This window comes from Idiotropiscis lumnitzeri, chromosome 7 (genome assembly GCF_059441095.1).
Source record: "Idiotropiscis lumnitzeri isolate Australia: NSW breed Sydney's pygmy pipehorse chromosome 7, RoL_Ilum_1.0, whole genome shotgun sequence".
NCBI lineage: Eukaryota > Metazoa > Chordata > Actinopteri > Syngnathiformes > Syngnathidae > Idiotropiscis > Idiotropiscis lumnitzeri.
In genome coordinates, this window is record NC_142397.1 from 9,608,463 (window position 1) to 9,721,565 (window position 113,103).

At 41.6% G+C, this 113,103-nt stretch overlaps 7 protein-coding genes across 16 annotated transcripts; 2 read left to right on the forward strand and 5 right to left on the reverse strand.

Annotated features, from left to right (window-relative positions):
- The first annotated feature begins 5,827 nt into the window (after positions 1–5,827).
- Positions 5,828–10,936, forward strand: ckmb (creatine kinase, muscle b). The gene is made up of 9 exons (XM_088300293.1): positions 5,828–5,921; positions 7,034–7,146; positions 7,558–7,654; positions 7,732–7,886; positions 8,309–8,441; positions 8,934–9,105; positions 10,027–10,150; positions 10,241–10,430; positions 10,521–10,936. Exons 2-9 carry the CDS (start codon positions 7,054–7,056, stop codon positions 10,697–10,699), a joined length of 1,143 nt encoding a protein of 380 aa, XP_088156419.1. The 5' UTR covers positions 5,828–5,921; positions 7,034–7,053; the 3' UTR covers positions 10,700–10,936.
- Positions 10,937–11,651: 715 nt separating this feature from the next.
- On the reverse strand, positions 11,652–44,189 carry mark4b (MAP/microtubule affinity-regulating kinase 4b). 7 transcript variants are annotated; one of them, XM_088300306.1, is made up of 19 exons: positions 44,032–44,189; positions 35,185–35,382; positions 34,558–34,611; positions 29,337–29,385; positions 29,193–29,258; positions 26,599–26,669; positions 26,280–26,336; positions 25,003–25,239; positions 24,806–24,925; positions 23,910–24,009; positions 23,728–23,837; positions 22,833–23,016; positions 22,533–22,753; positions 21,612–21,703; positions 19,284–19,553; positions 17,245–17,327; positions 15,539–15,583; positions 15,321–15,342; positions 11,652–14,501 (listed from the first exon to the last, which is right to left on the reverse strand). In XM_088300306.1, the coding sequence occupies exons 1-19, from the start codon at positions 44,071–44,073 to the stop codon at positions 14,168–14,170; spliced, it is 2,355 nt and encodes a 784-aa protein (XP_088156432.1). In that variant the 5' UTR covers positions 44,074–44,189; the 3' UTR covers positions 11,652–14,167. The 7 variants fall into 7 exon arrangements, with proteins under 7 accessions (XP_088156432.1, XP_088156431.1, XP_088156433.1 ...); XM_088300305.1 differs by lacking the exon at positions 44,032–44,189 and adding an exon at positions 41,372–42,371; XM_088300310.1 differs by lacking the exon at positions 44,032–44,189 and adding an exon at positions 41,372–42,369 and having other exon boundaries at positions 14,376–14,501; positions 15,539–15,575.
- A 2,044-nt stretch (positions 44,190–46,233) lies between these two features.
- On the reverse strand, positions 46,234–51,149 carry LOC148333478 (uncharacterized). The gene is made up of 8 exons (XM_088300386.1): positions 50,823–51,149; positions 49,788–49,889; positions 49,364–49,535; positions 49,169–49,218; positions 48,743–48,856; positions 48,095–48,302; positions 47,084–47,823; positions 46,234–46,883 (listed from the first exon to the last, which is right to left on the reverse strand). Exons 1-8 carry the CDS (start codon positions 50,970–50,972, stop codon positions 46,620–46,622), a joined length of 1,800 nt encoding a protein of 599 aa, XP_088156512.1. The 5' UTR covers positions 50,973–51,149; the 3' UTR covers positions 46,234–46,619.
- A 905-nt stretch (positions 51,150–52,054) lies between these two features.
- Positions 52,055–63,153, reverse strand: LOC148333479 (uncharacterized). Its single transcript, XM_088301059.1, has 15 exons — positions 62,964–63,153; positions 61,762–62,077; positions 61,630–61,689; positions 61,229–61,543; positions 60,517–60,862; positions 59,457–59,985; positions 58,026–58,199; positions 57,225–57,326; positions 56,788–56,953; positions 56,488–56,537; positions 56,072–56,179; positions 55,382–55,571; positions 54,318–55,063; positions 53,470–53,574; positions 52,055–52,893 (listed from the first exon to the last, which is right to left on the reverse strand). The coding sequence occupies exons 1-15, from the start codon at positions 63,072–63,074 to the stop codon at positions 52,636–52,638; spliced, it is 3,576 nt and encodes a 1,191-aa protein (XP_088157185.1). The 5' UTR covers positions 63,075–63,153; the 3' UTR covers positions 52,055–52,635.
- A 44-nt stretch (positions 63,154–63,197) lies between these two features.
- LOC148333480 (uncharacterized) lies at positions 63,198–68,312 on the reverse strand. The gene is made up of 5 exons (XM_088300383.1): positions 67,827–68,312; positions 67,015–67,352; positions 66,837–66,906; positions 65,723–66,153; positions 63,198–65,448 (listed from the first exon to the last, which is right to left on the reverse strand). The coding sequence occupies exons 1-5, from the start codon at positions 68,197–68,199 to the stop codon at positions 64,276–64,278; spliced, it is 2,385 nt and encodes a 794-aa protein (XP_088156509.1). The 5' UTR covers positions 68,200–68,312; the 3' UTR covers positions 63,198–64,275.
- Positions 68,313–69,001: 689 nt separating this feature from the next.
- Positions 69,002–107,584, reverse strand: sptbn4b (spectrin, beta, non-erythrocytic 4b). 4 transcript variants are annotated; one of them, XM_088300068.1, is made up of 44 exons: positions 107,384–107,584; positions 104,837–104,996; positions 104,244–104,395; positions 103,723–103,896; positions 102,038–102,129; positions 101,884–101,964; positions 101,256–101,371; positions 101,072–101,184; positions 100,816–101,003; positions 99,015–99,132; positions 98,789–98,947; positions 97,690–97,992; positions 96,747–96,897; positions 96,503–96,639; positions 96,288–96,437; positions 95,233–95,601; positions 94,728–94,942; positions 94,347–94,484; positions 93,848–94,088; positions 93,520–93,678; positions 92,586–92,716; positions 91,994–92,219; positions 91,648–91,850; positions 90,256–90,346; positions 87,528–87,674; positions 83,334–83,597; positions 82,978–83,202; positions 82,375–82,464; positions 81,621–81,899; positions 81,361–81,491; positions 80,765–80,969; positions 80,192–80,437; positions 79,668–79,802; positions 79,334–79,578; positions 78,302–78,440; positions 77,608–77,692; positions 76,961–77,157; positions 76,159–76,503; positions 75,139–75,644; positions 74,895–74,955; positions 73,797–74,053; positions 72,180–72,347; positions 71,756–71,798; positions 69,002–71,673 (listed from the first exon to the last, which is right to left on the reverse strand). In XM_088300068.1, the coding sequence occupies exons 2-44, from the start codon at positions 104,979–104,981 to the stop codon at positions 71,377–71,379; spliced, it is 7,917 nt and encodes a 2,638-aa protein (XP_088156194.1). In that variant the 5' UTR covers positions 104,982–104,996; positions 107,384–107,584; the 3' UTR covers positions 69,002–71,376. The 4 variants fall into 4 exon arrangements, with proteins under 4 accessions (XP_088156194.1, XP_088156193.1, XP_088156196.1 ...); XM_088300067.1 differs by having other exon boundaries at positions 72,180–72,350; XM_088300070.1 differs by lacking the exons at positions 69,002–71,673; positions 71,756–71,798 and adding an exon at positions 72,636–72,778 and having other exon boundaries at positions 72,216–72,347.
- A 1,087-nt stretch (positions 107,585–108,671) lies between these two features.
- Positions 108,672–112,347, forward strand: blvrb (biliverdin reductase B). The gene is made up of 5 exons (XM_088300567.1): positions 108,672–108,867; positions 110,257–110,418; positions 111,313–111,402; positions 111,480–111,611; positions 112,005–112,347. Exons 1-5 carry the CDS (start codon positions 108,783–108,785, stop codon positions 112,157–112,159), a joined length of 624 nt encoding a protein of 207 aa, XP_088156693.1. The 5' UTR covers positions 108,672–108,782; the 3' UTR covers positions 112,160–112,347.
- The last annotated feature ends 756 nt before the right edge of the window (positions 112,348–113,103 follow it).

Consider the following 113,103-nt stretch of genomic DNA (forward strand, 5'->3'; position numbering starts at 1 on the left):
TACTGTGATTCGAAAAAGAAAAAATACTTTGAAAACAGAACCTTAAAAAAAAGTCCGAAAAACAAAGCTCCTAAATAGATTACGCAGAAAAAAACAGCTTTTTTTTTTTTTTTTGCAATATGATTGCACACCCAGAATTCATGAAAAAGGAGGGTTGAAAGTGGTGTCTCTTAGTTTTCAAATTAAGTTTTTTTCAGGGAACGTAAGCATAGTCAGACATACAAATATTTAAATGTATAGTTTTAATGGTTTAAATTAAATAGTCAACAAAAGACAATTGAGAATGTGCTGGATTGTGTAACTGTGGGAATTACAACGGGTAATTCTCGAAACCTGATTGCAAGCTGCTTCTGTAGGAAAACAGGTTCTTGTCTTGATTTAATTCATGAAATTATGGTAGATATTGTAAGTATGAGCAAATTAATTACACGAAATGGATCTTAATTTGTGAATACTTCAGTGTACATTTGTTGAAAGCCCGAAAGGAAATGTGAATTTTATTGATGCAATACAATGTACAGCCTCTGGGTTTATTCCCTAGCATCCTACTGCCAACAAAAGCATAACCAGAAATAGTGCAAGAAGAGTTAATAATCTTATTAATGAATTAGAGACTAAAATTGTCAGTGGATTACGCTTAACTGTCACACAGTGAGTATTTGCAATTGTTTCCACATTTATTCCACTAAAATAATAATATAATCTAATATAATTTACTAAATTATTTTCAAGATATTTGTCTCACGGATAATTTATTAGATAATAATCACATTTAGGTTAAATCAGCCATTCTTGAAAGAAACAAAGAAAAACTTTGTGGTCAACAAGCACTCATCAGCGGTGTAAATGAATACAGGAAGCAAGTCCCCTTTTAGGCAGTTACACCTCACTCAATGATACACGTCCCCTCATGGCAATTTATTAAAAAAAAAGTCACATTTCAAGTAACATTTTGGTTAGAGACCTTCAAAGAAAGTTTTCTGTTAATTTTTTGTTTCATTAAAATGACCAGAAAGGGTTCCCTCTTGGTCAGTCTAGGCTGATATGGCACTGTTGATAAGGAAAGCGTGTATGTGTGTGTGTGTGTGGGTGTGTGTGTGGGGGGGGCGTGTGCGTGGGTGTGGGTGTGGGTGTGCGTGGGGGTGTGCGTGTGTGTGTGTGTGTGTGTGTGTGTGTAAGGGTCATGTCGGGGTGAACTGGTTCCAATGTCATGCGGCCGTTTTAAGAAAGTGGACAAAGTGTGAGCGATATCTTCAGCATGGTTCCTCACACTCCGCCTACAGGTCTGGGAGAATCGACATTATTGTGCAAAACACGGTGATACAAGGGTGCGTGTTTGTGGATGAAATCGGGTGGCACATCACATGCACGAAACGTGGATGTCAGAAATCACAAGTTTTCCACAGAACCACAATTGCGATCTACTAAAATATGTTGTTCCCATTAGGGTCAATGGCCACTGACAGATAATATGTTAAAAGTAAATTAACAAAACTTGGATTGAAAAGTGTATGCTTGTCAGTTACTGGAGGTGTTCTGTGGTCTAGGTTTTGCATGATTTTAGATTTTCTTTGTAGTTGACTAATCTGATGAAAGGCTAGTTGACTAGTCTCTGCCGATGTCACAGATTACTATTGTTATTTTTTTAGAATGGTATAATTAAAAAAAAACAACACAGGAGACAATTTAAATAATTGAAAGCAACAGACTCGTTTCATGCAATTCTGCCTCCTCCTCAGGCGAAAACATGTGATTAGCGACTTGTCAACATCAAACTTGAAACATTGTGGAGTAGTAAAGTCGACTAGTCAAATAGCCTGTAAAACCCCAAGCAGTTCAAGTGACCTTACTGGATATGGTCTACAGTCTACACCTTGCAGCTGAGCTGTTTGGTCACCCGGCTCATGTAACACACAAAGACGCGCACGCAAAAACACACGCACACGCACACACTACGCTTTGCTGTCCAACGTGACTTTTACGACAATCTGCTCACATTCTTCAGGGGCTTGAGTGTTTAAGCCTCTCACTAAATATGTCTAAGTAACTATAATACTTTCCTCAACCCGAACGAATTTCACTATGATTGAAAACACACGCACACACTCACGTAATGCGCCGACCCACGTACACACACGTGGCAGAGTGTACGTGCGTGATTTTGAGGGAGAGAGAGAGAGAGAGAGAGCGAGAGAGAGAGAGAGAGAGAGAGCAGGGGGTGTGGTAGGGTCATACCCAGGGACAGCTGAATCGACGCAATCCAATCGCGGGTCTGGCGGAGGAGGAAGGAGGCGCCACTAAAATAGAAGTCAGAGTGTAAAATGATCAGTTTGTTCAGTTCGGGTTTCATGAAAAGAAATCCATACAAAAAAAAAAATCAACAAGACAAATTTTATGATTAAAAAAACACAAGTGAAGATTAGGCCTGAACGTGGCGATGGCGATGATCTATGTATGGCGTTGTTGGTTACGTGACAAGGATATCCATAAAAATACCTTGGATGACCACACTGAGACCAATAAAAGATGACACCACAGGGGGCGCTGCGGGGCAGAGACAAGTGCGTCATGGATGAAATGCAGAAAATGTAGGCAAACACGCAAGCTGTTATATTTTCCATAACTGAATGCAAACACGTGTTATCAGTTATGTGTAAGTGTGAGAAAGGTAGACAAAGTAGCATAATTTTTTTTTCTACCATTTTCAACTGCTCATTTTATACAGCGCTCTTCAGAAATTTACAATGTTGAAGTGGACAAGAGTAGTAATGTGGTGATCAGTCAACACAATGTGACAAAGCAAGCAATATGACCTTGCTCGCATCCCTGCTGTGACGTAGACAGCTGAGACGGAAAAATAACAAGCCGAGCTCTTAAAGGTGGCTTGCCAATTTGCCGTATATCTCATCCCTAAAAGCCCTTAAATCACAACAGATTCTTTTAGAGGGATGACTTTTAGTTTTGGTGTCATTTTTACATGCATATTATATAAGTGACAGTGTGCAACCCATCCAAGTGTCCTTTTAATGTTGTGTGTTGAAGTTGTACAAGATGTTATGTACCATAATGTTGCATCATATTATTATTGTGTACCAAGTGATGTACAGATGAGTTGATAATTGATCACCATTGAGTTCTAAGTATTGATGTTGTGTACGAGCTCCATAATGTTCTTTGCAGTAATTTTATATAGTGTATCAATGCATACTGCAATGTTGAATAGTATGTTGCATACTTTCATATTATGCATCATGATGTTGTTTCGCATAATCTGTACAAAACATTGTACCCATTAATACTGTGTAGTGTAATACTGTATACATTCATGTTGTGTCGCAGTGCACTTGATGCATTAATTGTTTGTACGGTGATAGACTAATAATCATTACGTTGCCATAATGGGCTATACCATAAAGTTGTTTTCGGTAATGTTGTGCAGTAGAACGTATAATTAATGTTGTGAACCGCTATGGTTTGCATCATACTGTTGCATGCATCAGTTTTGTTTGCCATAACGTTGTTTGTCCTAATCTTGTGTGGATAATCTGAAACACTGATTGACACGGTGTTGCTGCTTATATAACTGCCCTTGCGCTCTGTCACTTTGGGCAGCTGTGGCACTGGGTGGGGGTGGGAGGAGAGGGGTAGTGTAGTCTGGTGTGTTCGGTGGGGGGTGTATGCGGATACAGTTTGCATCTAAAGTGGGAAACTGGATCAGTGCCACAGTAGCATATGAGCAAGAGAACACACACACACACACAGACACACACACATGCACGCACACACATATACATGAGACCTTTAGTCCTATTGATAGTGTTATAAAAGTCAGCGTGAAATAGTTGCTGTCACTACATACATAGGATATATTGAGTTATTAAGTTGCTTGTATGAGCCAATGCTCTGGGGTCGTCATGGCAACGAGGGCGTTTAATTTAGGAAGCCACACCAAGGCCTGGTTCGGAGAAACCCGAGCCCGAGGCAGGATTTAGAGCACGGAGCGTGACACCTGATGCTCATGTGCAACACAAACTGATGTCTTCTGCAGCGACACAGCCCATAGACTTTTCAAAAACGACTTTTTCACCAATTTAACATTTTATTTGTATATTTTAGTACAAGATCCCTCAGGGTGGCCTCCCTAAGGAATTGTCCAACATGTACGCATGATCTCAGTATGATTTATTAAGCTTCAAGCGAATGACTGAAGTTTATCAAATTAGCAGCCGGCGCTAACGCTAGAGCAAAGCTTCACAGTATGAAAGGGGCATTTTAGGAAGTTCACCCTGTGTACCCCACCCCAAAAAATCAGTCTTCAGTCAAGTGATCTGTTCCATGGCTGGTTTCAAGTCTCACTGAGAGATGATACCAAGCTAATAATGCCCAAGAATTACTTGACTTAGTGCCATAACATTAATCACAGTATTATATAAGGCACACAGATACATTGAAAATTAAACAAACTTGTAAAAAAAATTTATTATGGCAGGTGTCTCCCAACTCCCATTTAAGATGAGACATAAGAGGGTGTGCACAATTATGCAACCAAATTATCTCGGCTATAATTTGACTAATTCGCTCTCAAATATTTTTTTTTCACTTTAGTTGTGCAGGTTATGAGGGTTCTAAGTGACATTTGCGGTGGGAAAAGTTTTGAAAACTCATTTGAACAGGGGTGTGTAAACTTTTTATATTCACTGCAATAGTTGGTTCATCATATACTTGAACATGCTATAAATGAATCTACAGTATTTGAACTTAGTTGGTGCATCTTATAGTTAAATGTGGCGGAAAATTGTTTCCCAGCCTCGCAAATGGCAATTGGTATAAATCATGATGTGTGTGTAGTTGATTGTCGTATAATTCTTTTTTGCGTTTGAGGCAGCCAGATCACAATATTTCATCCAGGTGGCGCAGCAGCCATTGGACCTTATTTTCCTTAAGGGTTGTGAGGTCCACACATCCATCTCAAAGTTGCTTGCTGGTGGTAGTGGGAGCGACATGATATCAAATGCCGAGACCCAACCAGTTGCTCCACTCCAACCATCTGATTTAGGGGACGGTCATCAGATGATGCAGATGCCGTATGAGGTCTTATCTGCACCGCCTAGCTGGAGCGATGCCTGACAATACTGGCAGGAAGTCCGACCTCCAATGATTATCGTCATGGTATCGCTGAGAGCGGCGTCGACCAGGGGCGGAGCTACGTGGTGGCCCAGGGTGTCACTCTTTGGCCACCCTTGCATCTAAGGGAAGATTTTGATACCTGTGTCTTTTCTGCCTTTTTCACATCGATGCAGTATTCTTAGACCCTGTGATACTCTGCCACAAGTCATTTATAGTAATTGCATATTTGCTTATTTGATTTGAACGAATGAGCCATTAGTCACCCTATGCATAACAGCATTGGCCATCGATGATCACTCTGCTTGACAGTTAAATAGCAAATCAGCACACGGCCAATTAATTGTTGCACCCTTGAACATAGTCTAGTTGAACGTGATATCGGTGGACATGTTTAGACATCCACCGATTGTTAAGTTTCATATGGCAGAGTTGAACATACAGTCATTGAACATGGCGGAGAAAATGGCGTGTACAGGCTTGAAAATAGCCGAGAACATGCTTGCGAACACATCACGCACACGCCGGTCCTGCCGACTCCGGCGGGCCGCGAGGTGAAAGGTCTCGATGTTCCTCCTGCAGCTGTCGCCTCCACCACGTTTCCTCGTTGCCTTTTACAACAGCAGGCCCGCCCGCGTCCAATCACACCAGGGAGGGCAGAGTCCTCCCAGCCAGTCGGGGTGGAGGTGGCGCTATAAAAGTCATCGTCCAACACCTGGCACACTTGGGCAACCCCTACATTTGGTGGACAGGATCTGATCCCGGGATCTGTTACCTCTTTCTTTCCTCCTGAGCAGGTAATCATGTCACAATTTAGTCTTTGAAATAACCCAAATTGAATTTCTTGAATTGGATGATAAAGGCTAGATGGATGGATGTTGGTGGACATTTGCAGCAAAAATCACACTTGCGGGTCATGACGACCGCGTGTCAAGTGGTCAAGGGTCCTCAAGTGTGATTAGCTTTGAGGTTTTTCTAAATGCAAATGTGACCGAAAATGAGACAGATTCTTATTGGAGTTACATAAAATCAAATGCAAGGAAGTAGAAAACTAATATTCCAAAACAAACAAACAAAAAAAAATACAGATAATATAATAATTCTGATTATTTGAAGATAGTTGACCAAACTACATAAATGAAAGAAAAAAAAAAAAGAGGTAAAAATGTTAACATTATTTTTAATGTATTTAATTTTATATTAGTTTTTGTAATGCATGAAAGAAAAAAAAACATTGTAAAACAAAATTATTTAACTTTAAGTCCTAATTAAACTAATGCAAATGAGTGAAAATAGTTGACCAAACTACAAAAATAGAAGGCGGACAAAATCACGGCCAGTCTAAAAAGTTAGATTATGATTATCTTTTGTAAATTATCAATAATTGTGTCATATTGTAAAGCCATCATTCTCACAGTGGCAAATGTGATAAAACCTGTTCATATTTTTTAATTGTATTTTGGGCTGGCGCGTGGACCAAAAGTGATTTGTTGAGGTTGGACGAGATGCAACAGATGCACTAGTACACACCACCTTTCCTTTTTAGTGCCCCTGGCCCAAGGTGTTATGAAGGGGGCGGGGGTCTCCTAGACTATAAATAATACTTCCTGCTGGGGGTGAGGTCTGGTGGGGAGGGGAAAATGGCACAGCTGAGAAAGACATTGACAGAGTGACACCGAGACACAGATACCGTTGACTTTTAGCGAACACTTCATAGCTTCCACTTCGACCAATCAGAGACACAGAAAGAAAAAAGAGGGAGAAAAGTCAACAGATAATGACTAGGTGTCTCCTCTTCACCCAAAGAGTCATCAACACAGCCATTGAAGCACTCAGAGATACCACAGACAATGCCCAGGGTGCAATTTTTCATCACTAGGACATAATTTTTGAATATATGTTGTTACAGTCGGAGCAGGAATCGCAGCCATGGCCAAGAATTGTCACAACGACTACAAGATGAAGTTCTCAGCGGACGACGAGTACCCCGATCTGTCCCTGCACAACAACCATATGGCCAAGGTAGCGTGTGCACACACACACACAAATATAGTCTATGTCAGGGGTGGGCAAACTTTTTGATTGGCGGGCCACAATGGGTTCTAAAATTTGACAAAGGGGCCATACCAGTACCAGATGGATGGAGTGTTTTGGTAACCTCACCTCATCAGAGAAAAATAAAATACATTTATTGAACAAAATCATTACAACAATATACATGTCTTTGAAAAACCACAGTATTTTGAAAATAAAACATTAACAAGTTTTATTCTTTTAATTTTTTTTTAATTCGACGGGCCGGATTAAAACGTTTAACGGGCCGCATGTGACCCCCGGGCCATAGTTTGCCCACATCTGGTCTATGTATATACTCCACATAAATATATATATATACCTATAATTAATACAGAGCCATTGTCGCCCGTCACACAGGTTCTGACCAAGGACATCTACTCCAAGCTGAGGGGCAAGTCCACCCCCAGCGGCTGCACCTTGGATGACATCATCCAGACTGGCGTGGACAACCCCGGTAAGATGAGTTCCAAACACCTTGCAGTTTTGATGAAAAAAAAAAAGATGTTATCAACCGCGCATGTTCCTCTGCAGGCCACCCCTTCATCATGACCGTGGGCTGCGTGGCTGGTGATGAGGAGAGCTACGAGGTATTCAAGGACCTGCTGGACCCCGTCATCTCGGACCGTCACAACGGGTACGGACCCAACGACAAGCACAAGACCGACCTGAACTTCGAGAACCTGAAGGTGAGTTCTTCTTCCTAGATGGTACAGACAAAACAAGAAAAAAGTACACTATTAAAAAAAAATCTTGGTTGAACGCTAAATTTCAAGGCAATAATTTTCGGTAAAATGTTAAGTCAGTAATTGTAATTAAAAGTTTTGCCTTTGTGCAAATTGGCTTTACTGCTTTTTACAACAAAGAAATAAGAGTTTACAGCACAGAAACTTTATCAAAATTTTTTTTAAAAAGTAATGAAAAAATGCTAACGCATGTTTATTGCTCTTACGCCAAAATTGCCAGGTCAGAAGATATATCTTGGCAGACAGAATCAGCGTATTTTGCGTTGTTTTAAGATATCTCGTTATGGTCAATTTAAAAAAAATATTAAATTTTTCTTCAATGTAAATGACACTGTGGCTAAATGGTGTGCGTGTTGTTCTCGCAGGGTGGAGATGACCTGGATCCCAACTACGTTCTGTCCAGCCGCGTGCGTACCGGCCGCAGCATCAAGGGATTCACCCTGCCGCCACACAACAGCCGTGGAGAGCGCAGAGGAATCGAGAAGCTGTCCATTGAGGGTGATTAGCTGCACTTTTGTCAGAAATTTGCTTCATTTAAATGTATCTAATCATTTATAAAATAAACAAAAGGTGAAAAAACATAAAAATCTACAAAAAAAAAAACTTACATCGTCAGACATGATAACATGTGCCAGCACACACGCTAACACACAAGTGCTAACATAATTGGTATTTCAAGCACTAATTCAACTGCTAGCACAATCAACCACCACCAATTCTCACACAAATGCAACCACAACTGCTAACAGTAACATAAGTGAGAACAATAACGCTAGCTCTTACAAAAACACTAAAACAAGCGCTAACCCAAATGTAAATACTACTAGCGCTAAAAATGGTAATTCAAGTGCTAACATCGGCGTATAGAAATCAAGAATTGCATTTATGTACAGTATCTGTTTTTTTTAATCTATAAAGAACTTCTAATATGACTAATTTGCGCAAACACAAATGCTGAGACAAGCACTAACATTGTCCTGCCTCCCCTAGCCTTGGCCAGCCTGGAGGGCGAGTTCAAGGGCAAGTACTACCCCCTGGACGGCATGACCGACGCCGAGCAGGAGCAGCTGATCGCTGACCACTTCTTGTTTGACAAGCCCGTGTCCCCTCTGCTGACATGCGCCGGCATGGCCCGCGACTGGCCCGACGCCAGGGGTATCTGGTGAGACCAAAACACCTAGCGCGCTTTTTTTTCCAACATGTGAAATTGGTCCCAAAATCTGTATTTCTTGAGCGCAATTTGTCAGGCTTGGCCAGTGACATATAGTGACAGGCAGAACAATTAAATGATAAAAAAAAAAAAACATTACCCCCAAAATTGTACCTTTTCTTTGGAAAAATCCAAAAATCCAACTTGAAAAATAAAATCACATTTTTTTTCTCATAATATTACATTTTTAGAAAAGAAAAAAATATATATTCAGAATCAATCCTATTATCCAGATAATGTGAACTCAATAACCTTGCCATCCACACTGGCCATAATTTTTCATTAAAATAACAATTATTCTATTCACTCAAAAAACAAACAAACAAAAATCTCTTTAAAAAAATACCACCCTTTTCTGCCAGAGAAAAAAAAAAAGCATTATTTTTTTTTGTATTGAAAAATACAATTATCAGTGGGGAAAAAAATTCTCAAACTGTATTCTTGAAAAAAAATTCTCAAATAGCTGAGTTTTTTTTATCAGGATAAATTACAACATTTAAATGTCATTTTAAACCCCCCCCAAAAACAAAATCCTACTTTTTTCTTAACAAATGCACATTTCCCCCCCCAATATGATTATGTTTTAAAATTTGTATGCCTGACCATGATCTCCAGCATATGGAGGGTGGTCACGTTATGAACTAGCCTCTGGGTGCATTAAAAAATATATTTTTTTCCTGGAAAAAAATGTATGACTCACTACTCACTCACTACTTTATTTCCTTGAAAAATGACATATTTTAATGAAAAAAATATGTGCAAAAAAAAAAATGTAAAAATGTTTTTTTTTGTGTTATTTGGAAAAAACACTAAGCACTAAACCATGACTTCCCACAAGTACTATATCAGCTTTGTGTTGATTTGATTGTTCAGGCACAACGACAGCAAGACCTTCCTGGTGTGGGTGAACGAGGAGGATCACCTGCGTGTCATCTCCATGCAGAAGGGCGGCAACATGAAGGAGGTGTTCAGGCGCTTCTGCGTGGGTCTGAAGAAGGTGAGCAAAAAACAAATAAACAAAAAGACACCAAAAAAAACCCAAACCTAAACAACAAATGAATGCATTGACGGATGGGCTTTTCCTCAGATCGAGGATATCTTCAAGAAGCACAACCACGGCTTCATGTGGAACGAGCACCTGGGATACATCCTCACCTGCCCGTCCAACCTGGGCACCGGCCTGCGCGGCGGCGTCCACGTCAAGCTGCCCAAGCTCAGCACGCACCCCAAGTTCGAGGAGATCCTCACCAGACTGCGCCTGCAGAAGCGCGGCACAGGTACCACCACGCGCCACTTGCTTTGCTTTGCTGAAGAAAAAAGAATGAATAAAAATCTTGAACAAAACTGATCTTTCTTCCTGCCTCCAGGTGGCGTGGACACAGCCTCCGTGGGCGGCGTGTTCGACATCTCCAACGCTGACCGTCTGGGCTCCTCCGAGGTGTACCAGGTTCAGCTGGTGGTGGATGGCGTCAAGCTGATGGTGGAGATGGAGAAGAAGCTGGAGAAGGGCGAGTCCATCGACGGCATGATCCCCGCCCAGAAGTAAACGAAAAGAGCAACAACTACCACGGACTGTCTGTGTTGTTGCTGTTTCTTTTTTTTTTATATTCACAAAAACCGAAACAAAGCCTGGTTGTTCTTTGACAACATGAGTGCCCTCCTTTCCTTTCCTTGAATCTTCTCATCTGTCTGTAACATCCTGGGATCAATCCATCCTCTCACTATTTCTCTGGTTGTAAATTAATAACTGGACTAATAAACAAATGCCCCATTTTAAAACGAATAGCGTTGTGTCTTGATTTAATTTACACTAAATATTAGCCACACCCCTAAAATGGAGACTGGCCAATCAGATCATTTTAAGAAGGTAAGACACTTTCTTGGTGGCATGCCGTTGAACAACCTGCAACGATTTTTAAGTTTGGGATCATTTGTTTTTGTTTCCCTGAAGAATAAGCAATTTTACATTCTTCTTAAATTGGCTTCTGTACAAAAAAGATTTAATTTTGCTCTCCCAAAATACAACTAATTTCGCAAAAAATGTGACTACACTTAATCGCTGTCCCTCAAAATTGACTTTAAAACCTTTTTCTTAAAAAAAATGTTTCCTTAAAACAAATACAGCATTTTGTTGATAAAAGTATTCCAAATACAACAATCAAATATTTATTTTCCGCCTCAAAATTATTTTAACAATAAAAATGTAATTGCCACCTAAAAAGTATTTCTGAGACACCGTTTCTGAAAAAAAAAGACTTTTACGCCACATTACACCTCCAGCCGCCCCAAATGCTGTTTGTAGTCATTTAACAAAACTTACATTTTTATCAACCTTTGTCAGCTACAAGGTGAACAATGTAGATGGTTAAATGTTTTGCTCTTGTTAGCAGAAAAAAATACACATTTTAGTATCCAAAGTGCTTGCACTTATCTTAGGTTTGAGTATCCTCTTCCAGATAAAACGTAAAGCCTTGAGTAAAAAAGATGATCTGCGAATATCAAAATGATTTAAAGTCTTTATTTGTGTCACACGTGATGTTTTGACGACTGCAGCTTGCTCCATAAATTAAATCCAGTGACGGCTACAAAAGGTGCTAGAGGGTAGTCCTGGAGGCTCGAAAGGAAAAATAGAAAAAAAAAAAAAAGAACTAGCTTGCCGTCTTCAGTCATCAGATGAAGACCTGTCACAAAGAAACACTTGGAAGCATTTTATCTTTCCATTGGTTGACAGTCACACCCCTTTAACGCAGATTATTCTATATTTGGTGCACACACAGAACAATAAAAACGGCAATATGATTTTAACATGCCGCCATTGAGGTTGTGTTATAGCGTTGTGTTGCTAAGAACGGCCGCTATGCAATGCTGCATTCTTTTCACACTTTTAAGAGTTTCAGGTGTTGTAAAATGTATCGTACCGACTTTCATTTGTAGAATTAAAGTGTCCACTTCCTGAGAATGTTCACGTGAACGTTCAAATACCAAAATCCAACAAAACTATTATGAGGCAGGTTCATACATCACACGCTATCGTAGGACTTTCCAAATATCGGACAAATACACTCGAGTGCCTGCAATCGGATTGGACACTAACTAACGGCAGTAGAAGGACATCACATTGGATATTTTGTGTGTGTTTGTTTTTTTTTTTTTAAGCAATTGCGAGTTTCGGCTAATATTAAGTTGCTTCATGTCAAGATGTGTGTGAACAAACACTTCACAATTTATGGTATATCACGTCCAATGTTTTATATTGTTTTTTTTATGTTAAATAGCATTTGTGTGCTAATGCTAACATTGCAATGCTAGGCAGCAAAAGGCATGTTAGCAAAACACATCCCAGCAATCGGATTGGATATTTGTTAACTGCTTGGAGATAATGACGGACTATCGCGTCCATAATGTTGGATACTTTTTAACGTTTGACAGCATTATCGTGGTAATGCTAACATTGCGATGCTAGGTAGCCAAAGACGTGTCATCATTAACCAATAAATACACCACAGAAATTGGGAGTGGACACTTGCACTCTGCTTTAAGACAATGACAGGAAATGAATTTAATATTTCCAGTAGCTTTTCTAACGTTGAACAGCTTTTGTGTGACGAAGCGAACACTGTGATGCGTGTTAGTAAAAAGTGTGTGAGTATAAATCAAACACATTTGCAAAGTCCGATTGCAGGCTTGCATTCAGACAATGAGAGTGTCATTTTTATTGTAGAAAAAGTCAAATTTATCAATTGTTTTAATGCTACCTTAATGCTAACATCACAATGCTTGGTAGCCAAAAGTGTGTGAGTGTGAACCAACAAATTCATTCTGTCTCAGCATAAAAAAAAAAGCAAACAAAAAAAAAAAACTACTATACCAAGTAGTCGTTTCACTTCATGGATCCCTCTAGAGGCTGGGGGTCAAAATGCAGCATCGCTACTTGAGCACGTAACATCCACTACACACATTTTTTTGCTGTCTGTCAGTCCTTTTTATCAAAAGTTGATAAACGTGACGATAAATAGCAGCGCTTCAAAAAGGAATGATGATCTATTGGGGGAAAATCAACAGCTAATTATGAACGTGTATTAGGACCACACTGAAAAAAAAATTATACAACCAGAATTAAGTTGGAATCTTACAAAACAAGTCATATTTTTGGGGAGGAAATTTATCAGAATGTTATGAAAATAAAATTGCAATTTTTCAAGTAAAAAGTACTAATATTTTAAACTCAAAGTAGTAATTTAAGGAAGTCATACTTTAATCTTAATTCTTTTGGAGTATTTTCACTTCACTTCCTAAAACTCACGTATTAGAGGAAAATAAATTATTTTATTCCTGAAAAGGGAAACAAAATGACATTCTCACATGTTTGTCTCATTTTCTCTCAAATAATTTTTCTTACCCTAAAAAAAATAGCTTTTCTTTTGAAACAAATCAACGAATAGTAGTTTTGTCGCACAAAATAGTTTTTCTTCAAAGAGAAAAGATTTTCTTTTTCCGTGACAAACTTCTCAAAAATATTCCAATTTTTTGGAAAATCAGATTTTTTTTTCCAAGAAAAAAAATTAATTGTTCTGATCAAATTCTGACTTGTTAAAAAAAAAAGAAAGAAAAAACTTAAAGGGAACAATTTGCTTTTGATTGCGCTTTCTTAATATAGAAATATTTTTTTCTCTCTGAAAAATACAATATTTTTTTTTTCTTGAAACAAATTTGACAATTCGCATGAGAGTCCTTGAAAAATATGACTTTATTCTCTGAAGATCATTACTTTATTCTGGTGGTATTAATCATGAGCATTTTGTTGTTCCTTTGAATGTGGTCTTGACACCCGTGGATAGCTGATCATAATGAAATAACGTGTGTGAGTGTGTGATGTTCACTTTTCGCTTGTTTTCAGCAGTTCGAGATGGGACACAGGACGAGGGTCTTTGGCGGAGGCACGGCGAGGAGTTTGCACCCGCTTCTTCTATCCCGCCATCATTATTTCCCAACTTAGCCCCTTGCCCCTTAGCCCTCAGAGCTCCAGCTCCTTGGACACTTTGGTGGCAATGTCCCTGAAAGCGAGTGGAGCCCCCCAGAGGCGCTTGAAGCGCACGCCGCTGCTCTGCACCGGCCCGCCGGGCAGCTGGCACACTTCGGCCTCGAAGGCCACGCGAGCGCCGGCCGCTCCATGCGTACAGGAGAGCAAGAAGGGACCCGCCAGATGGACCTGGCAGCCGCAGCCCTGGGCCGCCTCCCGCAGAGCCAGGACCACCTCAGCCGGGTCACGGGGGCTGCGCACCCTCACATCCCAGCCGCATCGGGGGGTCCGGGGCTCGGCCGCTTTCTGATGCCCAGATATATGGCGACTGAATAAAATGGGTGGTGGTGAAAGGTTGAGAGGGGAGGAGGGGGTGAATGCAGGTTAGATGAGTTATGATGAGTTTGGCGGAGGGAAAGCAAGAGAAAAAAATTGATTAACATCACACGTTAGTTATAATGCAGTTCAACTAGCTAAAAGTATTTCCAAGGGCTTTTAGTTACTTAACTGCAGAGAACTATGCACTACACAACTTTTGTTTGTATAAAAAGTTTTAGTACATATATATTTATATATATATACACGGACACATGTTACCGTGTTGTATTGTACTTTTATTTTTATGCATATATATTTTATGCAATAAAAACTGTTGATTGTATAACAAAGAAAAACAATTGTTCATTTGTCATAATGTCATTTTTAATGATGAATAAAAACCTTGCTTCAGATCCCTGGGATTAACCTGTTAAAAAATGCTCTACAAAATTAGATAGTTGTTCTCACATGAAGACAGTCATTGACGCAACTGCTCCGCAAAGAAAAACAAATTGAGTCTTGATTATATTATATTTACTCAACCTATTTATCACTTTGAAGGACATATTTGAATCGTCTAGCAGCTTTTGTTTTAAGCGGCACGAAAGCCCAACAAATGCCACATCTGCTGACTCTCCTATTTGAGGAGATCGATTGCTCTCTGAAACATTTCTACACACAAGGACTATTTAACTATTCCAAATAACCACTTTCTACATCACATGTCGAAAGAGGGTGAAAAAGGAGGTCCTAGATGTGAAAATATTTTTTATTTTACGGAGGTGTCTAGCACTACCAAGCACAACATGGTTAACTAAGCTAAAGTTACCTGCTGCTGTTAAACTGAGAAACTGAGAGGAAACACACAACTTTTAGGAAACAAAAGCGCACTTGTTAATTATAGCTTTGCTAATGCGACATTCTTATTACAACATAAGAAAATATACTTGCCATCTTAAAAAAAAATGTAAAGCGGTTTTGTCTAAAACTTTTTTTTTTTGCAATTTTGTCAAATTACATGCAGTTAAAATCTTTTCGTGATCTCACCTTGTGACCGGAGATCTGCTGATTCTCTCAGGTTCGTCTGTGACCCTCAAGAGCAAGATAAAAAGTGTCCATTAGAAAACAACCAGATTAAAAAAGACACTTCCTGCTCAAATGTTACTTCAATGAGTCCACTAATTAAAACACAGAACATGGCTACTCAGCCATCACAATGATCAGTGGGCAGATGTAAACAGCACACATAATGAATATGAGGACAATCAAGTCTCAAACATGTGATCTGCAGCATCTGTGTCATTACTGATTTAATCTTTAACCCTGACTCACTTGTAGTGTGACGTGTTCATTAATGACAACAAAGTGAGGGTGATTAAATGTGGATAAGAGTACAGGTGCATGATGGGAGGACAGCGGAAGAAGAAAAAGAATGGCAGTAGCAGAACAAAACAAAAGCTGTGTAAATGTTGCTTCAACAGCAGCGTTAATCCGGATTAACGTCATTAATCTTGATGGAAAACAGCACACACACTTGCTCTGGATGACGTGTGAACAAGCTGTCACCCTCTTAAAGTGTGCACACATATGCACGTGCACGCACAATTCGATTCTTTGGCAACTACTCTTGAACTTTAAAAGTCACCTCCACTTCTTTATCATTACCAAACAAGCAAACATAGGAATGAGTATGATCAAAGCCATGTTGAAGAGGACAAAAAGAGATATAAAATCAAATTGATACAAGAAAATAGTTAGATTTTTGCCTGGTGAGCTGGCATTGGCTAGCGCGAGCAGCTGAGCTAACGCCTTGTAGAGTGGCGCGCCTAGCCTAGTATATGCATCAAATACGGAAATAGCACCCTCAACTGGTGTTGCACCCTTTGATGCAGCGCGTCTTATGGCCGTAAAAATACGGTAGACATTTTTGTCAAATGATTTGGGATACTATTAGAATGTACAGTAATTTTTTTGGGGAAAAATTTTTAATATTAGGAGAATACAGATGTGTTGTTGTGGAAAAAAAGTTGAAAAATGCAATAAAGCGTTTTCATAAGAAAAAGGATCATTAATTAAAAGCAGTAGCATTAGGGGGCGTAAAAAATGCGCGAAAAATGTCACAAGTCACATTTATGTAAAAAAAATAAATAAATAAATACAAGGGAAAAAAAGTCAGAACAAAAACGTAAATTAAAAAAATGTAGATTAAAAAATTGTTTTATCACAAAATTTCATATAAATAAGAAGTCATATTTCTGTTATGTTAAATTATATTCCGAGAATAAAGCTGTCATATTTTGATCAAGAACAGCATCATTTTACTAGAATCATGCAAGATATAAAAAAAATTACTCTTAATATGTGAATAAACTTAAAAAGTTTAAATGTTTATCATTAATATTGACAGTTACTCAATTATTATCCTTCGTTAACATTTTATTACACCTTTCCTCGCATGATTAGATATTTTTTTTCTTTCCCTTGAGGCCCCATTATATTGTTATCAATATTGTTATATTACACCTCTACAGAAAGCCTCAAACCCCCATAACCTGTTGTACCTTTTTCAACCCACAAGGGGCGGAACTGCAGCCCAAACTAAGCTCCCACACACACCCATCCCTCTCACGCTCTCCTCTTCCCCCCCTACCTCCGACCCTCCCTAACCAACGATTGATGACACAAGCATGGACACAAGATGGACATGTAGCGAGACACACAGCAGCCAGAAAAGATGGGAAAGGAAGACTTACTAACTGTTTTTGTGGCCTGCGGGAGGTTGCAGCCCGACATGGATTTGTTTGAACTCTGACGCTTAGAAGGGTCAAGAGTGACCCTGGAAGAAGAGGAAGAGGAGGTGTGGAATGACAACAAGAGCAGAGTGTCAAGGCAAAGAAAGAAAGAAAGAAAGTGGGAGAAGAGGGGAGGAAAACAACACGGGGTGAGAAGAAACAAAGCAGAAGATTGAAGAAGACAGGATGGCAGATCGGCAGGTGACTGGCGAAGGGAAGCAAACGTGGTTAGACAATCAAAGAAACACGGAAAAGCAACAACAAGCAGAACGCCACGCGTGGAAAAGAAAGTTGTCTGCCTCAGACAGACGCCATCACGAGCCACGAGGCGCAAACAAATATTTGGAATGGGTCACAAAAACTAGAGATTCACTTCAAAACAGGAAGTGATGTCATACACTGAGATGACGCCTCGCCGTGAGTGAACTAAGAGGTTTCTTTAATTAAAGCCTCGTTCCCATCAAGCCATACTGTTGTGTTCGGGTCAAAACACATCTTTAATCTGTAAAATACAATAAAGACCCTCACAGCACTGCAGCCAAGTGTCATGAGAACTTTTTTTGTATGCTTGGAACGCCTGCCTGACCAGCCACTAGAAGTAGTACCTCAAAGTACCTTAATGCTGAGAGACTCACTTCTTGCCATGTGACTTGTCACAATAAAGAGAAGAAAACAGAGAAAGCCGAGCGCGATAGCCACGCGCAAACTAGGGCTGAACGATCTAGAAAATGAATCTAATTTCCTCTCAATAAAACAGATTTATTATCCATAAATGTTTTGGTCTTATGAGTTGGGCTTCTACGAAAATAAGAGCACATGACCCATAAATTCATATGACTTAGTTAACTTGCTAAACACTTTCACATGCAATCTTTGAAGCGTTCGTTACAACAACTTCACAAAATGCTACCAAGCAAAACGTGACGTAAACATAAATCCGTAAATCATATCAGATTTAAAAAATAACGCATCTAATCACATCTGTGGCTTTACCACTTCCACTTTTCATGAACTGCACTTTTTAAACTTAACTTAACTAGGCACAAAATAAATGTAGATAAGCCCATTGAAAATAAAATTCAAGCAGTTTTTTTTTTGTGATTGGAAAAATTGCATTCTACTTCATTGCGATGTCGATTTGAACTAGATTCATTGTTCAGCCCTCGTGGGAACTGCAGAGCATATTATTGTAGATCCAAGGTACAGCATCTAGGTTAGCTAAAGTTAACACATATTTTGGTCGGTTCTAGTCATGTAGAGTCAAAAGTTTGCACACTTTAGAAAGATGATCTCACAACGTTTGCTTTTGCGAACAAGAAAGCATCCAAGGCCAACAGATGCGTGGTGAGTTGTTACCGCGCAGTGGTAAAGTAGCACGACGATTATAAACTATCGACATAGCTGACTAAGCTGTCTCCATCCCCGCAGTGAAAATAGAATCCTCGCTTAGGAATTACCGGAACCGTTTCAAACTGACCTGTAGTCCCAAGGGGAAACGAAGCTGTGACAGTTTTCACATGGATCATGGAGTTATCGTCATATCTCAGACTGGAAACAAAAACCTCATCAGTATTTGCCAAAATTGTACCGCAAAGTAATGAACCGCACAATACCACCTGGTGGAAACAAGATTTATGCGCTGTTACACAGCATGTGCAGCCATCGCCATTGTCACAGAAGCAGGATATTCCAAACCTAATTCGGATTTACCGAAACCGTATTGGACCGAATTGTAGTGCCTGGTGGAAACGAGGCTAAAGATGTGAACCTGAGGCGGACAACTCGTCAAGCTTCACTGAAAAAAGAATAAAGGCTGATATGTTAGTAGATGAGATCTTTATGTACTAGGAGAAGTCATTAACAACAGTCCACAGCACGGCATCATCCATCGCACTTAAAAAGTCCATTCTTAGCGTGCTAACCAATTAGCCACAACGCTAGTCCACAGTCAGCCGACGTGTCCTCTTCCCGCCATTTTCTCCCGCGGCTTCTCCGCTTACCTGCGGGTCAACTTGGAGGTGAGCTTGCTGAGCAAGTTGCTGGTGGTGCGAGGTGTCCTGGCACCAGGTAGGGTGCCGCCAGTGTCGTGCGACGGCGTGGGCGAGGCCGGTGCCACGTGTAAGGGCGGGCGGCGGTCTCGGATTTGCCCGCCGTGGAAGGTGCTCCTGGCCGTGGAGCCCCGGGAGAGCCGTGAGGAGGAGGACGAGGCTGACGCGCCGGCGATGCTGTGGGTGGAGGGAGAAGCGGGGGGCAGCCGGTGGGAAAGGGAACTGGGATGGGAGGCAAGGGAGGAAAATGTTTATTTGCTGAGTGTAATTCCAGGAGGAGATTTGTCTTCTCATGGAGCACTAATGCATGAACACACCTAACCTCCCAATATTGCCCTCAGGCTACTTGTCATTACGCTCTACATAGCAAACATGCACGCGCACGTGCACACGCACAGAGACGCGTGTTCATACGCACTGCAAATAAACCACGTACATAAGCTGACGAAAGTGGCATTGATGTCGCGGTAAACATCAACATTTACACAAGATAGACTGGAACACAAGCGGGAGCAACCCAAGCAAACAAAGCATTTAACAACACTCGCAGGCATCCATTGTTTTTGCTCTGCCAAAAACAACATCCTACTGCAGCTTAGTTCCAATCATCAGCTTCATGCTTCGTCAAAAGTATATCCATTATATTTCTGAATATATTAAATTTTATTAATGTAAATATTGTATCCTTTATAAAGCATTATACTGCAAAGTGCCATTTCTTTTTTTATTAAATAAAGAAAATGTGAAATAAACTGTTGGGTGTTTTTTTTTTTTTTTTTTTTTCAAATTTACAGGATTTTGATTCTTTTCTATACAGAACGTTGATTTGAAAGACGCGTGATTTGAGTTAAGAGTGGTCACGGAACAAATGAATTTCATCAGTCAAGTAGAAGAAGAGTAAATTCGCCAAAAAAAAAATAGATCACTAAAGTGTGTGTATGCGTGCGTTTGTGGACCTGCACGTGTTTACCCCATCAAGCACACGGGCATGGCATCACATTGACAAAGCCTTTGGGGCAAATGTACGATGAGTGGGGTGGTGATGTGGGCACTGTGCCAGTAGCCACTTTACCACCACAATGCTTCCTCCTACTTTATTATGCGCCCTCTTTGACTTTATAACTCCCGCTTCAATAAAAATATGATGAAAATTCTTTGCTTTTCTCGAATCAAAAAAGAGACGGAGCATGATCCACAGAACAGAAAATTGAACCATTGTCTGTGGTACCTCCATTAATTAAGGTGGCAGCTAAAATAAAGCCTATCCCACCTGACTTTGGGCAAGAGGTGGGCTACACTTTGGACTGTTCTGCAGTTAATGTACGGGCACATAAACATCAAATAAACAAACCGGCATTTATAGTATACTTGCATTTACAGCTATTGACAATTTAGCGTATATATACACAAACAGGCATCACACGCACAATTTTGAGTCTTCAATGTAGCTCATAAAAAGCATATTTTTGGACTGTCACCGGCAATTCCCATGTGAACACGGGTCCCAACATCCAAACTCCACAAAGAATGCCAAACTTCAAAACTGTGCGGCAGATGAGTTAACCGCACATTTAGTGTGCTGCAAGAAATTTAATTTACTCTGACTCATCTCACTTACTCAATCGCAAAGATTTCTTAATTTGATTTTCTTCCGGTTCGCTCTCCATTGCGTGACTATCAAGAGTCTTCAAAGGACAAGTAACATTACTTTATTTCAGTTTAATTTAACGCAATCATGTCAGTGGTTCACTCCTAAGTTAATGTTGTGTTATGTTCGTCTGATGACTGACCGATCACATGATACAAGCTCCTTCTAGAATAACAGCCCGTATCACTGATAGAAAAGATGTGGTCGTTGGCCGCAACAAGGAGACCAACTTAACGGAATCCAACAAAACTGAGCACTGCAGCAAAGTGGAGAATGTCGGCTACAATGTGGTAGTGAAGGCTAAGTAAGGACTGATAGGCGCTAACTCGGGTGAAAGATGTGGAAGGAACATCAAGAGGTGACTGTCTGACACACTCAGCAGCACAACGCCATCTGTCACAACAAAACAGAGCTCATACTGGCTGCATAAACAAATGCGTACACACACACACACATACATACTTGTGCACTTAGAACTCTTTATCCACTCCAAACATGTCAGACAAATCTCCAATGAAATTATATCTGCCCAAGTCATTTCAACCTTGTGTTTACATTATATTACTTGATACATTCGACTATTGGGAAAGAGGAGTCATCATCATATATTTACAATTGGAAATGCTTCTCACCTGTTTTCTTTGCCATTTTGCAACAACGAGTGTCTGTCTGTGCTGCACACATACGTATTCCTCCGCGTCATGCCACTGGCAGCGACATTATTCTGGGGGATAGAAAGAAATACAGAAGAGCAGCACAGGTGGGATTAAGTCACATACTGTCACAAATAAGTCTTAACTTCAAGTATGAACTAACAGTGGCAAGGCGAGTCTACTAAATTTCAAGTAAGTTGTCATGAGCCATTTAATTTTGTAAGATGACATGGTTTAAAAACTGAAAAACCTTTCCATCAGCAATATGAGCTGTTTTTATTTGATTTTTTTTGGAGCTGTAAGTGCATGCTAAGTGACATGATGTCTTTCGCTCCCGCAGTCGGTGTGTGCAGTCAGTCAGCCCGATGACTTTGTCTCATCTCAAAGTTTTGACAAAGTGCGTCAGATTTGGATATCCAGCTCGTTGACACGAGCATGTGTTAACTAAGTTGAGTCTTTCGTAATCGTAAGCCAATCAAGTTGCAACTCCTAAAAATGGCGTCTTAAGTCGTGATGTGCCTCGAATCTACCAAGGGAGAAAAAAAGAGGACTCACACACATTTAAATACTTTAAAAGAGTTCATCTACGGTTACTGGAGGGAATTGTATCATACCAGATCATACCACATGGTAATTGGAAAGATTTGAATTCATTGTAATGGGAGTGAATCAAATGCTATTCTCATCGGAGGGAATTGTCATTGCAATTGTAGTGATTTGTAGCATAACATAATTGAGAGTGAATTGTAACACTATTCGAGTGAAAAAAAGATTCTTGATGACCTTCTCTGTTTTTTAGTTGGGTGGAATCTGCCACATGCGAATCTCAACACATGGATGCATGGCCTGAATGTAATTCAGTGTAAAACATAAATGTTTCCAAGTGTTTTCCGACTGTACCGTGGTGGAATTGGCCTCCTTCCGTCTGTCGGGAATCTCAGCTTTGTTGGGATTGTGAGCAGAGCTGACCATTGGACTGGAGGGCGTCGGGATGCTCCGAGAACCGACGGTGTTGTTGCTGGGCTTGCGGACTGAGAGCCTTTCCTCCTTAAGGCCAGATCCTTCTGCCACGCCGCTCGGGCTGCGCTTGGGATGCGCCGACCCGGGAGCTGCCGGACCACCTACCAGACAACAGATGAACAGAAGAAACAGATGAAGACCACTTAGTAGCTACAGCTATGTGATGTCAAGATGTCATACAGAAGTCAGAGTGTCGTCTCTGGCGCTGATAGGTGGAGACACTGCGTTGTGGCTTGTGGGCTGAGGAGGAGGAAGTAGCACCAGAGGAGGAAGTAGAGTGTTTGTTGGTACCGTTGGCGATGGTGCCACCCCTGACACGAGCCAGGCTGAGACTGCTGCCTGATCGGGAGACGGTGCTTTCGGCCTGAGGCAGAGAGTGACGACAATGAAATTGTGTAGCAGTGTGGTATTGGGAGTGCAAACAGATCACTTGACAGAAGAAGCTGAGCTGAATTCACAATCTCATTATATCGGATCAGAATTTAAGTAAATGATATTGTTATATTATTCAGTATCATATTGTATTATACTGCACGGGAACATAGAGTGTGAATAATATTGTGACTGGAGTGAAGCACGTTGGTGTGATACATATTGTAATCAGAGTAAATCATAATTGCAGCAAATCAAATAATACCTTACAAACTTATAAATTAAGTGAAATGTATCGTAACGGATAACAGCTATAGTGAATTTGATTTTAATTAGGGTGAATCGTAGCAACTATACAATAATACATTATGAAATTAAGTGATGACTATTTTGATAATCGATTAATCATTTGGAGACCTTTTGCTTGGAATTTCAGCCTCTTAATAGTATGTAAATATTCTTAGATTTACATAAATATACATGAAAGCAGATTGATTAGCTTTACAGTATGTTGAATCAAAAGTAATCTGCAGTGAATCGAATTGTGTTTGCAGCAAATACCGCATAGTACTTGGAGTGAATAGAATCATAATTGTAATGAATTGCATCTCGATGAACTGGATCACATTGAAATTTGCGGAGTCGTACCAAACTGGAGTGTATCATACAGAAACAAGCTGAAACCCGTTTATGCCATACTTGCCTCGTTCTTGCGTGCCAGCAGCAAGTACGTGGCCGTCACCTCGTTGTATTTGTGACCGACCAGAGAATCTCGGATCTCCTCCCTGGTGAAACCCATCCCCACCATCACATCTGCAACACCAAGCGTCAAAGTCATGCAAGTTTCAATTCAGTGCTTGCATCGTTCTGAGTGTCTTCGCTCACCGATGCGGACGGTGTCGTTGAAGTCCTCCTCAGGCTCTTTGTGAGGTTTCAGCTCCTCTCCATCGTAGCTCACGTTCAACCACTTGTCTTTCATGATTTGCTATTAAAATGATGCCAGCAAAATAAGTCCTTTATGTATTTTTACATCTTGTCATGATTACTTGATAGTGCTGGGCTATTTAGCCTTAAAGATTCAGATTTGAATCTTTTTCCCCCTTCACTTTACAATTTTGACAGTAACGCTTTTTTGGAATTGCTTGATTTCTGTCCAAATAACAGATAAGATACGGATCAGCGTTTTTTGTACTTTTACCAGCGTCCTCCTAAATAATGAAAACTAAAGAGATGGGTTCTCTCGCTGAATCCATTATTAGATCATTCATTTAATTACCTAAAGGTTCCAAATTGCAGGTAGGCCCAGGTGACTTTGTAAAAGCAGCGCCACACCTCTTGCTGTAAGGCTTGTACAGGTGTGGCAAGATCACGTTGGCACAATATTTGTATGTTCAAAACAAAAAAGTTTCCAACATGGATAAATCACAGCTTGGACATTTCTTTATGGACATGATGTCGTTGGCAATGCTCAGCGCAACTGACTCTGTTCTAGTTATGATGATTCCTCATATATATATATATATATATATTTTTTTTTTGCAGGAGGTAGTGCCTAAACACATTTTTGAATAATAAATTTCAAAGGGGTCGTAAAAGTCACTAGAATAACGATCAAATCATTCAAGTGGTAACACCATATGTGGTTTTGTAAAGTAGCACCTCTCTGTTCGCAGAACATGTTAGTGCAAGCAGTGTGCATCAACATTTAAAGAAATAATAAATCGCACTGGCAAATAAACTCAAACGGATGGCCCAGTCCTACTACAAGTGTTCCCGCTCACCTCCAGCGAACAGCGCTTGGTCGGGTTGAGGACGAGGAAGCGACGGAGGATTCCCTCACAGTCTGTGGACATGTAGAAGGGCACACGGTATTTGCCTCTCAGGACACGCTCACGCAGCTCCTGAATGGAACACAAATTTCGATGCGTTTCTGGCACAGACACAATGATGCATGAGAGAACAACGCCGCTATGCCCACCTTCAGGTTTTGGCCGTCAAAGGGCAGCGAGCCGCTGACCAGCGTGTAGAGGATGACGCCCAGGCTCCAGATGTCCACCTCAGGGCCGTCGTACTTCTTGCCTTGGAAAAGTTCGGGTGCAGCGTAGGGCGGCGAGCCGCAGAAGGTGTCCAGCTTGCTGCCGGCCATGAATTCATTGCTGAAGCCAAAGTCAGCGATTTTGATGTTGGAGTTGGCATCCAGCAGCAGATTCTCCGCCTTAGATGGTGGAGTGCAACAGGGGATGTCATAGTGGCAAATGTTTATATTGAAATGACCTTCAAAAAAGTTTTTACATCTGAAGTCGCTAATAAATGTGCAAAGGCGAGGGTGGGGAAAGTGTGGCCACAGCATTCTTCAATCCAGCAAAATATTTACATACAATTTGTTGCAATTATGTTTTTAAAAAAAAAAAAGGTTTTTGCAGTGTATTTATTTATATAATGAAATAATTTGTTTGTGGATTTATTGCCAATAAAACAAAAACATTTACAGTTTTGACCATTTAATTAATTTTTTTAATTGTATTAAATAACTGATTACCGTATTTTCCAGACTATTAGCCGCTACTTTCTTACTAGTTTTTGAACCATGCGGCTAATACAGCGGTGCAGCTTTTCGGTGGATTTTTCTTTCACCGCTAGGGACACTCTATAATTCAGAAAATACGCTAAATGAATCTCTTTTTTTCTCTTGGGTCTGTTCTGTTTTAATCAGCAAAGTTGTTGCTGTGTTAAAAGGCACTGTGTTAACAATCAAACTGTTTATGTACCTTTATGTGCATGACCAGTACAAAATCGTTCTGTACATGCAGTAAACAACAATTTTTTTTCAACATAAAAAAACGCATCTTATAGTCTGGTGCGGCTTGTATATCGTTGTTTTTGTTTTGTTTTGTTTTTCCCCCACAAGAGAGAAAGCAAGGGATCATCAGGTTCCTTGATCAACAAAGGGCAAAAAATGTTTAAATCCTACATGAATTGTTTTTTTTTCTGTGTATTGAAAGGATGAGCGATGTCTTTTGTTGTTCTTTGTGAGCTTCTTTGTCTATGCCAATATTGTCATTTTGTGGAGTAAATAATTTTCACAGAGTAGCGAACTCCATTTTGACTCAAGTGCTTCCAGAAACATTTAATCCACAATCAATTCTGCACATATGAGACAATCTTTAAGGCTCAGTCCATCAATGAGTGAACCCGACAACTTTTCCAACATAAATTGCGTCTGTAAATTATTGTAACACTTCAGTGTGTGCTCACCTTCAAGTCTCTGTGAACAATGTTCTTCTGATGGCAATAGTGCACGGCTGACACGATCTGTGGAAAGACAATAAAACATGCTTCATGTACAGTGGACAATGTACAATTGAGAATTTTACTGCCACTGTTTATTTTATTTTGCAGTGCGCCGCAGTGGAAATGTCTGTGCTGATTTTGCGTCACACTCTGCTAAATTACAGCTCATCTTAACCGGCTCACGTGCCAACGCCACCAACTTTTTACGGAGTATGATGCAGCAAATGCGTCTTTTTTTTCCCTTATCTCTGACAAACACAAGTGGGTTGAAGTTGGAACCGACCTGTCGGAACTTGCCGCGGGCCTCTTTCTCCTTCATGCGGCCGTGGGCAACGAGGTAGTCAAACACTTCCCCTGCGAGTAATGACAAGATTGAATGTCAACATTTTTTTTGCAGTTTTCAACAACAGTAAAGTAATAATGCAGAATCAAAACAGCTTTTTTTTTTCTGAGAAACCACTAACAAGGATAAGGGTGGACAACTAGGGTGTCTTTTTTTTTTGTAAAGATGACTAGATGTATTTAAAGGGGAAGTCAACTAAAAAAATCTAAATGTTCTATGCAGCCCCACTAGTGGAAACATGGCATGCTGATTAATATTGCGTCTGTGGAATGTGAGTTAAGCAGTAAAACGCATCTGTTTTGGTACATCTCATTTTGCCACTGGCTGTCAACTGAAAATGACATCACAGCTGCACAGGGCTCAGTTAACGACCAGTCATGGCTCAGCTTCAAAAACAGGTGAGCCATCATTGGTCGTTAACTGAGCCCTGAGGACTGTGATGTAGATTTCGACATCGGTGTCGGGCCACTGAGATGGCTTAAACCGGGTGGATTTTATTGCTTAACTCATATTCTACAAATGTAATATGTATCAGACTACCATGTATAGACTACTGAAGGCCCATAGAACATACCATTGCAAATAATTTTTTGGGGTTGACATCCCTTTGAAGAATCGGAGCGAGTACCTTCAGCTAAGTCAGTGCTTCTCAATTATTTTCTGTTATGCCTCCTCCCGCATGAAGAAAACAATTCGCGCCCCCACCCACTCTACGCCAGAATTATAACTGACAGCATTTTCGTGTCAAAACAAACCTACACCGTAGAGTTAATACTCACTGTGCACAATGGACAATCAACAGTGCACAATGGACAATCAGAGCGCCACTGCCAACTACTGGAGTGGATGTGCAATTACACTTTATTGTAGTACGGCAGGAAAAAAAGCATGGTGCCGAGGGTCACACGCGGCCCCCTCAGCATAGCACCGCGCCACCCCAGTGGGGCCCGGCCCAATATTTGAGAAGCAATGAGCTAAGTGAAGATTGGGGAGTACATAATAAATAAAGAGCTGTTAACTAAGTTAACTGCATCCCCCTTCATGTAACGAAAAATTGCCTTTTGAAATTGGGCAGTATAGGTACTCGGCCCAAAGTCCGCTTGAATAGACTCCAGCTCAACAAATGGATAGGTGGACTTTTTTATTGCTCGTCACTTTTTTAGAATAGAGGCAAACAAGTAGCTACTCCTAGCTTCATGTCAAGTCGCCATGGTAATGAAAGCCATACTGGGGGTGTAAAAAGAAAAACAATTTGTGGGAATACTGCCCAATTTGTCTTTCTCAGTTTTGTCCTTACTTCAATAATACACTAAATCACACTTGATCTTTGCAAGCTCCAATGAGTCCAACAGCTGGGGTATATGTAAATATTCATCCATCGGGTGGAAAAAGGAAAGCCACAATCTTGTCTAAAATGTTGGCCAAACAACTGAAGGTGAGTCATCAACTTTTACACACACAGTACATTAATTCTTATAAAACAAAAAAAAAAAACAGGGAGTCATGAGTCCACTCCAGCTTGTGATGTGAACTTCTTTATCGTGTGAGTAGATTAAGACTGGCTGCTCTGTCAGTTCATGTGATGTTGAGTTTGTGTGTGTTTGCCTCCCATTTTGTGTGCGAGCTCCTTGTTAGGTATTGGAGGCAGGCAGGAGGGAGCAGCACAGAGATGAAAGAAGCAAGGTAAACACAATCATTAAAATTGGGAAGGATAGCTTTTCGCTTCATTGTGTAGTCATGCATGATGAGAAGGATAACATGGTTCCCAATCTGGAAAGCCCTAACACATAACAACAATCAGTCTGAATTTGAGCATTTTTAAGAGTTATTTTCTAAAAGATTACCTTGAACCATAACCCCGCGGTATGGAGTCCGTTAAGATCGATTATCGGATGATTATGTGTGTGTTAAGAGTGACTTTAAAGACTATCCGAAGCGATTGCGCTGTGGTGTATGAAGAGTAATTTTTCCTGCATCCATTGTCAAGTCCTCGAAAAATGGTGCAGTCATCGTAAATGTTAAACATTTTCCATATTTACGATTGAAAACCTTTAAGTGTGTGGTCAACACCAAGTTGGGCCAAAGCCTTCATAATTGAGCCAAAAGGGAAGCTCACTGCAGGTGGCGCTGTTGCCAGACACAATTAAAGGAACATTTGAGTTGTGCTGAGTGTTTGCATAACATGTCCCTCAAGTCATTTACCAAAAGAAATGACATCCTACACGACAAGATATTTTGTCCCCTCGCTTCTTTCTATTTCTTCTTCTTCTTCTGTGACTACTATTCATTCTTCAGTCTGGATGCCCTGAGGCACCGCTCTGCCTCTCACAGTTCAGTCTTCGTACTATGACATACAGGGTGTGCGCTGTGCTGCTCCTCTCCAACGCCACACACTCGAAAAGCAGTAAAAACACATACGGCCATTTTTTGGCCTCGTCACGCCAAGGCTCTCTCTCGCTTTAAAGATTTCGCAAAGATATTATAAATCAGTTCTGTATGTATGCACCTCACTTAAGTGCTTCGATGTCACTCACCTCCACTGGCGTACTCCATGATCAGATATAGAGTCTTCTCCGTCTCTATGACCTCAAAAAGCTGAACTGTAACACACAAACGAAAAGGTCACACTAAATAAAGCCTACTAATCCGACTAATGGACAAAGTCACGTGTAACTCACCAATGTTGGGATGGTTGAGGGTTTTCATAATGCGTACCTCACGAAAAAGCTGGAAAAAGGAGAGAATATAATCATCATCGTGATTCATATTCATATATATACATCGAACCAGCTTTGGTGCCCCACATGAGCGTGTGACAGAGGAGCAGCCTCACAGAAAGTAGACATTAAGTGCATGGATGGACAAATGAAAAGCATTTGTGACGTATTTATCGATCAATCGATTGACAAGTACGGCAATGTCAAACATGGCACCCTCCTTAGGTAGATGTATTATGTTTCACTCTTATTCCAGAAATGAAATGTGAAGAAGAATACCAAGTTTTTACTGTTATTTACACATACAGTGTATTCTTAAAAAATTCATTGGGGTTGACTTTGTCTTTAATAATATATTTTTTTTATGTATAGAAATGTGTAATTTATAATAATGTAAGTGTAATTAATAATTTCTATTTTAATACATAAAACATTTGTTGTCCATGCAAATTATTTTATTAAATGAATTGACTCATTTTATAAATTGTATTATTAATAATTACTATTAACTAACCAAACATTTATTAAAATAAACCTGTTTAAATTCAAATAGTTTATTCTACTAATATCGTTTAAAATATGTTATGCAGAAGAAATCATTCAACCAATTATTTAACGAGTTGAATAACTACATACGCTTGATTTAACCAATTTTATGGAGAGAAAAAAAACTGCTAAATCACAGCAGCATATTTTTGATACTGTAAATGCTCGGTAGGTCAGATCAAATATCATACATGTGTGACTTTTCACTCAATGATGTTCAACAATAACCAGCTGTCAAAACGGCCCTTCATCCTTTATCCCACCTCTGTTAGGGTTCCAATACAAAAACGGTTCAGAAAAATTCCTAGGTCAACTCCCCGATTACAATGGTGTTTGAGCAAAGTGGGGGAGAAAACAGCGGAAATATACAATTAATATGCCTGCAGCTGGTGAGAAAAAGTGAACACAAAGAAGCTTCACTTTCTTACTTCCTCATTGCATCATCGCACGTTTCTTCATTTGCGTATTTGAGAGGAGAAACTTGGCCTGGTGGAACAGGTCCAGTCTCCAGTTGTCAAGTGACGCATGAATCAAAAATATTCTCCAGCACTCCCTAAATGACGTCACAATAGGCAAATGGATTGTAAGGTGGTGCGAATTTACTGTAAATAGGATCCACAATACTGAGAAAGTGTTACCCCCAAAAAAACTCATCACGATTACAACGAGCAATATAATTACAGTGATTGGTATAATGACAACAGAATTATTTTGAAGACAGTATAAACAAATACTAAATTAGCAACGTTATGCAATTTTTGCACTTTGCTATTGTAAACGATAGCAACCAAAACGGATTTTGATGCACGCAAGCCCCAAAGCAAACAAAGTGTTTTCGACACCAACTACAAACTCACGCAGATTTGTTCCTGGTAGTTTTTAAAAAATTTGTTCCTGACACCGGATTCATCAATCAGCACTAACTAGTTGGACATCGTCTATCGTAACAAGATGCACAAAAAAAGTCTTAAGGACCAAAACCATTTAGGGGAAATTCTAAAGCTTGATTAAACCAAATGAGCCCCCATTGGAAACAACACAGATTGGCCATGATAAACTTTTATTTTTTACCCTACACCAGCTAATGTGCGTAGAGTGTTAAAATTAGTGTTAAAGTTTGATGAATTATAAGGGTTGTCGGCAAGATTATAAAAATGATCTCAACAACAACCAGTAGTTTCACTGACCAACACAAGAGACATATTCATAAAAGGATGGACATAAAAGTCTGAAAGACCCATGCCTGAAATTGAACAAATTTGCAATTTTGTTTTGAAGCAGCCATTTTGGGCTAATTCCAGGGCTCATATTTTAACTTCTGCTATGGAATTGACCCTAAAAAAGGTTTCTCAGAAGCAAAATATCAGACCCATATGGGTGAGGATTACTGTCTTTAAGATGTTTTCATTTTATTTTTGCCTATGCAATCTTATCTAGTGCAGACGGAGCATAGTGTTTGTTTCATGTTCATTTTGAGGCTTGTCAGCAAGTTCGAGAAAATGACGCCCTGACAGCCAGCACTTTCGCCTTATCCTAACAGTAGCCCCTCCAAAAAATCCTCAAGGAACCATTGAACAAAAAGATGACATTGCAAGCTAGCCTACGTCAGCTAATGTGGGTGGAGCATGGCATCAAAGTTTCAAGACCTTTTCAAGGATCCGCTTTCATAGGATTGGAAGTCCATCGTAAACCGAGGACCATAACACGTGTTCAAAACGTTGTCACATTTTATGGGTAAACCACAGCAAGTATGAGTGCAGCCAGCGTTGTGGCCCTCGGGGGGATTAATGCCGGCATTGTCACTGCAACCATGACGCGACTGGGCCGTTGTCATGGCAGCTGGCCAGTAAGTGAAAAAAGATCCAGACAGGGTTTCAACGAGCAAGGCAGGATGGAAAGGTTTGAGAGAAATCTTAACCTTATTCATCGCATGATTCTCAAGATGCGGAAAATGTAAACTAGAGGTGACAGGCTCATCCCCTTAATTCTTCTTAAAGTACTCAGATGCTCCACTTACTTAATTTGATTACACTCTCCTACAGACTGGTATGCAGTGTCATCCATTATGTCCATCCATTTTCAATAGCACTTGTCCTCATTAGGTTTATGTTAGGGGAAGATAGCAAGAGCATATGCCAGGTGATGTAGGGTGGGAGGTGCTGCACACGCTGGACTGCTTATCAGAACATCCCGTCACAAATAGACAAACCACCATGAACACTCTAATTTACACCTATGGACAGTCTAGAGGAGTGATTGTCTAATTGTGGTACAAGTAGCACTGGCTGTAAGCGGCCTCTCTACACTGGCATGCAAAAGAATCACTAAATTAACCACCAAAAAAAATCCAGATCCAGGAACTAGCAACTTTTGGGAGGATGACTGAGTGTTTGGACTGCAGGAATTATGGTCTACATTTTCACCTCAAGTTCCACAAACTTACTTATTATTTCTAGCCAGTATTCTCAGCGCTGCAGACACTACACTCAAGATTCCTGGAACTCTTTTGAAAGTAACCACCTCACTTACCAGGGTCTTCTTTATTGTGTTTGGATCGCGGGAACTATGGTCAACATTAAATGCACATACTTCACCAGAACTAGAATCTATTAGGCCTCAGATGTTGGTCAATTTGTCAGTTTTGTGTTCATGTGGCTTGTGAGAAAAGCAACATGTCTATCCCCTTGTCTACATATTCTCCATACATCACCACAACAAAGCACTCTGTGACAACAATATGACACAATCGCAATGCATATAATTGCATTACACATGCGGACAAAAGGTGCAAAGACAGACGGCCAAGTCCGCGTAGTCTGCCTTCTCTCTATCTTGTCTTTCTACTGTCCTGTGCCAAGGCCCCACAACTCCACACCCCTGCTTGCTGCCCTTTTGTGTGCTTGTCTGGAATTCAGCTCCGGGTTTTAGGGGGCCAGCCCAGGGGGACTAAAAGAAACAAAAAAAACACTTCCCAGCATTGCTGGATGACGGTTCAAACACAATCTCCAAACACTTTATCAATGTCACGACTGGGCCACTTAAGGGCACATTTACATAACAAAAATCTTTTGAAATGTTGCAACTGCAATTGTGGTTCCAGATAGAAAAGATATGCACAGATATGCATTGCCTGCATATGTGAAAATCAAAACCAACAACAGATGCTGGTGGATAATCGTCAGCAAGACAAACAGTTTAGCAATTTGGTTGAATGTTATAGGCTTGAACAATTAATTGAACTCAAATTGACATTGCATTGTACTGTGGGAGAATACAATTGGAGATGCTGCATGAAAAGTTGAAGGGATAAAGCCACAGATTATTTTTGCATTATTGTTGTAATTTGAATTCTGGTTTATTGACTTAAGTTTACGCTACACCTTTTGGTAGAATTTTGTTAAGTTTCTACATTAAGGTAAAAGGTATAAAAAAAAAAAAAAAAAAGAAAGAAAGCAAGCACCAAAATCCTGACATTTTTTGTTTCACGTGGTACTCAGTTACCTTTACGTGACAACAATCTGCTTTGCTCACCTTCGCACAGCAGAAACAGCATTCGAGCTTGATTTCTATCGAGACAGACGCCATCGATACTCGGGTGTTATCAACACTTGTTAGCTAACCAACAGACAACTCATTAATAGGCCAGCTCTGTGTGTATGTGAATATGTTTGTGTGTGCATGTGTATGCATGTGTGTGCAATGGTGTATGGATCGTTTTGTTGTTGGGACAGTGATGATAAAGTCAGCCGATAATCAGACAAAGGCTACGTTTGTTTCCCATACAAAGAGTGACTTGTACCAAGTGTGAGAAACTATAATCTAGGTTTTTAAACAATACAGACAGAGAAAAGCGCCAAAATCCTCATGTTTGATGTGGAGGGTAAAAAAAAATTGTACATGGAGATAACATGACGGGTACATTGGATCTTAAGATGAGAAAAAGATGGCTGCCGTTAGAATCCATACAGGAAATGCTGAATCAGAAATCAATAATGGACTGTGACTCTTAATTCTCAGGGAAAACGTGCTGAGACATGAAAAGCAGACAGTTAACACAATACAGTGCTTCTTATTATCTCCCTCAAGGAGGTTATTGTATGGTTTTGGTCCGGTTGGTACATCTACAAGCAGAGTAACATAAAAACTTATTGATCTGGACTAACAACGAAATTGCTGATATGAGCCGCTGCCTTGGTGGAGGTCTGCACTCGGAAACACTTCACAGGAATAAAACAGACAGACGCCTTGTTTGAGATAACGAGTCTACAGTGAACCGCTGCTATTCACGGGTGACAAAGAGACAAAGTCCTACTGCGAATGGTGAAAGGTAGACCATAATTGAAAGGCGACACCCACCCCAAAAAGGTTTAAGCAGTATTTGCAGACAAATGTCAGAAGATGCTGGCAAAGCACTTTTTTTTCTATTAGACATTATGGCCTATCTAAACAAAATGATACAGTATACAAATTAAATGATAAATATATAAAAATATTAACAAAAAAATTAAAGTACCTCCAAATTCTAAAGACCATAAATATGTGAGAAAATAAATACTAAAATGACAAAAATAAAATAAAACTGGAAATGAATTTTAAACCAGAGCAATATTCATTAAATAAAATAAAATCCACTCACCTTTTGTAGACTTGAAGGATTGAGTTGTGTTTTATCAATGATTTTTATTGCAACCTAAACAACAAAAAAAAGGAACAGAAGTCAATGACCATAAAAAAGCAGGAGGTTCCATGAAGATTGTCACAATTTGGAGAAAACAAACAAGCTACAGTTGTTTGACTGGGAAAAAAGACAAGAAGTGAATACCACAAACTAACAAGGATCAACAGTGACCTTGTCAAGCCAACAGAACAACACCACTCTGGAGGAGTCATGTGTGTGTGTGTGCGGCAGAACAACGCTCATATGACAGGATGTTTTCTTTTTCTTAATTTTTTTGAACAAGTTAAATTTGCAGAAATATTGATCAAAGCATCCGATGTTTCACGGCACACATCACAATCAGGCCCATTACTGATGTATAGACATTAAATACGATGTAATTATGCTGCATTAGAGGTCGAAAGACATTTCATACACCTTGAGTTGATGTTCTTTTTTTTGGTTTGTGGTTTCATTATTGCTAACTTGTTTTTGTGCACTTACTATTGTGTTCGTGTGTGTCACGTGAAATGTATGTGGACATAAAATGGGATGTAGCTTTTACTGTAAATCCACCCATGAACTGCCCTTCTTCCAAAAACACACCTCTCTACCCGTCAGGATGTGTCGCGCCAGTTTGACCTTGGCAAAGTTGCCCTTGCCGATGGTTTTGAGCAGCCGGTAGTTTCCGATGTGCGGCTGTTCATCTGAGCACAGTGCGATGGAGTTGCGGCATCGGGCACCCAGCGAGCGGCTGGACCAGCCCGAGCCCTTATCCGAGCGGCTGGTGGACAGCGAGGTGTGCTGAGGAGACAACAGAAGGACACTCAGTATCAGAAAAGACTCACTGGGCAGCAAACTTCAGCATATTATTCATAGCATCTGCAAAGTATATGCAGTGATTTCATTTTTTCCACATTTCAGTGTACTGGAGCTCTATTCTAAAGTGATTAAATTAATTTTCTCTTGTCAAAATTTTACACACAAGACCCCTTTATGAGAAGGAGAAATAAATTTGCATAAAAGTGGAAAAACAGTGGGGTGTGTAGATGAGGTATTAATCAATTATTTATGAATATAAAAACATGAATTATGTACACATCATTCATCATATACATACTTTTATCCTCTTTCACCTTCATTTCCTATCCCATCCCCCTATTATACCCCTCCCCCACACAAAGCAATTTGCCTCCCATCCGCTTCGTCTCTTTTGTCCCTTGGCACCATCTTTATTTTGGGTGACCTCACATCAATTTGAGCTTTCATCGCCCGCCGCCACACCCAATTGTCCCCCCACAAAACAGGCAACTCTTGTCCCTGCTGTCTTCAGGCAAGAGGCGTTCAACACCAACTCGCTATATAAATAAAGATGTATTGTAATGTAATGGCTGGTTAAAAGGAATTGTTTGGCATACGACAAGAAGGCAAGAGAAGGCAAGTCCAGGAGTTTTGGAGATAAAGGCCTTTGCGCAATTAACGATGCCTTCCACCAATAACATCTGACATACGATAAAAAAAAAAAAAAAGGAACAGTGACATTGGTACAAGGAAGTGTCTGGCTGTCACACAGTGTGTGTTTGCGTGAGTGTAACAGGAAACGCGTGGACTATAGGAAGTGTGACGTCATGACCCAGCTGAAGCAATAGCGTAACCTTGAGTTTTCCTCCCACACTTGCTGCATGAACACCAGCTTCCTTTTCCTCCCAGGTCGTTCACTCACTCACAATACAGTCCACAAATACCCTCTCTCACACACACGCACACACACCCCCACACACGCACACACACGCACACGCGTACAGAAAATCTCTATCGCTCACAAACATTAACTTTCGTATGCTCACACAAACAGCGAGCGTCTCTCGGCATGATGAAAATAGACGCGGGTGAGTCACCGCTTGACACAGGGTGTTATTTAACAAGTCACATCCATTTTGTTAATGAATTTGATTGATTGTCACGGCGTTGTGTTGCATCGTTGTTGTGACAACAACATACGTCAACTGTTGCCAGGCAATTGAGAGCCAAACCCAAAAGGTGTTAGTGTTGAGCAACTTCACATTTTCTTCCCTTTTCAGACGTACCAACACTTTTGTCTCGTCACTAATACGACTGAAGTCCTTATAGCAATGGAAAGAACCACAACATTTCTTTTGCATCACTTCCTGTCTGAGCGATGACAGCAAACGTGTCACATTTAAGCAGTGACAAAAGTTGAGACGGTAAAAAACACATGTGGGGATTAGTATTGCAATTTGATTTATGACTTAATGACTTGTATTTGCAAAGTTGTTCTAGTGAACACTTTAAAGACTGCAAATCAAAGTGTTTTGTAAGTCTAATTGAAGTACATAAATAAACTTCATATTCATATTAATTCATGGTTTGTGCGCCTTTATTTTAGTGTCAGCCTTACCTTCAGAAAAGAAAACAAAAAATAACCGTATATTAAATTGTAATGTCAATATGGAGGGGAAAAAAAAAATCACAATTATTATACGTTTTCCGTGCGCATGTACGAGAACCAAGTCAACATTTGACCCATTTATGTCACTAGCGTGACTCAGCATCAGACCAGTTTTACACTGTACGTACAGTCTGAGTAGTAGTTGCGTTGTCATTGCATTTTTCAGTAGCACGCATGACACTTGAAGCCGACGTAAGATCCCGAAAGGCATTGACATGCTCATTTGGAATGTCTTTTTGTATTATGTAAAGGTGAAAACACGCTTGCCGCTTTAAGCTTGACAGCACCGCTCAAACGTATCACACGTGCAAACTTGGCACACTAAAGTCATGTATCACTACAGAATGTGCGCTCATCTGTCACTCAACCTGAAACAGACTAGCAACAATGCAGTCAGTAGTCAGATTTGGAAACATGTTTGTCGAAGAAATAAACATAGAAATGTATTAATACTTATTAAGTGTAGAAAAAAAGTTTTGAGTCCCATAAAACTTGGACTACTGCGCTCACCAACATAGGCAAAGATTGACCAAATTGATGGCACTACTCTGCTTATGAAAGAAAAAAAAACAACAATGGTCACTGAAATAAATTGAAACGGATAAAAGCGGCAATAACGACATTGCTTTTGAATTATAGTTCAACAAAAAGACTTTAAAAAATGATAATAATAAAAAAGGCCATCATTCTTGATGGCAGCCCTAGAAAAGACTGAAAGTAATTTGACCATTGGGAAATGTTAAACTAAGGTGTGTCCTCTAATGAGTATCGTCAAACTTGTAATCAGTCAGTCTGCCTAGTTAAAGGGTGGCGTTTAGTCAATGTGCTATTTGGCTCATGGCGTGTACAAGGACTGAACAATTACGGAAAATAATCTAATTGCGATTATTTTCCTAAAAATTAAAAAAAAAATTTCAACATCCTTTTCTAAATTATTTTTCAACAATTAATCTTTATTACAACAATCAATACCCAATCTGTTATGAATCATAGAATACTGAGGTAAAGGCTAATGAGAAATTAATCAATACTCAAGACAGTTTAGCTATCACAATTGCACTAAATATTACTAAATATTTTGACATGGCGTTTGTTAAGAGTTCACCACGACAACATAATTCTGCCATACAGGTGTGTTGGATGGCACAAACTCAAATGCAGATTACAACAGTAATGTAAACAAATCAGTCGCTTTGCCACTTCCAACATATCACTTTGACGTGGACTGCACTTCTTAATCACACAATTTCTTACATAGACCGATAAATGAATAAAACATAAATCTCAAGTAAGTAACACCTTACGACAAAAAGATAATGCTTACATGCCGTAGTAATCAAGCGCTGGCGGCCATTACCACTCAGCGACGTCTCATGATTTAACATCTTTTCGTCAGTCTTTTGGTTTGAAAACATAAGGCCGAATTCATCCTCGTAATATTTGACCACTTGAGAAGTTTGCAAAGATGCATTTTTGTTTGAAGTGGCTCCAGCAGCATACAATCGTGTGTGGGCGTGGGTGTGCGTGCATGTGTGTGTGAGTGAGTGAGTGAGATCATACTTTGGAAACAGTTAAATCAAAGTCAAGCCATCAGACACTTCCTCACACATGCGCTCTAATTTACGAAGGCAGCCAAAAGATCAAGAAAATATTCAACACGCGTACACGGTGAGGGTTTTTTTCCGTACATAGTGCGGCAGTTAAGCGTTCTCTGGAGCCCCCCCTCTAACTACTACCTGCTCTGCGGTCAATAAAGTGATGACCATTTAAACCGCAGCCTTTGCGATTACAAAATTGCTCTCTCAAACCGTGATTATATTGCAAAGGCAATTAATCGTTCAGCTTTAACGTGCACTACACCGAAGAGACAACAAAAAGGAGCAACAGGACTAAATAAATAACATAATAATAAAAAATAACACTGTCAAAATGCTAAGTCTAGTTGGAATGGCCACATGAATCTAAGTGCAATGGTTTTGGTTGGTTTTGAGTATATTTGATCTGCTACTTGGGTAACCCCTTCTATGCTTGAGTGAAAAGTTTCAGTAAAAAATATCCAGTCCACCAGACAGACAATTCCAAACAGCATGATGTTGCCGTTTACGAACAGAAAACAGAACTTGAAAAATGCCACAGCTGCCAAATGTGATGTGAAAAAATGTCACAATCACAAGGAACTACACTTCCAAGGAGAGAGCTTTGTCATATAAATTTCTGGAAGTGTATCAGCACTCCTAAACACTCATAGCTGCATTGTGTCTCGACTTTCAGGTGGCGATCTTGGTAGGAGACGCTAAGAGCAAACAGATGGCACCTCAATCACCTCAGAGAGTGCAAGCTTTAAGACGGAAATGCTGCAACGACTGTCCCACTTCTCTGACCTTACCGTGCAGTCCGGGTGAAAAACAAAACTGCAAAATATAGGTCACCGCATATCAAAGTTTATAGGCGTCATACATGGCTGGCTGGGCCTCAGCGGGGCACATGATGGGCCTGAGGTGCGGCACTAGCGCAGGCTAACAAATTGTGACAGCAAGTCTGTGACTTTAATATGTGAGTCCAGGAAACATAAAAGGGAAATTAAAGCAGCTGGTTGGGAGGTGCGCCAGACTTGTTTGGAGGGTATCGGAAAAAATATCAAGGATGAGTTCATCTTTAAAGGGCTCCTAATAATGTTTCTCTGCAGAACCCAAATGGCAGACTTCCTTTGTTGATCCAGGCAACTCATGACTGACATACTTAACCATGCTAGTGATTGATACTGTTAAGTGAAACTGGCTTCAGGGACTGAAATTTTAAAACATTTCAGAAGGCGTTAACAAGAGTCATCATAAATCTAAACAGGCTGCTTTGAACCAAATTGGCATACTTCCTCGGTCCTTTCGAGCAGACTTCTTTTGGGGTCGACTTATGATCGGCATGACAACCAAATATGTGGCCATGCGCGACTGGCATTTTATGAGGGGGGGTATTTGGAGAATTGGAATGTCCTCAATTTGTCTATTTACTCGATTAACAATGAAATGAAAACAACATGGTCTCACAGAGTGGATTTTGTAGAGGAAACACAACAAAGCCATGCATGTGCACACAGGCATTAAGCCACGCCCACTTTGGGGCTTCCTTTACACACGCAGATCAAATCTCACGACTCGCCTTGAGCAAAATATTTCAGTCCCGCAGTAACAACTGTAAAGATAAACCTGTCATCATATGGAAAGGTCACGCTATTGAAGCTATGACTAAGAAAGAATAAACGACTTTCTGTATGATTGAAATGCGTTTGACGGTCACACTTTAACCGTGGAATAATTATTTCTAATAATTAAGCAGAATTAGATGAGCTTGTGAATGGTCATGAAAACTGACAAGGAACATGAAAATGGCTGGAAAGGAATACGGTGAGGACCTTAAGCACCACAGCTGTTACCATTGTAAGGTTGCTCACTACCATGGCTTGTGACTTTGCCCCCGTTCACGAGAATCATATCTTTAAACCTGTTTTTAGAAAAGTGATCTGCCAAGAGGGATAAGTCTAATTAGAAAATATTACTCGTCACTCTTAAAATGAGTCCAAATATGATTTTTCATTTCCCAGGGCTGTATAAGGCACTGTACCATTACCCAAGATAGCAGCTAAAATAAATAATTTTATATCTTCTAGTCTGTGAATCAGTGATGTCACCAACATTATTGTGAAAATACAGAAAATTGGCTTTTACCATCCATGTGCAAGGCAATGTCAAATAATCAACTAGTCAAACTGTAAAAGTCAAATTGTATGTCTACAGACCTACAGTGCCATATTTCACTTTTTAGTTGCCTCGGATGGTAAATAAACTCTAGAAAATTAGAACTCTACTTCAAACATGTTACGGAAAATGTCAGTGTGAAGCAACTCAACTCAATTTAGTGGGATCTCTGTAAGCATCCAGGGGAAAAATAAATAAATCATACCACTTGTTTCTGTTCACAATTTCAAATGTGTAAATGGTTAAAAAACGTCAGTGTTATTTGTGTACTTTTAGTGCATGTATTGTGTACTTTTTCACAATATCCAGACTACACTTACACGGCAATATTTCTGGTCATACGGTTTACTCTGCGCGTGCTTCAGAGACAAATGATTTTTTAGGGATAATGGGGGACTGAGTGGGTTAGTTCAGGGTGGTCTTGCATCAAGTGGATTAAATATTGATTGGCTTTTGGGCATGGTTGGTAGTGGGGGTGCGTCATAGCTCAGAATGGACAGGATGGGACACATGACTTTCTAAACGTTTCATCCCCTGTGTGTGTGTGTTTGTGTGTATGATGTGCACTTACATGATCCGGGTTCCGCTCGTTTCCGGGCAGTGCGGCCCGTAATAAAGACATTTTCGTCCCTGAGAGCGATTCCGGTCAGGAGAAGGGAAATGAGCAGACTGTTGTGTGTAGTGTACACACGGGGCCAGACAAGTCACCCTCTGGCTGTCAATAACAGCAGACGCAGCGTATTTGAGGGAGGAAAAAAGGGGGGTCTCTCATACAATCTTCATGGTGACGGTCCATGAAGGCAGCACGGTAAAGAGTCCAGTGAGCTCCACGCAGCTCCACCAACTCAGCATCATCGAGAAAAACAAGAAATACTGCACACAGGGGCCCGACTTTTGCCCCTCCACTTAATGAGGACTCCCAGCCCTCCAGCTCTATCGCCGCATTCCGTTGGACAGACGGCGTCGCTAACAAGATGATCTCGGAGGTTAAGAAGCAAATGTCCTCAGTAACACCGAGAGATACGGGAGCGAACCCGCAGCGGGCTAAGAGGCTAGCTGGCTAACGGGCAAGCCGCTTTAGTTCCAGGCTTTACAAAGGCGTCGAATAAGATTTGGAATTGTCACGGCAACAAACCTAGAGTCCACTTTTCCATTAATGTACGGGGGGGGGGCTGCTTCTCATGAAGAACGCCTCTTGAAGCTTCTGGATGCGGCGAATGGAAAGTAGCCGGTGTCTGGCGGTCGTGCGGCTTCAAAGCAAAAGGCTAATATCTCCCCCGCAGCGTATTTTCGACACTTAACAGAGTCCTTCGTTACCGGGCCGTTAGTTTAAGACCATAGAATGAGGCCGACGGACGTCCACTGTGATGACGGTAAAAGGGGAAGACAGGCTGACTCTCCCTCTTCTCCTCCCTCCTCTGACAATGGCCGCGATGTGTTCAGTGACGCCTCGTAATTGGCATGCATTAGTCTCCCACCTTGTCGATGCGTTCAAATTCACCTCGTAATCGAAAATGTTCACATGGCTCTCAAAAACCGCGTGGTTATTTGGCCATCCATCCATCGTCCAATCTGTTTATCCTCAAAAGAGGTGCGGGCGCGTAGGGGCCTATCCCAGCTGTCTTTGAGCAAAATAATTATTTAAAGGGGGAAGTCAAGTAAAAAAGGCGCTCATAATAATATGTCCAATAGTCTAAACATGGCATTCTGATTAATATTGTGTTTGTGGAAAATGTATTAAGTAGAAAAACCCACCTGTTTTTATGCATCACAGAGGTGGGGCCAGTTTGCGACTTGTCAACTGAAAATGACATCACAGTGCCTAAGGCTGTCATTTTCAGCCAACCATTGAGATGGATAAATATGGGTGGCTTTTGCTGCTTAGTTCATATTTCACTAATGCAATAATAATAAGCAGAATATTGTGTTTAGACTCGTGAGGGGCCATTGAAAATATTTACGATAAAGAACATTTTTGACCTAACTCCCCCTTAAAGAGAGTGAATAAGACGGACGGGTATAAACGGAAGGGAGGACAGATCAAAGGTTGGAATGAAAAGAAAGATGCCTAGGAAAGGTAGGAAGGTTGGCTGGATGGAAGGTTGGATAAAGTATAGTATATAAGAAAGGGAGTTATCACGGTAGGATACATTAAAGGAAGGAAGGAAGGGTGCGAAACATTAAAGAAGGAAGTACAAAAGGATGGAGGAATGGTTGGCTGAAAGATATTGTGAAAGAAAGAGGGAGGAAGGAGAAAGTTTGGGTCAAGAATACATCGTATGAAAAGAAGGTAGAAAACGAAGGATGATGTTTGAAATGTGGGAATAGTATGAAAGGAAAAAGGTTTGGTCAAGGATTATATGAAAGGAATGAAGAAAAGGGAGTAAGGTTTGAGAAGAAAGAAAAAAGGATGGTAGGGCAGGAGGAAACTAGGATGGAAGCGAGAAAAGGATAGAAGGAAAGAGCGACAAGGGAATACGGTAAAGGAATTTACTAATTTAATTTTTGCCACTTTTAGGGTCTCCACCAGATCTGCGCACACACACAAAAAAAAAATCTATCCATTGCTTAAAACCCCACTTTGACTTTTGTGAGGTTAATCTGGTTAATAAAAGTAATTGTAATGATAAATTAAAATGTAATAAAATTGAAACAATTTTAAAAACTACACTGTGCCTTAGTTTTGGCACCCCTCGCGTACATACCTACTGTATTGCATTTTCTTTTTTCCCTTTGTAACACATTAAAAAGTCATCCATTTAAGCCCTCGGTTTACGAGACGTACATTCGGAATGGTGTTTACGCCATTTTTCATTTGGTTGTTTTATATCCATCCATTATCCGAGCCGCTTCTCCTCACGAGGCTCGCGGACGTGCTTGATCCTATCCCAGCTGTCCTCGGGCAGTAGGCGGGGTACACCCTGGACTGGTTGCCAGCCAACCACAGGGCATGGTTGTTTTATATGCATGTTTTTATTGTAACAAGCGTTTTTTCCTAAAAAGGTTTACTGTAATTATGACTTGACTATGTTGGTGTGCCCACTAAATAATTAAAAAAAAAACAAGATGAATGACTGGCCCCACTTTTGGTTACCGCACACATTGGATACAGCCTAGAACTTTTATCTGGACTAGCTAAAATCCAAAAAAATATTCCTGCCTTTGAATGCATTTAAATGTGTATGTGTGAACACTATTGAGAATCTAATCAGATTTTATATGGTGTCTTACCTGGACCGATCTGGATCTTATGGACCTGACCCAAGGCCTCATCCTTCACTCGTCGCCTCTTGGTTATGACTCTTGAACCTAAAAAGTAATTGCAAGTCAAATAAACGAGTCCAAAGCACCGCTGTGTTCTGTCAGAGAAGCTTACAAAGTGGACAGCAGAGAGCTCGCCGCTCTGACAGTGGGGATCGATGCTGGAAAGGAAAGAACATCCATATTTCCATGTAACAGCAGAAACGTCCGGTCAGCTGTGGATAAAGCAATTAGAGGGCAAAAAAAAAAAATAGTCGATGCGGAATCATCAATACATCCAGCAGGCTATGAGAGGCATGTGGTCAGCTCGGACAGAGGGCATGAAAATAATGTCATCAAAATCTTTTGATGTTTTAACAACAACATAACATTGCTGTTGTTTTTTAAAATAACGAAATTGACATTTAAGACAAATATCACACTTTTTACATGCTCAGATCACAGATATTGCATCTACAAGCAAATATCAATGGGGTTCCACAAGGCTGTGTGCTAAGACAACCATCATTCCTCAAACACATTTCCATGAAGCAAAACAGTTTCTTTTAACACTGAAAGGCTTATGTAGCAGGAAAAGGCAAGAGCTGCATGTAAAACCTTTATTTTATAACAGTAGTTTTAAAACACAAAGTAGTCGAACATACAGCATTTTGTAATCATCTCATTTCCTGTAAAACCTGCCTGAAAATTTATACATTCCAGTAAAACATACATAGACGAACGCTTTGTACCACATATGTCATCCTAATTGTTTATATAACAATGTAAAGAATACAGAAAACAATATGCAAAATGGCACTTTCTGGCTGTTTTTATTTGGCTGCTATGGCTTACACCAGACAAACACTTGCGGCCCAATTTCACTTGATTGGCCCAAAAAATAATATCTATTAGCTACAAATAATGCATCTGCTCACCTATGTATGCCAGTGACACATAGTGGCAGCAATTAAACGCTCTTCTATTGGATGGCAGAAGGTACAAAATGTGTATACACCTGTTGCCGTTCATACATCAGAATAAATAATGGCCCTCGCCGAGAGTATTTGATATGAAATACCGTACCGTACGTGCCTGGGCTGTGCTTTATCCAGTCTGGGAAACACTGGAACGGCACTGCATTTGTTGCACACTACTGCCATCTTCAGTTCCATTGAAGATGGTGCCGTTGTCATGAAAATTGAAGAGACTGCATTTTTGGCCAATGTTCTCAAAACATCACTCCAAAGGCCACCATATAGTATTAACCTAAATTAAACATAACTACCACGTTTAATCATAAATTGAATGATTCAAGGACATTTATTGTCACAGTGCGGAAAGGTTCACGAGTGGTGAGGCACTATTCTCGTCGGAAATAAAAATATGAACCCAGAATAAAATTTTAGTCTACATATCAATATAGACCTTTATTCAATGCTTCAATAAAATTATATCTAAAAAAAAAAACCAAGAATGTTTCATGTAAGTTTCAAGTTTGTTTTTTCCAGATCTGTCTTGTAAAATGAAAAAAAAACATTTGGTCGACACTTTACCTTAATTTAACGTTATAAAAGGCCAGGTTTTAAAATGACTTGCTTGTCAGGTGTCATAACTGCATGTCTAATGTTTCTAACAAAGCAATCCGTATAAAAACCAGTTACCTTTGAGGAACTCGCCGAGGACTCCCGGTTCAAGATGGCGGCTATGCCTGCGTCCACAACCAGCCGACGTTTCCACTAAGTGCAGGGGTCACCAACTCCGATCCTCGAGGGCCCCAATCCACAAATTTCACAAGTTAATATATTTTTTCAACTTTTAGTCTTCACATACAAAGAAGAGTCAGCATGAGGCGGCACTGCCCAACTTGCCTACCGCATGTCTTTGCTTTACTGTCCTTTGAAGAGTCTAATTTGTGCGACTCCAGTGCCGCATCGTGATTCTGGTGATGAGGACATTCTTACCACATATCGACGCTCCTGCATGTCGTAGCCTCCAGAGAAAAGAAACATTTTCGGGTTTGCTTTCCTTTTTATTGTAGAAAATACGCATTCACCCGCTGAAATACAATACTACATTATTTTAATAATATGCCTATTTTGCACTTATTTATATGAGAAAAGACTTTTACAAATTACAGAGGAGACCTGCAAGCTCGGTCTCACTTGTAACCAAGACAACATTATTATAGTCAACGAAAAACGAAAATTGAACAAAATATTTTAGTGAAATAAAATAAAAATGCTTTAAAAAATATCTATCTAAAATAAATCTTACGTTTATAAAACTAACAATAATCATACCGAAAATGTCATTTTCATTTTATCAAAGAATACAGTATGTGAGCTTTTCAGGTTTATTTTAATTCTTTTTAGTTTGGTATTACTGTAGATCAGAAGGAAGTTCATTTTTTTGAGAATTGCAATTGATTGGGCTTTTCCAGTAGTACAAGGGAGAATCACAAGGCCTGTGCAGTATTTTGCTATATTACTTTAAAGCAACAAGCAAGAATGCATCCCTTCGGTGCAAGCCGCCATTCAACCGTCAAGTTAAGTTCAACCATTCAGGCAGTTATTAAATTAATAAGGACATTTGTGGTGCTTGAGGTTCCTCCTGTAGCTGAAGCTCTTGCCACAACGGTCGCATATGAACCTATTGTGGCCCGTGTGGACCTGCTGGTGGGCCTTCAGGCTGTTACTCTGGTTGAATCTGCGGCCACACACGTCGCAGATGTACGGCTTCTCGCCCGTGTGGACGCGGCGGTGGCGGGTTAGGTTGCCCATGTTGCTGAAGCGCTTGTCACACGTGTTGCAGGCGAACGGCTTCTCACCTGTGTGTAACGCCTGGAAAGCACATGAAAACGGCTCAGATGTACCCGACAGGTATTTCGTTTGTTATGAATTGTATTTTGAGATCAAGAAGATGAAGAGGCAGAGAAGGTGATCTACAGTATAAATCACATAATTTTTGCAGAGATAATATATTCAGTACACACATGATAAAAATATATATAATATATATGAAAAAATAACAAAAAGGGTACCTTGTGCGTCTTCAGGCTGCTTTTCTGTGAGAAGGTGCGAAGGCAGATGTCGCAGGAGAACGGCTTGATTCCGATGTGTACCTTGAAATGGATCTTCATGTAGCTTGCTGACTTGAATGTCTTCCCGCAAATGGTGCAGCCGTGCTCACCGCCCGCCATATGGTGGCGCTGCTGGTGCGGACGCAACTCCGCCGCCGTGGTCAGCCGCTGGCCGCACAACATGCAGGCACATGGCAAGGCATCGGCGTGCGTTTGCAAGTGGCCGCGCAGCGCCTCCACGCAGTTCGCCGTGGTGCCGCAAACCACGCACACCAGCGAGGAGGCGTCGGTGTGCGTTTCCAAGGTGCTCTTCTGGATGAAGGTTTTGCCGCAGCTTATGCAGCCAAATGGCCGCTCCCCCGTGTGGATCCTCTGGTGGCTCTTGAGCGTGTCGGCCTGGTTGAAGCTCTTCCCGCATGTGTCGCAGCTGAAGGGCTTCTCGCCTGTGTGGATGCGCAGGTGGCGCCGCAAGTTGCCGATGACACTGAAGGTCTTCTTGCAAAAGTGGCAGCGGTTGATGCGTTCACGGCGGACGACGTGCAAGCGCTGGTGCAACTTCAGGCCGTGCGCTTGGTAGAAGCTCTTGTCGCACTGCGTGCACTTAAAGGGTCGCTCGTCATTGTGCATTCGTAGGTGGTCCAACAAGGTCTGCTTGAGTGTGAAGCCCTTACCACACACGTCGCACATGTGAGCACGCTTGCCTGGAAAAACAGGAAAATAAAATTACAGAAAATTACACGGGTGTTTAACTAAAGCAACCACACATAACTCCACCACCTGAATGCTAAATATTGTGTTGTCTTACGTTTCCCCAACTCAAGTATAATGCACGCGTTTGATTTCACTTCAGGGCTGCTTTTAATCAAAGTTAAGAATTTTTACAGTCATTTTTTAAAGATTTTTTTAGGACTTTTTTCAGACCGTTTTTAATCAGACGGAAGACATGTAGAACGCAATAATGTGAGCACTGACCCGAGTGCTGCCGCATGTGCACGTTGAGGCTACGTCGCAAGGCGAAGTCAGATCCGCATATTGAACATGAGAAGTTCTTCTGCTGGCTGTGCGCTCCCTGGCGGGCTTTCGGGTTCCGGATGCTCAACTTCCTGACGCTCGGTTTGCCGGCTTGGAGACCATGTTTGGTGCCGTCCGTGTGGCCGCCGTCATTGGCGTCTTCTTGCTCCTGCCCCATGAAAGAAAGGACAAAATGTAGTTTACTTGTTCTTTATTCCCTTTTTTCCCCTCCTCATTACTGTTTATTAACCGATTATTGTTGATTATTTAGGCAATAGCACCCGAGTTTGAGATTGTACTCACCAACATGAAACTGATTCAATTACAGGTTTTGTGATTGTTTTCCAAGGTAAACGCAGATGTTTACAAATGTCTTATTTTGAATAGCCACAAAAGACAATCGGTCTGCTTTGTGCAGAAACACAGAAATCAGAGAATAATTACTTTTACCGATTATTAATAGGAATAGTAATTAAGTTCAATTGTATAATTTCAAGCAGCACAACAGCTGGGAATGTATTTGCTAATTGATTAGATACTGATATGTTGAATACAAATAAGAGTATAATAAATATTATGATTTATGTGATATGAGTCATGCGTCCTGACCTGATGCTCTGGATCATCGTGATCGTTGAGTTCCGAGTTGCCTCCCTGCTGAGCGGACGCACACAACGTCTGGTCAACAAAGGTGCCCTGCGTCAGTGCCGGTTGTACGTTGTCCTATTTTAGGATGTTATTAAGATCGGTATTAGTTTTTTTTTTTTTTATTCAGATTAAATTGAACTTTTTATGGAACTTTTTGAGACCATAGAAACAATTCAAGACTTTTTCATAACATTTTATTGTCATTCTTATCAAATGTAAGACTTTAAGACTCTTTTGTACCTTGGTGGAGGTAAATTCCAGATTTCTAACATTTTAAAGGCACACTTATTAAGATGAAGGGTTGCTGCTAAATTGAAACTTCTGTGTGGTGTTGGGAAAGTAATTGAGTGCAGAAAATAGGAGATGAAGTCAACATGATCTAGATACCTTGTAAGTTAGGTAAATGATGGCCGAGTCCTTGATGTCCCCACACACAGCTGCAAACACAAATTACGTCAATGAGTCAGTAACAAGACAGTTAATGATTTGCAGCCATTTTGTACCCCACCTCTACTGGAAGAAAAGCATGAACAACACATCACCATATTCACTGATGAAAATGGATTACCATGAAGAGGTCACCTGAGCTATGCGTGTCTCCTTCCGACGGGCCGACTTCTTCATCTACTTCCTTCTCTTGCACCTTCACTTTCTCTACCCGGGTGTCAGTGCTTGTCAGCACCATACCCAGTGCTGTTTCAGCCACTTCAAGCTTCTTCTTCAGGTCCTCCAACTGCGCCTCCCCTTGCATCACCTACACACAGGCCGAAATCTTAATCAAGGGCACTCTAATTAGTCATATTTGTGATTTGTGAGACACAAAATGGCATCTTAGGGGAATCAGAAGATGAGAGGGAAAGAGAGCCATCAAGCACAATACAGTCTAATTCTCACTAATTATCAGCCCTCTCCTTGTAGGGCTGAGCAATTAATTGAATTTTGGCTTCTCACAAGAATAAAAATATAACTGAAAAAAAAACAAATATAATTGCATTTTGTGACTTACTTGCAAGTGCAGCAGTGATGAACATTCTTGGAAAAGTTGGCAGATGTTGTTGGCTGCCTCTTGTGCCAGCGACGTCATGAAGGTGTTGGCATGATGGACCACCTGAGATAATTGGTATTTTAAATACATGATGGGCCAAAAGTAGGTATACACTTAAAAAGAAAATGTTTCATTTAATTGCATTTGTTTTTCCCCTTCTGATTTCTTTCCTCCATACCACTTTCCTTACTGTCTTTCTTTGTTCCAATCATTCCCCCTGGAAACTTTTAAGATCACTAACCTAATTTAAGACTTTTTAGAACTTTTTAAGACTGTTTATCTTCAAATGCTAACCAATCTAGAATCGTTTAAAGCCCCCGTTGTTGAAATAGAAGATGGTTTTGATCAAAATTATACTTATATATTCCTTTTTAATATCACTTTCATAAACATTTTAGTAACGTTTTATACAAATTCATGACTTTTGAAAAACATTTTAAAGACAATTTTCATGAAAACCACATTGTATATTTTAAACTCTGTTTTCTAACACCTAATTGTGGACAGGAGATGTGGATCAATTCATAGGGACCACAATAAACTTGAGACTGGTTGTTTCAAAAAGGCGATTAAAATGCATTTGTGTATTCAGTACAAGATTAAAGGTGGGGATTGTATAATAGAAGAATAGCTGAATAAGAAACTTGTTGGCAGTGATGTCACCCGGTTTCAACAATCGGTCGCTAACATGTGGCCGACGTACTTGTAGACGTACAACAAATAGATTAATCCGTGCTTGCCCCGACATAAAACGGCGACCGAAAATGTTTCTAAACAGGGTTGAAGTGGCGTTTCAACAAATGAGTCAATATATTTTAAGTCGTGTCAGCTTTGAATTTCTTTGTAATGCGTCTATTCGTGAGTTAAACGCGGATGCTACACCAGCTAGCTATTCTATTTCTATGATCACCCAGGAAGGAGGGGCAGGGGGAACCAGACAAATGTAAACAATAGCAATAATTAAGTTCATTAATAAAAATAAGTAATGAATTGTACTTTATCTGTCGATACTGGAGTGCTGTCGTTCTCGCCCAGCGACATTTCTTGCGTCGTGTTGCGGTCAACAACAACTTTGCTCATTTCCATCACAGCCCTATTCGCCATTTTCTCCAAAATGGAAGTGGCTCGCGTCTCAAAGTCACCCATTGAACGTCTAGAAGTGACCTATGTAAGACGTACAGAACATACAATTTGACAGAAACAGATTACCGAAACCTTAAGAACGTTAATTTTTACGCGCAAGGAAACGCGCTTTACAAACACGGAAGTCGCATTCTCCTTACTGTTTGTTTCAAAATACAAGCTTTTATTCATTATTGATTTATTTATCAATTTGAAACGTTTTAGGAATTCACCGACTCTCGCAAAGGAAGTATTTGAATATCACAAATCATATATGTGTTATATAATTTACAGTGAAAGAAGTTCATCGGGATTTTAATGTAATTTTGTCACTTCCGGTCTAAAGCTATCTGTTCATAAGAATGTGACGTTATTCCAATTTCCGTTTCAAAATAAGAGTGAACGTTTTCAGTTTAAAATCCCATTACTGTGTACTCTGAGCAAGAAACTTTTAATTGCATAAAATCTTTGAATTGTTTTAAATATTCAAAACTATATTGCTGTTTTTCTCCTGTTTCCCTATAGTATTTTTTGGTCTTTTTTCCAGCATTTTCTGATGTGTGCAGAGCCCACTAATGCATAAGTAACGACCAATCACTGCTCACCTGTTTTCTGGGTTTAGTCATGTGATATTCACATACTGAATTAATTAGGCACTGTGATGTTATTTTCAGACACAAGTGACCAAATGAGAAATTGAGATTAAAAACAGGTGGATTTTACAGTTGAATTCCCGTAGGGCCACATAGAACATACAATTGTCAAGAAACGGTTTGACTGGACTTCCCCTTTAGACATGGTAAGAATTTCTGCATGGGTGAATTGAAAGGGCAGCAATCTGTTTTATCAATTGAATATTATGTATCATAAATCGAGATGCTAATTGGATGACGTCATTAAAGAGGTATACATGCACAAATAGTGTTCCTCTACTGAAATCTACACCAGCCACCACTAATACACCAGTAAAACTGCACCACTGTGGATTGATCAGGTGTGATGTGGGTAATAGATCGATTTCTATTAGTCTGATAATTAATTTAAAAAAAAACGTGTTTGCGCATCGGTCTGCTCCAGCAACTATTAGTGACAGGCAAAACAGTCTCTCTCATTCAATCATTTTATTAAACCAACTGTAACAAAATAGAGTAATTAAAAGAACATTCGTAGCTGACAGCATCATTGTACACCACAGTGGCTAATGCTTTCGTCAAGAAATAGCTTGCCAGTAGTATGTATGTAGTATATTTGGTTCACTATCACATCAGTCAGATGAGCAGACCCGCCTTATAAAGGAATATAAATGATAAGATGAAGAATGTGTGATTGCAACACCAAATGGACAAAAACAACACCCGCACCTGACACGTACTGCATTGCTTGTTGGTGTAGTAAATGTGCTAATTTCTTGGTCGCTACTTCACATTTCTCGTCTATTGTGTGGCAGACTGAGATGTAACCCCAACATTGAAACTTGAAGAACAAGCGATTGAAGCAATTTTGGCCTGTGTTCATTCAATGAAGCATCAGAATTAGGTCTCAACTCAGTGAACTTCTCCAGTAATGCCACGGAGCATTACAAAGATTGTGGAACATTTCAGAACGTTAGCTTCATAAATTAACTTTCATTCCGTGCAAGAAGCCATTTACTCAGCGAGTTAAATTTGAATCATTTATGCACACAGCATTAGAGGCACTTGTGGTTCTTGAGATTCCTCTTGTCACTGTAGGTTTTTCCACAGCGGTCGCACATGAGCTTCTGGCCGGTGTGGACAAGCTGGTGGGCTTTGAGGCTGTTGCTCTGGCTGAAGCGGCGGCCGCACACGTCGCAGATAAACGGCTTTTCACCCGTGTGGATGCGGCGGTGGCGGGTCAGGTTGGCATTGTGGTTGAAGCGTTTGTCACACATGTCGCACGCATATTCCTTCTCACCCGTGTACTCTCCCTGAAGATGAAAACGAAAGGTAGTTCACAAATCCATCCATCTTTCACTTATCCAGGGTGAGCTGACTGAGCAGGGAAGACCAGACTTTATTGGGAGCTCAGTTTATGCTGTCCACGACTTGGCCACTTATTGAGATTATTGACTGAGATACACCCTTGTACGTTAGTGGTTTGGGAATATTCTCATTCATCCATTTCGTTTCTTTCTCAGAGCATTGGATTGATCTGGACTGCTCTGTTTGTCTTAGAACAGTGGTCTCAAAGCACCGGGCCGTGGAAAAAAAAAAAAAACAACTTGCCGTAGTTCCAATTTATTTATTATTCCAGGCTGAAAAATATTTTATTTTGAAAAGTGACCGACTCCTCTCCGTTCCATCCATCTATGACCGATTTTTGACACGTCAAGATGCTAATTGTCTCGGTCGCATTATGCTAATATAAAAAACCCAAAGCTAGCAAAATGAGTAAAAAAATGACCACAAACAAAGCCTGTTCTGCACAATATGCAGGGAAGAATGGAAGAAAGACCTTTTAACAACCTTTTTACCAATATATATATATATATTTTTTTTTTTACCTTCTCAACTGCGTGAATGCGTTGGTGGCGGGTCAACATACTCAAGTTGCTGAAAAACTTGCCACAAATGTCACAACAGAACTGTTTGTCACCAATGTGAACTTCCTGGAGAAAGAGAAAAAAATGGTTTGTTATGCACTAGACATGTATCGTGGTGGACATACTTATCGCCAAGATTTAGTTTTTACCCTTCATGGCCACTTTGGTCAAACTTAACATTTAATCAAATGTAAGATGGAACATTTTATGACCACTTGTTGACCTTTGATCATATTAAAGATTTTGGGGCCTTTTTTCTTAACTTACATCTTTGTTGAAATTATTGGCAACATAAAACCAATTGTGGCTGAAGAGGAAAAAGCTTTTCAAGTAAATCAAAATAACCAATATGAACAGTGTTTATATTTGAAACTAAGCAGAAGCAGATGGGAAATCAAAATTCTTCACAGAAGAAAAAGTCAATTTAACAATCAACAGTAGCATCAGTCGTGTCATCTTCAATTTCGCTTATCCTGTGCAGGGTCTTGTCTGATATTTTTAATACACAATCCGGATCTTCTACCACGTCTCCTAATTTGTGGTGTCACTGTTTTTTCTTTCATATCGAACCCATTTTATTGATTCAAACGTAAATTTTGTGACCTTTCAATGACCAGACTAATGTAAAACTTTCCAGGAGCTTTTCAATTTCCTATTTGAAATCTGTCTGACATTTGATCATTCATGGAGTCTAATTGCTGAACCCTTAAAAAAAAAAAATCACATTGTCAAAAGGAACACTCTTTAGCTGCCCCATTTTTAACCTACTGTATGAAGAGAAAAAAAATAAATTGAAAAAAAAAGCGTACCTGGTGCAACTTGAGCCTGCAGTGCAGTGGGAAGCTCCGGTGGCATATGTCGCAAGAGAAGGGCTTGTCTCCGCTGTGCAACTGGGTATGTATCTTCAGGTAGCTGGCAGATTTAAATCTTTTGTTGCACAAGGAGCAGACGTGTGCACGGGTGGCTGTGTTGTGGTGGTGCTGGTGCGAACACAACTCCGCCAGCGTGGCCAGCGTGTCGCTGCACAGGATGCAGAGGCACGGCATGGCATTGGCATGCGTTTGCAGGTGGTTGCGCATTCCGTCCGCACAGGCAGCCGTCGCACCGCACACCACGCACGCCACGGAGGCGGCGTCCGTGTGCAACTTCAGGGCTGACTTCTGGATGAAGGTCTTCCCGCAGGTGTCGCATTTAAATGGCCGCTCGCCTGTGTGGATCCTCTGGTGGATCTTGAGCGAGTCGGCCTGGTTGAAACTCTTCCCGCACATTTCGCAGCAGAAAGGCTTCTCCCCTGTGTGGATGCGCAGGTGGCGCCGCAGGTTGCACTGGAGGCTGAAGATCTTGTTGCAGAACTGACAGCGGTGCTCGCCTGTGCGCACGTGGCGGGAAACATGCAAGCGCTTGTGCATCTTCAGGCCGTTTGCTCGGTAGAAGCTCTTGGGGCACTGCGTGCACTTGAAGGGTCGCTCATCATTGTGCCTTCGTTGGTGGCTCAGCAGGATCTGCTTGAGAGTGAAGCCCTTACCACACTTGTCGCATGTGTGAGCATGTTTACCTGGGGAAAGAACAACAGGAAGTAGTCCCTAGTGTTAGACAAACCAGGGCAGTGATCTTTTTCATGGACCCCCCAGCTTCTTTCAGCAAGACAATGCCAAACTCTGTGTAACAAAAATTAAAAATCTTGTTTTTGTGGAGTATTTAATTAAATATATGTCGAACGTGATTTGCAAGTCATTGTATTCTGTTTTTATTTATGTTCAACACAAAGTCTCAACGTCATTGGATTTCGTTTCGTAAGATTTACTCAGATTTTTTTCAGACCAGCTTGATAAAATGCAAGAGTTCAGTAAAACCTGTGTACAACAATACTGACCCGTGAGGTGACCAGTGTGCTTCCGCATGTGTGAGTTGAGGCTGCGTTTGAGGGGGAAGCTGGACCCGCACAGTGAGCACACAAATTTTTTGTCCCGATGGTGCGCTGCCTGAGGCACTCCGAGCTTGTCAGATGGGACTCTGCCTGTGGTTTGGACCTTGTGGTTGGCGTTGAGGTCGTCCTCTTCTGGCTTCAGTCCAGAGAAAGAAGGGTCACAAAGATTCAAGAATTTCTTATAGTCAATACACCATTTCATCCTGTTTCTAAACAACAGGCACTATAATACAGTGGACTGTGAACAGCAGGGGGCACTGTGCTTCTGGGTGGCAGAAAAGAGACTAACTCGCACTGACCTGATCTGAAATTAAATTTTTGTTGTATTGTACCAGAGCGGGGAGCTCTCTAATCTCGTTGCACACTAAGGACAATGACAATAAAGGGCATTCCCATTCTTATTCTGATTCTGAAAAGTTTCTAGACAAGAAAGTAGTTTGGGAGCTGGTTCGACTGCTTCAGGGTCCTCGGATTAATCTGCACAAAATTACTGCACAAAATTAGAAAGTTGCTCCTAAAATTAAGTCATTGACTAGCAAAACTGCTCCGCAAAGAAACAGTTTAGTTTGAGCCTTTTATGTTCATGATAAACAAGAGTAAAGTAAATTAAATGTTTAATCTGATATGAGTCCCAACCTGGTAGTCTAGATCAGTGAGGTCATCGGGCTCTATGTTATTTTCCTGCTGGCCGGATTCACATGTTTGGTCAACAATGATGTCCTGCGTCATTGCTGCAAGCACGTTCTGCCAGAAAAACATACAAATTAATGTGGTCCAAAATGTATCTAATGCATTGTAATGGTCACTTTTGAATGACCCTAATTACTAATTTAGTATACAAAATTGTAAATTGTAGTTGTATAACGTTTCTGCTCTTTAAGATAATCAAAATGGGGCTTGGAGCCCACTGGTGTGCTCCTGGAGGTCTGCGCTCCACTCAGTGTCATTCCAGTTATCCTTGTAAAGACGCAATTATGAAGCCGAGAGGTTGCTATTAATATGAAACTGAAATTTTGGAAAACATGCCAGAGGTGTCATGGAGTCTGAAGTACCTCAGAAGTTATGTCAATGAAGGACGATTTTTCAACCTCACCGGACACAGCTGTAAACGCAAATCATGCCAAGAAGTCAGTAACAAACTGGTGAGTGCTTTGGACTACATTTTGTACAGGACCTATTACACTGTAATACCACTGGAAGAAAATCAATCACTGTAAACCCTCATTTATTGTGTGTGTGTGTGTGTGTGTGTTTATCTTCTATTCCCACCCCAAAATGAATGAAAATCCATGATTAAAACATGGTATCAAAACACATTTTACACACGATATTGACATTGAGCTGCTGCACACCTGAGCTCTGTGTCTCTTCTTCCGATGGCTCCAGTCCTCCGACGTGTTCTTGCACCTGCTGTTCCATTACCACGGTGTAAGCGCTTTGCAACATCCTACTCAACGATGTCTGCGCCACGTCCAGCCTCGTCCTCAGGTCCTCCAGCTGTGCCTCTCCCTGTGTCACCTGCACACCGGACAGGAGTCCTATTCATATTCATTCAAATTATTCATATTCAAGATCACTCTCGCGCAAAATGGCTACTAGGAAGGAATGACAAGATCCGATGGAATGAAGAACTAAATGACAATAATGCTGTCATGTGTAAATGCAGTCTTTCGTTATAGTTTTGAAGCCACAACATCTTGATCAGGAGGTGGAGCGGGTCATTCGGTAACCGGAGGGGAGGCAGTTCGAATCCCGCTCTTTCTGATTTGGAAATACGAAAGGAACGTACTTGCACCCGTAGCAGAGCAGAACATTCGTGGAAAAGTTGGCAGATGTTGTTGACCGCCTCTTGAGCCAGCAATGTCATGAAGGTGTTGGCAAGCTGGATCACCTGACGGGGGACAAGAGATATTTGATTTGATTTAGATTTTATTTATGGAACATATAAACACATTACAAGATAAAAATGTAATTAATTAAAAGAAAGAAAAATAAGTAACGAAAACCAACTGTAGATGTCCTTGATCAACTCAGTTTACATAAACAAATAGAGTAGGGGAAAAGTACAATACTTATCTTGTCCTACCCCTCAGTTCACATGTCAAATTGTTATACTGGTAGGATAGTTAGTCATATGCAGAGAGGGATCCCAAAGTAGAATAATACGCAGAGAAAATGCACACACGCACGGGTACTTGAACCCAAACCTCAGAACTGTGAGGCTTGCGCAGTCTGTCTGAATTTACCAGACGTAACGTTTTTAATTTCCGGCTGACGTCATACATTTACATCACAGTAGCAGAGAAGAAGCCCAAAACATAATTAGAATCATTTGTCCATTTACTCGCGTCATATTCGTCAGAATTACTAAAGTTGTCATGGTAGCTTTGATTACATTATTGGCACGACTTAATGTAGAGACTTCGATAACTTGTCTGACATGCTTGTTGACAAATGTAAACATACAACTACCTAACGCACCCATTCGTTGGTCAAACTCGGATGCTACAGTTGCTAGCAAGCTAGCTATTCTATTTCTATGATCAGGCGGGAAGGTGCAACAAGAAAGCAAGGAAAGGAATAAACATACATTATCCTGATATGAAATTAGAGCGTTGTCTTCCTCGCTCCAAAACAATTCTTGCGTCGTGTCGGAAGAAAAGACAACTTTGCACATTTCCATCACAGCCTTGTTGGCCATATCCTCCAAAATGGATGTAGCTCGCGCCTCAAAGTCCCCCATTTGACACGATCTTGAAAAGGACTAAAGACGGCGTGCAGCAAGGACTACGTTCACAATCGAGAAACTAAAACTCGCAGAACCATGCCAAACGTGTCCGCTACTCATAACCGGAAGTGACATTCTTCTTACGTGGTTGATGGCTGTTGGCAAGAAACTGTTGGGCGCTTTAGCGCCACCTACTGATAAGGCGCTGACGATTTTTAAATTGATTCGTATTAACTCGTTACATTTTAGGAACGAAAGAAATCACTTTAATGCATGCGGTTTTTCCTCACTGGTGTCAAATCCACTTCATATTATTAATCGTAGGGTAAAAGTGAATAATACGCATTTCATAATTAATAATTTGTAACTGCCACTATCACTTGGTTCATAAAAGCGGAATTAATTCCCGATTACTTTTCAAAATAAGAGCATTCGTTTCGGTGATGCCTTCAAATGAATAAGTTGCGCCGGAACCACACACTCAAATACACGGATCTCTACTCATCTTTCCTCAATGAAATGAACGGAAATACAATTAATCATTTCCAGACCCGTTTTCGTCTAATATTTGTCCAAATTTGTTGCATTTTTTTTCCTAAAATTAATGTATTTTTTGTAATAATTAAAAAACAATTTCCCCTATTTATAATTCTCAAATGTTTACTTTTGTTTTTCCAATATCAATGTATTGTTCGTCTAACACTGTATAGTTATAGTAATTTCTACTATTTTGGTATTTTTATCTACGCAGTGTATTTTTGTCAATTTGTACAGAAATGAAATCACAAGTTCAGTCAACATTTTTATGAAAAACACTTGTATCACAACAACAATAAAACAATTTGATAGGGAATAACACCCATCTCATTACGATGAACACTTAAGCCTACTATGCTACCCAATTTTAAAGTTTGTAATAATGGTAGCACAAGAGCTAAGTATTTTTGCTTGGTACATATGTACAACGATTGTACTGAACTTACATGGCTGGTTTGTAAAATATTTTTTCTCCCTCTGATACTGCAGGTTGGTGTGCTTGAATATTTGATCAGCTGTCTGTCACCAGCTGTCCTTTGCTTTTCATGACGCGTTCAAGTGCAGCTCGGAAAAGCACGCCAAGACGTTAAAGGGAGTTTTAAGTACTTTAATGGCTGTAAAAGTACATGGGTATGATGTGGGGGTCGAGGGAACAGAGAGGGGCTTGACTGTTAAGTGTGTTCTGAGAAATGCTCCAAATTCACTTATTTGGGAGAAAAAGTGTCAAGGCATCCTTGAGAGTCAAGGTGTTATCAAAGTGTTCCCTTGTTCTTTCCCAGCACACGTGTGTCTCTTCATCTGCCGTGAGTCAGAAAATCCGAGTCCGCAGGCGGAGCAGGAGTACGGCCGCTCCCCGGTGTGCACCTGCATGTGGAACTTGACATGTCCCAGTTGGCGGAATCTGACGCCGCACACCTCGCATTCGTATGGCTTCTCGCCCGTGTGGATCCTGAGATGTCTCCGATAGTTGGTGTACACCCGGAAGGCTTTGCCACACTGCTCGCAGACGTGTGGCTTCTCGCCCGTGTGGCGCAGCCGGTGCGACTTGAGCGCGTGTTGGATGATGAAGGTCTTGCCGCACACGTCGCAGGCGTATGGCCGCTCGCCCGAGTGCGTGCGAAGGTGGTAATCGAAGGTGGTCTTGTAGAGGAAGGCCTTGCCGCACACGTCGCAGGCGTACGGGGTGCCGCCCGTGTGGAGCAGCTCGTGTTTCTTGAGCGCCCCCTCCGAGTCGAAACCACGTTGGCACGTCTTGCAGGCGAAGGCTGCCAACTCTATGGTAGTCCTGTCGTTCAAGTTCAAGTTAATTACTAACTTCTCATATGCAGAAAAATAAAAGGATCATTTGGGGCTGTAATTGTAGCAAAACTACTTCAAAATGTGCATTTCACTCAAAAACCATGTAACAGATAAAGAACAAATAATTCGTCAAGAAATGTTGAAAAATTTTCCACGAAAAACGAGGGGTAATGGGGCAAAAATCTTTTTTGGAATCTGGGGGAAAGAAATCTGAGAATTAATGGATGCCAAACTGCAAATATGCATCAATCGTAGTTTTATGTTGTAATATTGTTGTTATTTGCTTCAAACTCTTTGTTGATGGGTTAGGATAGCGGATCCTTTATATACGGATTGAGAAATGCATTATGAAAAATGAAACATTTTAAGAGCATGAGTCGCTTATAATACTGTGTTTTTAGCACATGTGGCTTGCCACTAAATAATGGATGGCAGGCCATACTTTGGAGACCCTACATATGATTTACTGAAGCAAATGCACAGAAATCAATCTATGATGATAAGACTTTTCCATCACCTGTCGCGTTTGAAGATGACGGTGCGATTTTCCCGTGCCCGGACCTTCCGCTGCCTTGCATGCGTGCCCGCCTGCGTGCCCTCCTGGTGCGCCACTTTCTGGTGCTTCTTTAGCTGCCAGTTGTACAGGAAGGTCTTGCCGCACAAGTCGCACATGAAAGACTTGGTGGCGCCGTGGAGCAACATGTGAGCCTTCAGCTTGTCCTGGACAAAGCTGGCGCCGCACACGTGGCACTTGAATGGTCGCTCGCCCGTGTGGATGCGGGCATGCCGCTTGAGGTTCTGCTGCAGAGTGAAGCCGGCGCCGCACGTTTCGCAGGTGAACGCCTTACCCTGTGAAACTTGATCTTTCAAGACAAAAAAAAAAGGAAAATAAAAAATAATTACAAGAGGACTATATTACTATTTTAAGTCTTAAGAGAATTTTGGGACCAATTTGGACACACATGCACACACGCACGCGTTCGGCTTTTAGGTGAATTTCAGAATGAACCTAAAATGACCCACAGCTTTGAAAGATTAACTTATTTTGACTTTTGCAAAAATTTTTTTTTTTTTTTAATTCTCTCCATAGCACATTTTATTTTACATATTGTGGCTTAAACGTAGTTAATTTTAGTTTGATCCATAAATTCCACTCGTCTACTTTAAGGTGTTTTGGTTTTAGTTTTTGCAGTGCAGTGTATTGCAGGCAAAAGGCTGAGCGTGATCACCGTGCACCGGTTCGTGTGACTTGAGCAGTTTTTTGTTCTTGAAGGTCTTGTCGCAGATCGGACACGTGAAGGACTGAAGTGTCTTTTCCTTGTGACGCAGTAGGTGGCGCTCAAGCGCAGCACTGCGGCGAAAACTCCGCCGACACTGATGGCAACTCAGAGGCTCCTTGTGGATGTCCAAGTGTTTCTTGAGGTGGAGCTGACGGCTGAAGCTCTTATGGCACACGTCGCATTCAAACACCTTCTTGTTGACTTCAGTTTGCAAAGGATTCTGGGAGTCTGGCGACCGATTCGCATTGTCATCCTCAGCGATATCTGCAGAATACAGTTGAAAGAATCAGTTTTTGACACACTGGCTATCTTAGCCAAATTTTCCTGCATTGTTTGAGCCCTGAACTTACCTTGTCTATCGGCTAATGATGACTCAGCATCACAATTCACCTCCACCAACGCAGACTCTTCTAAAAGGATCATTTTACATTTTAAGTGGTTAACTCTCAGACAGTAACATCACAATGCATTAATAAATATACCTTTGAGGGCTGATAAGGACTCAGCATCGTCCTTCGTTAACTCATCCGATTTCACCAACACCCCAAAAGGCTTCAGGGTGAAGACCCATCCCGTCTGCTCGTCGAGGACGGGGCTTCCACTCAACACGTTCTCCTTCCATATTCTGACGATGTCAAAGTCTTTCATCCCCACCTTGAGCTGGTGGTCCAGGTCGGTTACTTTGTCCTGAAGCATCAGCCTTTCCTTATTGGTGGTGTCATACAGCTGCAGGAAAACGCCGGTGATCTTTCTGCTTGCCTCCCGAGCCAGGAGTTCCACCATTTTGTCAAATTCTGCCTGTTCAGAGCAGAAACAAACATAATAACATGCATTTTTCTGAATGTAAAACTTTAAGGCAGGTAGCGTCACCTAATTTCAGGCCACTTCAATCCCTTTAAGCTCTGATCAAAACTGTCATCTGGCCATCTTTAAATTGATTGTCATTGTGATCTACGATTGTATTAATTCGCAGTGATTTAATGTTTTTCTTGTTAACTGCATAATGTATTGTTCATATCAGACTTTAATCAACTCCTCCAAGCTCAATAGTGATTGAACTCTAGGTTGGATGACTCTTATCTTGTAGGGTCATACTTTTGTCCATCCAGCATTGAGAATGTTTACAAGGTGTTTCGATTATTCTCAAATAAAAGCATGGAAAACATACTTTTATGTGCGATATTCGTTTAAGAAGACTGTTTTTGTCGACTGTTGTCGCTAGGCTGATGACCAGATCATATTTTATAACAAATTAATGTATAAATCCCAATGCTGCGATGCTTGCGTGTCGTCCTCCGAGTCTCTAGATGGCGCTACTGCTAACTTGTAAACGTGGCCATCTCGGACTCTCCATGGCGCTTCAACTCTTGTCAAGTCGCAACAAAAAGCTAACAATTAGCCTAGGTTTAACAGTCATATAAATCGTACGGTCGGATTCGAGAGACACAAGTTAAACCATTTAAACAATTATCACCACCACCACTAGACAAGAAAGTAACGAGACCATATTTAAGTGAGATCAAGTCTCTGCGTAAAGTTTTAGCTTGTCAAGCTACGCGACGTGGCGCCATCTTAGTTTTGTTTCTTTTTGCAATCAAACGTAACATCTCTGGAAAACCAGAAGTGTCCTAATTGTCAATACTTAACGCAAAAGGTCAAATAAACACAGCATTAAAAAGTTTACCTCTGCAGAATAGTCATTTCGGGAATGTGCGGCTGTTAAATCCAACGCACACCTAATGACGGTCTGCAAAATAGCGTTAGTTTGGGAATAAAACACCAAACTTTCAGACATTTTTGGGATTGACTGCAGACTCTCTCACGAACAAGATCTTCAGTATATCCGTAGCCCCTTTTTACAAACACACCGCACAATGAAAGCCGCGCCACCTTGGGATTTCAAAATAAAACTCCACACTTTCAAAATTAAATATTTTATTTTGTACATTCTCCCAAACACTCAACTAATGCAATGTTATCATGCAAAAATCATATCACACTCTTGTATTGTATTAAAATATTTTAAACGGTAGTGTTGGTTATGAAAATAGCCTAAGAAAATAGGAGATGTCATTTACTTTTGGATTAATGCTGCAAATCTGACCTTGCAGTGTCCTTGTTCTTGAGCTGGAACCCGTGAATCCAGACGATGATAGTGTCGAAAATGGATGGATCGCTGTTTATCAATATATATTGTAGCTTGGATTTACTGGCAAGGGAAACCAGGCAATCTCGCCAGAAATTTGTATATTGTGGTCACTTATTAGCATTTTGTGCACTGTTTGCATACGTAGACAAGAGCATGCACATCTTGCATTTACAGAGGGAATGACACAGCTTCTTCAGCATTATTTTTCCTGAAAAGAAAAAAGGTATACATTTTTAATTGAGATTTCATCACTAGATCTGATTAAGTTAAGTGCAAAATAATAAATACCATAATTCTATTTGTGTAGCTACATCAATTGTGCCCAGGTTAAAGTCGGGGCTCATTTGCAGCCCCCTATCGATTATCAATTTTTAGCAGCCCATTGTAAGGGATGTTGGGGCTTTTCTGCTTTAAAAATCTAGCCACATGATCCGACCGTGGCTAGGCGGAAGAAAGTCTATCAATGGATGGAGTGATGCATATAATTGCTAGATGCATGTTCAACTAATTAAAGGCAAAGAATGCTCAAGTGGCACATCATCCTTCGATTTTTCCATGTGCTGCCCTCAGAGGAAAAGGGGATGTACAAATACACTACATGAACAATGAAGACGGGGAGGTGGGAGGTTTTGAGGCTATCTTTGTTGTATTGTTTTTAGAAGTCAGATTTTCCTGTCGTATTTGCAGATAATTTATTATTTTTATGACAATTTTTTTTAAAAAGTTTCTTTGATCCAGTTTTTGCAGCTTGCGCCTCAGTAGATTTGTTTTTCATGGAAAAAAAGCACCAGTTGCTGTGCACAGTGCTTGGGACATTCTTTTCCGATATTGCCAGATGATAAAGCGTTTATGTCAACAACACCGGGACAACTGTTCCTTCGCAGCTGTGCTTCTTGAGCTGCCTTGAGTCAGAGAATCCTCGTCCGCAGGTCTGGCACGAGTAGAGCTTCTGGCCCGTGTGCACCTGCAAGTGTGACTTGAGCTGGTTGGATTGGTGGAACTTGCGGTGGCAGAAGGCGCACTCAAAGGGTTTCTCTCCCGTGTGGATGCGCAGATGACGGTAGAAGTTTCCATCGGTGCGAAAGGCCTTGCCGCACTGCTCGCACTTGTATGGTTTCTCGCCCGTGTGGATGCGCTCGTGCTGCTTGAGGCTCCCAGCGTGGATAAAGCCCTTGCCGCACACGTCACACACAAAGGGCTTCTCGCCTGAGTGCGAGCGCTGGTGCGAACGGAACGAGTACTTATTATGGAAGGCCTTGCCGCACAACGCGCAGGAGAACTCCTTGTGCTCGCTGTGGCCCTTCTCGTGGAGCTTAAGTGAGCAGGCCGCACTGAAGCTGGCCAGGCAGATTTTGCAGCTGTACGGTTTCACCAGAAGCTTGTTCCTCTGCCTCGGAGGGAACACCTTGGGCTTCTCATCCTCCTTGGCATGCACATATTTCTGGTGGATCTGAAGGCGGCAGTTGAAGAGGAAGGTCTTTCCGCACAGGTCGCACATGAATGGTTTCCGGGCTCCATGCTCAAGCATGTGCGACTTGAGCTTGTTGTTATCCGAGAAGCTTTTTCCGCAATCCTTGCAGGTGAAAGGCTTCTCGCCGGTGTGGATGCGCAGATGTCGTTTCAAATTGTTGTTGAGGCTGAAGCGGGCGCCGCATATGTGGCAGGTGAAGGGTTTCTCGCCCGTGTGCACCACGCTGTGCCGTTTGAGCGCCGTACCGGTGCGGTACGAGCGTCCGCAAACCCCGCACACAAACGGCGTGATGCCGGTATGTTTACGCTTGTGCACGGTCAGCGAGTGGGCGTACTTGAAGGTCTCGTCGCACACGTTGCACTTGTACTTCTTGGCGTTGGTGTGAACCATTTGGTGGAAACGCAGCGTGTCCTTGCTTTTGAACTCCTTGCCACACGTGGCACAGCTGAAGGGGCGCTCGTCCGAGTGCACCACCATGTGGCCGCGCAGCTGCACCGGCGTCTTGCAGGTCTTGTTGCACAGAGGACACTGGAGCGGCTCCTTCCACTTCTGAGCGGAATACAATTGAAAAGAAAGGACTTTAGCCGTGCTTGGTGATAGGGCAAAAAGAAAAAAAAAAAGATCACAATATATTTGTTCACATCATCCAATCTATAGTATTGTCAGGATTATTTTATACTCATACTGCCAATTATAAAGCTTCAATTAAAAAAAATAAAAATAAAAAAATAAATCAAAAACTAAAGCGTTCTTCAAAACTTTCTTAAGTAGTTAAGTAGTAGCAAATAAGTAGTTGTGAGTTTAGTGCAATGGGTGTCTTCACCTTGTGGCGCAGCAGGTGGTTCTCCAGAGAGCGCTCCACACGAAAGGTCTTGCCGCACTGCTCGCAGGCGAAAGGCTTGGGCTGGGCGAGTGGCTGATGGCGCTTCAGGTGGTTCTGTAGAGACTCCTCCTTGCGGTACGAGCGCTTGCAGTGCGGGCACGGGAACGGCAATGGTGCCTTGGACGCTGCCTTGTGGCTCAGCAGGTGGTCCTCAAGAGACTTCTTCTCCGGGAAGCTCTCGTCGCACTGCTGACATGGGAAGGGCCGCTTGTGGAGCGCCGCGTGCTTGTTCAGGTCGGCTTTCCAGTAGAAGGCGGCGTCGCATTCATCGCAGGAGAAGCGTTTCACGTTCCGCCACGCCTTCTTTCTCGGGGTTTCTTCTTCTTCGCCGGAATCCATCTCGTCGCTTATGTTGGTGGATGCTGAGAGAGCTAGAAAGAGATGGAAGCTTTATTTAAAAGAAACTCCCCTCCAAATGATTCAAATGCAGCTCAACTTCATAAATCCAACACTTTGGTTTGTTTAGTTTTAGAGAAAGAATTCTCATTGGAAATAATCTGCTCCACGTAAAACACGGTCATCGTTAAAAGACAAACAATTAAATAATCAACCTTAACTTTGATGGGTGCATACTGCTATTACTTTCATATTCTAAGTATTACATTTCAAATATTTTACTTTGTGTATCATTATTTGTACCTAACATTTGTGTATTCTGTCTACTAACTTAATACATTGTGTCATATTTTTGGTTGGGAATGTTTTTGTCATTTGTTATGTAATTTTACATAATTAATTTTTTAAAATCATATTTGTTTTGATGTTTTTTCACATTTTCCTATTTTGTACTATTTTTTTAATTTTATTTTTTAAATTTTTTGTCTAATACTTTGTATAATTTTTTAGTACTGTTGTCGTATTTGTTAAAAAAAAAATTGTCCAAGATAGTATTTTTCAGTATACTTTACAGTATACTTTCATATATATTCCAAACATTTAGGTAGTTTAGTAATAGTGACTTATAGGCCAATTTTCCACCAAGCCTGGTGGAATTTCAAATTATGCAACTTCATAGTTTCAAACGCAACACAACCTGCCGTCAGATCTTAGTTACCCATTTCGACTTTGAAGCTTGGCTTCCTTGTTCTCCTTGGTCTTCCTGATGAAGATTTTTCTACTGAGCCCTGTTACACAAAGCAAAAATGTAAATATTTTTTTAATCATTATGTTGCCCTATAAACACAGATGAACAAACATTGCGGGGTGAAAAGCAAATGCTGAAGATACCAAACCTGTTTCTGTGCTTGTTCCTGAGCCGGCCCCTTATTGCTAAGGGAGCAGGAATCAGGACTTGGAGCATCTTGAGGCGAGGACGCAGGTTGAAGGACAAGTTGCGTCACGAGCGCTGTCTCGGTTGTCTCCTGTGTAACAGACTCTCCATCTTCCACAATGAACATGGCGGGGACGCCGCCGAGCCCACTGGCGTTGACAATCATCACAGGGGCGGCTGTCGACTGGTTGTCCATTTTCGGACTGAGGGCTGCCTCGTCATTACCGACTTCTGAGACACTTGGACTGAATTCTGTGTTAGCAGCTGTCTGGTCGGCGGAGACTGAAAGCAGTGAGACTTCTGTGTTCATTCGCAGAGAGAAATAATGGCATATTAATGATTGGCTCACGTTTCTAAATAAGCATTATTAAATTTAGGCAGTTGTTATTTTTGCCATGAACAGCTCTGATTGGTTAATTGCCCAATCTAGATATTCTTGGCCTGCCACCAATAGGTTATTTTAGCGTGATGTGTAGGCTGCCATGTTCAGGTTCAACTGGTTTCCACATTGACTCTCGATTCCAGCTGTGGCCATGCGGGCAACGTCAGTCCAGTAACTTTGTGTTTCCTAATCATAGCCTTACGTTAACCTTTTTTGCGTTTTTCTTAAACTCTTGAATTTTTCTTTATTCAAAACCCAAACTTTTTTTTTAGATTAATTGACTTATTTTTATTATGAACCTACTCCTTAAAATTACCCCAACCTCAAGTAATCGCAATTAGATTATTAATTCTAGTGTGTAGTGGGGTTTTTAGTTCTGAAGGGAGTCTTGCCTCCTGCCGCAGCTCCTCCATCGCTGATGCTCTTCAGCTCCTTCTCCAGCAGCTCCATATCCCTGCCTAGCTGTCCTACCCGAACGTGCAGCTCCTGTTCCAGTTGTCCGGCTTTCCTCTGCATCACGTCCTCCAGCTGCTCCACTTTGGTCTTCAGTGCTTCGTTTTCGTCGCACAACTCGACCAACACCCGCTGGAGCTGAGCCAGCATACGGCGCTCGATCTCCTGCAGATCGCCAACGAGGCCGTGCGTCGCCTCTTCCCACGCCGAGTTTGGCGCTTGTTTCTCCCACACGCCCCTGAAAAGCAACACGGTGGCTCGGAAGGCAAGCTCGACAATCGACGCCAACTCATCGTCTAACTTCGCCGCCATGTTTGCGTCAATTATACGACGATTGAAACACTCAAATACCACCGTGTTGTGATCAATTCCAGCTCATGTTACTTGACTATTGACTATGGCGGACTGTGCGTCTCGATAAAACTTCCGCGTTTGATTTCCGCTTCCGGTTTCCTTTTCTTTTTCGTCTCCTTTTACGCCTTTAGCTATTACGTACTTTTGAAGTCCTTAACTATTTCATTACCATTCCAAATGATAAAACACACCTAACACAAAAAATATATTCAATTAATAGATGAATGAATGGATGAATAATTATTTTTTCAGGGGCAGGTTTTGTTCCCATATAGGTGGTGTGCAAACTTTGGCCCGCGGGCCTGTTCTTTCATATGACCACCAAGTAGTCCTGTAATTTTTTGAGTAGTTTTAATTTATTTAATAGTAAAATAGTTACTTTCCATGACTTATTAGTCATTTAACCCATTAAATAATGGGTTGATTAATTTATTATAAATTATATTATTATTGCAAAATTATGTGTAATATTTTTCTAATCTAACTTTGTCAATGTTTATAATGTTTTTGAGTTTTCTTTAATATTGGTCACGTCTGCGTAGGCACTGTGGGTTTAAAGTAGGATTTTTTTTGTCTAATACTTTGCATTATAATGTATTATATATGTTGATATTTATTTTTTTGCTCCTCTAGTACAGAGTGCATCATGAAATGTTTTTCTCTTTATAGAAACACACGGGGGCCCTTCAGTAGGTACATGATCCAATGTATCCATGTACAGTATTTCAGTTGTCACAATTAGACACAGTGAATGTTCTCCTTAATAGACCAAAATGTATTTTATTCATCATTCCATTTCAACTGCCACACTGAAGTGGACTTACATACATACTATTATAGCTCATGTGGCTGCCATCTGCGTGACAAACTACATAATTTTGTGCAGCCTGCAAATTCAGAGTTCATGTTCAGGTTGTCGGCAACCAAACTAGACATCGCTTCATTCGCGTTTTGTCTGGATTTGCTAGTTGTGTCCGACATGCACGGAAAGACTGCATTGATCTGCCTTTCACACATCATGTATAAGAAACATAAGAAAAAAAATGAAATGCACGTTGCAGTGACATCAATTGATTACCATGTGGCTACTTTTTTCATTAGGTTGGGGAACCTTGCCAAAATGTATCATGTAGCCTAGTGAAAATGGATGTATTTTAGGGGTCTTGAATATGATTGCCCCGAAACACACTCAGTAGCACCTCCTGGAAAGCTAGAAAAAAAAGCAGCCCTGGACAGCAGTTCAACAAGAAATTGGGAGGAAATGTATATCATAAAAGGACACACCAAGAAGTCTAAAAGACCCATTCCTTAAATTGAACAGTAATTTGGCTATTTTGGTTTGAAGCAGCCATCTGGGACAAATTCCATACTTCCTTGGACTTAACTGACAAATTCCTATTATGGAATTCGCCCAAATGAGACAAGATGGTCAGTTGAGTGATGGATCGGATTGGTGATGGTAAATTAAGCTGTTTTGTCGATGCCATCCAATGTGGGGAAATCATGTCGTCAAAGTTTGATGCTCATTTTGAGAATGATCCGAAAGTCAGAACAATTAGCCTCCAATACCAGCTTCTCTGAGAGAAATGAAGTTTGGTGGACATGTCTTTCATAACAACTTAACAAGTCTCAGGGACCCCAGTCTGAAATAGAACACAAACTTGGCCATTTTACCTTAAAGCAGCCATTTGAGGCAAATTCCTGGGCTTTGACACGCTTCCAGGAAATGTAACCAAAATAGCCTCGATCAGGGTCCAATTGTGCTCAAGACAGTCAAAGAGTAGGACATCATGAAAAACTAAGCAGCCAATCAGAGGAGGAATTTCCTTTGAATATAAGTCTAAAGGCATGAAACAAATGATTGTTTTGTTTTTATTTTTTTCTAGACGTGATTTCACGCCAAATCAGACATGCAAAGTCATTAGGTGTGACAGCTGAAGCGGTTCCGGTCTGCCATCCATTCATTCATCCATCCATTCATTCAGTCATTCATCCAACACTCCTTGTTTACACTCTGCTGACGTTTCCGTTAATTTGGAACCACACATCTGGAAGACATTTAAACAAGCCAAGCGCACGCTTACAACATTGTAAGAAACCTGAGAGCCATGGACAGACGTACACATCAACCAGATTCCCTTTTGATGGAAACAAACAAAAAAAAAACAAGAAATGGGATGTGGGATGATGAATGAGATCAGTTTGGCATAGTGGGGGTTCCTCCACTAAAAGACGTACACAGCTGTGTTCGATATAATAGCAGTGTCTTTAAAAAAGTGTTACGCATATACACTACAATTCACAACCGCCAGATGTTAGTTCACTCTTTTTAAACACACTTAAAGAGTCTTTAGAGATTTTATGAATCAACTACGATGGGTTTGAACAACTGAAGCGCCCTTACAGACATTTGGGACTAATTTGAGAATTTTTAGACATAAACCAATTGTAGCGTGCTTGACATCTGCATAGCTTTACAGCACAGGTGTCAAACTCAAGGCCCGGGGGCCAGATGTGGCCCATGACCGCATTTTATGTGGTCATAACGGCCCTCTGAGGGAAACCGTAACTACGATGTGGCCCGTCCACAAAAATGATTTTGACACCCCTGCTTTACAGGAAAGCAAAAACATTCAAACATTTTTCATTCATTCATTTTACAGTTTATCTTTTCTTTTATCCCTTTATGTCCTTCAAAGGAGTAACACTTTTGAAAATTTGTTTTCTTTAATGTTTATTTGTATTCGAAGCATATAATAAATAAATAAATTTCCAGCTACTGAAAAAAAAAGTCTAAGAATTTTGAGCTGTACTCACTTTTTTAATTACACTGCTATTACTCTGAACTCTACACGCACACGCACACACACATAGACATACACACAAATATGACACACGCACACACAGTTCATACAAGGAATCAGAAAAGGAACAGCGCGAGCTACTGGATACTCTATCTCACAAGCGGCAATCATCTTCCCACTCCACTTTCCAGCACAGCCAGTTGAGGGTGGGGAGGTGGGGGGGCGTTACCGCATAGACACAGTGGGAGAAGAAGAAGTCAGTTCAAAAAGTTCTTCCCTCCTGTGTCACATTGCATCCAAGCGCTTCCACGTGGGAGGCGGTGAGAAGACATCACTTTTTCTTACTGGACTTCTCTGAGCGTTTGGCTTCCGCCTTTCCACCGCGATCGGAGCGTTCCGCCCTGTCTTTGTCCCGTTCCCTGTCTTTTTCTTTCTCTTTTTCCACCTTTTCTGCCTTCTCGGCTCGGTCCGATCGCTCGCCACCGCGCTCCGAGCCAGCCTTGCTACCGTCGCGCCGCGTGCCCTCGTCAGTGGATGAGGTAGTTGCTTGAGGTTGGCCCCACTTGGTCATCTCCTCGTGTTCCGAGATGCTGCTGCCGATGCTGTTCACCCACGTCTTCAGGTCCTCCTGTCACCATCACATAAACAAGTCAGACAGACAATTTCCGCCAAGTTCCGTAGACGTGTTAAAGACCACAAGAATGACTCACCTCGTCTTTTGCGTGGAATAAGAACTCGCTGCCGTCCTTTGTCCTGTGAGCACAGTGGACAAATCAGTGTTATTTAGGTTTGAAGCCAATGATAAACCCCGTATACAGATTGGAAAACATTTGGATAGTCTTTATGTAAAATTTCGGCCAATGGAAAGACTTTATAGATCAAGAGTCACTTGACATTTTGCAGACCAAGTTAGGAGTCTTTCGAGACTTTTTTTTTTAAGTCAATTGAGTCTTAGTGACTTATTGGACAAGCCAGAGTTTCTTCAGAGAATTTGGAGTCTTAAGGACTTTTTTTGATAAACTTAAAATTGTCTTTAAGGAGTTTTTAGACCAACTAAATGTTTAAAGACTATTTTGATCAACTGAAGACTTAAAAGTAACAATATACAGCATGGGTGCGAGAACAAGCTTGTACTTGAGCGTGAAGACATTTTTCTTCTTCTTGTATCCGTTGGTGACATCACAATGGCAGTGTGCGAGGTTGAGCATTGGCTCGTTGTTGTACGCCGAGGTGGTGTTCTTGGCGTCCTTGTAGAAGCCCAGCTCGCCTTTGTTCAGTACGCAGTACAGGTTCACCCAAGACCTGCTGAGGTGGGAAGGTGGAGGGGGCGGGGTTAAGGGAAAAGGGAGGGAAGCGGGTGGAGACGTGAAGAGTTAGTGGCGCTTGCAAAGTACCTGCTGCTAAGCTAACACCTCACTCACCTGATCTTACAGGTAGGTGGGCGAGAAGGACCAACACCAACAAAGGAGGAGAAAACACACTGCAGAACAACACAAGACGGACGCCAACGGGGGAAGAGGGGGCACGTGCAGGGTGGAGGGGGCTACATACAGTTTGGGGTATAGCAGGGGAAGCTTAAACTGGACTTACCTTAGAGGTGATGAGGATGGCAGCAGCCAGCAGCAGCAATGATTGAAACAAACAGTATGAAAGTTTGGTTAAATGAAAGTTGATCACCAAAAGTCCGAAGAGACTTTTTAGACCAAGAGAAGAGTCTTGAGAGACTTCCTGAACTGAAAAAAAAGTAGAGATTTTTTTAGGGTAACTGAACAGGCTTTTAGATACTTTTTGGAAGCGTGTTATAAAGACTTTCTGGACAAATGAAAAGTCTACAGACAGAGTTTGGACCAATGGAAGAGTCTTCAGAGACATTTTGGAGCAACTTAAATCTTTGTGGCTTTTTCGGATCAATTTATGAGTCTCAAGTGAATTTTTGAATCAACCGAAACATCTTTGGTGGCTTTTTGGCCAACCAAAAGGCTTCATGAACTTTCCGGACCGGCTGAATAGTCTTTGGAGCCTTTTTGGACCAACTGATGAGTCTCGAGAGCTTTTTTGGTACCAACAGATCAGTCTTGGAAGTTTTTTTGGACTAAGTGATAATTGTTTAGAACCCTTTTAGACCAACAGAAGAGTCTTTACAGACCAGTTAGAGCAGGCGTGGGCAAACTACGGCCCGGGGGCCACATGTGGCCCGTTGAACGTTTTAATCTGGCCCGCCGAACTTGAAAAAAATTAAAAGAATAAACCCTGTTTATGTTTTATTTTCTAAATACGGTGTTTTTTTCAAAGACATATATATTGTTGTAATGCTTTTGTTCACTTTCATTTAAAATTAAGTGAATTTTTTTTCTCTGATGAGGAGAGGTTATCAAAACACTCCATCCATCTGCTCTTGGTCTGGCCCCTCTGTCAAATTTTACAACCCATTGTGGCCCGCCAATCAAAAGGTTTGCCCACCCCTCAGTTAGAGAGTCTGAAGGGGCATTTTAAACCAAAATTAGAGTCTTTTGATTTTAGACTCAACTCACTAGTATTTTTCTTTTAGTATCTTTGTGGACGAGCTGAAGAATGTGAAAAGATTTTTTTCGACCAACTGAACAGAGTCTTTAAAGACTCGACCACCTTGTGGGGAAATTTGGGGAAATTCCTAATTTGATGGATACGTTTGTTGTGTAAAAGCACCAGTGATTAAATGGGCCAAGTGCTGTCAGACATGTCCTGCATGGCATCAGGACCCAGAAGACCCACCTGTTGGTGCTCTTCTTCAGGCTCTCGATGTCCAGCTTACGGAAGAGGAAGCCCTCATGGTGTGCACTGTGTGTGGGTGGCTGGGGGACCGCGGGGCCACACTGGGCTGGAGCCGAGCGGGATCGTCGCGTGGTCTCTCCTTGCTCTTTGGGTCGCGGCCGGCGCCGTGGTTTGGGTCTGTCGCGGGCTCGAGGCCGGTCAGGACGGGAAGACTTCTCTGGTAGGCCGTTTGGCAGTCGGGGAACCTCGCCTCGGGCCTGGAGCAAGGGCAGTCAGGAGGATGAATTAATACACATAGCGGTGTTCAGAATCATTCACTAATTCCCTACTCCGCTAATCACTATATTGTTAGCATAGTGGCATAAAAACTCAATTTCTGAACGAGCAAGAAGAGTTGAGTTGCCTCTATTCAAATTTTGCATGTAACTATGACCAGGAGAACCTACCCAGGCATGAAGAATGAACATAATTTTTAGCAACCACATTAGCACAGTAAGTAAAAGCTATTTAGGCAATTATGGTATTCGCTGTTTCCCAGCCACTGTCATGACACGTGGGTGGGTTTCATCAGGAAGGATTTCCGACGTAAAAAGTGTGTTAAACATATCATGTGAGTTGCTCGCTTTGGTAACCCCTGAAAGACAGTGACTAGGCCGGAATTTAAAGTAAATGATATCAATGCTAACAATGTAGGGATTTTTATAAACAATGGAACAACGCATACTTGTTGTTCGGCACATATGTATTTAAAAACATTAATTTTATCCTTTTGCTTTTGTTTTTGGGAAGGTTTTGGGGTGACAACCCCCTTTTCCTGGTAAAAAGCATATTGAGGGTTTAGCAGCCTTTTATGAAGCATTTTTAGGGTTTAAAAGAAAAAAAAGCACCATCTGGTCGACCTTCTGTAATAAATATTTTACAAAATGCATTGTAATAACATTACTGGTATAGTGGATGGACATAAAAAACCGAACATTTTTTGGTCTTCAGTGTTGTCACTATATTGTGCGTCGTATCACAGCCATGAAGTGATTCCAAACACATGCTTGTGACTTTTTATAAAACACTCCATTTAAAGGAAGTGAGTAAATTTCCAACCTGTGCTGCTTCTCTCTCCTGAAGCTGCTCCACTATTTCGGCCATTGTGGTTCTCCTCTCGCTGCAGGCAGAAAAGCACACAAAGAAAGATGGCTGCTGCTGTTTTGGTGTAAATACATTCATGAGCCAGTACACAAACATTACGAAAGCGTAAAAAAAAAAAAAAAACATCAGGCAAAAAAAAAAATTGTAGTGGCGATGTGACTTAAGAGAAGTATCATTGTCTTAAAAACAAACATCTCACCCTCCTCCTGAGCGTCTGTCAGAATGTTCCTTCCCAGTGTCATGCTCGCTGGATTCCTGCCTCTCCAGCCGGTGCCGGTCTCGCTCCCTCTTTCGGCCCTCATGGCTCCCGTGTCCTTCCTGCTCGCTGGACGTCTGCCTCTCCAGGGTCCGCCGCTCCCGCCGCTCTGCGTGTTCCCGCCACACCTCCTGAGGAAGCTCGTTCTTGCGGGCCTGGATCAGTTGTTCGCCAGACAGCTGACGTTCCAGCCGGGCAGTTTGAGTCTGAACCTGCGGCTCTGGGTTAGTCCTGGACGGCTTGGGCCCTCCATGGAGCCGGTCCCGGTTAGGCTCCTGGAGGACCACCTCAGCCATCACGGCTACCTCGGCTCGCTCCGTCATCATCTCCCTGCCTTTCTCCCGGACCTTCTCCAACCGGCTGGCAACAAGGAGCGGCGTCACGGCGTCGTCCAGGTGTTTAATTTTGGGTTGGCGTAGGTACGGCGATGGTTTGGCATCCACTTCGAGCTGAAGAAAGGTCATCATATTCAAAACCAAAAAAATCATTAAAAAAACATTTTTTCTTAACTAAAAGAGCAAAATTGTTATATTTTTTAAGTAATAACTCACTGAGATGTCATTGACTCTACAAATGTAAAACATCTATCCATCAGTCTATCTAGAACAGGGTATTTGAAAAAAAAAAAAACGTCTAAAAACAATTGCTGCTTGTACAACTATCTTCAAATCCATCCATTTATCTATCCGTCGGTTCATATCTTCATCCATCCATCCATTTAATAAGACTGCATTTAACATTAAAAATCACCATAACTACTTTACAAAGGTAATGAATTCAGGGACAGTCTGAAATCACAATTTTTTTCTTTTCTTATCTCAATTCATATCTCTTATCTAACCATAAGTATTTTCAAAAGCATAAAACTCAAGCAAATCCACTGTAAAAAGAAAAGTCTGAAAAACAAAAAATCTAAAGGAAAGAAAAAAGTCAAATTCATGAAAAATCCCAAACTATTTTCACCTTGGCTTGAAGGTGACCCGCCTTCCCGCTGCTTTCTCGCGCCTGATTGGCCGAGACTAACATTGCGGCCGTGGCCACGGACAAGATGGACGTATGGGCTGGATGGGCGGGATGGACGGGATGTCGGACCCCCGAGGGGGATGGCGTTGGTGTGGCGGGCGAGGGGGAGGGCGGCGTGCTGGCCTCGTTCTGCTCATAGATGGTCTGTCTCATGACGGGAGAGAGTGGCAGGCGGGGCAGGCTGGAAGAGGGAGCCGGGGATGCATCATGTGGGTCCAGGAAGACTTTACGGCCTAGCAGAGGCGTTGCTGGTTGTTTGCTTTGCTCGGCTTTGAGCTTCTCCACCTGTGCAATCAATACAAACACCTCAACATCTACTAGGAACACAACAGGGCTTGAAGTAGCCGTCCGCCCTATAGGTAGCGTGTAGGTTAAGTGTAGTTGTTTGTTGAATCAGTGCAATAGTATTAAAATATATTTTAGTCAGAGAAGTGATTGAAAAGATGCACTGGTTGAAGAAATTATTGTGTGTGTCTTTTGATTTGTTGGCTATTCTATTTATTAAAATGAAAGGAAAAGCATAAGTACTGTATGTGTGCTGTCAATGTTGAAAAAATGAGTTCAGCAGCTCGGTTATTGGGGAAAGGTGGCCAATATTTGATGGTTAGCCCCGGGGGTCTATGGGTAGGTAAAGGCAGCGCTGGAAATAGGCGTCAGAAACTGATGGACTTCATGGGACAGAGATGCATAACTGTGCCTTTTTAGAAACATTCTGTATCAATCCACACAAGTCGAGTAGTACCGTGGTGAGACGTCTGAGTGAGCTGAATCGCTCCTCCCAGGTGGCGGCGGCTTTGCGGAAGGCTTCGTGTCTGCGTATGAGCTGCTCCACCTCATCCACGCTGGCTCCCAGCTCCTTGCTGCTGACAAGAGGCTCCTGCGCCGCCAGCCACGCCTCCGCCACTACTGCCTCCTGAGCAAATTGGTGAACCTCCAGCACTGCACAGACAACATTTGAGACCATTATTCTCTTTATACAGTGTTAAATGAAAAGTGTGAGCAACAAACACGTGGGTGTCATATTGCCATTTAGGAATGCCATTTTATCATTTATTCAATATCCTTGTCATCTAGTTCAAGTTCCATGTACGGATATGCTCTTTTTGCTTACTAACATGCTATTTGTAAGACACAGTTATTGTACTAGGGCTATTAATTGTGTTATTAGTGTGGAGAAAGCTCACACTAGTACATGGTCCTTTAACTTGATGCAAGGTATATTGAATAAATGTTCAAATGGCTTTCCATAATGCACTGTACGCGCACTTCAGTGTGTGTGTGTGTGTGTGCGTGTTTGTATAAGCTACATGTTGGGGACCAACATCGAACTGCACACCCACTGTAGGTGTGCGTGCGTGGGGGTGTGTGCGTGTGTGTATGTGTGCTTACATTGCTGCAGAGCCTCCCAGTGCTTGTCCCACTTCACAGACAGCTCGTGTTGCTTAGCGACCACCTGGTCCAGCTTCTCCTTGATCTGCACTCAAAAATTGTCCATGTTGTCATCATCATCATCATCATCACCACCACCGGCATCATCACGATGGAAGCAGGTTATACTCTCCAAGCTGAAGGTACTATGGCACGCTATGTTGTCATGTTATGTCATTTTATGCCATGCTGATGTTATGAGATGTTGTCATGTCACACTGTCATGATATCATGTCATACTGGTAACATTGGTAACTTAACTATGAGTTTAATTTGTTGCCATAAATGATTACATTTATATGTAGTCAATATTCGGGTGAAGGTCAAAACACAGTTGACTGAACTCCAAGCTCCGTGTTTTCATTTTGCATGTGTGTATTTGACTGCTTGTCCTGTCCCATAAATGTATCAGTGACTGCGGCACTCAAGCTCACTTCACTCAAGCAGCGGCGTATGTGAAGTTCACTTGGGAGTCAAATTTGAAATGTTTGTAACTGAAAAATGCACGTCAAGGTATTATTTGTAAACATTTTGTGCCATTTTTGTTTAGTGGTGTGCTCTGATATTATTATTGTATAAAATAGGTGCCTGGGCGCAATAAAATTTGGGACACACTATTGCAGATCCTTTAGAAGCATGAGTATTGAGCTGAGACCTGGTGAGCTGCAGGGTTCCTCGCCGCCAGTAGCATCTTTCCCATGTCGATACAATCCATCACACTCTGACTGCGAGCGTCCACCTCGTTCCTCAGACTCTGGTGATAGTTCATCAGAACCTCCACAGACGACACGTCCCTGAAGACCACACGGTCACACATTAGACACACACATCGGTACAGCATGGCATACCACCACCCAAGTTCCAGACTGCTCTTAAATGGTGAGTGTGACCTCCAAAAATTTCAGGTCAGGGGCCACTGTGCTCCGAGTAAATAAAGTTAGTCTGGACCCTAACCCTGATCTCAAACCCAAACCCTGGAATGAAAACCAAGTTTGATGCCCTGACCCTTGTTTGACACCTACTTTAAAATCCCTGAAACCTTAACTTCAAACGATTACTCTTGTTTGAAACCCTAATCTAGATTTAAAACCCAACTTCAAAAGTCTTACTTTTGTTTGAAACCCTAAACATGTCTTGAAAGCCGAATCTGTGGTCCCGACATAGGTTTGAAACCTAACCCAGGCTTGAAACCATACCTTATCAACACTAAGCCTGGTTTGAAAGCCTACTCTGAAACCCTAACTCTGGTTTGACACCCTAACCGTAATTTAAAACAACGCACCCTGCAATGAAACCCAAAGACTTATTTGATACCCTACTCAGTACCCCGAACTTGAAACTGTAATTCTAATTTGAAAACATAACCCAGGGTTGAAACCCTAAACCAGACTTAAAACCAGAACTCTGTCTAGAAACCTTACTTTGAAACCCTAACGCCTGTTTGTGCCTGGCTCCAATTGCAAACTTGAAACATTAATTTGACACTGTTTAGTTTGAAACCCCAAACCTACCTTGAAACCCTAATTTGAAGTCCTAACACTTGTATGACTAACTAACCCCAGGCTTGAAACCCTAATCTGAACCACTACTGGTTCACAATCAATAAGAAGGCTTTGTTTCATAATCAATACAAACGCAATAGCGTTAAGAAAGACTAAAAGGTAATCAAAGGATGCCGCATTCATACTTTGGCTTCTCCCCCGTGTCGATCTGGCAGAGGATGGAGTCCATCCACATGATCTGATCGCGGGCCAGGCCCAAGAACCTGAGCTTGTCTGTCTCAGTGGTGATCTGCAACCGGCACTCCTCGCAGGAGGTGACCAGCTCCTTCCAGCACAACATGACTTGGTGCTCGCGGCAGGCGATGGCTTCCGCCTTCTCGCCGGCATACACGGTCCTTAGCTGGGCCGCGCTCTCCTGCAGCTGATGCACCTGGCGGAATAAAACGCCTTTAGAAGCCTTCATCAGGGACGGCACAGTCTTTACCTTTAAGGAGCGGCAACGCGTTTTAGATGCTGCACCTGCGTAACCAGCAGCTGGATGTCCTGCTCGAAGCCGTGCAGCAGCCTCTGCAGCGTGGTGGTGTTGGCCGTGCTGCTCTGACGGACGCGCACCTCCGGTAATCTGCGGTGCTTGTCCTCAATCTGAGACAGAACCTGGAAATCACGTAAGCACAAGTTCGCTTTTCTGTCCAGCTCTTCCCATGGAAAATACTGCAAATTGACACCAACATAAACCTTTATTAACTGTATACAAAATATATGTTGGTTAAATGAAGTCAAATAATTTTAGCACAACCAAAGACCTCTCCTACATTAACTATTACAGGAGTGGGTGAGATCAAGTCAGTCAAATATAATGATAAGAAAACATTTTAAGTGACACAATAAGACTTTGATACGTTTTAGCATTTTAAAGACCCTTGCTCAACATCCATCTATCCAGCCATTATCTGACCCACGAGGGTCGCAGGTGTGCTGGAGACTAAATCAAACTAAATAACATCATCAGTGTGACTTTTCTATGTTCGGCGCTCCAAGCTCACCTCTCGGCAGTCGGCGAAGAACTTGTGCAGCTGGTGCGAGGCGGCCAGCATCTGCGCTCGTGTCTCCATCAACTCCAGCAGTTCAGCCCATGACTCGTTGACGGCATCCTTCCACTCGGCGATGACGGCAGCCTCGGCGTGGCCGTAATCGATAAGCTCGTCGACCATCTGATTGACAGCCGTCACCCGTTCCTGACCCGTGCTGCCCGTCTCTGATGCAAAATCCGTAAACTTCTCCTGGAGCAACTAAAAAAGATATTTTGACATTCTGTTATTATACATGGAATGATCTTTTAACGGTAATGGTAAAGCTGTCTCTTTCAGACAGAGCTCACCTAAGCAGGACAATACCATTTCTCAAGTGCGTTTGCAGAGTTGTTGCAGCTTGCCCCATTAGGATAATGAGATACATGTGTTGCGTTTAATACAGAGTGGCATGGCAAGGTGAGTTTTGAGCTTTAAATTGGCAGTGTGAATGAGCACTGTCACTTTTCAGTGATTTCTGTTTGAAAGGCACTTGCAAATAAATAATTATGATGCAGCTGATGCAAAATCCTCAGTTTCCCAACTTACACTGACATGCTCAAAGTCCTGTCCCAACTCAGGCGAGCTGGCCACCACCTCCCTCTGGGCGATCCATTGCTCCAGCTCATCCACCTCGCGGTTGAGCTGGTAGAGCCAGTACTGCTGCTCCAGGCGGCTCTTGCGCTCCTCTACTAAGTCCTTCAGCGACACATACAAGCGGTCCATCTGCGACTGACGCTTGCTGATCTGCTCACTGTGCCAGAAACAGAATATGTTGTTTACGTCCACATGTCATTGAGAAAAAAAAAGTCTCCCAGGGCCTCTTAAGTTGTTTCAAAATGTCTCTGAAGACTCTTCAGTTAAAGCAGAAATTTCTTCTGGATTCTCTAGTTAGACCAAACAGTATTTAATGCCTTTTCAACTGGTCTAAAAAGTCTCTAATGACACATTACTTGGTCTATAAAGTCTTTGACGAATCACAGGTTGGTTAGTTTCTAAAGATTGTTCAGTTGGTGTTTACAGCTCCCCAGTTGGTCCCAAAAGTCTCGAAAGATTCTTCAATTGGTTCCAAATGTTTCTTCTCTGATAAGCCTTTGAGTTTGTCTAAAAGATCTAGAGTTTGTAATATGTGTTTGATTACTAACCAGTCAGGGTGTCCCATCTCCAGCAGCTGCCGACACTGCTGAGACAGCAGGCCGATGGTCTCAGCGTAGTCCTCGATGGTCTGCTCCAGGACCAGGTGCTTCTTCAGCAGCTGCAAGGTGCTCGGCTCGTCCTGAATGGAAGAAGACAATAGTGACGAGGAAGGCTTGAAATAAATGTTCAAACCTCAATAATATGACGGTTGAGCCTTTGGGTGATTTCCTTGTGCTGTGGATAGAAATATTTGACTTTTGTTCCTTACCTTTCCTTTCTCCTCATTCATCATGTGCAGCTCTTGCTCACTGAGCCACGCCTCCACCTCGGCCGTGTCGAAGTAGTACTGCTGTGCCTGGTACATGGCGTCCAGCACGAGCTGCCGGCGTTCCGTCTCGGCCCAGAGCAGCGCCCAAAGCTGGGACAGCTGCTCGTGACCCGCCCGCACAGCGTTGGCCTCTGGACTGCGGACCGAAGCAAAGACGGCTGCACGCTCCAAGACCTCCTCCACACGGCTCAGGTGGCCCTGTAGCTCCCTTTGGAGAGTCTGCAAGAAAAAAGGGAAATAGAGTTGGAAAATCTATGTTCTCAGGGCGACATTTATTTTTTTAAAAATGGACAGATGGACCAGGTCGTTTTTAGATGAGGTTGAAAAAAAGTTAAAATGTGTATGTGTACTATGCTAAAATAGTGTTACATTAACAGTAAAAAAAAAAAAAAAAGTATTTTAATTTTTAATTGGATTGGATGGGTGTTTGTAATAATTTAATTACATTTACTAAACTAATGTTTTTTCCAATCATTTTTTTTAACCTATTTTGAAATCAAGATTAAAATCACTTTAATAAATAATGCACATACATTTTGGGTGTTAAACCAATGTTAAGAAAAAAAAAAAAAAACGGCCGAATTAATGTAAAAAATATCATAGGAGTCTAGATAAAATCCTGGGTGAGCCATAGTTTGCCCACCCATGCATTAGAGGTTTGAGTTCTTCTAAATGGAGATTCTGATGGTCCCACCTGGTTCTTCTTCATGAGCTGCTGCACGGATTGCAGGGAGGAACCATGTTCCTGACTCATGGCCAGTGGGAGGCGCTCCTGCACCCACAACTGCAACACGCAATGACAAGTCAGACATTCACGTCCATATATAAACACACATGAAGAGTCAATGATTGGATTATGACAATGTATAGCACATCTTTCCACTACAGACTGTGCTAGTTTTCCTGGCTTTTCTGCAGTGTGCTGTTATACAGATTGAGAGCATGACAATGCATGATAGCAGTGTGGGAGACTGACAGTGTAGGACATCATTGTGTCACACAAGTCTTAACAAAACACTCAGTGAAAAAGACCGGCAGCATTGCACCTCACCCTATTTACTATTTACATAAAAGCCTGAAAAAGTATTACGGAGAGTGTGACAAAGTGTGTTTGCAGTTTGTGACAAAAAAAAAAAAATCTGAAAATGATTCACAGAGGTAGAAATCTGAAAAAAAAAATCTTGAAAAAAGAAGCGCAGCATGAAAAACGTGAACAATATAGCAGAATGGTGACAAGACGTTACATAACTGGCACGCTCTCGTTTCTTTAGTGTCGCATATCGCAGACGATACTCACCATCTCATCCTCCAGGTCACGTCCCACCTGGTGCACCTCCTTGGAGGCCAACAGCAGGCGTCTGCGCTCCTTGAGGGGTTCGATAAGGCGCACCATGCGGGCCTCGACCGCTGCCTGCTGCTCGGCCACCGTCTCCTTGGCTCGGGTCTGTTGCGGCACGCTGGACGCCTGAGCCTGCAGCTCACCAACCTCATGGTACCACTCCTCCATCTGGCACTCCATGGTCTGAAGGTACAGGAATGGAGGAGACCATACAGGTAAGCAAGTAGGTGCATGAACAGGGCGTGGGCAGGGTAGAGTAATTGGATAGGTCGGTGGGGTCGGTAGGCGGGTAAAGGACAAATAATGGTATCAACCTGCAGTTTCTTCAGCTGCCTGTTGACGGTGGCGAGGTCGTGGCCGCGGTCCACGTAGGCCAGCTGGCCCTCCATCTGCCCCAGCCTCTGGTCCAGGCTGCGGTAGCTCTGAGCCAGCAGGTCAGCCTTGCTGGCCTGGAAGAGCTGCTGGGCCTTGGCCTGTGTGGTGCTCTCCAGGTCCAGCCAGCACTCGCGAATTTCCTCCAATTTCTGACGCACCAGCGGGCTCAGCTCAGGCTTCTCCTGGATCAAGTGCTGGCCCTCCTGCGATACCCCAATGTTACATGTCGACAACATTGCATGCATGTCATGTTGGATCCGATTTTTTTTTTTTAAATCAAAGACAAAGACAACACAGACATATGTCACCATGTGCGTGAGTAAGTCTGTCTGATGGGGGCTGCAGATGAAAAGGAGAGCGAATGGTAATTGGGGGAAGGGGAGTGCAGATAATGTACCATTTTATTACACACAGCCACCCGCGCGCACACGCACACACACGCACCTGCTCCCTCCCATCCCCCAGCCAAATCTTATTCACAATTTGTCCCGTTGTCACCAGCAGCAAAAGGGTGACGTCTTAAAAGAAAAAAAAATCCTATTTTTTAAGAAAAATGTAATATTCTTTTTTAATTCAAATTCCTAATTTTACAAAAATTTAAAAGTATGATTTTTCATTTACATCTGCTTCTTCCTGAAAAAGTCCTACTTGAAAAACAAACATTTTAGCCATATATTTTTAAAGACCCCATAAAATGAAGATCTAAATTTTACACAAAACAGAGAAGAGTGGGGTTCACCTTTCACAAGCCGACAAAATGTGTCAAGTATATAAAATAAGAACAAAATTGTTAGTAGCCGTCTGTTAATAAAAGATAATAATAATAATAATAATAATATAATAATAATAATAATTATTATTATTATTATTAGTACTAGTAGTATTATTAGTAGTAGTATTATTAGTATTAATAATAATAATAATAAATAAAAATGAAATGAAAATTAACCAATGAAAATGTTCAGCAGAATTATCTTAAAAAACCTCCTGTTCCTAATCCTATGGCCAGTAATTGTCCTGAAAAGCAGTACCAATGCAGCATTGAGACCACTGTGGTGATGGTAAATTGTTGTTAGTGAGTTGGTTGTGAGTGTGGGAGGACCGCGTGGGCCGAAGCAACACTCCCCCCACGTTTGCTCACAGGCATACACATACACACTCAGGAAATATTATTTATACTCCTTGTAATGTGTGTCACCAACTGAATCCTGGTGGATTAATTGCAAGAAAAACGAGATGTTTACAGCGCAAACACGGAATGCAGTGTACAAGGCCTTTTGACTCACATGGCAGGTTAACCTTGCACTAAACATGGAACTACGTCTTGATGACAAACATACAATTGTTAACTGAAAAACACCAACAGCTGCCTTTTTAGGTCATTCCTTGCGAGAAAGAGGAAATGTTGAAGTGAACCGAGGCACGGAATGCAGTATACAAGGTCCTCTGACAACTGAGCCACCATGTGATTGCAAACATACAATTGTTTACTGGAAAACACTAGTAGAATTTCTTGAGCAACATACAGCTCAGAAAGCAGCATATATGATCTAGCTAACATAATAGCCACTGTCATGATTGACATAAAAATAGAATTGTTTTCCAGGAACCAGGAGCTGTCTTTCTAGTTTATTCATTCCATGAAAGAGGATATGTTCAACTAAGAGAAGCACGGAACGCAGCATACATGATTTTCTGTCTCATATGGGAGGAGCGGCCACTTTCTAAACACTGTGCCTCCTCATGATCACAAATATACAATTGTTCAATGGGAAACACCACAACATATCTGAGTTTATTTCTTGCATGAAAGAGGAGATGTAGGGAGCCCAGACGGACCACAGTCTGACAGAAGCTAACACGTACAATCTGTCATTGCGACAGACATCTGCTAGCCTCCAAATGTTGCTAGTAGCTAGCGTGTCAATATTTACCCCCAAGTGTGACAAACCTAACAGTCATTCATTGCACATCCTGGCTCACCATGTGCAAGCAACACTTGTGCAAAGCTGTTTGTGTGTGTGTGTGTGTGTGTGTGTGTTTGTGGTGCAAAGGTGGGGTGCAAATGATGAACAGTTAATGAAATTCAACACATTCCAACTAAGTAATGAATAAAACTAGTAAACACAATCACTTGCCATTACTGTTCACTGTACTACTAGTTTTATTTGACAAGTGTTTTTTGTTTAATAAATGCAGCAAATATAAACCTGCATTTTGTCACGTAAATGCTTAAGCAAACACCACTAACATAATACAATACTGCACAACTATCACCGCTTCCACTAATACTACAATCCACAGTGAACAACTACTGCTATACGAACATTTTTATTACATTTGTCTGCAGTCCATTTGGAGAACAATCTCATCAGGCCTGAGATAAAAGCACCCACTGCTAATTAACATAAAATGTCAAAGTATATTCAACAAGGCTATTCTGCGTATCTCAACGTTCGAACTGGGCAGTGGACTCTCAGGGCCTCTCAGGCCTATCGAGGCACCACTTGTTAACCATGCATGTGCTGCCTTCAAAGCGTCATTGTGTGCGTCTTCATTCAGCACGAAAATAATCCCCAAGCTCTCAGAGGAGACGTAACCAGGACAGTGAAAACCCTTACGATCCACGTCAAAACGGCGGTCCTTTAATCAGGACGCCGTTCTCCTCGCTGATTGAAGAGCTCTTGATGGATAATAACAATGGTTGACGCTGAAGGGAAAGACAGCATATTTCCAATTATTTGGCTGTAAATATGATAACGACTTTTGATGTTAAGTCATGGTTGGTGTGTTGGCCATTCTCACTCTCTGCACTCCCAGCGGAGGAGTTGAGTTTCAGCTCTGCCCACTCACACACTGCAGAGGAAGCGTGATGCGGCGCACAAGTGAGCGCAGCGTGACCTCGTTTTGGTTTTTAGCAAAGCGAACGCCTCGCGACTGAGTTGTCGCCTGTTGGATTCCCACAGCATTAGGCTTGAGCTATGTAGAGAGCTTTGAGTTACACTCATGTGGGAGAAAAAAATTAATCACTAAAGAAAGCAATCCAACTGATGTAGCTTTAGCATCGGTTAGCATGAAATGATCAAAATCTCTCTTTTAATTTGGATTACTGATGCATGTCGTATTTTGCCAAATTAGCTCAAGCGGTGAAAAAAGGCCATTCGTAAATTAACCCAAAATAGCCCTGACTGTGCAAATATGCTGCTTATAGTTAGGCGAGAGGATAGCATGCGGAGTGTGGAAGGCAGTGCCAAACACAGTGAAAAGAAAAAAAGCTGAGAGAAGGCTACAGTTTGTAGTGTTTCTCTCCAAATCAGGTAGCGTGCGATATGTACTACTTGCTGCTATGAATAAGGAAATTCAGGATCCACTGATCTTGAATTAAACAATGCACCAACAAAGACAACAAAAGACGATGAAAGACTGATGACCGATGACTGATGATGCTACGTGGAAAAAGAAAATCCCGACAGATTGCTAGCTTTGATTTTGAACTATAACAAGTGTAGAAAACGACATCAGCCAAAGCAATAACGTAAATCTAAGGTTTTTTTGTAGTGTTATGCTGAAGTAGCCATGACTATGCATGATATGCTCCTAGGAACAAAAAACTAAATAAAATTATCATTATAGATTGCCAGGGTAGATTTTAAGCCAAAATAGCGGATGGAAAACTGTGACAAAGACAATGAAAATGGAAGAACACAGTTTGCAGTAATATGCCAAACTAACTTTGACAGCGCATGGTATGCAGAAACTCAGGATAGATTGTTGGAATTGATTTTGAACTGAAATAAGTGCGAACGGTATCAATGACAAAGACGATGATGACTCACAATTAGCCCCAAAAAAACTGCCAGTGGATGAAATGCTAATTGCTACAACGAAGGAGGAAAGATTGTCGGTATTGATTTTCGACACAAAAAAAAAAAAGAGTGAAAATATCAATGAAGAAGATGAATCACACGAATAAACTGCTTTCTGAACAAAAATACGTGAGAAAGGAGACGATGACAATAAAGATGAACCACACACTTCCCACTAATATATCAAAATAGACTGGACAGTCCATGATATACTGTTTGTCATGAATGAAAAAAATCTGAATAGCTTGTCGTGATAGACTGACTCACCCTCTCGATCTTGTCCAGCCACTCTTTGTTCTGTGCCAGCTCTGCCATGAAGGCCTGGTGCTTGAGCCATTTCTTGTGAAGCTTCTGCGTGTCGTCGCGGATCCCATCCCTCGCCATCAGCATCTTCTCGCTCACCCAGTCGCCCAGCTGAGGGCAAGGAGAAAAAACGTCATCATTGCAATCAATCAATCAAATCATCCTAAAGCATGGAGACATCATATGACATTATTTGAAACGAATCAACAGACGGCGCTATTAAAATAGACTCAACGGGTCTTCTGCTATAACAGGCTGGAAACAGACAGCAAAAATAACGCTGAAAAAACAAACAAAAACAACAGATTCAACTTTACTCAGCTTTAGAGGCATCTTTCTTATGTTCTTATAACATAATTCTTGTATCTTTCTGAATTCTGCAAACTTCTCACTGGCAGGTTTAATTCTGGGTTGGTTCTCAGATGTAAATGTATAATCTACTACTAATAATAACACAAAAATGTAAGTATAAAAGTAGATCAGAAAGTGATCAAATATTTTTTTAAGAATGCTCTTCCCTAACATGTGACAAAAATCTAAGAATAAAGCAAAAACCAAACTGTTATATAACAAAAGCAATGAAATTGATGCAAACGTTTGTTTTAGACTGTTCTTCACTAACGCAGTTTAGGAAACACATACCAGGAACACACAGCATGTTGTCAGAAGTCACTTTTCACACACACATTTGGAAACATACACACCGCAGCAGCAGATATGGACAAGGTCGTACACACATGCGCACACGCACACGCTTGTATGGAGTCACTAAGCACACACATGTCGTGCAAGAAATCCCTACGTACACACGCACGACACACACACGACAGCATTGTGGTCTCCCGGCAACAACATCCTCGCATCCGCATGCAGCATCGCCTTCAACTCAAACTGGCTTTTACCGGCGACACTCCTTAGCGGGAACGGCCCAAGGAGGATGAAGAGGAGGAGAAGAAAGAGGAAGAGAAGGGGGGGCGGGGGTCCGTCATCAGGGTCCGCATCTGAGCACGTGCGCAGGAGAAAGAGGAGGAAAAAAAAAAAACTCGTCCTCCTCCTCCCCCTCCTTTTTCCAAAACAATAAAATGGCAGACGGCCCGAGATGATGCGCTAGCGCCTCCCACCTTCATTGAAGGGAGGAGGTGAGAAGCAAAGGGAGGAGGGAGGAGTGGGGAGGGCTTCCCGGACACAGCTGATGAGGGAGGGAGTTCAATGTGTGTGCGTTTTCTTTGAAAGGGACTTTGCACACACACACTTCCACACACCCCACCCCCACCTCTGCAGTTGGCCGCCCCACTGCAGTTGCATCGCACCAGAGGGAATCGGACAACGGTTTGTGCTCAACGACCCGACACGCTGAGCCTCAGCGCACAGCTCCGATGGTAGGGAGGCATTCTGGGTAATATTTTCTCCAGAAATTGCATCGCTTTAATTTCTTGGCCCTTGTAGTTCCTGGAACAATACATTAAAGCCTCTTTTCTATTTTTACCAGTTCTACCCCGAAACAGCCTCGTTCCAACCTGTGTGGTCGCTTTTCCGAGTCCGAGTGGTTAAAGCGAAACCATTAGAACCTCTTCCAACCTGGTTTCAGAACACAGGACAAGGAGGGCAGTGGCGTCACTGTTATCTGATTGGCTGACAAATGTAGGCGTTTCTTTAAGCATTGCTGCAAATAAATTTCCTGTTTTTTAGCGAGCAGTCCACTTAGATTGTGTTTTACAAACATTCTAAACCATATTAACGCAATCATCAGCTTTACATCCTCCAAGGTCAACAGGGTTGAAAGTAGAACGACCACTGGGACAGAACACCACTTCTGTCTTCTTTTTGTTGAAATTGCAATGGAAGGAAATTCCATGTTTTCTTAGGACCTAGGGCCAACAAAAACAGCAAAGGACCCAAAACAGAACCTTGTGGAACGCCATACGACAGTGGGGCAGAGCGGGACTCAGAGCAACCGGGGCAAACACAAAAGTCTTGCCAGCCAAATATCTAAACCACTCAAGAGCGCTACCACTAATGACCACCCGATGCTGTAAACGACCCAGAAGATTTCTGTCAATACTGTTCAGCAAGCTTTGCAAAAGGATGGTAATGATCTGAACATTTGAATCAGGTGTGTTGTAGGGGAGAAACATCGAAAGCATGTATGATAGCGGCCCTCAAGGACCAGAGTTGGTGACCCCTGATTTAGATCAGGTTCACATTTGGAACATTTCATACTTTCAAATATTGGTCAGTCCACACATGTGGGTGTGATTATTACAAATTATTGACCAATCTAAATGTTAATCGTTGGACACACATAGAATATTACCATCACATGTAATGTCTATTAACCTCTAATGTGGTGCTGATCTATTGAATTAACCCCCCCCAAAAAGTTATTCTCAGATTACGTTTCATGAATTTTCTTGGAGATCTTGTCTTTTACATACATTCGACAGAGAGTGAGGTCCAGTCCTTTTAATGTAATAAATTATTGATGAGAAGCCATGCTCATGAATAATTGAGCAGTGCCAACTCAGACAAAGTTGCACAAACTAAACCAGTTTTGGGGATCCAGAAATGGAAGATGCCCCAAATTTATAGACCATGAGTGCTTTTGAGATCCAAAAGTAAAATCTTTCCCCACCGAAGATCAGTTGAAAAGCCAAGCAAATCAAAACATGTCATAGCGAGCATACTGACATACCTCGTGACAATCCTGGAGGAATCTCTGGAGAGCCCATTGGTCATTGAGTTTTTCCAACCACTGCTGGGCCTGTTCCCGGTTCCGGTTGCCCCTGAACCCAACACGCAAGCACGTCAATTGAACACACTCTCTGTAGCCTTAAACTTAGCATCTTTCAGTAGAGTCAACATCAAGTGTCCTCTCGACTGTAATATTATAAAACGTATTAACAAAAATACAGGATTTGGAAGAAAATCACACCTACTGATTAGTTGATGAAAATTCTGTGTATGCTGTTGGACATTTTAACTGATCAAAAACAATTACATAATAATTACATAAATAATTGCAGCATAAATGGGAGCATAGCCATGAGAATTGTTAATTCACAGCAATGTAGTATATATGCTTCTTTATATTGAGTGGATAAGCAAACAAACCACTCAGCCGCTGATACGCTCAGGCCTGCCCCCACAACTCCACCACATCCCCAAGTACACACACAATCAGACGGATTTCATGGGCAGGTGTCATTTGTGTTTCGGCTGCTAATACTCATTGTTGTATAGTGGCTGAATAGCAATACGACAGCTGCACTCATACTAATCTGAAAAAAAAAATCTGAGTAAAAAAAGAGGCTGAACATATAACATAAAACAGTCAAATTTTCTGCCTGCACTTCATGTCTTTATTGTTTTAAATGTTAAGGGAGCAAAAAAATTAACATACTACATTTGCTTGATTTCTTTTTTTTTAATAAAAAAAAACACGCTGATAAGCATTTTATATGCATTTACCATAAACATGGAGGGGAATATGGAGAAGAAAAAAAACAATCCACCCAAAGATATTTCACAATTTTTTTTAAATATTGAAACAAAATTGATTAAAAGAATTCGCCACTAAGCAACTCCACTCGTGCCGAACATAGAGTACGCTCTGATAATTAGTGAATATTTAGATAAAACTTACATTTGTTCTATGACCTTGTCACAAAACACAAATTTCAAATCATTTTGGGGAGGAGTGATTTGAAATGCCTTAAGAAGAAAAAAAATGCCCCCCCTTCCCCTGAAATGATTTGAAATGCCTTAATCTGTTCCACAATGTATTTTTTTAAAAATAGCACATGACACTGAACTGATATCATTAAATAGAAATGTAATGATATCAAACTGTTTTAAATTCTTGAATTATATTTAATAATTAAACATTTTAGCTTCAATTCAATAGACATCGGGCTGCTCCTTTTTATATACAAACCTTAGCCACCTGTGTGCAGTATGATGGAGACATGTGGATTTATTGTACGTGGAGCCGGTCTCGTTGTTAGCCCTTCTATGGCTTTTCCCATTATGGACTAGCATGAAGCTAGCGGACATAATCAATCAAGATCATTTTAAGGTTGGGTACCTGTTGGCAAGCATGTCTACGCGCTGTCGTATGCGCTCCGAGTAGATGTTGTTCTGGCTTATGAGGCTCTCGCCGGCCTCGATGACGGCCTTGATGCGGTGCAGGTTAAGCTCCATTGTGGTGGTGAAGTCCTTGTGCTTCTTCACCGCAGCCTCCACCGTCTCCACCGTGGTGGGAAGCTCCACGTGGGCCAGAGCCGACTCCTATAAGGCACATAGCAAATGCCGTTTGGCAACAAAGGATTGACTGGGGCCTCTGTGTCTGGCGTGGTATATTTGAGTACAACTTTTTAGGAACAAGAGTTTTGAGTTTAGACCTTCAAGGTTCAAGTCTTTAACTTCCCCACCTGGTTGTTGATTAAAGACTCTGCCTGTTTGACATCGCGCAGGAACAGGTGGAATATGTGCGCCTGCACCAGGACGTCCCGCCGGCTCTCCCACATTTCCAGCAGCTTGTTCCAGCCCACATCAAGCTTCTGCAACCACTGCTGCAGGGCGGCCTGCGGAAGCGGCGCCTCCTCCGACTCCAGCAGCTCATTCATAGCCTGCAGACGCTCGTAGTCCTCCTCGTATCTGCGGAGTACAACTGAAGTGAAGTTTTTGTCAATCAAAGGACTTGGATTTGGGATCTCCTGTGACTAGTGTGGTTCATACAGTATGGGGGATGGGAGAGAACATAGCAAACTTCCGAAATTTGGGCAATGTTTGAGAAAAGCTGCTTTTGGTTTTTACATGTTCTATCTATCTCAGTATTTGAAAAAGAAGTCATTTGACTGTGGTGCATTTGAATACATTTTTCGATGGAAATAATTTTCTAAGAATGTGACTGCGTTTTAGTTCAAGTTTGAACAAAGGATTTTGATTCGGATCTTCTGTGGCTGACATTTGTTTCTATGTTTTTGTGAACAAAAGATTGTGGTCCAACTCAGAGGTACGCACCGTCCAATTTCCTCCTTTAGCGCAGCGTGTTTGTTGATGAGTCTCTCGGCTTCCTCCAAGTCATTGGGCAGCTGGTCCGAGGCAGCGGACGTCTGCGTTTGGACCAGCCACGTCAGAAACAAGTCCAGGTCCTGTTTAGATACAGCAAAAGAGGAATTCTATTGTTTTCTAATGGAGAATTTCTCATATAGCTGTGGTGTTGAATCACACCCATCTTGGACAAGTGTGTTGTTGACTTTTTTGATTCTGTGGATTATTTCTAACATTTCTATTTTGCAAAGGGGTGGTCATCATGCAAAATTTCAAAAGACGTTAACACATAGGAATTGTATAACATGGCTGTTGCAAACGCATTCCCATCATGACTATGTGCGACATGGACTATTTTCTGATTTTGTGGATTATTCTGATTCCTTAGGGTATTTCTTTTGTGTCGTGGTAATTTTCATGAATAAATTGCAAGGAATGATAAAATAATATTAGAAGAAATATTAAAATATAGCACACGCATTCACACCCATTAGTAATGACCGAACATGAGATGAACTTTTTTTTTTTTTTTTAACTCTGTGGATTATTTTGTGAACATGGGTCTCAAGCGAGTTCATTATTCTTTCACCATGATGACCTTGTACCACTTTTGTGCTTAACTTAAAGGGATTGAGGGGAGCCACGTCGATTTGCCGGGAATCAAGCCGGCAGTGTTCACTCCCACAACGGCGCAAACATCTACCGAAACACCAAAAGAAAACTCCACTCATGGGCCCAGTTAGACTGAATTTTGCACAAGATTTGCGCTGGAACGAAAATAGGGAGACGGGTGACGAGTGGGCTTGAGCATGACTAGACTTGTGCGAGTATGTCCTTAATCAATCAAAATATTTGAATGCTTTGAGTAATTGGCAGTTAACTGGCATGAGCGCCACCTGCTGACCTGGATGAAACACTGCAATCTGCTGGCCACCATAAGCGAGTCCTCGCAGCCTTGCAGAGTGCATTTAAGCTCTTCCCACTCCACACTGATGCCGTCGAAGGGAAGCAGGACCTCCGTGGCCCGGCTAGCGTGGGCAGTGGCGAGGTGTTCCGCTTCCTCCTGCATCAGCAAAAACAAAACCAGGAATTCAGTTTCCTCAACAATCCTTCCAATTTTTTATATATATGAACACACACACGTTTAATTCTTTCTTTCTTTATTTATTTTGTCAGCAACGTACAACTTTTTAATCAAATATTTCTGCATTTACCCCCTTGTCGTGCCTCACCTGGAGGTGGATCAGCTTGGGCTCCAGCACAGACAGCGCCCCCTCCATGGTGGAGAGGCGTCGCTGAAGAGCCAGAACGCCGCCTAGATCGCTGCCTGCGTACTGCGTAGCGTCGATGGCCTTGCGCTTCTCCTGGATCTGAGACTTGATCTCGCTACACTCCAGCAAGTAGTTCTGAAGACGCTGCATGCTGTCCAGCTGATCCTTCTTCTGCTCCACCAAACCCACGATGCTGTTCCACCTACCAAAGGAACCAACATGTTAAATTGATCACATAGTGTGTGTGAGTGTGTTCGAGTAATTTTACGTGTGGCCACCACTACACTCTCTCCTCATTCCCATCCCACCCTTTGTCTCCATCTGACTCAAGATTTTTTGTCCGCCAAACCTACATTTCTCTCCTCATCTCCATCCTACTCAAGATCTTACTTGATACAGTATCCTCCCCATCTCTTGTGTGGCTCTATGTTGGAACTTCAAGTGGGGTTTATGTGAGTACCTTGAGTTGAGGTGGTCCTGACAGCCTCTGACCTCCGTGGACGACGGATGTCCCCCATCCAGAAGCTGCTGGACTATTTGGTTGACATCCAAGATCCTCCCCATTAGGCTGTTCATCTCCTGGTCCAAGGACTCAAACCTGCGAAAAAAAAATGCGGAAGTCCGATAAAACGTTACACTTCCCATGTAACTTTACAGTTCCTATGTAATACCACTGTTATAGATCAGGTTGTTTTATTCCACTATTATTTTCTGTTGCTTTTCTTGCTTTGCCACCTTTTGTCACCACTCTAAAAAGGCAAAGATAACCCCAATTCATGACCAAGCAGCCGGACATAGGTTAGCCAACTGGAAACATGTTTTCTTTCCGGCAGTGCCCTACCTGTGCGCCACCACCTCCACATCCTCCAGCTTCTCGGGGATCTCCATCTTGTTGAGCCACTGCTCCTTTTCGTCTATCCATAGCTCGCAGGCATTAACTTCGCTGAACATGCGGTAGACGGCTAGGGCGTCATGGAGCCACTGCTGGCGGAGGACGCCCACCTCTACCACCTCCGTGTACAGTTGCTCCACCTCCACCATCCGGACCTGCACCTCCTAAGCGTTGAGAAGCCACCAAATCTATATAAATCTAATATATACTCAATCTGACATTGTAGATTACTCTATTGCTTGTGTTTCTTAAAAACAATAGAAATTGCAATTACATTATTTTTCACAATTGTTCAGCCCTAGATAATGTATAGATTTTTTTAGGGAATGAAAAATAAATGGTAGCTAATGTTAGAGATAATTTGAGAAGCTAACGCTAGTGGTCCACGACTCCTGATCGCTCACTTTAACAGATTGCGTGCTCTGTTGGCAACACGTGGAGAAACACTACCTACCTCTTGTTCTCTGTAGCGCAGCGGTAGCACCGCCAGATGTTTGCGCAGCGCCACCACATGCAGCCGATGCTTGTCGATGTCCTCGCTGACGCCGCGGTGCTTCTTGAGTAGCGAGCATGTGGAGTATTCATCATGGCCAAAGTCCTCGCTGGACACCAGGCGGTACGAGTCCTGCAGCCACACCACCAGGTCATCCGTCTCGGTTGAGAACTGGAAGAAGTTAAGCGCCTCCTGTAGGTGGGCAAGGCGCTGGGCCGCTTGCTCCTCTAGCCGTGTCCACTCGTCAGTCACGTCCAGGATGCGTTCATGGATGCCTGCCGTGTCCAAGCTCTTCTCAGTCAGGATCTGTTGACCGCGCTGGATGGTTGTCTGGAGACGTTACCACATAATTGCAGAGTCACTAAGTTAAGGACTTCATAGGGACTAGTGATCTTCCATAACATTTTTTTCCAGACCGATACCAGTACGAGTATTCATTCGTTGAGTATTCACTGATCTAGAGTATCGATACCTTTAGTACATTTTATACATAACATTTCATTTACACCAGGACAAAATATTGCGAACAGGCCTTTCTTTCTGACACAAATCATCATTTGCCGATGTGTCACACGGCGGCATGATAGCGGCAACGATTGTCGAGGAGGACTTACTTCAAATCTGATTTTTTTTTTTTTTTGCCTTAAGTATCAGTAGCTTGTATTGACAGACCCCACGAAAGGCGTTTGAAGACTGAGTTAGTCAAATTGGGACATCAAGCCTGGGTTAGGGTTTCCAGCTTGGAGTCAGGGTTTCAATTTATGTTTTCAAGTCAAGGTTAGGGTTTCAACCTTGCGTTAGGTTCAAGTTAGGGTTTCAAACATGGATTGGGGTTTTAAATTAGGGTTTCATGCCTGGTTTAGGGTTTCAAAAGATTAGTTAGGGCGTCAATTTGGAATTTCCCGCCAGGGACAGGGTGTCAAATTTGAAAACCTTATTCCATTTCGGATTGACAGAGGCAATTGGAGACAAACACATGCACGAAAGCACACGCACGCACGCAAAGAAACACACACCTCCAGCAAGGCTCGGTGGGCCATCAGTTCTCCAGCAAGGGTCTTGTGTTTCTGGAGTAACTTGAGCACGCTGCTGAGGTCTTTGCCGTAGCCCTGAGCCCCCAGGATGGAGCTCTTTTCCCGGATCCACGCCTCAGACTCCTCCAGTTCCTGTTTGGAGGACACACGTTAGCATGCTAGCAGTTTAGCACAGAAGTTGAGCCTCCATCTCAGACCTGGAAGAAAGCCCACAGCTGCCTGGACTCCTCCAGCTCAGAGCGCCGCTTTGCCGCTAACTCTTTAAGCTCCTCTAGGCAGGACGAGACGTGATTGACCCGGTTACAGATCACCTGCGGGTCGCATGGCTGGTAACCTTGGAAGACCACAATGACAATGCAGTCAATCACCTCGCTGGCTAGGATGCAGAATCATCATTTTGTTGTGGCTACCCTCTACGTGGGTGATTTAGAGTATGTGTACCCTCGATAGTGGTGAATTTGAGCGCAGCAGCATTGAGCGTCTCCACCCTCTCGGCCTGCACACCAATGTCGGCCTCCTGCAGGCTGTGCTTCTGCAGCAGGTCGTCCACCTCCAGAAGATGCTTCCCAAAGTCCTTGGACAGCAGTTGGGCCTACGAGGGAAATGGGGAAGAGGTTTTAAACTTTATCTGGAGGATGGATGGATTTTAAAGGTTCTGGCAAAGTATGGCCTGCGGGAAACAACATGTTTCTTTATTCTGGCCCACCGAGCATTGTACATTATCAAGAGACCCATCAGATTTGTTATATATCATATTTGTTATTATAATAATTTTGTCTTTTTTTCCTAAAACTGGGTAAATAAAATGTTTGTTTTTTTTATTTTGTAATATATTTTATATTAATTTATTGCATTAAATTGGTTAATAATTTTATTGTGAATAATACAGTAATATCATTTCTGTAAGTAAATCCATTTGACATACACAGTAAAAATTTTTTTAATTAATTTAAAAAGAATAATTGGTTAATATATTTGCCCAAAATAAAAATAATAAAATACACAATTTTCTATGAATATATATATATTTATTTTGTATTGTATATAAAATTAAAACACATTTAACACGTTTATATTTTTTATGAAGGTTAATATCAGGGGCTGTCGCAAATCTTTTGTGATTCTTTTGTGAGTATGGCCGAGTGGTCTAAGGCGCCGCGTTCAGGACCCAGTCTCCCCAGGAGGCCTGGGTTCGAATCTCGAATTTCCCCATTGTGGGACTAATAAAGGGCAAATTATAATTATTATTATTATTAGCAAAACAAATAAATTGGACTTGACTACAAGTTTAAAAATGACTAATTATTATTTTATTATTAAGTTTAAATTATTCAGTCACTTTTTTCCACAAAAGTTTGGCCAAGCCCGTTCTAAAACTGCCTACCTGTGTGTCTTCCATCCAATCGATCATGTAGACCATGTCCTGGAAGGTCTTTTGCAGGGCCAGGTTTTTCTCCAGCCGGGTCCGCCTGCCCGCCACCAGCTCCTTCAGCAGACTCCACTGTCCCAGAATGTTCTCCTTGCGGGCCAAGATGCGGCGGATGTCGTAGTAGCTCTCCACCTCCATCTCGGCGGCCAGCTCCACCACTACGCCGATTCGCTCCTCGTACGAGGTAATATCCGCTTCGATGGCTTCGTGCTTCTTCATGGCCGCCTCAACCGCAGGGAGATCATAGCCAAAGTTGTCCTAGAGGGGACAGAGAACATTAGGATTATTTTGGACGTGTTCAACTTCGACCCCAATTATCCACCTTCTCGAAGGATGTAAGCAAGTGACCAAGTTTTGGATTGAGTGTGTTTTAGAGTGTTAGAGTTGACTATTGAACCTAAAGTAACACACTGATGTCACAACATCTACTTCCACATTTTTAGAAATGAACTTTCCAATGGTGACAAGAGCACCCCGAAGTGTCCAACCCATCACTTGGGGTGTTTCAATTAATCTACACTAATATTTTTAGGGATTACCTTTCCAGTGGTGCCACCTGTTTCCTTCTACGTTGTCAGGAAGTATCATTTAGTCTTTTTCGGATATTCACATCACAAATTGTTACGGTTAGTAAAAACATTTTTAACAGAAAATCATGCTGAGCTGAATCTGACACCCATCATTTTGGTACCACCCGCATCCTTCTAGGATTTCGGGAAGTATCCAACCTGTGATTTCAGATGTTTCAGCCTTCCACGGATCGTTAAGGATGGAAATGACTTTTTAACGGAAAGTAATATCAACATGAATCTAACTGCTACCTTGACATTTTTATGAGTGAGCTTTCTCCTATGAAATAGTGAGGCGTCCAAGCCAAGATTTTCAGCTTTTTCAGCCATTCACGGATGATTAAGGTTTGGAAATAACTTTTTAATGAAAAGTCATAGAGGGATGAATCTTCATCTGACTTCCAAACCCAAATTATCAGGGGTGCGCTTTCCAACACACCCATGTCATTCTATGACATCAAGAAGCGCCAGGTGCTTGGGTGTACCTGTGACACGAGTCTCTGGTTCTCGTTGAGCCACGCTTGTCTCATGGTGGTCTTGTGGTCAAAGCGCTGAGCCAGCAGCTCCAGCTTCTCCTGGCGAATCAACTCCTTACGCAGGGCCACGCCCCTCTCATGCTCCGCCTTCTCCAGCCGCCCCCACGCCTGGAAAGAGACTATGTGAGGCTAGAGGGTAAATGAACTTAAAAAGGGTCATGTCTGGGAAGACAACCTTGTTGATGTCGGAGATGAGCTTTCCCTCATGAGGCATGTAGGCTTTCTGGTTGTTAGCTCTTAATTTGCTTTGGATGGTGAAGAGAAGGACCTCGAGGTTCCCTTTTTCCTGGAACCTGCAATTAAGAAATGTTAACTTGAAATGGTGGTACACCATTTTCCATGCAATGAGGGAGGTTTTCAGACAACCATCAGAGGTGTTTACTACTGTCTCAAAGTTTAAAGTTTTAAGTCTAGGTAATTATGAAAAATTATTTGGATTGATATTGAAATCACTATAAATAAAAACAATTATTGATTGATTTCAAAACTATATATTTGCTGACTTCGGGCAAAAGGTGCACTACACTCTGAACTGGTCGCTAGCCAGTCGCAGGGAACACAGACACACCATCACTGAGCGCAAACCAATCTCACGCTGCTCGCACACAAGTCAAGCGAGTGTACCAATACACCATCAGTGCTTTGTAAATATCATTTGAAATTCAAGCCTCTTGAAATGTCATTCTTCTCCAGTCACCTTTGCTACATTGCATCTTAGCACACATTCAAAGTGTGAATAAGCATCTCCCTTATGTATTTATTGAATTAGTGTTACCTTACTGTGTTGCTCTATTTTTATTTTTACGTGTCTTGGGATTTATTGGGCTAACCTGGGACCTCGGGTATTGTATTTCATGCCGCATCTTGAGGAACTCGGAATCCATCAAAACTCAACTTTAAATTGAGTGACATTTTAATTGAGGAAACAACCAGCAAATTAATTAGGAACAAAGTAAATAACAACAAACTAATAGCAATATAAATAAAAAATAAAATAAATAAATAAATAAATAAATAAATAAAATAAAATAAAATAAGTTTTAGAATATTTTCCTTTGAGCATTGTTTTGTTACCTGCTTATATGTGTTCTTACAGCATTTGTGTGTGAATATTCATTATTTGAAGTCCCGGAGGTCAATGCTAATTTTTCGTTAGCATGTCGAGGGGATTTCACATTGACTTTAGCATTAGCAATGTCTTTAAAGCAAATAATTTATTGTATTAAAGTATAAAATGTGTGTAATTGTTTTTGTTGTGTGTTTAATTTGACAGTAAACTCCAACTGATGTTGAATGCATGCTCAGACCAAAAGTTACATGCTTGCTGCGTAAGTAGTAACATGCTGCATGCTAATTTCACAATGTCAGAAACTAGCAAACATACCACGCCATTTGGCACAATTGTTGTTTTTCTTCGATTAGAATGTTTTTAGGATCGAGGAGCCAAAATCGAAATTGCCATTAAATGTTGATTAATTGCCCAGCCCTAACATCTGGTGGACATAGTTTTGCCCCAAAAAATAAAATTAAAGTGCATATAGCATGCTTTGAATGACATAAATTAGTTTTTTGGAGTTGTCCTACTCACAATCAACATAAAGCTTCTTGGTGATCACAAACACAAGATGACATGATGAAGTGAGGTCTCCATTTCATTCCCATATATAGTTCCCGGACTTACAACGGTCAGCAAAACGGTACATTAGGTTCATTTGCACTTCTAGAACATTGAGAAGTGCTAAACTTCTCATTTAGGATGTTTTGGCTATTCACAGATTGTTACAGTAGGAAATAACTTTTTAATGGAAGTCAATCATTGACGACTCTAATTTTTACACCAACATTTTTTTAGGAGTGAGTTTTCAAATGGCACCACCCGCATCCTGTCCGGGTTTAGGATGTTGTCCGTAATGCAGAGATTCCACAATTTGTATACAAGCTGTTAAAAAGTCACCTTTAGAAATAATTGAACTCACTTGATTGGCTTTTCAATGGTGCAGTAGGTGGTGAAGGCCTGCAGTTGCTGCTGAACACCGGTCAGTGAGTTGGCAAACTTCTGGTTGCCAATGACGGCAATGGTCTTCTCAATCCAGTCCAGCAGGTCCGACGCCAGCGCCTCATACCGGCCCACCAGCTTCTCTGCCTCAATGCAGTTGTCCAGGACCTGACGCACATTATTACCGGTTGAATCAAAACACATTTGGAGTAGGGAGTGGATGAACCGCTTGTTACCTTGCCGACTCTCTTGCCCTCCACTATAAGAGCCTTCATCTTGGAGAAGTAGTGGTAGTAGGAGACCACATAGGTGATGATGGACTTTTCATCTGGGTTCTCTGTGTTCACATCTGCACATGAAGAAATTATTTAGCGAACACTTATAAGTAAATGAATGACAAGGGGGAGGTCCAGTTCTCACCTTCGGGATCCAGCAGCTTAGTGAGGCCCAGGGTCTGCTCGGCGACATTGAAGGCCTGCTGCAGGTTGTGAGTGGCGTTGGACCTAGTCAACTTGTGAAACTCAATCAGATCCGGTCTGTAGTAAGAAAGTAGGACACGCTTCAGACGCGCTTCACTTTTAAAAGACCGTTTAAACCGCATGCCTTGCTGTATGTCATCAATTCCCACAAATGGGATTCACTCAATTGAAGATGGGGGTGAGGCGTCTATTAGGTCAAGTGGAAGAGGAGTTTGAAACAAAAACAAAAAGGACTATTATGGAGAAGGAATGATTGAAGAGACAAATTGGGTGGGATAAATAAGTAGCCAATAACGTAAACATGGACACGTACAACATTGCAGAATGTATTAGCAAAAAGTCGAGAGGTTTATATACAAAAAAATTAAATAAATAAATGTCTTTTTTTTTTTTTTTTAGTTTTGATTTTTACTAGTTTGGTGAACTTATTTCTCAACAAAAGGGGTCAAAATATTAGATTTTAGGAAGATTTGTTTAAACTGTACTTGCGTAGTCATTGACGTGAAGGGACAATTAGTAAAGTGTAAAAAAAAAAAATAAATAAATAAAAATAAAAATAACATGTCCACCTGTGCCTGTGTATGAGTGCATTGAAAGCCAGGCCATCCCTCCAACAGCTAGTGAAGTTCTGGATGTTCACCTCAGGATACCTAAGAAGAAAATAATAATAATATAAGTAAAACATTCTAAGTGTGCTTCCTCTGATGTGAACTCCCCCCTCACCCGGCAGTCTTCATCTGGCACCAGAGCAGCAGAGCATCCTTTGCCGAGCGTGTCTCTCTGTTGTCGGCTGTGGCGATCTTGATCACCTGGATCTGTGCAAACACACAACAATGATGATTGACAACTTTCCGGAGAACACTTAAGAAAGATAACCTTCAGAGACTGCTGGAATGACTAAGTAAAAAAGAAAAAGAATATATACCAATTGGGATGGGCAGGAAACAGCAGCGATTAAAAAATATATATACTATACATCTTCTATATTTCATTATTTTGTATCCGCTCACTCTGGGTGAAGCAGCATGTGGCTAATTATCCAAGGTTATGGTAAATGTCCAAATTCCAAACTCTTTATCTTTCCCTTCCACACAACACGTTTGGATTGAAGGGCCAGTAGACTCTTTTGAGTCATCTTGACTTAAACACTTGATATGATTGGAAGTGCATGTCTATAAATAAAGTTTCCAGGTGCCCCCTCCGCCTCCTCCTCTTCTTAATATTCCTTGAGTTCTTCATCAGTGTACTGCCAAACCTCTCCGCATACGGCACAAAGAGGAAAGGTGGAAACAAGAAATGCAAGGAAGAATTGTTCCTTGTAAAGAAACCAACAAGATGTGTAGATTATCATGTAGCTTGATAATTTAAAAACGAGATAATAAAATATAGACACATGGTCCATATGTCCAAATGACAATGGGGAATCGCCCGAGACCGCGGGAGGGTCCGGATGATGCCATATAAGTGTTTTACTGTTATGTGTGCACAGTGCCACGCATAATAAACAGAAGCATGGGACCACCCTGGACCATCCTGTAGCGCATGTCTGGGGTGTGTGGGTGTGCGTGTGTGTGTGGGGGGGGGGGTGTGACTCGTTCCATTGTGTGAGGCCTGAAATGACCCCTGCAGCTGTTATTGACATTCATAAAATAAGCATGTGATTAGGCTGCATGGCCAGCTCATTCCATTCATTTTGACAGTTTTGGGGGCAGTTTTGAGGCCCTAAATGCAGCTCAGCCTGAGGGCACCACATGGCCAGTCACTATTATTACATTGGGATAAGGGGGTTGTGTAGCTGAGCATCTGTGCCTTTCTTGGGGGAGGTCACCACAAAAGCTTCAACAGCAGCGGTGGTCATACATCAAAGCTCTACATAAAAATCAAAGTAAAACCAATGTCTGTTCATTTAACTGCAAATTGAGTTTCACTAAAGCTGCAGTATTTTAAATTCTATCAATACAAAAAAATAAGTCAAAAATAGTTTTAGCGACCAAAAAAAATATTCATATTTATAATATAAAGATAAAAAAAAAGATATTTCACAGATTGCTAAATGTTAGCAAACTAGCCTTTAACATGTTCCTTATGATTGGTATACAAAGATTGGAAAACATTAGCATATTGTATTTGTATTGTTCGCATTTCAGTTGTATTTCACGGGGTGCTAGATGTTACTTAGCACACTAGCTGTTAGCATGTTAGCGCACCAGCTCTTAGCATGCTACCATATTAGCTAGATAAGCATTTTAGTCTTTTCAACTAGCTACAAGGTATGATGAATAAAGTTGATAAATCTCCCAAAGTGCTATACCTACTCAAGTTTTACCTTTAGCATTTCTAAATAACTGTTACCATGCTAGCATAGCCAGCTTTGGGCCCCCAGCACATGGTGTGTTTTTGCTTGGTACCTGGAAGCGGAGAATAATGGTCCAGATGAGGCCCAGTGTGAGGCGGTGGTTCCCGTCCACAATGTCATGCGATCCCACATTCTCCAGGTGGACCCGCTGCTCCTTGAGGAACTGAAGAGCTTTGTCCACGTTCTCCAAAGAGTGGATGCGCATGCGGCCTCGCGTCGGCCTCGGCTGGAGGATAGAGAAAACAAACAAATTGCTGTTGTTTAGTGCAACATGACAAATGGCTGCGATCTTTGTGGAATTTTCAGAAACATGGAATGAGCACTTCGAATGCCTCTAAAATTCTCCATAGAAGAAATAACAGTTGATGATTTTAGTACATCACAAAAGATCTTCGACTATGTTTTTCGGGCACGTGACACCATTTGTAACATTACAGTCATTTTGATATGAAGACATGGATAACCCTTTGGTATTTCAGTCTGTATGCTCTTATCGTCGGCCACAAAGGCCCAAATTGCTGTCTTGCGACATACTGGCACACATGTTCGCATTGCAAATCACCAGGCTCTCACCAGCAGCTCCCCGCTGAGGACCTCGAGGAGCCGTGTAAGCATGTAGCCATCGCGCAGGTCATTGTAGAGGTCGGAGATGCGGCAGGACACTCGGGCCAGGTGGGAGTTAACCCATTTGGTGAACGTCTTCTTCTGGACGGCGTCTCGCTCCTCTGAGGAAATTTTAAGAAAAAGTATTGGGACAACAAGTAGTACTCAGTGGAGGCAACAGTACAATGTTACGTTGGGCTGGGCGAGTCATCGGTTTTAACGATTCATTTAAATCGTCTTAAAAGTCTTTGAATAATTCAGATTCAGATCAGAAAATGTTTTAAATTGCATTTGTTTTTCTACTTGCTTTTTTTAAATGACTTTTTAAATGTGTTATTTATATTGTCATTTGAAAATGAAAATAATTTTGTGGACATTAAAAAAATAGTTCTTCTCTGCCTTTTTATAAATGTTTAAAAGTGATTTGGTATCAGGAGAAATAAAGTAAATCACAAAAGTGAGGAAAAAAACTCATTTTGACTATGTGATTGTCATTTGCTATTTTTATTTATTTTTTTTTTTACAGACATGTCATCCAGCCCCGGTAGAAAGGTTTTGATTACCTGCCAGGGCTTTGATACGGGAGCACTCAAACAACTTGGAGCTGGTGCACTCCGTTTCCCAAAATGCCGAGCTGACGGGCCGGTTGTTGTTGTTGAGCTGGCGCTGGGCGTCGGCGTTGTCCAGATCCGGCGAGGCATTCGCCATGGCGCCCCCGACGCCCTACAATGCACGCACACAAACACACACAGTGTTTAATACATGCAGGTGGATAAAGTGTTTACTATTAGATGTGTTAGATGTGATTGTTGGAGTGATGCTGGACTGCTTCTTGGCTACTTTCAAGCTGTCCTCAAGCAAGGCACCTTCCCAACCCCCCAGCTCAAGTGATTTAGCACGGTTTGCCCACCCCTTTCCCTGTATGCATTTGGGTTACTTGGTTCACTGTGTGGTGCGCAACACAAATATACAGCAGTGTGTGGATTTTCATTTTTTAATATGCTTCAATCAACGTGGACTTTGAAGAACAACCTATCAGAGACAGAAGGCGTGACCAATGAGTTGTCACTTGTTTACCGTACACGACACAACCTCGCAGCATCACGCAGGCTTGTTTCCTTGGGCTTCAGGATCTTTGCTGAAACTACCGCGAAATATCCTGAGACTAGTCAAGTCAGTTAGACTGCGCTTTGTGCTTGACTTGCGCTGGGCATGATAGTGTACACGAATAAGTCATGCAATCAATGTAGCAGCTTTGGCTTGTTCATGGTGCAGGTTTTTTTTTAGAGTGTACTTGGATGCATGTTCACTTTGGGTCATAGACTAAAGGTGGGGAGGGAGTAGTGAAGTGAGGCAACATTCAGATCTTGCTTGTCGTTTTAAAGCTGCAAAATGGCACCTTCAAACTTGAGGATTTTTATGTAACCGTGCTAACGGCATGCATCCCAGTGTTGTGGCACAATTTCTTAATAATTGTACTGAACACTCGGGAACACCAAGAGCCGAGCTTTAATAGAGCAGTTGCTGTCATACTTGTGCTAAATTGAGCAGCCACCTAATGATAAACACACAATTATGTATTGGAACACAGAGGGTACAAAGATAAACTTGTACCATGAGCCACATGCTGCTTCACCACACACGTGCACGCACACGAGCAGTCATATCATGTAAGGAAGAGTGAGACAGCTGCCAGTATTAATCAAGTCACATTGTTCCTTGCAGGCGTATTCCTCTTTGTAATCTGAGTCCTCATCAAAACTGTCATCTTCTCATAAAAAATGTCAAAACGCAAAATCCAGATGACGCGCACACCTGAACAACAGCTGGCCCTGAGGAGCCTGTTCCGCTTCCGGCACATTGAATGAGAACATATATATTTAGATGTAGCCACCAGTCCGTAGCTTCATCCAGTGAAACAGGCAAACTCAATTGCAATTGGTCCATGACAACTCATAAAAGAAACAAAAACATCCGACTTTTTCATAAAAATTCTTATGATTATTTCAGATCTGTTGGAAATGGATAAAATGTGCATGCTACAACGTCACTATGAAGTCTTCCATTTGAGGATAACATGTTTTTAGAATGTGAGAGGAAATGCCCACGCAAGTATGGGGAGAATATTCAAATACAAAGGGTGGAGCCCAGATTCAAACCCTGAACCGCAGACATGTGAGGAAGATGCGCTAGCCAATAGGTCATCATGCTGACCAAGTCAAACTTTGTGCTATTAAATTCCATCCATATTTTTGCTGTATATCGTGTAATATTACAATTTCATCTGGCATGGTGGATTAGTGGTTAGCATGTTTCCCTTGCATTTCTAATGTTTGGGTCTTGAATGTAGGCTCAGGCCTTCCTGTTTAGTTTTTCTTTTCCTAATACTCCTTTGTAAATATTTCTAGCATATCCCAGCTGACTTTTGGGGGGGGGGAGTGTGGTACACTGAATTGGTCGCAAGCCAATCACAGGGCACCCACATTGCACACCTGTGGGCAATATACAATTTTCAACTACGATAGAGTAAAGTGATTTTTTGAGGAACAAACGAAATATACCATGAACTGGTCGCCAGTCAATCACAGGTCAAGAATAGAAACAAATGATGCTCACATATGGCCAATTTTGAATTTTCGGCAGAGCTAATGTGTTTTTGGAATGAGGGAGGAAAGCTCCAGTCAAACTCGAGTAGAACATACAGAACCAACTCCGCCAGATTCAAACCACAACCTTGGAGCAGTGAGGCAGACATTCTTACCACTCCACCACCACGCTGCCCATCACAACAATGTCATTAAAAGTAGAAAGTAAGAAGGAGCAGTGCAGCTAGTGTATGCTGCTGCTGCTGTTGCTTTAGAAGGCCTGCTGCTCCTGTGGCCAAGGATGCTCTCACTTTCATGCGCCCTCTGACGCGCACCGTCAACACTCGTCACGCGTGCACCGTCCATCACATGGCGACGCGCACGGACGGACCACTGCGGTACGGTACCCCTGCAGCCTGACGCATGCCCGGATGCCGACTTTCCCACCGGTCAGAGTCGAACTTCATCCCCTCATTTTACCCCACCTATCTCTCCTTCTCCCTCCCTGACTGTACCCCGTCTTACCTTCTGCGCGTGTGCCGAGGACGGACCTTTGTGTCTCCCGGCGTTCGAGTGCTCGACGCCGGCTTGCTCAGCACCGGCGAGTCGGTACAAGCCGAGCCGAGCCGAGGAGGCCGCCGATTAAGTGCCGGGCCGGGAGGTGCTGGCCTGGCTGCGGCTGCTGAGGATGATGATGACATCCATAGGACGGACCCGCTACTCTCCCCCCACCACCGTTACCACCTGACAAATCCCCCTCCTCCTCCCCCTCTTCTTCCACGGCTTCCTCCTCGACGTGGAGATGCGGGAAATAGCAGCAGCAACGGGTGCAGGAGGGGTCGAGAGAGAGCGACAGAACACAAAATGGGCGCTAGAGGGCACCCTCGAACAAACACATTTCGATCGAAACTACAGCAATAGAAAATATGATAATACTGCTTTAACACGTTAAGCAATTTATAAAACGGATGGAGGGATAGAGTAATATATTTTGTAATATATGTGAATGAATTGTTAGGCCTAGACAGAGGTAGATTTTATTTCTGAAACGTCATAGCGAAAAAAGTAAAGATTTTTTCAAATCAGCCACAAAAATACGTTGCGACACATACAGCCATGATTAGAACTCCAATTTACTTTACCTTACACATTTGTATCGAATGTACTGTTTTTCTTTAAATGTTTTAACATTATATACATAAAGTTGTATTGTATTGTATTTTATTGTAAGTTGTCTTGAGTTTATACAACGTTGCATAAAGGTAACACTAATACAACGGGAATATGATTATTGTTGATTGATTATTATTAAAATAGAACATGGGACAAGAATATTATTGTATTGAAATATTAAATAGAAAAGTGATCACATTTGAAATATAAATTGGTATAGGTTTAATATTATTTGAAAGTACAATAAAATAAAATATTATTTTGAAATACAACATACAACAAAAATATTAGAACCATAAAATACCTATACAATATGGCATTCATTTAAATATAACACAGTAAATACACAGTATACAACAATAATATTAGTTTGTTATCTCAGAATATAATATAAAGCAAGACTATAATATATGAAAGATTAACTGTAAATATGCTATTTAATATTTTTGTAAGTATAAATTGGGAATGTATATATTTTTAAAAATCATACTGTTATACTTGAAAAAAAATTATATTATTTGAAAAGCAAAAATGAGTAGTACATCTCATATGAAAGTACACACTATTAAATAAAAAGCTCGGCGAGAGGGATACTGTACTGTATCTTTAAATGAATTTAAGGGGAGGAGCCAAATGACAGGCGGAAGCGGCACAAGGAGGCTGAACATACCTTGACCGACTAATGTCTGTGAGGTTAATGTAACTATTTTTTTTTACACTTGTGGATGTCAGTAACCTCTTTTCGTTGACAATGTCGGACTCCGTTAAGAACGTGCTCATTTTTGGGGCGACGGGAATGACCGGTCAGGCCACTTTGCCTCTTGCTGTGGCTGCAGGTGAGAGACGACAGATGACATCACGCCGACATGACGTAACACTGTCTCGTTTATTAAATAAATAAATAAAACTGACTGACGCTTAAAATAGCTAAATAATCATAAAAACAGTTTCTAGACTGAGAGCTCCGAATGCAACTTAGTGTATCGTCTTTTTGTGAATATGACGTCACTGTTTAAGTTGCGTTGCAATATAACAATATATCATTTAAAGTAATTGCCAGTTGTGTGATTAATCTGATAAAATACTGCTGCAACTCGTATTACTACATCTAGCCAGCCATTTTCTGTACCGCTTAAAGTACCATAATAATGATCACCATCATCCAAACTAGAAATATAGTAAATGTTGAATGGGGAAAAAAATAAAAGTTGTCCAGTAATTTCTAATAGAACTTGAGAACTTATTCAACAAGTAGTATTTTTTTTATTCACAATGTTGAGCATTTTCAATGTGGAATTGTGGCAATCTGAAAATTAGTTTCCAAGATGTCCTGAACAAGATGAATATTTTGAATATGAATGGCTGGAATTTTTTGAAAAATTTAGAGTTATTAGAATGATTGATAATGTGCATTTCTAATGTTCACTGTTTGATCAATTTTGACCTTTAACAAAGATACCACATGATTTATTTTTTAAATAATAATTTTATAAAACATACCAGCAAATGAAAATTATTTAAATTTTTTCCTGATGGGCCCCCCCAAAAAAATAAAGGAAAATTGTTACCATTAATTTGACCAATGTACTCTCAGTTTAATTAATCACATTCAGTTGCTTTAATGTGACTAAGCAATTATAGCCCTGGTCCAAAAACTGCTGAGTCATGTTAGGTTGGCATGGTGATGATAGATGCTTGTTATCTTGTTTGTACATGAGGGGCGATGTCACTCTGACTGTTGGTCCGATTTGGGTGTGTGTGCAAGTGCATGTGTGTGGGTGTGATACACCAGAACAAGTTGTCAGGTCTACCTGCCTGTCTTCAAATCATTGAGAGATGTTTCTATTCCCAAGAGAAGGATTTATAGCCTCTGTGGTGCTATTTCTAAAATAAATGAGTTAAAGAAAAAGCAAACATGTGTTTTGTGCACCATTCTCCTACATCACAATACGACGCCTTTATGATTCTGTTATCACATTTTCCCCCCTCTTTTTTGTCAGCGCCCATATCTTTTAATGGTGACCTTACAAAAAATAAAACAATATCCAAAAGCCCCCAAAAAAGCACACACAAAAGAGACAAAGAAAAAGCCAATTGTGAATTGGCGTCTGCTGTTCCACTCTCCTGATGTATCCCAGCACTGCCTTTTTGTGACACTGCAGCTGATCACACGAGGGCACATTACCGTGGTTCTCCTTGGCTCACCTGCTCTCTCCATCCTGTAGACTACAACGTGACGGTGCTGGTGCGAGACCCCGCCAGGCTGCCGGCGGACCACAAGGCCTCCAGGGTGGTCGTGGGTGACGTGCTCAACAAGGACGATGTGAAGAAGGCCATGGAGGGCCAGGACGCCGTCATCATCATACTGGGAACCAGAAATGACCTCAGTGAGAACAAAACACGCAAATTCACCACAGAGTCAATACACTCTCACACTAAACAAAATATCTTGAACACATGTACAGACCAGAAACCTCTCATTCACGCACCTAAACAACACTAAAACTCACTCACAACCAAAAAGCTCTCAAACAAAAAAACTCCCTCTTGCGCAAAATAGTCTCATGACAAAGAACCTCTCACGCAATTCAAGAGCAAAAACATACATTCACACCTAAAAAAAACGTTCCCCTTTGCTACTGATCAGAAACCTCTCACAAAAAAAAAACTAAATCTCAAATCTTGGTTACAAAAAAAATACTCATGTAAAAAACTCTCACGTATACAAAGCAATCGCAAGCAACCCCCAACCTTTTGCTTAAAAACATCTCAAGAACAAAAAACAATCATGTGTCAAAAAGTTCTTGTGTTCATCAAAATTCTAGTAAAGCAATGTCAACTGAAGCACTCACACAAAAGTATCACATTTTTTTTGTCTGAGTGAGCTCTGTATCGCCTATTTGAGTCAAAAAATGTGCATGTGTATGTGTGTAAGGAAACACAAAACTGAAAGTGGAAGCCATCTCAAATGGCTAAATGGTAAATGGGTGGTCACCTTTGGTTTTCAAAGTGCTTCACACAACTACTCATCTACCTCGTGATGACATCTCAAATGCTGATTATTATTCCTTAATGCACTCATTCCAACGTTTTGGTCATGGGAGAGAGGTTAGCCTGGATTGTTTTTTTTAATGATGGCTACATTATCTTTCCAAGGATGATCACATTGCATTTTGGTAAAAGTCAACTTTATGTGTGGTAAATGCTACTCTTGGCCTAAACGACACCTCATAATTAAAGTTCAGACAGACTATCATACTTGCCTGTGTTGTTTCTGTCAGGTCCAACCACCGCCATGTCTGAAGGCACCAAAAACATCATTGAGGCCATGAAGGCTCGCGGCATCCGCAAAGTTGTGGGCTGCATGTCAGGTACGACACGTTTTCATCCAATGTGTGTTTCTGAATGTTTCCAAATGATCTACGTTATTCCTCCTCCCGTGGGTCAGCCTTCCTGCTGTGGGACCGCTCCAAAGTGCCGCCACGCATGCTGGCTGTCACTGAAGACCATGACAGGATGTACGACGCCCTCAAGTCGTCCGGCCTGGATTACGTGGCCGTCATGCCGCCTCACATTGGCAGTGAGTGTGGACCAATTCCTGAAAAATCCCATGAAAATGACTCATTTAAAGGAAAAAAATATGCCAAATCGAGGGGAAACATGAAACGAAACATTTTCACATTGTTTAGACGTTTAGCAGTACGGAGGCAGTAACTAGGATTGAATAATAACATATGCTTCTCTGTTTATTTACTTCTGGCATTTGAGTCAGTTTTTATCTCACTTTTACTGTTTAGCTTTTCTATTGGATCTTATTGGATTATGTTTCTGCGATACTTAACCTGAGTGGGATGTTTTTGACATAACATATGGATTAAACACCTGTGTCAAGCAATCATTACATCCGAAAGGAAAATTAGTTTCCTCATAACATGCCTTCCCCCCCCCCCTCTTCATTTCCGATGCAACACAGATGATCTTCCTCTGACGGGGAGCTATGCGGCGACAGAGAATGCGTTGAGGGGCCGAGCCATCTCCAAACATGACCTGGGACACTTCATGGTCAAGTGTCTGTCCAACAATGAGTGGGATGGCAAGACAGTGGGCCTGTGGGGGGAATACAAATAGTTCAAATCACATTGTTTTTTCCATCTTAGCCCATAAACAACAGCTTTTTTTTTTTTTTTAAATAATGATACCAGCTTCTCTTTCAGTCAAATCCAGCACATATATGCTATCGAATTCAGTATTTGAAGTGCCAAACGTAATCACAATTGTTCTGTTTTATGCTTTTCAAATAAATCCAATCGAAAATTCCTGTGAGATATTTTCATGCTCATCTAGATGAAAACATATAACAATAGAGAACAAAGCTAAATTGTGCTTAAGAGTATTTTAAGGCGACATACCTTCTTTTCACAATTTAAAAGAGTTGCAGGGAATATTTACAAAATGTTTCCCCCATTTTTCTATCGCGTAATTAGCATTCACCAAGCCACTGAACTACACTTGACAGTAAATGAGGCGTTGTGGCGCATTGCATAGCCAACCACAGACAACCACATCGACTGTATAGCGTCTTGCTCGTAACACTGTTAGCTAGTGCTAATATAAGCAAACATTGCCACTTTACTTACCTATAGGCTTTGACATCATTGCCACAAAATGGTTCTTTCGCTTTTGATTGTCAGACAGCCAACCAACAAAATGTTCATCAGCCTCACTGTTAATTTCTCACTTGATGGGTAGGCAGGCACTCCAGAAATCCAACTCTTTGTACATAATTGTTAAAAAGTTAATTTTCCTTAAAAACATTCACCGTTCGTCAGTGTTAATGCAGTCGTTTGCTGCCGCCTAGTGGCCAAAGTGGCACGACTGTAGACAACTTATTTACTGTCGGAATAGAAGTGTTTTTTTAATCCTCCTTCGATAAACGATGTATATGATCGAAGTATGATGTAGTTAATTAGCCATTTTATCTTATATATATATATGTATATATATAAGATAAAATGGCTAATTAACTATATATATATATATATATATATATATATATATATATATATATATGT

Bases quoted from the DNA above. Each gene is read 5' to 3' on its own strand.
- ckmb (XM_088300293.1), top strand. From the start codon at position 7,054: ATGGCCAAGAATTGTCACAACGACTACAAGATGAAGTTCTCAGCGGAC. The intron at 10,151-10,240 runs GTGAGCAAAAAA...GCTTTTCCTCAG, and splicing joins TCTGCGTGGGTCTGAAGAAG to ATCGAGGATATCTTCAAGAA. The intron at 10,431-10,520 runs GTACCACCACGC...TCCTGCCTCCAG, and splicing joins CCTGCAGAAGCGCGGCACAG to GTGGCGTGGACACAGCCTCC.
- blvrb (XM_088300567.1), top strand. From the start codon at position 108,783: ATGTCGGACTCCGTTAAGAACGTGCTCATTTTTGGGGCGACGGGAATG. The intron at 108,868-110,256 runs GTGAGAGACGAC...TCCATCCTGTAG, and splicing joins GCCTCTTGCTGTGGCTGCAG to ACTACAACGTGACGGTGCTG. The intron at 111,403-111,479 runs GTACGACACGTT...CCCGTGGGTCAG, and splicing joins AGTTGTGGGCTGCATGTCAG to CCTTCCTGCTGTGGGACCGC.
- sptbn4b (XM_088300067.1), bottom strand. From the start codon at position 104,981: ATGGCGAATGCCTCGCCGGATCTGGACAACGCCGACGCCCAGCGCCAG. The intron at 87,675-90,255 runs GTATGTCAGTAT...CCTTGCCCTCAG, and splicing joins TCCTCCAGGATTGTCACGAG to CTGGGCGACTGGGTGAGCGA. The intron at 74,956-75,138 runs GTGAGATGTTTG...TTCTGCCTGCAG, and splicing joins GACAGACGCTCAGGAGGAGG to CGAGAGGAGAACCACAATGG.
- LOC148333479 (XM_088301059.1), bottom strand. From the start codon at position 63,074: ATGTCTGAAAGTTTGGTGTTTTATTCCCAAACTAACGCTATTTTGCAG. The intron at 61,544-61,629 runs GTAAGTTCAGGG...TGTATTCTGCAG, and splicing joins ATCATTAGCCGATAGACAAG to ATATCGCTGAGGATGACAAT. The intron at 56,180-56,487 runs GTACTTCAGACT...TTTTTCTGGCAG, and splicing joins TCATTGACATAACTTCTGAG to AACGTGCTTGCAGCAATGAC.
- LOC148333478 (XM_088300386.1), bottom strand. From the start codon at position 50,972: ATGGGTGACTTTGAGACGCGAGCCACTTCCATTTTGGAGAAAATGGCG. The intron at 49,890-50,822 runs GTACAATTCATT...CAATTATCTCAG, and splicing joins CTCCAGTATCGACAGATAAA to GTGGTCCATCATGCCAACAC. The intron at 48,857-49,168 runs GTATCTAGATCA...ATCCTAAAATAG, and splicing joins TCATTTACCTAACTTACAAG to GACAACGTACAACCGGCACT.
- mark4b (XM_088300305.1), bottom strand. From the start codon at position 41,422: ATGTCTTTATTACGGGCCGCACTGCCCGGAAACGAGCGGAACCCGGAT. The intron at 26,670-29,192 runs GTGAGTGACATC...CATTACTCGCAG, and splicing joins CATGGAGTACGCCAGTGGAG to GGGAAGTGTTTGACTACCTC. The intron at 15,584-17,244 runs GTAAGTCTTCCT...CTTGCTCTTGAG, and splicing joins GCAGGCCACAAAAACAGTTA to GGTCACAGACGAACCTGAGA.
- LOC148333480 (XM_088300383.1), bottom strand. From the start codon at position 68,199: ATGGCGGCGAAGTTAGACGATGAGTTGGCGTCGATTGTCGAGCTTGCC. The intron at 67,353-67,826 runs GCAAGACTCCCT...GAATGAACACAG, and splicing joins TGGAGGAGCTGCGGCAGGAG to AAGTCTCACTGCTTTCAGTC. The intron at 65,449-65,722 runs GTGAAGACACCC...TATTCCGCTCAG, and splicing joins ACCACCTGCTGCGCCACAAG to AAGTGGAAGGAGCCGCTCCA.